The sequence below is a fragment of the Rosa chinensis genome, chromosome 3 (assembly GCF_002994745.2).
Source record: "Rosa chinensis cultivar Old Blush chromosome 3, RchiOBHm-V2, whole genome shotgun sequence".
In the NCBI taxonomy this organism is placed as follows: Eukaryota; Viridiplantae; Streptophyta; class Magnoliopsida; order Rosales; family Rosaceae; genus Rosa; species Rosa chinensis.
In genome coordinates, this window is record NC_037090.1 from 20,551,251 (window position 1) to 20,692,950 (window position 141,700).

General features: G+C 38.1%; 11 protein-coding genes and 1 long non-coding RNA gene across 18 annotated transcripts; 8 read left to right on the forward strand and 4 right to left on the reverse strand.

The window, feature by feature from the left end:
* Positions 1 to 8,854: 8,854 nt before the first annotated feature.
* Positions 8,855 to 18,794, forward strand: LOC112192133 (probable UDP-N-acetylglucosamine--peptide N-acetylglucosaminyltransferase SPINDLY). 2 transcript variants are annotated; one of them, XM_024331721.2, is made up of 18 exons: positions 8,859 to 9,182; positions 9,586 to 10,046; positions 10,383 to 10,544; positions 10,635 to 10,810; positions 10,931 to 11,006; positions 11,375 to 11,503; positions 11,617 to 11,736; positions 11,847 to 11,915; positions 11,999 to 12,080; positions 12,843 to 12,937; positions 13,527 to 13,591; positions 13,899 to 14,097; positions 15,099 to 15,293; positions 15,734 to 15,828; positions 15,964 to 16,099; positions 16,226 to 16,443; positions 17,353 to 17,480; positions 17,874 to 18,794. In XM_024331721.2, exons 2-18 carry the CDS (start codon positions 9,630 to 9,632, stop codon positions 18,260 to 18,262), a joined length of 2,751 nt encoding a protein of 916 aa, XP_024187489.1. In that variant the 5' UTR covers positions 8,859 to 9,182; positions 9,586 to 9,629; the 3' UTR covers positions 18,263 to 18,794. The 2 variants fall into 2 exon arrangements, with proteins under 2 accessions (XP_024187490.1, XP_024187489.1); XM_024331722.2 differs by lacking the exons at positions 17,353 to 17,480; positions 17,874 to 18,794 and adding an exon at positions 16,671 to 17,346 and having other exon boundaries at positions 8,855 to 9,182.
* Positions 18,795 to 26,865: 8,071 nt separating this feature from the next.
* Positions 26,866 to 29,293, reverse strand: LOC112194852 (peptidyl-prolyl cis-trans isomerase CYP18-2). Its single transcript, XM_024335091.2, has 6 exons — positions 29,139 to 29,293; positions 28,949 to 29,044; positions 28,787 to 28,848; positions 28,555 to 28,688; positions 27,938 to 28,022; positions 26,866 to 27,182 (listed from the first exon to the last, which is right to left on the reverse strand). The coding sequence occupies exons 1-6, from the start codon at positions 29,208 to 29,210 to the stop codon at positions 27,137 to 27,139; spliced, it is 495 nt and encodes a 164-aa protein (XP_024190859.1). The 5' UTR covers positions 29,211 to 29,293; the 3' UTR covers positions 26,866 to 27,136.
* A 26-nt stretch (positions 29,294 to 29,319) lies between these two features.
* On the forward strand, positions 29,320 to 33,082 carry LOC112194851 (mitochondrial fission protein ELM1). Of its 3 annotated transcripts, none has more exons than XM_024335090.2 (11): positions 29,320 to 29,525; positions 29,620 to 29,734; positions 29,860 to 29,929; positions 30,144 to 30,240; positions 30,868 to 30,930; positions 31,019 to 31,145; positions 31,509 to 31,621; positions 31,697 to 31,760; positions 32,196 to 32,289; positions 32,399 to 32,507; positions 32,815 to 33,082. In XM_024335090.2, the coding sequence occupies exons 1-11, from the start codon at positions 29,388 to 29,390 to the stop codon at positions 32,914 to 32,916; spliced, it is 1,092 nt and encodes a 363-aa protein (XP_024190858.1). In that variant the 5' UTR covers positions 29,320 to 29,387; the 3' UTR covers positions 32,917 to 33,082. The 3 variants fall into 3 exon arrangements, with proteins under 3 accessions (XP_024190858.1, XP_024190856.1, XP_024190857.1); XM_024335088.2 differs by having other exon boundaries at positions 29,325 to 29,525; positions 30,781 to 30,930; XM_024335089.2 differs by having other exon boundaries at positions 29,329 to 29,525; positions 29,631 to 29,734; positions 30,781 to 30,930.
* An 838-nt stretch (positions 33,083 to 33,920) lies between these two features.
* LOC112194923 (casparian strip membrane protein 1) lies at positions 33,921 to 35,203 on the forward strand. The gene is made up of 3 exons (XM_024335177.2): positions 33,921 to 34,273; positions 34,470 to 34,593; positions 34,825 to 35,203. Exons 1-3 carry the CDS (start codon positions 34,014 to 34,016, stop codon positions 35,038 to 35,040), a joined length of 600 nt encoding a protein of 199 aa, XP_024190945.1. The 5' UTR covers positions 33,921 to 34,013; the 3' UTR covers positions 35,041 to 35,203.
* A 7,738-nt stretch (positions 35,204 to 42,941) lies between these two features.
* On the forward strand, positions 42,942 to 47,366 carry LOC112193478 (mRNA-decapping enzyme-like protein). Its single transcript, XM_024333645.2, has 8 exons — positions 42,942 to 43,328; positions 43,448 to 43,488; positions 43,590 to 43,639; positions 44,050 to 44,194; positions 44,687 to 44,743; positions 45,240 to 45,360; positions 46,165 to 46,650; positions 46,948 to 47,366. The coding sequence occupies exons 1-8, from the start codon at positions 43,170 to 43,172 to the stop codon at positions 47,002 to 47,004; spliced, it is 1,116 nt and encodes a 371-aa protein (XP_024189413.1). The 5' UTR covers positions 42,942 to 43,169; the 3' UTR covers positions 47,005 to 47,366.
* Positions 47,367 to 48,841: 1,475 nt separating this feature from the next.
* LOC112193386 (small RNA-binding protein 11, chloroplastic) lies at positions 48,842 to 50,679 on the forward strand. The gene is made up of 4 exons (XM_024333528.2): positions 48,842 to 49,058; positions 50,016 to 50,084; positions 50,174 to 50,280; positions 50,349 to 50,679. Exons 1-4 carry the CDS (start codon positions 48,944 to 48,946, stop codon positions 50,454 to 50,456), a joined length of 399 nt encoding a protein of 132 aa, XP_024189296.1. The 5' UTR covers positions 48,842 to 48,943; the 3' UTR covers positions 50,457 to 50,679.
* Positions 50,680 to 55,808: 5,129 nt separating this feature from the next.
* LOC121052011 lies at positions 55,809 to 58,849 on the reverse strand. 2 transcript variants are annotated; one of them, XR_005807769.1, is made up of 8 exons: positions 58,740 to 58,849; positions 57,995 to 58,627; positions 57,553 to 57,843; positions 56,897 to 57,422; positions 56,664 to 56,771; positions 56,453 to 56,522; positions 56,262 to 56,360; positions 55,809 to 56,180 (listed from the first exon to the last, which is right to left on the reverse strand). XR_005807769.1 is itself a non-coding variant. In XM_040515830.1 (6 exons), the coding sequence occupies exons 2-5, from the start codon at positions 57,037 to 57,039 to the stop codon at positions 56,271 to 56,273; spliced, it is 411 nt and encodes a 136-aa protein (XP_040371764.1). In that variant the 5' UTR covers positions 57,040 to 57,422; positions 57,553 to 57,883; the 3' UTR covers positions 55,809 to 56,180; positions 56,262 to 56,270. The 2 variants fall into 2 exon arrangements, 1 of the variants encoding a protein (XP_040371764.1); XM_040515830.1 differs by lacking the exons at positions 57,995 to 58,627; positions 58,740 to 58,849 and having other exon boundaries at positions 57,553 to 57,883.
* A 24,106-nt stretch (positions 58,850 to 82,955) lies between these two features.
* Positions 82,956 to 84,238, reverse strand: LOC112193612 (probable F-box protein At2g36090). Its single transcript, XM_024333817.2, has one exon. It carries the CDS (start codon positions 84,144 to 84,146, stop codon positions 83,109 to 83,111), a length of 1,038 nt encoding a protein of 345 aa, XP_024189585.1. The 5' UTR covers positions 84,147 to 84,238; the 3' UTR covers positions 82,956 to 83,108.
* Positions 84,239 to 84,833: 595 nt separating this feature from the next.
* On the forward strand, positions 84,834 to 85,653 carry LOC121052070. The gene is made up of 2 exons (XR_005807904.1): positions 84,834 to 85,103; positions 85,332 to 85,653. It is a non-coding gene; the product is annotated as an uncharacterized LOC121052070 (long non-coding RNA).
* A 16,537-nt stretch (positions 85,654 to 102,190) lies between these two features.
* LOC121052283 lies at positions 102,191 to 103,892 on the forward strand. The gene is made up of 5 exons (XM_040516992.1): positions 102,191 to 102,195; positions 102,352 to 102,511; positions 103,195 to 103,287; positions 103,386 to 103,490; positions 103,581 to 103,892. The coding sequence occupies exons 1-5, from the start codon at positions 102,191 to 102,193 to the stop codon at positions 103,848 to 103,850; spliced, it is 633 nt and encodes a 210-aa protein (XP_040372926.1). The 3' UTR covers positions 103,851 to 103,892.
* A 12,973-nt stretch (positions 103,893 to 116,865) lies between these two features.
* Positions 116,866 to 126,449, forward strand: LOC112192250. 3 transcript variants are annotated; one of them, XM_040516433.1, is made up of 20 exons: positions 116,866 to 117,018; positions 117,697 to 118,168; positions 118,758 to 118,849; positions 119,684 to 119,848; positions 119,949 to 120,342; positions 120,846 to 120,964; positions 121,045 to 121,117; positions 121,199 to 121,419; positions 121,539 to 121,583; positions 121,826 to 121,922; positions 122,477 to 122,668; positions 123,277 to 123,380; positions 123,508 to 123,595; positions 124,134 to 124,253; positions 124,385 to 124,510; positions 124,889 to 125,059; positions 125,593 to 125,652; positions 125,748 to 125,913; positions 125,993 to 126,068; positions 126,158 to 126,449. In XM_040516433.1, exons 1-18 carry the CDS (start codon positions 116,975 to 116,977, stop codon positions 125,856 to 125,858), a joined length of 2,694 nt encoding a protein of 897 aa, XP_040372367.1. In that variant the 5' UTR covers positions 116,866 to 116,974; the 3' UTR covers positions 125,859 to 125,913; positions 125,993 to 126,068; positions 126,158 to 126,449. The 3 variants fall into 3 exon arrangements, with proteins under 3 accessions (XP_040372367.1, XP_024187671.1, XP_040372368.1); XM_024331903.2 differs by having other exon boundaries at positions 125,993 to 126,449; XM_040516434.1 differs by lacking the exons at positions 124,134 to 124,253; positions 124,385 to 124,510; positions 124,889 to 125,059; ... (2 more) ...; positions 125,993 to 126,068; positions 126,158 to 126,449 and adding an exon at positions 123,732 to 123,775 and having other exon boundaries at positions 123,508 to 123,659.
* LOC112192251 (protein trichome birefringence-like 8) lies at positions 125,895 to 128,118 on the reverse strand. The gene is made up of 4 exons (XM_024331904.2): positions 127,661 to 128,118; positions 126,821 to 127,210; positions 126,455 to 126,613; positions 125,895 to 126,252 (listed from the first exon to the last, which is right to left on the reverse strand). The coding sequence occupies exons 1-4, from the start codon at positions 128,053 to 128,055 to the stop codon at positions 125,931 to 125,933; spliced, it is 1,266 nt and encodes a 421-aa protein (XP_024187672.1). The 5' UTR covers positions 128,056 to 128,118; the 3' UTR covers positions 125,895 to 125,930.
* Positions 128,119 to 141,700: the final 13,582 nt, after the last annotated feature.

Below are 141,700 nucleotides of genomic sequence, written 5' to 3' on the forward strand. Positions count from 1 at the left end.
CAATGCAGATAACACAGTGAGCAAATATAAGGCAATGTTGGTGGCTAAGAGATTCACTTAGACGTATGTGTTAGCCAAATAGTCACCCTCAAGTATAAGAGGTACAAGTAATAGTATAGGGATTTAAGAAAGATTTTCGAACCCATTAGGATTGGATTCCTTTTACTAGCTAGAGTGTGAGCCTAATGAGAGCTAGAATATGCAAACGTACAATCATAAAACCAAATTCACAAGGAAATCTAGGCTTATGGTGAGTATGTGCAAGATGGAGTAGTGATTTGATTTTGGTTTTTGAAGATAGTTTTGAATTGAAAACAACTAGATGCTCAAATGTAAACTAAATTACTCTAAACTAAACTAGTGATCAAATGGATTAAAGTTAGGATTTAGATTGTTTACCACTAACCTCCCTTGCAAGTATTGATGCATTTCAATATGAATAATGTTAATCAATTAACTAATTTCTCTCCTTGCATCCCTCTCGAGTATAACAAGGGCCATGCTCTTTTTGTGATATCAAGCAACCCCTCTCAAGTGTAGTACTTAACTACTTAAGTCATGCATTTCAATCCAGTTAGATATCTAGTGCGTTACTCTAAGTGCATAAAGTTTGGAGATGAAGAAATCATGCAAACCAACCAATCTTATTTCTAAGTGATTGTAATTCACAACCCCTACATGCACACCTAGTGTGCTTTCATGCTTTAACATTCAAAGGTTACCAAGCTCTAAACATTATACCATGACATAGCAAACACACTTTTTTAAAGTGGTAAAATCTAAGCATATGCATTCAACTCTTGAACTATCATGTAGGCATATTAAAGAAAATTGCATCACATAATATAATAACATCAATCCATACAAGATTGGCTAGAGCTTTCAACCTTAGCTCCAACAAAGTACTACTCACTCGTAATTACATATACTGACTTCATAATCAAATTAAAACACCAAAATATAATATAGAGTAAAAGGGATAGAGTTTGCTTAGTGGTGTGTTGAATGGTCCCCAAGCTCACGTCTTGGTGGTGATGGTGGTGGTAGTGGTGGTGATTCCCTCTCCTTTTTGCACGTGAAGATTTGATGATAAAAGATAGTGAAGTTTGTATTATGTATTGTGTGAATATGTAGAGTAGATGGAGAAAATGATGATAAAAAAAAGAGTGGAGAAATGATGTAATAGCAGTGGTGTTAATAGAGATAGAGGATAAGAAATGGTGGTGGTGTTGGAGGAGATAGGGTAGTATGGGTTTGGATTTTGGGAGGTGGAGATGAAGGTTTTGTGGTGGAGATAGAGATAAAGAAGATGTAATGGGGTGATATGGGTGATGCCTCTTCCCTGTGAGAAGAGATGCTTAAATAGATGAAGATAGAGGTGTGAAAATTATGATGAGAAGTCAAGAGAGCAACTCAAGCATTGTAAGAAGCATGGAGGTGGAGTATGAGAGTGGTAATAGATCCCAAAAACAAGAAAAAATGATATGGAAGAGATGGAATAAAAAGAGGGAAGTAATGATTAGCTATTAAAGAGAGTAGAGTAGAAAAATATGACTAACGGAAAAGAGAGGAGTAGCTAGCTCTCTTTATTTTGCTTGGAAAGTAGGAAAATGAAGAGTGTTGGAGTGGTTTTGGGTCACCAAAGTCAAGGTGACAAGCATGGGAGAGAAAGTGCATAGGGATGCCTATTATCCAAAAGATAATTTGATAGATTAATCTTGCAATAATCTTGTAGGATTCTTCTAGGTCTCCTTGATAATTGCAGCATCATATACCTTCCAAAAATGCACAAGAAATCCGCCCAAAGAAGACTTTTGGCCAAACTGCCTTGTTTTGACTATGATACGTTTTCTTTCTCTGAAGCTTCCTTCTTAGACAAGGATTGACTTGATATTGCCGTGATTTTGGATGGTTCTTGACTTATTCATGATTTATGACATCATATCTTCAAGAATGATTAAAAGCCTTCTAGAAAAACTTCAAGTAAGTCGTCAGAAAAGATCTCCCAAAAAGCTTCATGCAAAGGTGACAATTTCTGCCTTATCGGGAAACCTATTTTGCACTTGATTTTATGCTGCCTCGTTGATGATTCTGACTATTTCTTTGGCTTATTTTAAGGTACAACATCATATATTCAAGGAATACTATCCCTTTTTGTAAAGCTACAGTTGGAAAAATGTAAGAAACGCTCTCCAAAACTGTTCTCGAAAAGCTGATTCTAAAAATGCAGTTTTCTGCTTTGCAGCAACTGTTTTGCATAATGATTTTGGTGGATTTTCCTTGTAATTTCCAACAAAAAGAGTGATCAAACTTAGTCTTTTGCATCAGTACTTCATGGTCCATGACTTCATTGCTCCATTTAAACAACTATTTTTCTGGAATTGCTTCACCAAGTACTTATGCCGCCAAAAGTGATGGTGCATGGAAAATTCGTTTGAATTTCACTTTTTCTCCTCTTCTCAAGATTTACAAAACATGGAATTAGATTATTCAATACTAAATTGAACTTTTAGAACAAGTAATTTTCATGTTTTAGGGCACAAATATATATATATATATATATATATATATATATATATATATGAATTATGATCCAACAATATGGAATTGACTATGATGAGATCTTTGCTCCAGTAGCTAAGATGAACATGATTTAGGTGTTATTGTCCTTGGCTGCTAATTTGAATTGGCCACTTTGTCAATCGTCAAGGATGCATTTCTTCATGGGGAGTTAAAAGAAGAAGTGTACATGAATCTTCCTCCTAGATATACAGCTGACACACTTGGTGATGTTGTATGTAGAATGAACAACTCCCTATATGGACTAAAACAGTCCCCTCGTGCATGGTTTGGCAGGTTTACTCAATCCATGAGGCACTTTGGGTATAAACAGAGGAACTCAGATCATATATTGTCTCTAAAACACCAAAAAGGGAAGGTAACTATCCTTATTATATATGTGGATGATATGGTGATTGTTGGGAATGATTTAGTGGAAATTGGAAGTCTATAGGAGAAGTTGGCCTCAAAATTTGAAATTGTCGCTAAATCCTAAACCTTAAACAAGTTGAGTGTTCGGGATGTTTATGCCTCGAATTAAGGGGAAGTGTTGACTTGTCAGTCATTAACAAGTTTAATAAGAGTATATTTGAGTCATTAATAGAATTAATAGGAGAATATTTGTAAGCTAGGTATATTCTTTTAATTATTTTGTATTCACAAATGTATCTTAGAAAACCCTAGGTCGGGCCTCCGCCCGTCGTTATTTGCAACTCCACTTCCAGTGGTCGCAAGGCTATGTCGGCGGCAATCTGCTGTCAGAGCATCCAGATGCTTCTGCATCAGTATCGTCATCTGCTTTCTTTCTGTCTATTCCCACGACGGATTGCCCTACATTCCATTACCGTTCTGTTAAGTTTTTCCCGGTGGTAGCAGCATCTGTTCCAATGTAGCAATTCAAGATCCTCAATTGGAATTGTCGCGGCCTGGTTAACACGGAAACCCAGATAGCTTTGGTTTCCCTGGTCCGTAAAGTCAACCCTAGTCTAGTCTTCATCTCGGAAACTCTAGCCGGACCTGGTCTCCTCGAAGATTTGAGAGTCGAAATGGGTTTTGCTGGTTACATCTGCTACCCCAAAAAGAAGGGTTCACGAGGTTTAGCCCTCTTTTGGTCGTCGGACTTGAAAGTTAGCTTGCGTACTTACTCAGCACACCATATCGATACTGAGGTTGCAGGCATCGTTGGAACTTGGCGGTTTACAGGCATCTATGGCTTTGCTGCTCATGGTGATAGGGTTCTGACATGGGATCTGTTACGAACTCTAGCTTCACAGGTGAATCTGCCGTGGTTGATTGCCAGTGACTTCAATAAGATTCTATGTGCAGCTGACAAATCCGGCGGTCCACTGCGGAGAACAGTTCTGATGACAATGTTTAGGGAATCTTTGGCCGACTGTAATCTGAAGTATATGGGTTTTGTGGGTTCTCGCTTTACCTGGGCGAACCGATTACAAAGGAACATCTGGGCCAGGGTTGCTGCACTCATAATTGGCCTGCACTGTATCCGTATTCTAGGGTCGTCACGCTACCTCCTAATAGGTTGGATCATAATCCCATTGTTGTAAAGGTAGCTGCTGCACCGGTTGTCAGAGTGCCAAGGTCTAGGCGTTTTAGGTTTGAGAATATGTGGATGCAACATGAAGAATGTGCTGCTGTTATTCAAAAAGGATGGTCTATTCCCTCTATGGGTGAACCTCTGAAGTAGGTTGGATTGAAAATTGGTTCAACATGCAAACTTCTGATGGAATGGGATGCGGGAGCTTTTCGGCAGAGAAAAACATAGATGCTTCTTTTGCAATCTAAGATGGATATGTTGATGAAACTTCCCTTTGATCCTTCTCACTTTGAACAACAAAAATCTCTTTAATTTAGATATAATGAGCTTCTATCTTTGGAAGAAGCTTATTGGCGCCAGCGGTCTATAGTATTATGGTTGAAAGAGGGGGATCGTAACTCAGCTTTTTTCCACAGGAAAGCTTCTAACAGACACAGCTATAATAGGGTGGTTGGTGTCACTGATTTATCAGGCAAATGGTAAACTGATCCTGCTCAGGTAGCCTCAGTGTTTGTTGATTATTATGAAAATATCTTTCGATCAGAGGGTTCTGATCCTGCAGCTTTGGAAGTCGTTCTTGAGCAGATACAGCCATGTATTGATAATGATATGAATTCTTCTTTATTAGCTGCATATTCAGATGAGGAAATTAAGTAGGCTCTATTTCAGATGCATCCATCAAAATCACCTGGGCCTGATGGTATGTCTCCTGTTTTTTTTTTTCAGAAGCACTGGGCTATTGTTCAGCATGATGTGTGCTTAGCGGTGAAAATGTTTTTGAATGCAGGTATTTTGGATTCTGAGAGCAATTTTACTCATTTGGCTCTTATTCCAAAAATTAAAGAGCCTAAAATTGCAGCTGATTTAAGGCCTATTGCTCTATGTAATGTGGTGTATAAAATTGCTTCTAAGGTTCTTGCTAACAGATTGAAGGTTTTATTACCTGCAATCATTTCCCCTCTTCAAAGTGCCTTTGTTCCAGGACGTTTGATATCTGATAACACTTTGGTTGCCTCTGAGGTTTCTCATTTTATGCATAAGCTTCGGTATCAGAATCCCGACGGAATGACCTATTTGATGAGAAAATGATATTGTAGGGGTGTTTTTGATGAAATTAAAAGTCGAGAGACTGAATCGATGTTAGACCCATGCCACAAGGTACTAAATAGTATTTAGCCCTATCAAAATATTAGTAAAAGAAAGGATAAGAATCATGCTTTATTGACCGTCTTCTAAAAGCATATGAATCATGCTTATAATCTACTATAATTGCACATATGGGAGGCATGCATAGTTTTAAAGATATGCTTTTAATATTCAAAGAACAACCATATAAATTAGTCTTCAAGGGAAGACAAAATAGTGGTAGCAACGGTGCATATGGCATCAGTTTTGAAAGCCTATCTCTATTAATAAAGCGAAGAGGGTGTTACTGTTCATCTTGGGGAAACTTTTGAACTTCCAATTTTGCCCATGGTTTGGTTGAGGTGGAAGACAGCAAGGAGGGTTAAAAACGTAAATGCAGAAAGCATGGTAAGGAGAGTAGTGAATTCCACTATCTCTGAGGATTTCTCCAACATAGAGAAAACGAGGAGACGAAAAAAAAAAACAAAGAGAGAAGAGAACGTACTGCAGAAGAGGGAAGAAAGGAAAGAGGAATCGAGAGGAGACGAAGATATCAAGGCTGGGTTTTATTTTCTTCCTTTTGATTTCTGTTTCTTTTCATTCCTGCATGGGTCTTTGTTCTAGAATTTCGGAGTTGTATTTGAGTGGGCTCTGGAATTGATTTTGGTCCTGCGTGGTTCTTTGTTCTAGAGTTTCGGAGTTGGATTTGAGTGGGCTCTGGAATTAATTTTGGTTTAGGATTATAGAGATATGAAGAAGTAGGGAATTGGTTTTGGTTTGGATTTTGATTTTGATTTTGATCGAGATTAAGATTTTATTGATTTGGATAGGTCATTGAAAGGGTTTTCATGATTTTGTTTTTACAGGCAGTGGAAGAGGCGAGTTTTGCAGTAGAATCTCAGCCAAAACAGGTTAGATTTCTAATCCCTAATGTTGTTTCTGTGATATGTTTATGTGATGTGTGAGGTACAAGTTTATTTGTGATTGGTCTTTTAAAGACCTTGAGAATTTAAGATGATGTAGTACTATTTTAACTTTGAAGAATCCAGTCTTTTTATGAACAAAAGAAATTGCTGCTAAGATGATTGTTGTTTTCATATAGTACTTTATTTGTTTTGTGGCTTCATTAGGTGAGAAAAAGTTTTGGCCAAGGAAAGGGATTTGAGCCATTTTCAGATTTTCTGGAATTTCGACCTAGTCACTTACTTTTGCAAAACTGTACTAATCTATTGGGATTTTGAGGTCGGTTCCTTCTAAAGAGTTTTAGTAGACATCTTAAAGAGTCATATAGAACTAGAATCACCGAAAATGGAATTTTCTGGAATTAGTTATGAATTTTCAAATGGTATACGATGGTGTGTAAAAATGGATAATTTGAGCAGAAAAGCATAAAACATTGAGCTAGGCATCCAATGCTACACACAGACAGTCGTTAGAGTTTGCTGACATGGTTCTTTAAGTTATTGAATTTGAGCAGATAAGCATTACTAATTAAAGAGGATGGTTATCACGAGAGTGTAGTTACTGTTTTGGAACATAATATGTAAAATTTGATGGGGTTTAGTTAAGGTAGTGTTTTCCATTTTGAATGCTTGATATTGTCAATTGTGTGTTTTGCAGGAAGTTCTTAATAGGAAGTTGCGATACAAAGCTCCTAGAACTGCTGGATTGTAGAAATTGCTGAACATCGATGCTCTTTCAAATAAAGTTCATGTATGCCGTTATAGATTTAAAAAAAATTTGTATTAGTACAAGCATATTGTGCTTCATTACATATATATATATATATATATATATATATATATATATATATATATATGGAACAACTGCAAGTTCATTCAACCATTTTTCAAAAATCAGAATGAAGAGGTGTGTGAGCACCGCACTTCCGCACGCGCGAAAAGGCTAGTATATTGAATATGAGGCTAGCTTCTTCTACAACAATATTACTCACATGACATAGCTGAATTAGAACAGCGACCAACTGTACAAGAAACAGACATTTCGATCTCCCACATACCCGCAACTTGGTATGAGCACTCTAAACCTTATATATCTTCTAAACCCAATTTTGAAATTTTGAAATCAACCTCAAACTCTAACACTGAAACCCTTTAATCCCAATTTTGAAGATTTAAAAGGAAATCCATAAACCCTTTTTCCCCAATTTTGAAATTTTAAAACCCTAATTTCAAACCTTAAACCCAAAACTCTTTAATCCCTAAACCCTAAAGATTTGTCCACTGTAATGCAAAACCTAAGACACAAACTCACTGTAATGAGGGATTTCATCTCCATCCTTCGTTTTTCTAGGTATTCAAACATCGAGCACGTTGTCGGTTTTCCGACGTTGTCGGCCATGTCTAAATCTTCTCTAGTTTTTAACTAGCCTTCTCCTTATCGATCTTTTAGGTGTTGCTTTCAATCATATCAGACTTCTCCTTCTTCACGCATTGGATTCTTTACATTTTCTCCAAATTTTTTGCTTTATCCAAACAAGTTTGATTTGAGATTGTGTTAGGGGTGTTTCTGGATGACTTCTCCCGGTACGTTAGGCAAAATGCTATACCTCATAGTGGGTACCAAGACAAATCCAGATCTTGTCAAAGTGAACGCATAGCGTCAGAGGTATAAACTGTACCAGACTGTTTATGCCTCTTTGATGCCAAAGTCAGGTTCTATTGCTAATTTGACAGAGTAACAATAATGAAGGAGAAGTTATTACGATTATGAAGGTGGTTGAGTTTGGCCTGTATACTTGAGCATGGGAAAGAGGTTTCCCATCTGTTCGATGTGGGAAGCAAGTTCGCAGGTTGCAAACTAACATAGGCTTCTGGTGTGTACCTTGACTAGTCGTACTGGGCAGAGTAGAGACTCGTATTGTCCCAGGTGCCAACCATTGTGAACGCCATCCAAGTAGGTGTTAGATCCGACCCATGAACTGGCATGTAGATGGCCTTGCAGGGTCTTGGTGGTAGTACCAAACCTTGTGACAGTCAAGTATTCGCTGGTATGTACAAGGGGTTTGGGTTGTGTAATGGGATTTGGTGCTGTGATATGGGTTAGAATAGAGTCAGGGTCATTTTAGAAATTTGCCTTCATGGAGGACCCACTTGCGCTGAGTCGGAATACCATGTCAGCAGTTTAACGGCTGAATTTGACGAAATCATGATGGAATGATATATTGAATTAGAAATGATAGTGTGGGGGTGTTTTTGATGAAATTAAAATCCAAGAAACTGAATTGATATTCGACCAAAACTACATTATACTAAACAATATTTAGCCCTTATATAAATGACACTGTTCCTTTTTTTTTCTTCTATCCTCATCCACTCTTATGTATCAACACATAATTTTCACAACGCCGATTCTACAAATAGCTAACAGTGCATTGATTTTTTTCTCTTCTTTTTTCTTCTTCTATACTCACCCACTCTTGTGTATCAGCACGTAAATTTCACAGTGCCGATTCTACAATCTACAGCATTGCTCATGGGGGCATGGGGCACTGTGGCTTTCGGAAAGAGGCATGGGATAAAACCAAAGTGGCTACTATTATTGGAAGCCCCTTGGGTTTAAAATCGTGCCCCCATTGCTCTTTCAAGTTTACACACTCTCAAATAAAGTACCGAGTATACCCCTCCTAGTATGAGCTCTCGGACGTGGTCCTTGGGCTACCGACAACGACCCCTCCCCGTAATTCCCACGCCGCGAGTCGCCGAGTTTGCGCGGTCTTTGGGACTCTTGAAGCGCAGTGGTATATAAGCAACCCCTGCGTTTTCTCCCCCCTCCCTCATGTTTTTCATGTCCCAAACGCCGTGCTTTGATTAACGGACTCCCACTCCGACTCTCTGGCCTCCCCAGACACAGAGAGCCCGGAACCTTCTTCTTCTCTCTCTCTCTCTTCTCTACCCTTGAAGGAGCTCATTGAAATCCCACTGTAAGGTTTTTTTTTGGTTGAAATTTCTGGTTTTTGGGGCTTGCAGTTTCTCTTTCTCACTCCCTCTTCGAGCTCTTGAAGCCTTGTTGAGTTGAATAGGCGTGTAATTGTTATCAAAATCCGTAATTTTTGAATTCCCAGAGCGATCAGCTTCTGGGTATTCGTTAGGGTTTCTTTTGATTACTTAATGATCGGTTTTAGTGGAGTGGCTACTGTGATCGCGCTGTGTTAGGGTTTAGGGTTGTAATTAGTTTTGTTTTGAGAGTAATGCTGTTAATGGCTTAATGCCCATATAGGGTTTATGATTGGAGTCCGGCATTATACTGATTTTTGAATATTTTGGGGTTTAAAGTTTTGAATTTTGTCGTTAAAGTTTGAATCTTTATGTTGAATGTGTTTGTAGGTTGAATTTGGTCCAAGAAATTGGGTGGTTTTATCGAAACCCAAATGGCTTGGACGGATAAGGATGGTTGTAATGGGAAAGAAGGGGACCCAGTTGTAGAGAATGGATTCTTGAACTGTTCGCAGCCTTCTCCTAGTACCAGTGGCTCTCTTCTTGCTGGTGCAACTCCCGAAGGGGGGAAGAGTTTTGAAGTGAAAGAGACGATTTCTTATGCCAACATTCTTCGTTCAAGGAACAAGTTTTCTGATGCTCTTAGTCTTTATGAGACTGTGTTGGACAAAGATGCCAGAAATGTGGAAGCTCATATTGGGAAAGGAATATGCTTGCAAATGAAGAATATGGGAAGGCTTGCTTTTGACAGTTTCACGGAGGCCATCAAGTTGGACTCAGAGAATGCATGTGCCCTCACGCATTGTGGTATTTTGTACAAAGATGAGGGCCGCCTAAGGGAGGCTGCTGAGGTATGCTCCTATTACTTACATTTGTGGAAAAGAAAAAGAAAAGAAAATTTCTCTGATGAGTAAAGATGTAAAGTTGCATGACAGGTGTACTGCAATGTTTTAGTGAGTGTTATTACCTCATACTCTACCCTCCCTTTTAGATGAATTACTAGTTACTGACCGTGCATGAGAAAAAATTTGAGCACGCTTCATGGTCCAATGACTTCATCGTGGCACTTAACTATGGTTTTTGACCTTTGATCGTATGTCTGTCATCTATTAGCGGATTGTGCTGTATGTTAACTATGTTTAAAGTTAGAAGATACGCCATTTAACAATTAATTATTCTTGGAACAGTCGTATCAAAAGGCTCTGAATGCAGACCCTTCATACAAACCCGCTGCTGAATGCCTAGCCATTGTATTAACAGATCTTGGAACTAGTTTAAAGCTTGCTGGCAACACTCAAGATGGATTGCAGAAGTATTATGAAGCTTTGAAGACAGATCCACACTATGCTGTAATTTCATATTCTTCCAACTTTCTAACGTTTCTGCCCTTCTTTTTCTTGTTTAACATATTCGTATTGTATCTACCTCTGTCAATGCAGCCTGCTTATTATAACCTTGGTGTTGTCTACTCTGAAATGATGCAATTTGACACGGCGCTTACTTGCTATGAGAAGGCTGCATTGGAGAGGCCGATGTATGCTGAAGCATATTGCAACATGGGCGTTATTTACAAAAATCGTGGCGACTTGGAGTCTGCTATTGCTTGTTACGAGAGGTAGTCTGCTGTTTGCATATTTTGTCGGTCTAAGTTGGTGCTTGCATATGGTAGTTGAAAATTTTGTTGTTGGATAATCCTTGCTAATGCCATGCTTGTTTATTTGCAATGCTGCCTCAGGTGTCTAGCTGTTTCGCCAAATTTTGAGATTGCAAAGAATAATATGGCAATAGCCTTGACAGATTTAGGAACAAAGGTGATTTCTTTTGTTTTTGCTGCCATATTGGTATCTTGATTGTATCTAAGTACTCGTGTTACCCTTATGTGTTAGAAGTCTGTTTTGGTTTTGTTACTTTTTTATTTTTATGTTTTTAACTTCACCATCATAATTGGTTTATTGGGATTTTTCTCTGGTGGCTAGATTAGTTTAAGAAATGGCAGATTTGGTGTATTGTGCCAACGCCCCAAGAGGTGTATGTAGTAGTGTAGGTGCATTGGCAAATTTGATATTTTCATTTTGTGTGATGGAACATATGCCAACTCATCTTCCCTTTTTCTTTTTACTCAGTTTGAGCAAATTTTCAATCTTTTACCTGATTTTGGATCAGTAACATATGTATATAGGTTAAATTGGAGGGAGATATCGATCAAGGCATAGCATATTACAAGAAGGCTTTGTATTATAACTGGCACTATGCTGATGCTATGTACAATCTTGGGGTTGCTTATGGTGAAATGCTTAAGTTTGACATGGTAAGTTTTTTTTATTTTTTATTATTGCAATGGAAAGCTTACTCAACTGGATTTCCTCTTGATTGGTTGAGTCAATCTGATGTGGTGTTTGCAATCAAATTCTGTTTGTGCAGGCAATTGTGTTCTATGAACTTGCTTTCCACTTCAATCCCCATTGTGCAGAGGCGTGCAATAATTTGGGAGTAATATACAAAGACAGAGACAACCTTGATAAAGCAGTGGAGTGTTATCAGGCAATGTTTGGCACTTGTACAAAAAATTATTTTTGTCTTCCTCTGTAGGATACAGGCTTGACATTACCATCTCCTTTTTTATTGTCATTTTGTTTATTACCAATTTGCAGATGGCTTTGTCAATCAAACCAAACTTCTCACAGTCATTGAACAATCTTGGAGTTGTCTACACTGTTCAGGTATCCTTTCAAACCCGTCAAGGTGTCAGAACTTGAATGTTCATATTTTGGTTAGTCACCAGCTTCCTTCTCGTTATTGGCAGGGTAAGATGGATGCTGCTGCAAGCATGATTGAGAAAGCTATAATTGCAAATCCCACATATGCAGAAGCATATAACAACCTAGGTCACTCTCTCTCTCTCTCTCTCTATTTTTATTTTTTTATTTTTTTTATTTTATCTCTCTTGGGTTTTCTTTTATTGGAACTTTGCCATTTACATTCGGTCAAGGATTTGGACCTTGGTGACTATCTTGTATCATGATGGGATTGTTATTAGCAGGAAGTACCTAAATTGAATGATATGGTTGGTTTTAGAGTTATTGAATTTGGTTGGCATATGTCTTGTTATGATCCTAATAGAATCACATTTAACTATGAGGGGAGTGAGATTCGATCTATCTCAAGCCATCTACAAATTACAGAGGCCTGCTCTTGCTAATTCTATAAACATAGGCCTAAATAAGTTGTTGGAGTATTCCAAAATTGTTTTCGGAATTCCTTCAATCTTCAATGTCCTGTTTTTCTCTCCTTTTCATAGGATTTTTAACTATCATTGTATTCTTTGGGACTTGGGGTTGAAAGGGGTGGATGGGAATTCAGGGTATCTTTATTAGAGATTTAAGTCGTGCCCAGAAGCAAAATGTTTTCTTCTAAAGAGCACAGAAGGTTGGATCTTGTAAAATGCAGTGCATGAAGATACATACTCCTATATGTAAGAGTTAATGCCAAACACCTTTGAGACCCCCGTATTGACATAACTGTTTCCTACTGACCTAATTTAGGGAAACTGGGAAAGGTTCTGTATAAGAATGATGTTTCATAGATAGAAATGGTATGGCGAGTTTTCTACTTATATAATCAGTTTTCTGTTTTTTTTTTTATTACAGGGGTTCTTTACAGAGATGCTGGCAATATTTCTCTGGCTATTGATGCATATGAGCAATGCCTTAAAATAGATCCTGATTCACGAAATGCAGGCCAGGTATTTTGCTCTCAACTTTAATGAGATTTACTCCCACAAGTGCCACTATTTTTTTTTATTGTTTATGCTCCATTCCAGGTTTGATTGCTTGATCAATAGTGAATGTAGTTTTGATATGAACAGGGAATCACCATTGCAACGTTTTGTGAATGCTACATCTAACTGAAATGAAAATCTTCTCCTTTAGTTCATTAGTGGTACATGTCAGATGTGCATGCATGTGTTATTGTCAATTGTGTAAGGTGTATTCATTTTCAAAAACATATGGATTTCAAATCTCTCCCCAGGTATGCAAGTATTTGGCATTGTCACACTGGCTTGAGTGACAGTGTCGAAACGCTTTTCAGGCTGTTTACAAATAAAACATCTTTAAGTGCATTAGCATCATCAAGACCCCCCATAAAAAATAAAGACCTTCCTCTGTCTGTCTCTTTGAATCTCTATCAGAGAGAGATTTGTCAATTTAAATCTGCATCTATGGTTGTTGTAAACAAGTAATGTGTCTTGAATAGTTGGCACTCATCTTAAAGTGTCTGTTGAACACTCTGGAAAGTTCTTTTTTTTATTTCGGCTAAACATTTTCTTGCAGAACCGGTTGCTTGCAATGAACTACATTCATGAAGGACAAGATGATAAACTTTTTGTGGCTCACAGGTTTCAACTGATTCCTCTTAGTTTTGCATGATTGCTTTTCCTTCTCGTTATCGAGTGAATGTAATGATGTGCTATTAGCATTTTGTGAGCTATATTATAAGAGAAAGGATAGCCTAATTTTTTTTTTCCACTCTTCTAATCTAATCTTATAATCTCAACGAAGAATATTAGGCTATCATATACAATGATGGTGTGTAGTTTTTTATTGCTTTTCATATTTATCTATTTTAGTGTTCTGTTTCCCATTAGCACTTTGCTCTGGAAATTGAGGAATTCTAGCTTTGCTGATGCAGCTGAATATGTGCAGGGACTGGGGTAGACGTTTTATGAGGCTATTCTCACAGCACACTTCTTGGGACAATCTAAAAGATCCGGAACGTCCCTTAGTGATTGGATATGTATCTCCCGATTATTTTACTCACTCTGTATCATATTTTATAGAAGCTCCTCTTGCCCACCATGAATATGCAAAATACAAAGTGGTTGTTTATTCTGCAGTTGTGAAGGTAGTGATTTTTCTCATTTCTATATTTTCATCTGTCGTTTGTTGTCCATTTTTCTCGGAAGTTTGCTTTTGATTTTTCTCATTTCTACATGTTGCAAACATTTTTTTTTTCAAGTCTGATTGTAACATTTGTTTTAAAGCCATATATTTCCAATAAATATTCATATCTCTCTCTCTCTTCCTCTCCCCCTGTATGCCTTTTTATTTGTCTCAACTTTTCGCAATCCTCTGGCAGATATTATAATGATTTCTTTTCTCTTTTTGTAATTTCCTGTCTCCTGTGTCACCATTGATTAGAAATAGCATACATTTGATTCCTTCCTTCACTCGTATACATTTCCATTATTTGTTAGTAGCTCAGAAGTTCAGTTAGGTCAAGTTTGACATTAGCAAGACAGCTACTAACTCTTACAATAGCAGCTTTGATCATTGCCTAATTTCACTATTGCTTCTTTCTGTTACATGCAACATTGCCACTGTTGGTTTCTGCATTTTGATGTTTGCAATGTTTATTGTTTAGCATTCACTAGTCCCTCCAGCACTGATGAGCTATCACTAACATAATCACTAAGTTCACACTGCATGGCTTTTAAACTGTTACTGCCTCCACAACTATTTAGTTGTAAGTACCACCTCAACCACAGCCAACAGTAGTTATCAATACGATGCCATGAGCAACCACTGACATAATCACAAAGTTTAACCTATGTACGCACATTTATTGCCTTCAAACCACAAGTACTGCATACCTGTCATTACTTTTGTACACACGATGCCTCTCTCTTTATCTTTTCCCCTATCTATTATAATATTATATCCACTGTCATAGGGTTTGTTCAAATTTTTCTTACTTATTGCTCTATCTTTGGTAAATTTACACCTTTCACTAATGCCTTTTGATTTATTTCAATGTTTTTTTTTTTTTTGAAATTCTTATTGCCTTTGTAGCAAATGCTATGGGAATCTATTTTTTCCTGTATTGATTTCTTTACTATGTCACAGGCAGATGCTAAGACTATCAGGTTTAGGGACAAAGTCTTGAAAAAGGGTGGGATCTGGAGAGATATTTATGGGATTGATGAAAAAAAAGTCGCAAGCATTGTTAGGGAAGATAAGATTGATATCTTGGTGGAACTTACTGGTCATACTGCTAACAACAAGTTGGGAACAATGGCATGCCGGCCTGCACCTGTTCAGGTATGCTGAATGGGGTTCTGATCTTGCTTGGGCAATTTTTGTTTTGAGTTGTATCTTTCGTGATGTGCATCTTGTAGAAATATGTAAAACATATATCAACTTTATTGCCATAAAAAAATTTATGTCATAGTATATTGCAAATGTAGAATTTGTGTTGGCCTGGGAAAATCTGGAAATTGAGTAATGTTAAAGGGCATGTTTATCCTGGAATTGCAGCTGCATCTCCCCATATTTTTTATGGGTGCAACTTATAGCATCATACATTACTTTATTATCGAGGGTTTGAAACTTTTGTTGAGTTTAAAAGCCGAGGGGCCTCATATCAAACTTGTGCTTTTCAGTTGCCATGTGCATCACTCATTATTCATTTATTGCTGCATTTTTTGTATGTACTGGATTGTATTCTTAAGGTAGCTAACCTGTTATTGCTGGATTTACAGGTTACTTGGATTGGTTACCCAAACACAACTGGTTTGCCAGCAATTGATTATAGAATCACAGATTCACTGGCAGATTCTCCTGATTCAAAGCAGAAGTATGTCTACTACTATTATTCTTACCTTTTTTTTTGTTTTTTCTTCTTCCTTGTAGCGCATTCAAGCATGAGTGTTTTTTACATTTTTCTGTAAAATTGTCTGTTTATAACATAATACTTGTATTAAAAATGAAGGCATGTTGAGCAGCTAGTTCGATTACCAGAATGCTTCCTTTGTTATACACCTTCCCCTGAGGCAGGGCCTGTTTCCCCTACTCCAGCTCTTTCCAATGGCTTTATTACATTTGGAAGTTTTAATAATCTCGCAAAGGTATTGAATAGGTTAGATTTTGGCTACTGTTTTCTTGTAATCAAGTATTGCCTAAAAGCATAAGCATCCAGTTTAGTTATCATAAATTGCTTTTACTCACTCTTATATCTTCTCGTCTCTTATCAGATCACACCAAAAGTGCTGCAAGTTTGGGCAAGAATTCTCTCAGCAATTCCAAATTCTCGCCTTGTAGTAAAATGTAAGCCCTTTAGTTGCGATAGTGTGAGAGAGAGATTTCTTTCAACATTGGAGCAGCTGGGGTTGGAACCACTACGTGTTGATCTTCTGCCTCTAATTTTACTCAATTACGATCATATGCAAGCATATTCTCTCATGGACATTAGGTAAAATGTTGATGTTTTTCTTACATTAGTTTACATGTCATGTTCAGTAATATCTTTTCGATGATGAAGGAAAATAAAGTTGTTTCCCTATATGAGAAATTAGGGATTTGGCTGTAACTTGAGATTTTAAATGCCTATTGGAACAGCTCATATGAGAAATTAGGTACTATATATTGACAATAAATACCTTTTGTTATCATTGTTTTCCTTTTCTTATGTAATGGCAGGGCTATATTGTTGGGAAAATCCAGAAAGAATACAGATGGAAAGAGTACCTTATCCTTAGAAGTGGTGTAGTGGTGACGTGTACTCAGGATATTTATGTTCAGTGGTTGTTTCATAATATTCATCCAATAAATTATAGCACTGTTGTTTAGTGAATATGTAGATAAATATTATTTTATAGCTTACTCTGAAGGGTTACTTTATAGGTTAATGACTACCAAGGAAAGCAGATACTGAAGTAATTTATAGTTGGTTCCTGAGATAAAACATAAATCCTTCCTCTTGCATTCACCTTTCAAATTAGAGTCTGTATATGAGAATCAGTGTCAGATCTCTGTTGCATTTCTTGCAATATTGCGTTGTCAAAGGTGCATCACTGGATATTACTTGCAGTTTTCCTTGGCTCCATGGTTGTCATGTGTATCTATCCATGTTTGCAGAGATAGGGAGGCTACTTTTAAAGATCACTTTGTTTAACAGTTATTATGTGCAAAATGAGCTTTCATTTAAATCTTGGGTAGAATTAGAGGATCACACGAGAACTTATGATGTGCATGCAATATAGTCCCCCTTATTCATTTATGCTGGTCATCCAGTTTAGGGAGGACTTCAGTTTTCTTGTTCTCCGTTGGATCCGGTTTGGAGGATCTAAGTTCTAACCCATGTTTTCTTTTCTCTGTGTAGTTTGGATACTTTTCCTTATGCTGGAACAACCACGACATGTGAATCTTTATATATGGGCGTTCCATGTGTTACTATGGCTGGTTCAGTACATGCACACAATGTTGGTGTCAGTATTCTCAGCACAGTGGGTAAGTAATTTTGTCCTACCTGTTGATTGATGTGTATCCGGCATGCCATGTATGGTTTGTCCAAATACCAATACTTGCTTTACCTGCCTTCATTTATCCCAATAAATATATATAAATTAAGCAAGCAGAAGTGTGAAATTAAAACATGGTTAAGAGAGGATATGTGTCATAAGCTCCAGGACATCTGAGATAGACTTTCCAAGAGCTTGGAGAAGATACGTCTATACCCTTCAAACTGTTTACAATAATGGGACAATAATTCTTTTCCCTTAGTAAACTCTTTATCTGGGATCAATATTGTAGGCAGATTTTAATGCATCTTTTCTACCTGACTCTTAAAAGTATCCTATAGAAATTGTCTCTCTGATACGCCCTGTCTTACTGCAAATACAGGATTGGGAAACCTTATTGCTAAAAATGAGGAAGAATATGTTCAGTTGGCTGTGCAGTTGGCCTCTGACATAACAGCACTTTCAAATCTGAGGATGAGTCTGCGAGACCTCATGTCCAGGTCGCCTGTCTGTGATGGACCAAAGTTTACCCTTGGGCTGGAGTCGGCATACAGGAACATGTGGGGCAGGTACTGCAAAGGTGATGTGCCATCACAACGGCACATGGAAATACTACAACAGGAGGTAACCCCTGAAGAGCCAACTACCAAAATTGCTGAACCAATAAGGATTACCGAATCAGGTTTTCCTGCATCGATCAAGTCCAACGGATTTAATCCTTGTCCAACACCTATGGCTAATCTCTCTTCTAGTGAAGAAAATGGAGTCTGATAGCACACTTCTGAGGCATTTATATGAAGATTTGTTTGATTTGTCACCATAGTGCTTTCTTGGTGATTTCCTATCCCAAGGATTTAATCATGGCTGCTTCGGTAGAAGGAGTCCAGTGGTTAACTGATCATACTGATTGAGGCGGCCACACTATATTTCTTTCCTTAGGATCACATTTTTCGGGGAAGAACTGCTGGCAGTATTCAGGGTTAATATATTTAGTTGTGCTAGAAAGGAGGGACATAGTTATGCTAGCTGTGCCAGATTTTTCCCCGCCCATAGAGTTGCGGTGACCTGTAAATTGTAAAAATATTTGTTTTTGCTAGAGCGCTTGTTGATTTTTAAACAGCATAGTTGATCAAATTTCCAGGTAATTTCCTGGGTTTTGATTACAATGTAATACTGTCAATGGACTTGTATGATTCAGTTTGTTTGATTGCAGGAGGCATCGAATACTGACTACAAGTCACAGCATTGTTTACCAGATTAAATGTAGTGCTGTTTTTGTTTGCAGAGTAATATTAATTACCTATATCTTTGAAGTTGATAACTCGGGTAGTTCTCAAAATCGTAATGAACATATGTAGCAATATCTTACTGACAAATGATTGACCCCAACACTATGGTCTGCCTATTCTGCAAACCTTGCCTGGTGCTAGTGTTGCATTTTTTGATTGGTTATCCTTTCTTGCCTTGGCGCTTCTGCTATATGCTGGTTTTACATACAATCAGTCTACTGCAGGTTTCTAAAAATAGTGTTATAGTTGTGTTAAATTGCTGTTAAATTCAAGTTTTATGGTGGGGAATAATCAGTAAAATAATGCTCCTTGCTTGGAATTCTATTCCCAGGACTTTCCTCTTAATCCATCATGCAGATCAGCAAGCGTAAGACAGCAAGGTCCTGGGAACACACATTTGCAGCAGACTCCCAGAGAAGGAGATCTAAGCAGTCCCCTTTCTCTACATTAGTGACAAAATAGCTAGCAATCTTGCCCAAGTCAATCACCTCCCCCACTCAATTGCTTTTCAGTTTTCAGGGTCAGGGTCTTGTAGCTCGCGAGTTAACAAGCAAACACTAAACCCGACCAAAACAAGAGGGGAAACAGAGTCTCTGTACCAATATTATAATGTAAAATTCAGACCCATAGTCCAATACTACTTGGTGATTGAAGCAGTTGACATATGAAATTGCATATAGCGAGCCCATCTCCGACTGTTCAGAAATTTTTGCATCTTTAATCAGTAACAAAGTTTCTGCTAGCTACAAATCTCAAAAGAACACTAATTACCTTCCAAGCATGCAGGGCAATGGTATGAATGAAACAGTAATACAAGACATGCTGAGCGGCTAGCTAGCTTAGCTTACTCAAATGTTTGGCTTAATCTCAGATGTTAGTTACATTTGCTTTGCTTCAATAATCAGCTGCAAATAAGCATACCGGCATCATAGCGCTCCCAGCTACAGACATCATCAGCAGCTTCTTAGGTGAGCCTGAGCCTGACTAGGGTTGCTGCGGCTTTGGCTCTAATGGACACTGGTACACTGGACACAAGTTGGTCCCCGACAGCCACTTGGTGAGGCAATCTCCATGAAAAAGGTGTAAGCAAGTAGGGATTTGAGTAAGCTGTTCAACACCGTCAAATTTAAAAAGCTTGGAATAGACAATAAGGTGTTACAAGATAATGGTATCACCTCACCTTTTGCACATTTCACTTTCAGCCTATATATTTTAAATTCTATGTTCTTCATTTGAGGAGGACCGAGGGTCACATTCTCCAACCGTCCCATGGATGATGCAGTTGCAGGAACGGCAGCACCTAGTTTTTGCATAGTTGTATCCCTTAGGTGCACAACTATAGGGATCAAGGGGACGGCCACTTCAATCACCTCAATCAGTTTTCGGATAATATATGGCTCTCTTTCTTTGATACACATATGCTGGAAATAATCTTTGCTATCCCAAACAACTATTGGATAATAGCTCTATGCGACGGATGGCCTTAATTCGTCTATCAACTACGAGTTCCTCACTAGTGATATCACTAACCTTCCACAAAATGTGCCTTCCAGAGCATAATTCTGATCAGAATCACAACGCACCTGCTTGAGGTGAATTCCATGGGAAAGCCACTTTGATTGCTCTACCTCCCAAACACACCAGCTCTCTGCTGTGGAATGGAGAATGGATATGTAATGTCAGCAGTGTGTTCCCGATAGTCTCGAAAACTGGCTCACCTTTCACAGTTCGCACCCAAAAGAACAAGATTCTCAACTCTTTGATGAAAAGCACCATCCAGAGGGTGCCTTGAGCATGCACAAACTACTAGGAAAATAGCAAACCTATAATAAAACCTATTACGAATAGAAAAAGGAAACTTGATTCTCACAAGGAAAGCATACCAAAATATTATAGGAAACAGGAAAAAGAAGGTTAGAAGATGCATGGTGCTTTCCCATTCCTCTTTGCGAAGTCACTTCTCCTCAATTCTTCAAACTCTAATCCATTCTAGATCGCATAGATGCATGGTCACCGATGGGAAGCAGGGAAGGAGAAGTCAAAACACATATAGCTAAGCTAAGCCTAAATAGAGGAGGATACAAGCACTCAAAGGCCTTTGTAAAGAATGCATGTGATTCCTTGGCTAAGTTGCCAAATATGCAGCAAGTGACAACTAGATGCCGCAGTTAGACACACTAGACGCAGTTGCTATGGTTAGCATACTGAGCTCACTACTGTCTAGTTCCATATATATATATGCAATAAAGATAGTACTACTATAGTAGAAGATAGACAAGATTAAGTACTATCAAGTCATTGACCTTCTAAAAGAGGGAATGTAAATTAACAAGAAAAATATACACGGGGTTAAGTTTTTGGATTTATATAAGATGTTTTCTAATATCATCTAAACATTCCATCAGGGAATCAATAGAATTAGAATAGTATCTTGTGAAAGAAAACTTTACTTACTACAAAGAATACTCAAAATGGACTGCATATCACCTAAAACGTAGAAAACTTGAGAGCTAGGGAAGCAATAAGTTCTCTTACAGAAGTGCAACAGAGATCAGCAAATGTCTGAACTCTGAAATTTCCAACTCTCGACACTCTCTGTTTTGATCTCTCTCAGCCCATGATCTCTAACAGCAGATGTCCGGAGTTTCTTTGCATCAGGTTTCATATAGTTATGGAACTGAAGCAGAGGTTTTGAACGTCCTAAAAATTCGTCTAGCCTTTTCCTTTTCCCAACATTTGAGGAATAGACATCATTTAAAGTCAAGCCCTCGTTTTTCTTTATGAATTCCCAATACTCTTTGAGTCGGCATTCAAATGTGTCATGGTTTTTGAAGTCTAGTTTCTCTCCATCTGGTCCATACTCCGAGTTTGCTTCTGCAAGCCTAACAACTTCTAAACAGTCATTGCAAAGGCCCGACTTATCCTTCCCTCTTAGCAGTGAAAACTCAGCAGCACTAGTAGTAGTACTTGCTGTGTAGCAAGGGTCACATAATGCGTACGGACAACAAACGCATGAGAAACTAATTGCTGCTGGGGTGGTTGATCCATTGTTACGGCACACATAACAGGAATGCTTGCTACAAGTCCAGAGCTTCTTGCTTTTGAGGAAGGAATTCTTCCTTCCCACACATTTAGGATGATAAACTTTGGAGCAGCCTTCATGGTCGCAAAGCATTAGAACACCACCATCTTTGCAGACGAAGCACCAATCCTCTGAGTAGTCATCCATGTTGATTCGATCTGTTTCTTTGCACCCGATAATGAATACTAATAGTTGACTTGAACAATTTTTGTGTCATTGCTGCGCCTAGTTTATAGAGGCATGATTTGGACTTTCCAAGGGAAAAGAGGAGTCCTATTCCAATACCGATATGGTAACTGCTCAAGCAGGAAAACCAGAGTTTGCTCATTGTCACACTATAAAAAGAGAAGCGAAATCCACACTCCTTATTTCATTCTTTGGTAATTTTGTCTTTTTATGAGAATTTTGACCAAAGAAGGAAAGAGGGAGATCGTTGTGTTTTACTACTTAAGCAAAGTTAGAAAATAGATGAACTGAAAACAGAAACAACATAGTAGATGTTAGGGTGGTTCAGCCAAAACTTTAGCCTACGTCCACTTCGTGATCTCTCTTGAGAGATTCACTAGCACTATGAAGAATTTAGGTGTTTACAAGTACTTATTGCAGAACCCTCAAACCCCTTAGACTAGTTCTTATCTCTCTATCACTTTGACTCTCAATTTTTTGCACTCTCTGTCTTCTATTCTCAGAAAACCCCCTGCAGCTCCTATTTATAGCAAATAGAGCTGTTGATACAACATGGGATTAGGATTCCTACTCCTAATAGACTAAGCTTTTCAAAGCCTATAATACAAATCCTAATAGAACTTGAAAGATTAACTTTCCTCCTAGAACTTATAGAAAAGCTGCGCGCATACCTCTTTCCTTTCTAGACTTGGATTTGAATTCTACATCCTAATTTTCCAAATTGTATCAACGAGCCAAAAACACAACAATCTCCACCTTGGTGAGTTGATACCAAAACGATTGTTGCAACCTTCAAGATGTCTTGAACTTCTTGAAGTAATCCCAAACAAACCTTCACCTTGGCAAGACTCTTCTTGCCTTAACGCACCTCAAGTGAGGAGGTGCTCCACCACAACTCAGCATGTTGTGATACTGAGCAAATTCAAGCAATGCTTGAACTTCTCTACAGCAATGGGCTTGGTAAGACAATCTGCAGCATTGTCATTTGTGTGAACCTTCTCCACAAAGATATTTCCAGATTCTACGTACCCAATCTCTGATCCTGTGATAGCGAACATCAATGTGTTTCATCCTTGCATGAAACACTTGATTCTTTGCCAAATGAATGGCACTTTGACTGTCACACTTCACTACCACGCATTCTTGGTGAATTCCAAATTCACTTGCTAGCCCATTCAACCAAATAGCTTCCTTTGAAGCTTCTGTTAATGCCATATATTCTGTCTCAGTAGTAGATAGAGCTGTGACTGCTTGAAGAGTTGATTTCTAGATCACAGGTCCTCCTCCACAAGTAAAAACATAACCTGTTGTCGACCTCCTTTTATCTAAGTCTCCTGCATAATCTGAGTCAACAAAACCAGCCATGCATGCTACTTCTTGTTTTCTCTCAAACATGATTCCAAGCTGCCTAGTCCTTTTTAAATACCTCAAAATCCACTTCATTGCTTCCCAGTGGAGCTTACCCGGATTTGACATGTACTTAGAGACAACGCTCAATGCTTGAGCTAAATCTGGTCTTGTGCAAATCATCGCATACATGAGACACCCTACTGCGCTTGCATATGGGACATCCTTCATCGCATTAATCTCTTTTTGACTTGGTGGCCTTTGCTTTGCACTTAACTGGTGTGCAGCTAATGGGATAGAAACAACCTTAGCTCCATCCATCTTGAAGCGTTCAAGTACCCTCAGAATGTACTTTTCTTGTGACAGCCAAATTTTACCAGTTTTTCTATCCCACCTTATTTCAATTCCAAGGATCTTTTGTGCAGCTCCTAGATCCTTCATGTCGAATTCAGCTCCCAATTTCTTCTTAAGCTCTTGAATTTTCGACATATCCTTGCATGCAATTAGCATGTCATCTACATACAAAAGTAGTAGAATAATTTCTCCATCTTCAAATACATGGTAGTAAACGCAGCAGTCATATAGACACCTTGTGTAGCCTATTTTCAGCATGTATGTGTCGAAATGCTTATACCACTGCCTTGGTGATTGCTCAAGTCCATATAGGGACTTCTTTAACCGACAAACCAGATGATTTTCTTCCCAAGAAAAAAGATAAAGAAAACGTTTTTGTTGAAAAGGCTTTTTGGGTAATAAATTAGAGTACGAGACCCAACTTTCATTTCGATCGCAACTTCAGTCCAGAGAGGCTAAAAAGATTGCCTCTCCTCCTTCCCTAAGGTAAAGATCACGTACCTACAATCTTGTCATCCTCATCAAGTAAACCATGATGCTTTTATCTCAATCAAATAACACACTTGTATTGATAGCTCACATCGAACCACTTTTGCAGATCATAGCTTTTATGAAGTTGAGATTTTGAGATCTTGTAAATTCATTTCAAAGGAGTCGATGGCAATTATTGAAAAAAATCAGTAAGCCATCTTGGGGTACTAGTTGTTTCCTAGTGGTTGCTATAAGGAAGCCGCAGCACAGAGTAACTGTAAGTTCTGGCTTTATGCAACTTGTGAAGCACCTAACCATTTTTGAACAAAATAGCAAGAGACTCCCCACCCTTGCATCTCTTAAATTGAAAGGAAAAGATAGAAAAAGACCACAGGGGGATGAGAGAAGAAGACATATGAATTATTTAGAACTGAATATCTCAAGTGAGATTCTCTCTTTCTCTGAGTGTTTATTTGCTCACTTACTTTCACCATATACCTCTCAACCACCACCCCCAAATAGGGAACTGGACTTGTCCCCAGCCTCTGATATGGAGCACTAGTCCTATTACAACATACAGATTTAGGACATGTCTTACACTGGGATTTAAGGGAGGGACCAGATGAATCAGGGCCGTCCATGGAGGACAAATCTGTGCAACAGATATTCGATTTTCCATGGCATTTTATACAGTGTCCAGTTTTGGTGTATTTCTGCATGCAGCAAAGGAGTCGCTTTCATCTGTTATTTGTGTTGGCATTGCAAGATTTCTGTACAAAACAAAGGACTCAGACATAAAAGCAAGATATGTCTGAGATATGTCTTGCTTAAACCACAACTACCGTATATTGAAATTCAGAGCACCAATAATCCAACATGCACTTGCGCCAACATGAATAGACGGCTGAATAACATCAAGTACACTTTTTGGTTTAAGAAAATGTTGACTACAAACATCAAATGCTAAAATCACCTAATAGATGTTCGGCCAAAATTGACTATTAGTGCAAAGCAGAATTTTACATCCTCCATTTGAAGAAATCATATTAATGGTGAATGAGATGTTTAACTAACGAGTAACGACCAAGTGGAAAAAGAAGGGGCTCAACCTATTTTTAGGGCGGAGTGACCCCAAATAATAATGGTGACCTTTGTTGAAAACCAGCCCTTTGTTTTTGGGGTACCTTAGGCTTCATTCTTTGCCCAACATTGCTCTCAATTTGGTCCTCTTATCAATTACGGCACTCACTGTAATCAGATATTTGGTAAGAGTGGTTTTTCCCCAGTACCCCTGACCTTGGATATGGAGTGAAAGAAGCAACACTCACAACACTATTATCATATACAGCACATTCCTACTGCAATTTCAAAGCTCCATCCACCACGCAGGAACGGATGCTGCCCTCTGGAAACCAGAGAACAAGCACTCATTCACCTGACTGAACCCCTTCTAGGCAGGTAATAAACTTATTCATTCACCAAAACAAACACAACAGATATTAGGCAGATTTGGATGTTTACATGCCACATGTAACGATGAAGCATGATAGTTCATTTCATTTCCAGTCACAACCAGAAGCCAAATTGGCTTTTGGCTGCAGAATCCTCAAACCACAAACGAAATCAAGATTATCAAAATAAATGGGCACCATCCACCATATAAATTGTATGTCACCCTTGCATTAAAGTTGACCAAGCCAAAAGTATATTAAACATCATACAATAAACAAGTATCTCCCATAATATGAAAAGCTATAGCAACATAACCTAATACTGGTCTCATAAATTTTCCAGGACAAAACGTCAAAAAGAAACTAGGTCGAAGTTCTGAACAATTCATCTTCCTCTGAAGTCAGTTCCTCTACTCCCATACTCGCACTGCATTATCAAAAGAGAAGAGCATGAGGAATGTATTACAGATAAGAGATAAATATACAATTAGTTAAAGAAGAGCATATCCCATAACACGCTATTTCATCAAGTGAGTCTCGTATCGAGATTGAAATTGTTGTGATCGTCATTAAATAATGAACAAACAGAAATTAGTAATTCGCTTTTCTTGAGAGAAGATTGACAAAAACAACCACTTTTGTACAGGCATACAACCAAACTCGAACACAGCCAACTTAATTTCTCAAGAACTAGTTTAGAGTAGCATCACTTTTCTTAAAAATAGCACGCCCATACCACTTGTACAGGCATACAGCCACCATGTGGATTACAAATTAGAGAGTATGGATTTCAATCCTCTATAAAAACTGGTCCTCGTCAATAATTTATAACTTGAGGGTATACGAATGTGGAGAACTATATGCAGCAGTTAGGCATGACACTACACGCAGTTGCTATGGTTTATCACGGGATAAAAGACCATGTTCCCTTCATATTCAACTTGCTTTTCATAATTATGAACAATGGGTAAGCATGTCGTCAAAGCGGTCGAAGATAAAGAGTAAAATTCTAGCGATATAGAATTCTCTAGGTCATTGACGGACACTAGATAAAAAGAAGGAACGCAATCTCAGTTTGGCATCAGCAGACTTCGATTAACCGGAAAGTCCCAATATTGAGTTAAGTTTCGGATTTATATAAAATATTCTGAAATATTATTTAAACAGATGGTATCTTGCAAGTGAAACAGAAAATTAGCTAATACAGAAAATGCTCACAATAGACTGCATCATCTAAAAGCTGGTTTTTAAACAGTACAATAGAGATCAGCAAAATATGTCTAGTGTCAAGAGGAGGAAGGTCCACACCAGTAACACCTTCTCCATTTTCACCCTTAGTGTTCTTGTAAGCAACTGAAATGAAGACATTCATGTTCATTTGTCGGTTTATGATACAATCAATTAACTTGTTGCAATGATCACAACTGGTGAGAGACTGTAATCTCTATCAGCAGCTTTGCAATGTCTAATCCTTGACAGATGTCCGCAGTATCTTCACATCATGGACGGGCCTGTATTTTGAACAAGAGGCAGGTAAATAGAGGTGAGAAATAATGTAACTAAAGCCTCCTAAAAAAGTGTGCTAAAAGAGAAACAATTGAAACAAAAAACAGACCATTAACCACAATAACAAAACTCACAGATATAGGCATGTAAAGTATGCATGGTGGAAGCCTACAAATGGTAAACTAAGGCCTCTAAAGTCGCATACCGAGTTTTTCAAGTTAAGGTCAGATTTACCAATTGACATGAATTTCCTTTTCCCCACTTAAAACAGTACTCATACAACAAAAGAATCTCTCTGTAAAATTTATATGACAGATCATGACATAGTTCTGTAAATTATAGCTCATTATCTCACCTATTTTTAACCCTAAGTTTCTGTAAATTTACATCCTTGATCTACCTATGTCTTCTGATGCATTTTAGTTATTTTCAGAGTTGTAAATCAAGATATATATGTTCAGAAAAATCTAAACATGGACTGTTGTGCGATGCTAACACATGATGTATAAAACATCTGTCTTCACGAGAATTTGATCCTCTAAGAGGACCACCAGTGTTAACAAGCTGCACTCTAATTTTCAAATTGGTCCAAGTGTCACGAACAGAAAGAGCAATTCAGGGATCCAGCGGTCAAAACCATGAGAAATACCCAAAATCTTGGGAGGATAGTAACCATAACCAAGCAATCACAAGTAATATAGCCAATATACACCCATTCATCTGAATCAAATATGAAGGATGTAATGAAAGGAAGGCATACCTATCACTATTATCAGTTTGGACACTACCCAGTCTTTTGATGATTTCCATTCCACTGCACACTCTTCCAAATATTGTGTGTTTTCCTGAATAGAAACAGAAGCATCAGGTGAAGTGTTCTTAGTGCAGATCAATTTTACAGGAAAAAAAATTACTAATGAAATTCCCTTCATGAAGTTTTGAATGTGAATAACTCAAGTTAAGAGAAACTGATAGTTGCAAATAAGAAGATCCAGGTAAACAGTCTGAAGCCTAAGTTAAGTTGCTCATCTCAAGACAAAAACAACCCAATATCCATAGCCCTCTCCAGAATGACTGTGCAAGTCAAATTGTAAGCTGCTGATAGCAATATCAGCAGAGAAACTATTACGGCAAGTACTGTTTTTGATTTTCAATAGTCTAAATACCGATGCCTCATGCAAATAATTTATAAAAACAAAATTGAGGCAAAGCCATTACACCCGAAAATGAGTAATCACAATGTATCCAAGTTACACAATAAAGCACAAATGTCTATTACTAAGCATCGGTTCAATGCAGAATAAGTAGACGAAAGGGCAGCATACTCCCAACTAACAAAACAAAGTCTAAACATTACTCTGGCAACACCAAACTCACCATCCAGCGGAGCACACGGTGCGAGCGTGATAAAGAACTGGCTTCCATTTGAATCTGGACCAGCATTTGCCATGGACAAGATTCCAGCTCCAGTATGCTTCAACTCTGGTCTTATCTCATCTTCAAATTTTGAACTGAACAACATCATACACAACAATATCTTCAGTCTTTACTCTAAATCATAATAAAATCGGCTCTTCAAAAAAAAATAAAAAAATAAAAAAATCATTACCCATAAATGGATTCTCCACCCCTTCCAGTCCCAGTAGGATCACCACCTTGCACTATGAAATCCTAAACCCAATTCCAATTCCAACGAATCAGCAAAACCCCCCAACCCAATTTTTCACTTTTTCAACAACCAAAAATTAAACTCGGTAAAAAAAAAAAAAACCTTGATGATTCTGTGGAACTTGACATTGTTGTAGTAGCCTCTGCGAGAGAGCTCGATGAAGTTCCTGCAAGTCCTGGGTGCGTGCTTGTAGTAAAGCTGCGATTTTTTTACCACAAACAGGTCGGAAGTAAAGACACGAACTTTAGGGTTTTCGCGGTAATAAATTACTGAGTTACTGAAGAAGTTTTACCTCAACCGTGAAAGCCCCCATGGAGGTCTCTAGGGTCACCTCCGGTGCTCCTCCTTCTGCACTCGCCCACATCTTTCACAAAAAACCCAGCACTCTCTCTAGCTAGAAGAACCTGAAAGGGTTTTAAACAAAACCCTTTTCCAAATACGACACGCCGTTCTGTCACACGACTTGTCGTTTTGTTCAACCCTGTGGTTTAAGGAAGCGCAGAGAGAGTAGAAAAGTGGAGGCTGTTTGGGGAATCTGGGCATGGCGGAGATGGTACAAGGTGGGACCCAGGGAGCTATCAGACGGGCCATTGTGATCGGAAATGGGTTTGCCGGAGCAGAGAATCAGAGCATTGGCCTGGTTCGTGCTCTGGGTCTATCTGATCGTCATTCTATTTATGTGAGTATCATACATGTTTCGGATTCTTTGTAATTTGAATTGGGTTTCTGGTTTTCTTGGTTGGGTTGCAAACCCCATTTTGATTGGTTTAAAGCGAGTTACTAGACCAAGAGGAGGAATTAACAGATGGCTTCCATGGCTTCCACTTTCTCTGCATAAGAAAGTAGACTATGTCATCTCAGGGATGCCCTTTTATGCAGAAAAGATAGGTACTTTGTGTATTCAAGTTTGATTCTTAATTCTTGTTGGGGGTCCCACATGGATTTTGTATACCCCACATGTACTGATGGCTGTATTTTTTTTTTTTTCTTGCTGAATAATGGTGCTAGCTTAGGCCTCTCATCTGGTGTTGTGGAAGCTGATGCAAAGCAGATTGCAAATATGGCTCGTAACACATTTGACAAGTATGTATGCGCTGTGGTTTGCTACTTTTTTTTTTTTTTTCTGTTCTTCAATCTCAATTTAGAATTTTGTTGAGTTTGTCTATCGGATAGGGAGATGGAAGCTCATATACATATAAGACGTTACTTCAGTTTAATGGACAGGAGCTTTAGTGTTATTTTGAGTCTTGTGTAATAAGGACCTCAGTACTTAGAAAGACATTTACTTTCTCTCCAGAGACGGCCCGTTGCTGGTAGTTGCATCTGGTCGGGATACCATTCCTGTTGCAAGCGCCATAAAACGTTTAGCTCCAGAAAATGTTTTTCTTGTCCAGGTTAAAGTTCATTTCCTCCTAAGAAGAGGTGCTTATGATTATTGACTGGGAATTGCTTTATACAGATAAACAAAACTGAGGCCCTATATCAGTTTTAATACAATTGTTTTGATCTGTCCTACTTGGTTTACAATGAACTTTGGTGATAAACTTGTATATTGATTGATTAAGAAGACCAGACATCCTTCTATCTTGACTGTTGTCTAAATATATAACTCACTGTGTTTGTCACGGTAATGTAAAGATTTAGTCTTCTATTTGTGATTGTTATATTGTTCTAGAGGCGTAGGTAATTTTGTCAAAAATATAGTTTCTGTAGGTAAAATGGTACATGAGGATGTTGCTGCATGAATCAACTGGCTAGGAGAATGATGTTGTATGGTCATTTTGTTCAACCAAAAACTGATCGTTAATATCAATGTTACATTGTCCTTTTATTCAAGTATCTTTTGTTAACTTTGTAACTTGGTCGTAATGTATTGATGCATGGAAACACTAGATATCCGATTCTATCAGTTTCTCCCTGAAAATTTGTTTCAGATACAACATCCAAGGTCACATCTGCATAGGTTTGATTTGGTGATAGCTCCTCGTCATGATTATTACCCGTTGACTCCTCATGCACAGAAACAAATTCCTTGGTTTCTCCGGAGGTGGATTACCCCTCGTGAACCACCTGGCAAAAATGTGGTAAATATCTTGGTTGACTAATATTTGTAGTATTGTACAAATACATTACTAGAATAATTTTGTTGACAGGTTCTCTGTTATGATTCAGGTTCTCACCATTGGAGCTCTTCATCAGGCTGATCCTGCTGCACTTACGCGTGCCGCTTCTGCCTGGCATGCTGAACTGGCACCTCTCCCGAAGCCCTTGCTTGTAGTCAATATAGGAGGCCCTTCTGGTAAACTTTTGCACCAAAACCTCTGTTATGATTTCCATTTTGTCCTCTTATTAGGATATAGTTCTGTTCGATTTCTATGTTTATAATTCTCTTTGATATTTATGGAATTCATTACGAAACATCAAAAGTATCCTGACTTTGCTGGAGTACTGTCATTTTTTTATACTTGCAACCTGATTTTGTTAAGTCAGTATTCACTAGGTCAGACTCTTAATATATTGTCTTAAAATACTTGATTTCTTCATTTGCTGAAATTACATTTTGAACCCCACTGGCACTTTTACATTGTTCAAGCTGTTCCTCCCTGTTTTCTTTCTATTATGAAAGGTGATCAAAAGTCTTGTATATGTATTTGTTTCATAGGAAACTGTTCATATGGTGTGGATCTTGCGAAACAGTTGGCAGCTATGCTACAGAATGTTCTGTGGAGCTGTGGAAGTGTGAGAATTTCTTTCTCTAGAAGAACTCCTGAGAAGGTATAAATTCTCTTGATAGATCCTTAGAGATTTTGTCTGCGGGAACTTACTTCCTCTGGTTCATTTTTCCGATAGGTGTCCAGACTTCTTATAAGAGAATTCAGTAATAATCCAAAAGTCTACATTTGGGATGGCGAAGGTACTTATTACATTCTTCTTATAAAACATTGAACTAAAATCATTTTACCACCCTAAACTATACACCTAAAATCATTTGTGTCCCCAAACTTCTAATTTGATCACATATGCCCCTATACTCTCTAATATGATCAACCAAAGCCATTAGTAAACTAATTCATCAATTTCTTCATAAATTGGTGATGATGAGAGTCCACTTAGGGTCAGTTTTTCACTTTGGACATGTAAATGGTGTGTTTCTTGCATGATTGAAGGCCAAAATCTAGTCCGAGTGGGCAACACTATATGAAGACATTGATGGATTACTTAAGGATTTGCTATAATCAATCACATTGGAGGGTACAAGGGATGGCTATACATGCATTTATGTACCTATTTATCTATCTATGTGTGTACATAAACGGAAAAATTTAATGTTTTCTGTAATACTGCTTAGGTTGCAATCCACATATGGGCCATCTAGCCTTGGCAGATGCTTTTATGATCACTGCTGATTCAGTCAGCATGTTGAGTGAGGCTTGCAGTACTGGGTATGTTTCAAGTTTGATGATGACGAGGTTTAACTGAATGAAATTTCCTTTCAAAAATCCCATCTTATGAAGTTCTTCTGTTTCGACATTCTCTTACTTTTCACTTCAGCAAACCTGTGTATGTGATTGGCGCTGAACACTGTACATGGAAGTTCACAGACTTCCAGAACCGTCTGGAGGAACGGGGAGTAGTTCGACCATTCACTGGTAAAGAGGATGTAAGTAACTGGCCCTAGCTAATTATCATTTAAAGCAATTGTATTTTCTACTCAAAGAACCTTTAGCCGGTCCTTAGTATTTAGTTAATAAATGAGAAAGAAGTGATCTGAGCAGCTCGCTTGAATATGAGGGTGGAAAAAGCTCTCATATTCTCTACATCATGCTGTGGATCTCTATGTACAACTTATAATGTGTAAAGATCATGGTTGGATAAGAACATTGACCGTTTTTAATTTATTTGTTAACAATGTTTGCTTTCGTTTATTTATTAATGAGATTTTTCCTTTTCTTTTTTTGATTTGGTAGATGTCCAAGTGTTGGACCTATGTTCCACTTAATGACACTGCCGAGGCTGCTAGTCAGGTGATCAAGGCCCTTGCTGAGCGGGGATGGAGTATACTTATATAATGGCATAGTTCCTGCCAGTATTGAATCGGTAAAGCTCATTGGAGTCGAGTGCTTTAGGAGTTGACCCAACCCAGTTTTGTCCAATTTATCTTTACGTATGTATATAATTTGTTAGGAACTTTTGATGTGTCATCGACGCCAATGTTATTTATCTGAGTTTAGCTTAGGCCTGTAAGCTGTAACCCATAATTGTTTTCTTATATAGAAAACACTCCAAAAACAAAAGATCAAGGGGATATTCATTACCTTGAGATCAAATTTGCTAAACATGGCCTGGCCATTTGTTTCCTTTGTTTAAAAGAATGGTTTAAACTTGAAAGCAGCTCCGACGGAGTAAGTAATTGACATTTAGAGAGCATGTTTGTATCTCTTTTTCTGGTCTTTATCGTCGTAAAATGTCTGTGCCTGGAATCTTATGCGAAGCATAGAAAACATTGCATAGCAGTTAAACCCTTAACCCTAAATCTTCCCGGCACAGAAAAAGTTTTCCACAAGAGTGACCGAAATGTGAACAAAAGTCTACAAATCTAATTTGAAAAGCCTTTAATTGTATAGAAATAATATGATTACTCTGCATTTAGGGTGGCTAAGTGTGGTTTAGTTGAGTGATTAAGAGAATAACTTTCCTAGTTATAGCAGGTTGACCTTTTGACTTAAACTACATTACTCTTGAATAGAGTCCAGCCTCTCCCAGCATTATATCATCAAAAAGCTAAAGTGCATAGGCAATAATAGAAGACCAAACAAACTACCTCATTTCACCCTCTCTTCATCTTCATGGTATGATAAAAAAGTGTTCTATCCACTCCTCCTTGACAACCTATTAATATTGAAGTGGTTAGTACTTGATCCATCTAGCAGAGCATTTCTTTCACTCAAACAACTCTCCTCTTGCTCCCATTAACCGATTAAATTACAAAGTTGTATTATAATCACTATTTTTAGTCCACTAAACTCGTCTTTGCTGCACTATATAAGGTTCCCATGTCTAATTACATTCATCACAAGCTTTTTAGTCTCTCCATTTCAGCAATTCTCATCTCCGAAAGAGCTTCAATTTAAGTCTTAAGAAGATCTCTCTCTTTCTGTCAGCTAAAATGAAGAGTGAAGCAACCGCCATTGATGTTCCTGAGGCAAGCGGAGCAACCAAAGGAAAAGCACCTATTTTGACGGTTCCTAGGCAAGAGAAGGGAGGAATGAACAGAGGGCTTGGGATTATCGACTTGGTCTTAAGGATAGGTGCAATGGTGGCTGCTCTAGCTTCTGCTGCCACCATGGGGACTAGTGATCAGAACCTTCCTTTCTTCACTCAGTTCTTCCAGTTTGAAGCTAGCTATGATGACATGCCCAGTTTCGAGTATGTGATTCTCAACCTCTATCTCTTTCTCATGAAATTTTCTTTTTTCAAATATTCGATCATGGTATGAAGAAAGTCAGTGAATCAAGACGTATTACTGAATCATGTCACATCGTTTGATTAATATTCAGTCTGACAACACAACAATATTTAGTAACTTCAATCACTAATATTGGACCATTGTCTATGGATGCAGGTTTTTCTTGATAGCAATGTCACTTGTAGCTGGCTACCTGGTGCTATCTATCCCCTTCTCCATAGTAGCCATTGTTCGCCCCCATGCTGCTGGACCAAGGCTCTTGCTCCTCATCATGGACACTGTAATTTTTAAAACCTCTCGAACTTTATAGCTTTAAACTCATCCTTAGAATAATGTTCTCTTGTCAGATATATACGAACATGTTATGTTACCAGACTATCAGTTTGGATCATATATACCTTCAGAGAAGATTCACCTAATCAAAATAGTCTGGCAAGCTAAGAATGTCATACTATATATATATAATTTCCCATCAATTTTTAATCCTATCTGTGATGCTTATATTATGCAGGTGGCGCTTACTCTAGCGACAGCTGCTGCTGCGGCTGCAACATCCATAGTCTACTTAGCACACAATGGCAATGCCAGCTCGAATTGGCTCGCCATTTGCAACCAGTTTGGTGATTTCTGCCAGCAAATCAGTGCGGCTGTGGTCGCAGCCTTTATGACTGTTGTTACCTTCATGTTCTTGATTCTGCTCTCTGCTTTGGCTCTCCGAAAGCATTAGTCGAGAAGAAGATGGAGAGAAGCTCTTCAAATGATTACAATGTTGTTTGTGATTGTGTTCTGTGTTTTCTGCTCGAGTATTGCTCCTTGTGTGAATTTGGTTATAGTTGATGTAATTTACTTTGTCTAATGCCACATATTTCAATGATAATCTATGCATTCATCTTCGCTATTATTAAGGTTGCTCTTCATGACTGATTTCTTTTACTAATTTACCCCTTATATATTAAAATATTTTGAATCAAAAATAAAGTCAATTAAGAAAAGAAAAAATTAAAATTAAAATTAAAATTAAAATTAAAATTAAATTAAATATAGTGGAAACTCCCACTATTTTTAACGACCTCCACCACACACTCTTTGAAAAAAAAAAAAAAAACCCCAACTTTCCCACACACAATGTGTGCTAGTTTTATATAAGAGAACAACTAAGAGTAACTGAGTTGAAATTACCACATTTCACCTATAAATGAAAAACTAATGCAACTAAACTTTGCTATCATTTTTTTTTCGAAATTCCAACTCGGTCTCCAAATTCAAAGAGAAAGAAAGTCCAACTTTTTATTTACAATGAACATTTGTGAGAAGATGTTAATATCAGTATTTAAATAACATAAAAAAAAAAAAAACACTCTCATCCTGTTCAAATAAATCTAAAATATATGTTTGGCCCAAACTTTAGGTTACTTAGTTGTAATAGGGTTTAGAATTAGAGATATTCTCATAAATATTCATAGATATCCGATTAATTGTACTTTCCTTATACAACTTTGATTCTATGTCTTATAATTCTCTATATAAAGAGGCCCCTATTATCAATGAAAGGACGACTCAATTCTCTCTCAATTTCTGTTTTCCTTAAACACGTTATCAGCACGAGCCCTAACCTTAGTTTCAAGAAGCCAAAATCCCAAAATCCTTTTTCTGGTTCTCTGCCATTCGCCGTGCACCTCTCCTACGTGCCCATGCACCTGTTCCTGTTGTAAGCCTCTGCCCCTACTAGCCTACGCACAAGTTTAGTCACTTACCTTTGGAGCACCGAATCCACCTAGCACCGGCTTCGTCAACTGCCTTGACCAGAATTGCAAACCAGTTGCAATCCTAACTTAGGATCGATAGCATATCTCTACAACCCAACGTTGCAAGCCAAGTTTGGAGCTTGTTGAGATCTCCAAACTTAGAGTTTGTAGAGAATTTATGATCGACCACTTACGTCATTGTTTCGATCTAATCCAATACCTCTTGGAATTGAATTTCTTGGAGACGATTACGCTAAGAGATTCCTAATTTCTTGGAAGCGATTACGCTCAGGAATTTTATATGTTTTCGTAGTAGCTTTTTCGCTCCGAAACTAACCCTTTTTCTTGTTCTCTTTCGGAATGAGTAACCTGAACAAATTGGACTTTGCTCCATTGGGAACAACTGGCTCTGGATATCACAGGTGGGTTAGTGATGTCCGCCAGCATCTCAAGGCCGATGGAATCCTGGATATGATTCTCGAGCCTAGCTAGGACGTGCTAACTGTTGAGCAAGCTCAAGCTTTGGAAGAAAATAGAGCAGCCTTAGAGGCAAATAAGGCGAAAGCCATCATCATAATGACTCGTCATATGGATGAAACTCTCCAATACGAGTGTATGAATGAAGACGACCCCAGAAGGCTGTGGGTCTCACTCAAAGAAAGATTTGGCAACGTCCGTGACTCCCTGCTTCCTGATCTAGAAGTGAGATGGCATAGCCTCCGCTTCTGTGATTTCAAGTCAGTTCTTGACTACAACTTGGAAGCACTTCACATTAAATCCTTAATGGAATTCTGTGGTGAAGAGATCACAGATGCGATGTTGATTGAGAAGACACTCTCTACTTTACCTGTCTCTGCATTGATGGTTGCTAAGAACTATCAAATCGATGTTACTGCAAGACAGATCACGAGGTTTCATGAGCTCAATGGAGCTATGAATGTTGCTGAAAAGCATGATAACATCCTTGTGAAGAACTATAATTCGAGATCCCTGGAAACAGAGCATATTCTGGAATCCAATTATAGTCGGGCCCCTAAGAGAGGGCGCCAAGAGCGAAACCCTAATCTTAGGGATACTTCAGGACATTCTGGTCCATATAATTGCACTACGTGGGAAGGTAACCGCCAAAATAGGCGAATACGGAACCGAAGAGGTCAACTTGGAAAGAGAGAGGGAGGCAACGCCCCAGACCATGTTGGTGGTGCCACTAACACTAAGAGCCATCTAAATGACGTTTTCAAAGCGCCTCAATCAATGGAGTCTAAGTAAAGATATGTATGTTCTCGATGTGGAGTATCTAGTCATTGGACACACATTTGTAGAGCTCGTTACGAAATTGTCACCGCCTACAAAGCATATTATGAAGCAAGAGAAGCTCATTATGTGAAACAAGAATATCAAGAAGATGATCTAGAGTGAAGGGTTGAAGACTACAAATCTGGTTGGGATCAATAGATCGCCAATTTTGTTTAAGTCTTTATTTTTCTAAGAGATGTAATAGGCAATTGTCATATACTTTGTAGTAAATGCCATTGGTTTAGTTTTTCTTCACATAGGCTCATTCAAAATGAGTATGATGTCTAGGAAGGTTTTGAGATAAGTGGTACTTAAACGAGCTTTGCTCAACCGACATCTCTCTACTCACCTGGTCATATTTATTTAGGAGTTACCGAAAGAAGTCAAACGACTACCTTTGTTTTGCATTAGCTAGCATTTGGATTAGATTCTCCTAATGGTTAAGAGACAATGATGTACTTCGTTGGCTTATGAATAAAATTTTGAGTTCTTTTCATTATGACTCCATTTTGATTATGAGCATATTACTTTTGTGACTACGATAGCTGGGTCATCAATATTAATTCAAGGACATGGACTAACCCAAGTTTCCCTTTCCAAATGACACCTTGATTACTGTCATAGAAACTCTCTACTCTCCTAGGGCAAATCGCACCTATGAATAGTCAATGGATTTTATGCGAAAACGCATGTAGAGAACAGAAATGAGTTCCTTTGCAATACCTCTAATGATTGCGAATAAAGGCGTATCTTAGAGAAGTTTATGTGTCTCTCTAGTGGACTCTATGTCACTATTCGAGTTATTAAATCCAATAAAGTTATGAGAGAAGATCTCTTGGATTTAGACACATAATTACTTTGTCACGACATGATAGGTCATCCTAGTCATGATGATCCGTCTACTAAAGACTTCACACGGACATCTATTCTTTCGAGTAAAACGAAGAATGAATCAAAAGTTGATTCCCGGACTAAGTGTGACCGCCGCCGTCCACCACTAGCCTAAGGCTGGCACAGTCCCTATCCATGACGCCATGGATGGCGTCCATCATGGTGATGGCGCCCTAGGTACGTGATGCTACAATCACCAACTTTGCTTCAAGTAGTGTTTCAGATGCTCAGGCCCAACCACAATCCTCATTGTTGCTTCTAAAGCCTCTCACTGAGACCATCCTATGCAAAGGATATGATAATACTCATTCTGTTCTTACATAGAATCCATGGGGATTCTGTGGACTGATTCAACCAACTTGCGGACATTTAAATATCTCATGATGATTGGTTGACACGCAAACACGTTGGTCTCATGTTGTGCCATTGTCCACTTGTAATGCTGCTTATGCTACACTCCTAGAAAATATCATATGACAACGCGCTCACTCCCCTGATCATCATATTCCGTCAATTGGACTTGACGATGCTAGAGAGTTTACATTGAAGACTTTCGATGGTTATTGCAATGGGACTGATGTTGGACATCATATTCCCATGAACACACTCAAATGGTCTCGCAGAAATGACTAGATGGTAGTTCGGACATTGGTAATGTACACCAATCTCCTTATATCTGCTTGGGGTGATGCAATATTGCATGTAGCTATACTAATTCGTCTATGACCCACTGCCACTCAATCTACCTCTGAGTTACAGCTAGTGACTGGGTACAAGTATCGTACTTACGCATATTTGAGTGTGCCATTTATGTGCCAATTACGCCGCCATAGCCCTCTGTGATGGGTCCTTACAGACGAATGGGAAACTACGTTGGATTTGAGACTCCAACAATCATCCACCACTTAATGCCCTTGCAAGGCGATCTCCTTACCGCTAGATTTGTGGGTTGTCACTTTGATGAGACAGTCTTCCTGTCGTTAGGGGGAGATAAGAACACGGATGTTCAGCAGGAATGACTAGAATTGTCGTGGCCTGTCCCCAATATGTCTCATCTCGATCCCCGTTAAAGTGACAAGATCATATAAATATGCTGCAAACATGCTTGCAAGGAAAGACGTTCCTACGAGAGGACGTAGCGCCACCCTACACGGAGGTAGGCATGGGGCCAACGCCAAAAAGAGTGACACTCTAGCGTTATAGGTCATGACCCCAACTAGGATGCGTGGGAGGCCCGTGGGCTCGAAGGATACTTTGACACATTCCAATCCTTTGATCATTACGACTCAAAATCAGTCTCATGAAAATCTTCCGAGTTATGGTTATCGTTGGGGGACGCCTCAACGTCAGAACTTATTCATGAGAATATAGAGCTCTTTGAAAATTACACTAGTGTACATGAGATGTGGGATAGAAACTTCATCATAATTGATGATGTAGTTGTGCATGAGTTTGTTGAGTCCGATGATATCGAACTACGCTCCGTTGATGAATGAATGCCAACGTAGAGAAATTTGGCCTAAATAGAAAGATGCGATCTAGGTTAAGTTGGATTCTCTAACGAAGAGGAAGGTTTTTGAGCCAGTGATGCCAATACCTCCTAACATAAAACCTGTTGACTAATGAGTCTTCGTTAGAAAGCGTGATGAGAAAAAGAGATGGCAATCTAGCCTTATGGCGCAAGGCTTCTTACAAAACACCCTGAAATCAACTACGATGAGATATATTCTCTCGTAATTAGGGCTGGGCATTTAAGCCCGAAAACCCGTAAACCCGGACCGGCCTGTCAAGGCCCGACCCGTACTGTCAAGGCCCGACCCGTACGGTCCGGGCCCAAATTTTTTTTAATCAAAACGGTTCGGGCCGGGCCTTAATTTTCAAAATACGGTTCGGGCCCGGGCCTGGACTTTCAGATAAGAAAAAGCCCGTCAGGCCCGTTTGACATTAAAAGAGACAAGTGTCTCTATATAATAGGGCATCATATTTTTATATTGTTGGTCTATGTAGACCTCCACCACATCAAATCATCTCCCTAATATTAATTCCTAAACCTAATCTCTCTCCTCTCTTTTCTTCTCACTCTACCGCAAAAGGGACTTCTCCTTTTCTCTCTTCTTTTTTTTTTTTGGTCTCTCTTAACTCCATTTCTCTCTTCTTCTCACTGCAAGAACTCATTTCTCTCTTCTTCTTTTGAAACTTCCCATCTTTGAAATCCAGAACCTTCCTCACGGCCACCATCTCACCGATCTCATTGCCCCGTCTTCACTCGTCCCTTACCTTTCGCTTTGGCCCGCTCAGATTTCCAGAATCTCTTCCTCTCTGCAATTGGATCGTCCTCTTCCATGGCTCCCACGGTCCGCTCTTCCTCTCCTGCCCGCCGTGGTCCTTTGCTTGGAGCAGTTAATTGATTTGATCTTCTGTTTTTTTTTTTTTTTTTTTTGTAACAATCAGATCTGATTAGTTATGTTGTTCATTGATAGCTACATGAACATGGTACTCTTGACTTTGTTATGTTGTTCAGTTGTTTTGGAATTAACACGCAACTGATCTTCTTCTCTTTTTTTTTTTTTTTTTTTTCCTCTGTGAATGGAGCCATTAAAGGCTAAAGCCCAGAAAAGGAAAATAAAAGGTATTTTTATTCAGCCAAAATTAATGGAGGCACTAAAAAAGCTTAATGGATTTGAATTTGAACTTTAAATATGTTAAAATCTGGAAATATATGGAAAATAGGTATTTGGGCCCGAAAACCCGGAAGCCCGGCCCGAAATGAAACGGGCCGGTCCCGGGCCGGTCCCTATTTGTGTCAAAGCGGGCCGGGTCCAGGCTCAGTGAAAAACGGGCCGGGTCCGGGCCCAGTAAAATTATAGTTGGACCCGGCCCGTGCCCAGCCCTACTCGTAATGGATGTCATTTCTCTCTATTACCCTGTCAATTTGGTAGTTTCCAAATAACTAATCATGCAGCTTACGAATGTGGTCACTACGTATCTCTATGGGGATCTAGATACGAAATATATATGAAGATTCATGGTGGACTTCATTTACCCAAGTCAAGTGATTCTAGACCACCGAGCGCGTTTGCAATAAAATTGAAATGCTCACTAAAGTGACTACTTGATTGGGAAGGGATATGCCCGCGCATTTCCATAACAAGTTTCGGATTCTATGGCGGTTCATGTTGGACATGATCTTCATTAGAAGCCCTTAATGAGTTAAAAGAAATTGCTGAGCACTTTAAATCCGAGTTTGAGATGAAGGATTTTGGGAGAACACGATTATGTCTCAGTTTGGAACTTGAGCATCGTGTTGATAGATACTTAGGCATTTTGACAAGGTCAAACCTTCAAGCACCCCCATGATCGTCCGTAGTCTTGATCCTGAAAATGATCCTCTTGGTCTGAAGGATGATGACGAATCCTCTTGGTCTGAAGGATGATGACGAAGATGTGCTAGGGGCAGAAGTGCCTTACTTGAGTACAATAGGTGCATTATTGTACTTAGCTCAATGCACAAGACCAGACATCTCAATTGCAGTGAACTTGTTAGCTAAGGTATAACTTTGCGCCAACGCGATGCCATTAGATAGGTGTAAAAGATATCTTTCGATACTTGAGATGTATGATTGATATAGGCTCATTCTATCCCTACAGAGAGACGATGGATTCAGACCCATCACACACCAGGAATGCCGCCAACACTAGCCTGCGTCCACTATCCCCATCCCAAAACGATAAGCGTTTTGGAAGGTTTTTCTGATATTGAGTATCTCTCTGACCCACACAAAGGTCATTGCCAAACTGATTAAGTATTCACCATGGGTAAAGACCATGATATCTTGGAGATCTACAGAACAGACCCTAGTCGCTATATCCTCAAACAATGTAGAGATCATTACTCTTCACGAAGTGGTTCGTGAATGTATATGGATTGGATCCATAATTACACATGTTCGAAAAATTGTGGTTTGAAGTCTACCATAGATGAGCTTATGAGCATTTAGGATAATGCTGCTTGTTTTGAACAAATGAAACAAGGTAACATCAAAAGCGACAACACCAAGGATAACATACAACAATAAACTCTCCTCAAGATCAAAGTGAATTAGATTCAACTTGAGGACAGTGCGGCATACTTGCTCACTAAGTCATTGCCTAAATTCCACTTTCGAGAAACATGTTGGTAGCATCATTTGCGGAAGTTATCTGAACTCCCATGACCGTAGTCATCAGGGAGAGATGCAGACATTAGGGGGGAGATGTCTACATGTATGGTCTAGAAACGTGAAGGGTGTGTTGTGCTCTTTTTCCCATTCGACCGAGGTTATTTTTGTTTCACTGGGTTTTTGTTACTCGGCAAGGTTTTTAATGAGGCAACGAGAGGAGCACCACGTTTGGGCGACATAAGGGGGAGTGTTCAAATAAATCAAGAATTTGTGTCTGGCCCAAACTCTAGGTTACTTGACCTAGTTGTAATAGGGTTTAGAATTAGAGATATTCTCAGAAATATTTATAGATATCCGATTAATTGTACGATTATACAACTCTGATTCTATGTCCTCTATATAAAGAGACCTCCTATTATTAATAAAAGGACGATTCAATGTTTCTGTTTTTCTTAAGCACATCCAAGATATTATCGATATTTTTAGACCCTGATCGCAATGCCTCATTGTGTGTGACAAGAAAAATGGGCTTGGGGAGGCCCTTGAACGAGAATGCGAGGTCCATTTTGTAATCTCACAACAATAATAAGAAGCTGAGAAAATCTGTGCAATTGAAACAGTGGCAATTTTCCATTCCAATTCCATCACCCGCATATTTCTCTCTCAGACTCTCTCTCGCTCTATAGTTTGCTTCTGTAGCTTTGCCGGGAAAATTCGGAGGGGAAAATCTGAGAGCAGCTAGGGTTTAGGTCGAATCAAAGAGAATGTCTCAGTCGGGGAAATTGATGCCGAATCTGGATCAGCAGAGCACCAAAATGCTCAATCTCACCGTCCTCCAGAGAATCGATCCCTTCATCGAAGAGATTCTCATCACCGCCGCCCACGTCACCTTCTACGAATTCAACATCGACAATAACCAATGGGTCAGTCAGTCAGTCACTTCCTTACCCCCCTCTCTTTGATTATTATTATTATTATTATTCACCATATCCACTAGTAATCTCAACCCAAATTTCTCTCTCTCTCTCTGGGGTTTTTGCAGAGTCGCAAGGATGTTGAAGGCTCTCTCTTTGTCGTTAAGAGGTAATAGTTTCGATTTCTTTGTGCCTTTTTTTGGCAGTAGCCCTCTATTACCATTTTGCTAATTCCAACAAGTTGTTGATAGTTGGCTTACCTATTGTTAGGAATACTCAGCCTCGCTTCCAGTTCATTGTTATGAATCGGCGTAACACAGGTAATCTCACTTACCTGCTTAGGATGTGTGGTTTTTCGTTCAAGATTGAGTACATTCTTTTCGGGGTTTGCTATCAATCTGCATTGCCAATTGCAGTGACATTTGTTTCCTCTCGTATTTATTAAGTGGTCTAAGTGTGCGTACATAGATTTTGAGTGTTCAAATCCATGGGTGACTGGTTGCCTGTATCAAGAAATTTCTTTTTTGCATCTTGTTCAACGTATAGTGGTTTTTATTTGTTCTTCTAGTTTGTAAACACAGTTATTTTCGTTTGCGTTATTTTAACATATCTTTTGTTTCTGTGGTTAAATATTATTTTAACGTACCTGCATATGTCTAATGTATATTACCCTATAGTTGTTGCAGTTTTTTTTTATTTTATTTTATAATTATGTCTTTATATTATACAGATAACCTAGTGGAGAATCTCTTGGGAGATTTTGAGTATGAAGTTCAAGTTCCATATTTGTTGTATAGGAATGCAGCTCAGGAAGTTAATGGCATTTGGTTTTATAATTCACGTGAATGTGAGGAAGTTGCAAATCTCTTCACTAGGTACAGTATTTATCTTAAATTGGTTTTGTACTTCACGCATGAATGTGAGTGTTTTTATAAATTCCATCATTAGTTTCTAGGTAAACATCAAGTTCAACATGGCAAACTTTCAGTATTGAACAATGTGAGTGACCACGTGAAGTGCTTCTTTGTTTGGCATGGTTAATAGGTGCATATATGATTTGCACTTGGAAGAGTTTGAGATTAGTAAAGGTTATAAGTTCTAGATGCATACTTGCTTAAACTTTAGAGTTGATATTATAAAAGAACAATATATGATGCGAAGTACAAGAACAACATCTTTTGAAATTATTAACAAAAGTGCCCCTCATGTCCATGCACAAAGATGGTGGATGTGCACACAAAGCATAGCACGAGATTTAAAGCAGTAAATGCTGATGCTGAAATGACTAGAGTATCATAGGTCCATGCATTTATACACATGCAAATATGTGCTCTATTACACAAACTAACTGTGTTATTTTTTTACAGGATTCTTAACGCATACTCAAAGGTTCCTCCAAAGTCCAAAGTAGCTTCTAGCAAAAGGTTTTCTGTCCATTTGCTGCCTCCCCTTCTATAAGCATTGAACCATTATTGTTGTGATTCAATTACAAATTTTGTCTTTAAAATATGTGTATTCAGATTGCAGAACCTTTTCTGCATTTTTAGCCGTATGAAGAATTAAGTGTGGACATAATTTCGGATAATTTCGGTTCATTAGGAAGCCTTTGGCTTCATAGAATTGGAACAGGGGTACTTTCTAAGTCTGTGATAAGCATTTTAACAAAACATCTTATATGGTTTATTTCTTCAAAAAAAAAAAGATATATGTCGTGGGAGGTGGATTCTTCTTGCAAGATAATTATCTTGGTATGGATCCTCTTTTACTGTCACGATCATGCAGTTTTGAGATTGTTTTGAGATCTCATGTGTCGATTGTTTGGGAATGACATGTCATGCTCTCTGCCATATCCAGAGTTGGATTCTTAGTTTGGTTTTGTTGATTGCGATCTCTAATTATTATTTGCATATTCTAATGTAGTGAGTTTGAAGAACTTGAAGCAGTCCCATCGATGTTGGTCATGGAAGGGCCACTGGAGCCATCATTGAATGTCACTACTGCCAGTGAACCCCCTGAAGATTCATCCTTTGTGAACTACTTGGTATGATGTTGGCGTTTTGTGAGTGAAATGTTGTGGTGATCTGCTAACGTTTATGTCAACTTTTGAACTCCTAAATTTGGTTTTCTTATACAGTTATACATCATCTGATTTGTTATATCTAAACTGTTATTTGCATTGTTGGAATGCTTTTAATTTTTTTTGAAGAGTGAGGTTGTCACTATTTCTTAGGCACACCTGAATAATCTGTCTGGATGATGTTCCACTCAAGTCCTGACCCCTGAGCTATTTGGTTCTTTACTGTTGAAGACTTAAGTTTAATCCTTTTTCTCAAAGAGATTTGCATTGGTCCTAGTATATACTAGAAATTTGATGCTGCTTTCAATTTCTTTGATCTTGTGGAAACTTTGGGTTTACAAATGCAGTTGCATCTTTCCTTTGATGCTTTTTTTTTTTCAGAAACAATTCCAAATAAAATTGTGGATGTTAGATTCAGTTGTAGAAGTGAGATTGGAATTATATCTAATAGAGTTTTCTATTTATATGGCATATTTAGAATGTCAAACCTTTAGCAGGAAGGTTTCACAGTGAATAACAAGGTGAAATTATGAAAAACTTATTTGACTTGAGAATTATCTTTTAGCGAAATGGGGTTTAGGTTGGTGCAGGAGAAGGAAAGTTATCTTTCATGCTCTAAAATGTTTTATAATGTAGTGTAAAGTCACCTATTAATGTGTTTGCATGCTGGCATGTCACACCGTTTTAGTGTGCTGTTCCCTTTTTAGTGTATCTTTAGCTTGTTTCCCATGACGGTTGAGCATTTTTGTTTTCCTATTCTTACTGCAGGCAGCTATGAATATTGGAGGTAACACTTCAAACATTGCAAATTCAAGACAGCCCTATCCTTCTTCTGGAACTGCTCCTCCGTCTTCCTATGCACCCAACGTCGTTTCATCTCCCGCACCATCCCCACTAGTACCAGCCCTTTCCCTTTCAGCCTCATCTACACAAGCACCTTTGCCCGGTACATCTGATTTAACAACTAGCAGCAGCCGGGTGGCTAATCTTATAAAGCCATCTTCCTTTTTCCCTCTACCTGCTTCCTCATCTTCAGTGATTGTACCTCCCATTTCTTCAGCTGTGCCTGTTCCAACTGCCGGTGCTCTTCATCCTCCTGTGAATTTGCAACGCCCATATGGCACTCCAATGCTTCAACCCTTTCCACCACCAACGCCACCTCCATCTTTAACTCCTAATGCTCCTCCCACTCCCAACGATGGGTCTCATATAAGCAGAGAAAAAGTTCGGGATGCACTTCTGATGCTTGTTCAGGTATTATATATATAATTGTCTCTTTGCATCTTTATGATTATCTAAAACTTACCCAACCTATTAAATTTATTTCAAGAAATCTTTTTGAATGAATTAGTGTATTTTATTATACACTAGTTTTCCTCAAAATATTTCTTGTCGAGTGTTGCATCTCTGTTGCTGCTTTCTAAGTAATAATGTGGATTCTATATATCTTTTGGTTATTCACACTAGATAGTATGGACTCTGATGCTTATATGTCCTTGATGTAAAAGTTTTCTCAAGTATTGGCTGACTTATGTGCTGTTATTCTGATAGGACGATCAATTCATTGACATGTTTCACCATGCATTGCTGAAAGTGCACCATACATGAATAACTTAGCACAACCTGTGGGCTCTTCATATGCAAATTTGATCGAGTACAAATTTATGTAGAATAAGTTATGTAAATAGTTATTCTGCTTCTGTCCTGAGGAATAATGGCAGCAAAACAGCTTAGGTGTAACATCCAATCAAATTCCTCCGCACTGAGCTTTTCAACTTTCATGACAATTTATCGACTTGGGAGGTTTGCAAGGATGGCACCCACTTTGCTATCTGTTAGTCCATATGTATCTCCCTTGGAATTTCATGTCTGTAACATTTAGTAGTTTTTCTTGGGTTGTATTAATTGTATTCAAACTTACTGTTATGTGGACCTTCTGATTATGAATGAATTAGTTCATTTGCTTTTCATGGAAGCTGATTAACTTTGTTTTGTTTCCGAAATCCCAAGGCCAAAGGTTCAGTTTTTGGTCCGGTTCATTGTACCTTGGAACTCGGTATCCAGGATATGGCCGTGCCAAATCTGAAAATTAGCTATATCACAAACCAAATGGTGCTTTCATTTCAATTATTCCATCTCTTTCAAGAGTTTGATTCACAGGGTGATAGTATTGGAGTCTACGTTTTGGGAGTTGTTATCTCCACTTGGTGCTAATATATATATTTTCTGCACTTTTGACGAGCGTAACAAGAAAAGAAAAGAAAGAAAAAAAAAAGATGTATATTGACAATTTGGGTGTTAATAACAGCCCTTATTTTTATCCTTGTTTTTTGTATCCCACATAATGTGTAAACTCTGACCAATAGCTAGAGAATGTTCCTCAAAGAATTCGATTCCTGTAGATTCATTCCCCACCGTCTTAGGGACCTTGGCGGAGTTGCCACACAAATAGTGATCATAGTGGTGTCATTTGAGATTGCTTCTAAAATTAATGTAAGTAATTCTACACTAATAAAAGCGTTTTTGCCGGCGTTTGGCTTTTGAAGTTACAGAAGCATTCGCTGGTGGTTTGGTAAAAACTTATGGAAAAAAAAAAAAAAAAAACCACTTCTAGTAAAAGCGCTAACAAAGGTACTTTCCACTTCAGAACTTGCTCTTGTGGTGTGTTTATGTCGGCGCATTTGGCAAGCCAGAAATGAAGAGATTTTCCAACAAAAATTAGGTTGTTTCTTCTCTTGCTGATTTTCTTTCTGCTGCACTTGTTCACCCAAGCTCAGTTCATATGGTGGCAAATGGTGATAAATGGTTAAAACCCTTATTCCTTTTCTCAAGCTAAATGTATGCGGTGGGGTAAATGTTGCTACTGGTGGGAAAAGTTTGGGTGCTATGTTAAGAGATGAAAATGGTGATTTATTGTTGGCAGTATCTAAGGGAATGGTGGGGCGTTTTGGAGCAAAGGCTACTTAACTGTATGCTGCAGCTTTAGGACTACAAGTTATCTCTCAGGCGGGCTTTCAATCTTTTAACATCATCTTTGAGTCTGATGCCTTGTTTGTGATTTCTGATCTTACTAAAGATGAGGTTGATTTTTCTGTTGAAATTTGTCTTGTAGAAGAGGTGAAGAATATGTTTCACCTCTTCAATTAAGTTGTTTGTACATGTTGCCCTAAGAAATGTAATCAGGCAGCGCATATGTTAGCTTGGAAAACACTTTTGTTTCCTGCATTTCAAGTTTGGGTAGAGGAATTGTCACAATGGCTCTCCGACGTATTGACCGCTGATGTTTGTATCTAAGTTGCTTAATAGAATATGCAATTTTTTTTCTAAAAAAAATAAGAAAGAAGTTTGCTACTTTCTGAAAAGCCTCAACAAGACCCAGTTGTTGTCTACAATGTGAAGCCCAGACCCAAACCCAAACCCACCTATTTCAGGAGACCCATTCAGTCAGAAGTCAGAACTTTCAGAAACAGTAGCAGAAGGCAGGGAAACACAAACACTAGCCGCCCCAGCCTTGTTCCTCTCTCTGTTTCATAGTAGGCATATATCAATGGCGCTGCTTAGAAGAGCGGTGAGGTCGGGCCCTAGTTTATCATCTTCCTCTCTTATTCCTCCGGCGATTCTAATCTCTTGCCGGGCACTAACTACTAAGCTCTTCGTCGGTGGTATAATCTCTTTCCCTCACTCTGCTTTTATCATTACCTCGTATTCTTTACCGTCTTTAATATTAAACCCTTCTCTGCCTGTGGTTTCTATTTGATATCTAGCTCTACTTGAACAAGGGTTTAGGGTTTTGTCAAATCATAGTAATTGAATTAAGTGGTGGAAGAAATGTTTGTTACAGAACTGTATATGGGGATTCTGCCACACAAATTTTAAGCCAATCCAACGGTAATTAGGAAGCGTGGTGATTACCACCACCCTCATGTACTCTCTCAAGTTTTGTATTACATCTATTTGAAGTTCAAACATTTATGAAGGATTTATTACAAGTTATGCATTCTGGTTACTGTGTGGAGAAATGGACAGCTGAACAGATAGAATTGAGTGACCACTTTACATTCGGTGAAAATGGGTTTTTTGCAGGGCGTTCTCTGACTCTGTACTATCAGCAATGAGCTTGTATAATTTGATCTATTAATAGCTTCTTCGAGAAAAGGTTATCTGTCTTGGGGTTGCATTGTTTGGCTGGTGAAGCTAGGTGTGGTTTTCATTAAGTCTACTCTAGATAGCAACAGCAACAATCACTCATCCAAAGTTTATCTTATGGCAAACTAATTCAGAGTTCTTGCACTGCATATAGTCATGAAACTGGTGAGACCATTTAGTTGGCGTCTATTATTAGAAGTGCCCAAGAGTAGAGGGCTGTCCCTTGTTTATAAAAGGGACCCTTTCTCTCCTTTGATCATTAGAAAGGGACCCTTTCTATTTTTAGACGCAACATAAATTCTTGTTTTCTGTGTGATTGCGGTATTCTCATTTCATCAATTGTTCATTCAATTCTTGACATCAGCAATAACTACCATCCACTTAATTCTTTTTCCTGCAAACTCTTTTGTTTGTTGATATCTTAGTACATTAACTTTTCGTAACAATTTTTTTTTTTTTTCACCATGTTATAGGACTATCATTTTACACTACGGAAAAGGGATTACAAGAAGCATTCTCTCAGTATGGTCAAGTGGTTGAAGGTGACTTGTGGGAATATTCACATAATCATTTCCAAGTGTAAAGGACAGCAACTGTTTCTGAACTCTTAATTCTTCATTTGTCTTGGCAGCTCAAGTAGTATCAGACAGAGTCTCGGACCGATCAAAAGGATTTGGATTTGTTACCTTTGCTTCACAAGATGAAGCCCACAAAGCCGTAGAGGAGTTGAATGGAAAGGTAGTTTCTTGTTTTGTGCATATATATTTTGATTGTAGAGAGTGAAATAACAGATGATAAATTGGCAGGCGCTGAATGGGCGTGTTATATTTGTGGACTATGCAAAGCCCAAATCAGATTATGGTGGTGGTGTGCCAATTGCAAGAGGACCTCCAGAACCGAAAATTGACGGCTGATTTACTTATGAAAGGATAACTTACTGCTTTCTTGCCTGTCACCGGAAGCAAGAACATACTGAATTTGCAGGACTGTTACGAAGTACAAATGCAGTGGATTGTGCTAACGGATGCTCGAATTATTTTTATTTTTATTTTTTGGTGGGTGATGCTTGAAGTTTGGACTGATATGTGAAGGGGCTGTCTGTGTTTATACAAGCATGTCTTCTATGTGTTTCTTTAATGAAGAAAAACAAAACAAAAAAACAAAAAAACAAAAAAAAAAAAAAAAAAATATATATATATATATATATATATATATATATATATATATATACAGATCCTATCTAGAGCTGATGTCCGCTTTGAAATTAAAGTGTAAACTTCAAGGTTTAGGTCGCTTTTCGGTCGCATATTCATATCTCGACCGTTCAGTTTTTAGGTACTAGTGTACAAATCATCTCTGCAAATTTTTAGCCAAATTGATGATTGTTAAGGCATTGATTATTGCTTTAAAGCTAGTACGGTTCAAGTTGACAGATTCAGTCTGTCGATTGGTTTAAGCGAGTTAGATACCTTAACGATAATCAATTTGGCTGAAAATTTGCAGAGATGATCTATACACTTGTTACACCCTATATCCAATTACTTTTTTTTTCTGAGTCTAAAGGAATTATTATACGTTTTACCGTCTTTGAATTCAATTTTTATCAATTAAGGGGTTGCTAGAAGTTGACTTTTTATGGGTTAACAATTTGAGAAAATTTCCTTCACGTAAGTTGTAGGGGACGTTAAATCGAGTCTGTGGACATGTGGTACACTTAAATTGGAGTTTGTATATGAAAGTTATAACTTAAAATGTGGAAGTTACTGTTCATGGTAATAAAAAAATATATATGGAAAGTTACCACTGTAGGTTTCCATTTCCGGAAACCCACGGTAACTTTCTCTCTCCTCTCCCCCGACTCCTTCCTCTTCAGTCCGATTTCGTCCTCCTTCGAATTCTTCCGTTTCCGGCCGACCCACGACTGAACCCGGACACCGGCAGGCTCGCTTTCTCTCCCTTGTCAAGTCAGGGGTGGTGTTTTGCGGTGGCTCGATTGAAGGAGCTCGAAATTTAGTTGTGAAGTTCACTGTAGCCAAACAGAGGTTTCGTCGATTTCCGGCGATTCCGGCCGTTTCTGGCCGCCAAACCACTGTCGAAGGCGCGGTTTTTGCCAAGGATCGTTTTGCCCCTATCCTTGAGCCACGATTTGCAGTGTAGAAGGAGAATCAAGGAGAACCCGATCCTAGGGTTCTTGAATTTTTCTGGAAATTTTTCAACGTCTAAATTGGAGCTCTTCCAGGTAAAATTGGAACTTGTTGTAGTTGAGAAAGCGGTTGGGTCTGTTGAGTAGGTGGTGTTGCCAAAATTTGGTAGCCATTGGTGGTGGTTGCCGGTGGCGCATGGACCCCACGCGCGGCCACTGTGGGTGGCATGTAGAGCTGCGTTTTATTTACTGTTTTGGCTCCATAAATCCTTTAATGATTGTAGAATTTTATACATGAAGTTTGGTGGAAATTGGAGGAATTACGAATTGAGCATGAATTGTTGATTGTTGATTTACGTGAATTCGATCGCCGAATTTCATTTGAATTACTTTAGAATTTATATATCGATGAATGAATATTATTGGAGAATTATGGATGGATTCGATGTGAATTAAGGAGTTGGATTTTGAAGGGGGACGTTCTGAATTCAATTTCTAATTATCGTAGAGTTAATTTCCGTCCTGTAAATATATTTTTACGAGTGCTATTCGTACAGGACGAGAGGAGTCTTCTTACGAGGAAAATATCGAGCGACGTCAGGATTGACCATATACTGTGAGTGGACTTTTATTTTCAAAGAATGATGCATGCATTTATTTATTTGTTTCAGAGATGATAATTTTTTTATCGTATTATTTTCTCGAGCATATGGTTATTTTTGGAAATGGTTTTGGATATTTGATTATTTGAAGATTTTATGGCGTGCGGGGTCACGTCATTGGAATGTGCTTATTTTCTCTTATTTATTTTTGAATTTGAGTTTATCTTGACGTGTGGGACACGTCATGGGAATTCTTTTGCGAGAGTTGGGGAAGCCTTATGTATTTATGATTTTACTGTGGTTTTCGGATTTTATTTTGCCATACTTTGGGTGACTTATCATTGCTAGCTTTGATCTTCCGCCTTTGTGGCGAGGTGATGGGATCACCGAAGCCCTCCGCCTTTGTGGCGCTGGTTACTGTCTCTGTGACAGTAATTCTGAAGCCCAGTATCCTATCGCAACACTTAGTGGCGTAAGGGTATATTACGGGAGTAATGGAAGTACTTTAGCCTGGGAGGCTATCACCCGAGCCTGAGAGGCTCACTTGTATGGCTATCGTTTTCCCCTACTCACTTTACTATTTTTGACTAGCGGGGCTAGTTTGATTTCCGTTTAACCAGCGGGGCTGGTCTTATTTTCTTGAGTATCGGAGTTTCAATATTTTCATTTAGTGTGTGACTAGCGGGGCTAGTCGGTTTTTCTTGTATAGAACTTCTCTTGTTTGGTTTTCCTTAAACGTTGCATGCATCGGGAGTTTATAGAGAAATAAATGGGGAAAGTATAAAATTCCTTTTGTTTAAAATTGTTTATTTTTGTCCACTCACGCTAACGTGTTTTAAATTACTTTTCCCCTGGGCCCTTCGGTTTCAAATGCCCAGTTTACAGAATTGCTGCTCGGCGTTCAGGAGTGAGCCATAGTGACCGCATCCGCTTCTGTCATCACATTCCGTAGGTTACCTGTTTAACCTGTTGTACTCTATGTTATTTTATATTCCTAGAATTGCTCTGATTACTGTGGGATTTGTGACCCAGACTTGTAATGAATTATATTTGAGGTCTACGACCTAACTTTGGTGAATTGTGGTATCTTAAATCTTGGAGTTTCTTAGACTTGAAGTATTTGATATACTATTATTATCTTTGAGTTTGAGTTGGTTGAATTATGGGAGCAGGGTGGCTCCAAGAGTATGTGGTTGGATTTGTTGGAGGTGAAATTTGTTTTCCACAGGTTTTTGGGTTGTCCATTTTTTAAGGGAGGTTATGCCGAAATTTTTGGTAAACTTTCTTTAAAAGTGGGTCCGGCAAGGCCATTTCGGATTTCAGGGTGGAATCCAGGGCGGGCCTTGTCAACGCTAGTACCTAAAAACTAAATGGTCGAGATGTGGATATGCAACCGAAAAGCGACAAAAAACTCGAAGTTCACACTTTAATTTCAAAGCGGAAATCTGCTTTGGATAAAATATATATATATATATATATATTTTTTTTTTGTACCGCTTTTCTTTTCCTGATCCACGTTCTCAATGTTTATGGTTCCTTAAGTTGGATCGTTGCATTGAAATGGATTGCTTCGGTACGTGTGAAATGATTCTCTTGTAGAGTTGTAGACATTTTATTAATCTATCTTTTATTTTGTGAAATATGTCCATTTATACAAAAGTGAACGTGTAATTACCCATCCACTACCCAACTCTGCTTGTTCCGGTTACATAACTTGTCTAAATAAGAGGATCAGCTTTTGAAGCACACAATGGTTACTGTGAACTCAGAGAGTAGACACCTACTCAAAAAACAAAAATAAAAACCTGGATAAATATATGCAAACACTGCCGGTGGACGATTTGGAGAAGGTTTAGCTAAATTTGTTCGTATTTATGGGGTGTGAGGAATGGTATGCTGCAGGGAACAAAGGTTGGCGAATCTGTTTCGTTGTTGGAGCATTGTTTGGATTTGCATCAGGAGTTCAAGGCGGCAAACATACCAAGAGCCAGATTACATACAATGAGGCATCAGAGGATACATTGGAGTCCACCTGATTTGGGGTTTTGTAAGTTGAATGTAGATGGGGGAGTAACACAAAATGAAGATAGGAGTGTTGGTTTTGTGGTACCTAATAGTTTGGCAGAATGATGAAGGAAGGTTTGAAGTTTGCCATTAATAGTTTGGCACCTGATTTGGGTGCTAATACTAAATTAATATTTGGCCTTTAATTTCTCACCTTTGGTTAATTACTGAGTTAATTGCAATGATGAAGGAAGGTTTGAAGTTTGCGGTTGATGCACGCATGCGGTACCGATAAGATCTTTTTTCAACCCACAAAATGCAACAAGGTAGCTCATGGTTTAGATCAATCGATTTTGTATGAAAATGCTAGTCTCTATTATATAGAGGAAGGGCCGGAATGGCTAATGAAGTTGATCCAATCCGACTTACTTAATTGTAACCTTTCTTCACATTAACGAATGGTTACTGATTTGATCAAAAAAAAAAAAAAAATTTGCGGTTGATGCCATATTCTGCCAGTAATGTTGGAAAGTGATTGCTTAGAACACTGTGCCAAAAAGGCCTTCAGACGACAGAACAGTGTTGTCGTCTGAACGAACAAAAATGTGTCGTCTAGTACGGTGTTGTCTCTTGGAGGCATCAGACGACATAAAAAAATAAAAGTCTTGTATTGTCTGATGAGTTTTGCATTTTGGGAACATTGTGATTTGTATCTTTAAAAGCATTCAAACAACAGTTTTGTATTGTCTGATAAAGAAAACAACCACAGTATTTTTTAAATGCTATTGTGTGAAGCATATTTGCAAGACTTATTTGTGTGGTCTGAATGCCCTTAAATAAGAAATATGAAAACTCATATGTAGTGTCTTCTCTCATACAACAACAATTAAAGGTTGTGCTAATTTACTTTAAACGACAATTATATGTGGTCGTAAAGAGCATCAGAGGACAATTAAGTGTCGTTGTAGGGTAGGTTTGTATGACATTTAAGTATTGTGTGAAAGGTTTTGAAATTATACATATGTGATGTTGGGAAATGGTTTAGACAATATATATCATATTCTTTCTGTTATGTCAGTCTCATTACGACGACAATTTACTGTCATTTGAGATTATTTAGACGACAAATATTTGTGGTTTGAATATAAAAAGGACCACTAATAGTACGTGTTTTATATTGTCTGTAATCACGTCCAATCACACTTATTTGTTGTTGTTATACACTTTAGCCAATACTTTCATCTAACTTATATTGTTGTTTTGTCTTTCAGACTACAATTTTCTGTTGTCCCATTGTGAAAAAGACAATAGACTTCTTATTGGTTTTTGTGTTGTGTCTGTGCAGCTGCAACCACACTTTTTGGTGTGCTTTTGTTGTAGCTTGCAGTTTGTGACGACACATTTTAGTAGTCTCCTGTACAATTGGTATGCATGCATTCTGAAAATTAAAATTGGCTATTCCTGAAACCATAAAATCCACATCCAAAATTATTCATTGCAATTTCCATTAATCCACCTTTGTCTCATGTACACAAACCTAATCATCAGCATCAGTTCTAAATAGCCCATATCTACTAATATGGGCAGCCAGCAACGTGCAGTACTGCTTGCTAATAAACCAGAAGCACTACACAATGTGGGCAACCAACTAAACAACATAGCAAAATAGCTAGTAGTACTGCAATCAAAATCCGGCCTCTATGTGTGTGTGTGTGTGTGTGTGTGTGTATCAACTATGCATGTCCAAAAGTTGATGCTACATATCTCCAACTACTAGTTAACCTACACATGCACTAGTTATCTTTGAACTTCATAACATACTTTGCCCACTCTGCCCGGACAACATCAACATTCTCCATTGTGTAATAGTGATTTTCTTTTCTTTCCCACTGCAAGGACATAAGCTTAGTTATGCATCACAATGGATTAATCCAATAAATCACTACTATAATAGATTAGTTACTGATTACCTTAGTACTCTACTCTTGATTTTTGTCCTCCACTATATCCCTCATGTAATGCATAATCCAATATTCACAAGTCTTATCACCCATCTGCTCCGGAATGCCCTGAAACAAATAAATATTTTCAGTACCTAATAAACCTTGCCTGAACTGGAAAAATGCAAATATAAATAGTTAGCTAGATGGGGAACACATACTGCACAGTTTTTCCATTGACCTGTCTTTCGGCCTTTCCTATGTTTTTGTTCATTGAATATTTTGATGGAGCTTCAACAACAACACAATACACAAAATTATGATGAAACTAACAACTTATAAATTGATAATCGATAGAGATCTCCAAAAAAAGAGGACTAAATCGTTTTGTATATAATACCAACAAAAAACCAACAAGCTGGTTGCACTTACTTGTCCACAATAGTTCTCCATTCACTGGTGATGAGTCGCCTCTTTAACGGATCCATGAAATACACAACTTCTTCAGTGGGGTTCGCCACCGTCAACATCCAATGACAGCTAGCATTCAAATTTATGATAATCAATACCAATACGAATCTGATCTAGGTACTTGCATTGCTATATTTATGAGATCAGAAGTCAATATTTACAAAAACAAAAATGCATGAATGAAGCTTTTGTACCCTGAATTAAAGGGGACCAAAAGAATCTGACCAGGCTTCCCTCTTTCATAAGAAACTGACAAAGAACGAGCCCGTTCAGTCAGATTTCCATAGCCAATGACACTAGTATTAGCAGGATCTACGAAGCCAATCATGTCAAGCATCTTCGATTTCTTCAACACTTGATAAAGGAAGATGTAAAACCACAAGTCTCAAAATATCATTGAATAACACTGAATTAACAGCTTCATTTAAAATGCATTATAGACCTCATATACATCACAATGCAGCTGCCAGAAAGCTCTTTCATGTTGGTCATGGCATACACATCCCTTCTGAAGATGGCGACCTTTTTTGGATATCCAAATAATTCCTCACCTACGGTTGTGTGGATGGTGATCCCATCCTTCAAGTTATCATTAGCCCATGTGGCCAACGTCTTAAGTGGTGGAGGCAAATTGGGTGGCAGCTTGTCCAAATCATCATGATAAAAAAAATCATCATATGTATCCTTCTTTTTCCTCCTCACAATTTTATGCTCTTGTTGCTACAATTGATATAAAAAATAACATTGCATGATTAGTATTTCTATATCATGTAATATAGCAGCTCATATGGTCATTTTGGTAAGAATAAAAAGGTTAAAAATGACAAATAATTTAAGCAAACTACATTACCTTTGCATCAGCTACAGTGGGTATAACCCAGTCTCTAGGCCAAGCAACGCATGTACCAATTGCATCATGGACAAACAGAATCTCATCCTTAATAGGAATTGGTAGCGAAGCATTAGCAACAATAGATTTGGTAATCGACTCTCGGACATTTTCCTCAGCCAATGGAACACCATAGATAGTTTGCTTGCTGGACTCAACATCCACTTGAATGATTGTTCCTTCAGCCACTATGTTGTCCAATGAATCTATCGCAAGTTTATACCCTTACTGGACAATTTTGGTAGACTGAACCTGCTAATTCAAACCAAAAAATATTTAAGCATTTGTCACATTTGAGGCAGCAATGTCATCAATATGGTTGATCAAATGTAATTGTAAAGAAAAAGAAAAGAAAACTAATTGTAAGGAAAAAGAAAGTAAAGCTATGGTAGCGATTAATTACCGGCATTTGCACATGCTCTACAACTGCATTTTTTTTTGGAGTTAAATCAATTCCTAACCTCCTCCTCAATAATCGAGGTTAGTTTGTGTTCAGCTCCTCATCCACAAAGACTTCATTCTCTTCAACTACTTTCTGTTGGTCCTCCCCTAAATCTAACTTCTTCTTGGCAGTTTTGGCGGCTTCAATTTCAATAGCTTTCAAACCAGCCTTGTCAAGTTGCCTTGAACAGCTGCCCTGGCCAGAGCCTAAATCATTCAGCGGTGTCACAGGTTTGGGTGAGTTAGCTGGCATCTCTTTCCCATTAACCATCGCTTCTAACTTCTGAAATCTTTCCTCCCAAGCGGCTCTTTCCCTAAAAATTTGTTGCTCCATCTCCAACTCCCATTTGGCTCTTTCCTGAGCAATGATATTTTCTTTCTCTTCTGCTAGTATCTTCTTAACACTTACCCTGACACTATCTTCTATATTTAGTGTTTGGCGTTTAGGTAGATGAAAATATGCCGAAGGCTTGATGAAGCCACCAACTCCGCGTACCCTACCAGGATACTCAGGATTTCCCAACGCCAAAGTCAGAACATCATTTGTTCCTTCAGGGTTGATTTCTCCTTTAGACACTTTCCTCTTCAAATTTTCCTGATATAGACATCAATCACAGCACACAAAAATTATCCTTGGGATACAAAACCTAAAAAAAAAAAAAAAAAAAAAAACAACAACAACAACAATTACAAAAAACTGAACTTACAATTTTTTCGACCTTCTTCTTCACTGCTGGCCGGCCTGGCCCTTTGAAGTTGCCACTCTTGTCTTGCCGGGCCTTTATCCACATCGTAGCACGATCCAATTCTTCAATCGATATTTTTTCAGCGTATAAATATGAATAGATACGTGTGACATCATGATCAATTTGGTGTAAACCGAAAAGAATAACAAATATATTGTAAATAGATTTGTAAGACGAATACTGACCAGTTCTTCTTGGAAGTTAGCATATCCTTTCCGTGACATTCGATGAGGATACTTATTCTCCTTCCTCTTTATTCTCTGCTTTCACGGAGTACCTACAAAGCATATGTAGAATTATGCATTATATTTTAGTATTTGCATAAACAATAACTAATAATGCATAAACTGTTCCACAACTGCATGTCCAAGTATGGTATTAGACAAACCTGAAATTGTTGTGAAGTTCTATCAGCCACGAATGTATTCCATTCATCTACCTCAATGGATCAATAATCATCTGGAGGGAACATAAGAAGTTCAGGAGAATGCAGATAGGGAATAATGTACGGGTTGGTTAGTTTGCTCTTGAACTCTCTCCATTTGTGGTCTGCTGATGTAATCACCAATTTTTTCCATTCTTTTGGCACCACATAATTAAGCATCCTACACATTAACGAATACCAAGTATCATAGGTTTAATAACTGTTTTTTGAAAGAAAAAAAAAAGCATAATGAAATGTAAATTAGTGAACAGCTAGCAACAACTTATATATATATATATATATATATATATATATACGAAAATGTTCACCTGGTCAGTTGCTGACCAAGAAAATAATGCTCAATCACCGTTGGATGTAAATCTAATGGCAGAGAGAATTATTTTTAAGTTGATGTGTTTTATTTTTCACTCTTGGATGTAAATCTAAGGGTTATTGAGCATAAACTATTTGGTCAGCAACTGACCAGGTGAACACCACTATATATATATATATATATATATATATATATATATATATATATAGACTGATTGTTTACCTGAATACTATTCCAAATCTTGTCTTTTTCATCCAAAGGCACATCTCTCCAGTCATTTATAGATATTGGGATCTTGGTGCATGCCAACACCCCAATGTATGACTGCATCTCCTTAGCTGCCTTCCCAATTGGCTCCCCATTAGCATTAGAATTCACCTTTAGCTTCAATCCACCAGTGATGTTGTCATCATCATCAGAATCCTTGGATGACTTGCTCTTTGCAGACTTACGACCGGACGACGACTTCTTTGCTACCACAGCCTTCTTGGAATTTACTGCTTTAGGCTGTGGCATACTTCTCATGAGCCACGAATGTATTCCATTCATCATGAACATAAAAACATTTACTACATCCACATCCCTCTCTTTTAGAAACAGAACATACTAAGCACGTTTTGAGGAAAAAGTTCACCAATATTAACAATATGGTCAGTAAATATATTATACATTGCATTACTCATGCAAGACAAGCAATAATACCATTTCAATTTCTGTGTTTGTTTTAATTTTTTGCCAGAAGTTAGGAAATTATCCACACAGTTGGGGTCAATGTTGGTCATGTGTTTAATAATGACTAATATAGCAAACATCAGGGGCAAGATCAATTATCACCTTTAACACAAACACCATTAGTAACTTAAGATAGTGCTCAAGCTTTGTTGAACATTTAATTTTGGTTCCCCAAATGAAATTACGGTAAGTGTGGAGCATCTTTAGTTTTGAATAATTGAAAAAGAGTTATGGTAAATTCTTCTAATGTCCAGATTTGCTACGAAGAACAGTTCCTTTTCTTAAGTACTGAGGTCTAAGGTGTATAACGTAAAAAAGGTTAGCATCATAAGTAAAACTTCAAAAATAGTTGAGAAATAAACATTTACTGATAATGAAGAACTAGATAGGGAAAGGATTTAAAATGAACAGGTCCAAGAAACATGAACCTGATGTTTATGGTCATTACTAGAAAACTATATCAGAAGCATATATTCACACCCTCACTTCATTAGGTGAAGCAAAATCAAGACAACAATTCAAAATCTTGTGGGTTTCTCAAGTAAAATGAACCCAGAAAAAAATGCAAGTGAGGATGTGATTGCTAATCATAGAAAGCAGACCATGAAATGTACAAACCCAAACACAAAAAAATTCAAATAAATTGTTGGATGGTAACTGAATTGTATCTGTTCGTAATAAAGTCTTGTTCTCTTCCCTCACATTAATCATTTGGTGGTGACTCTATATTAAACAAATGAGATTAAGCCAATCTCAGAAATTGACAAAAGCAAAATCCTTTCATAGTGGGCTTGTGAATACGAAGGAAGAACATCAAGACAATCAATTCAGAGTGCAACACACAAAGCTTAACTGAAGTAAATTTGGCCTCACGCACAGATTAAAGGAGTTAAACCAAAGATGCATAACCACCATCCAAGGAACTCAGACACAAAACAATTGAACCTCGCTTTCTCAACATAAATGACCCCCAAAGCAATTGAACTGTAATAGTAGTGAAAGATTTCTCTCTTTTAAGTTGTTCTGAAACTACCAAAAATTAAAAACTCACCTTCAACCTCCTCAAATCAATCACTCAAGCCTCGAACTCCAGTAGAAACAATACCCCACAAAATCCAAACCCAGGTCAATTGAAAACTACTTAGATTGGTTCTTGAATAGGAAAAACCAAAACGATTATGTATGATAATGGAAAAGCTGAGAGACCGACAAAAAAATAAATCAAACAAATTCAAACCCATCATAGAGTACCTAGGATGATCAGTTTACTCAATTTCTGTTGGAATCGAGCATCAATTTCTTCCTGTCTCCTTCTTCTTCTTTTTCTTCTTTTTCTTCTTCTCTTCTTCCTCCTCCTCTTCTTCTTTTCTTTTCGTTTGTTTCAACAAAATTCCAAAGTAAACTAGCACCAAGACAAGAGTCAATGAACCTTCACCGTTCTGCCGCCGTCTACTGTCAAGGAGGGTGACAGAGAGAGAGAGAGAGAGGTCTAGGTTTTCAGTAATGGGAACACCGAATCGTGGATAAAAGGAAAAATGAAATTCAATCGCCCCATCCCCAAACAGAAATAGAAAAAACCGAATCGAAATCAAACACTAAAATCGATTGAACCCAGTTGAAACCCAAAACTCAAAAACGATTGAAACCCTAAATTGCTTACTAATATCCAAATCGAAAATAGCTCTACTGGTCGCTACAGAGCTCCATTAATTTGGACGTGAAAGACGAAGTAGAGACTAAGATTGATGAATCAAGAAAGTGAGAAGATGAAGGAGAGAGTGAGAATCGAGATATGACAGAGCTAACTGAGAAGGAGTGAGCGAGGCTGGTGTTTGGGCTTTTGCGGGTTAACATTCTAGGTCGAGCTGAGAAGGACATATTGAAAGTGACTTAATTGCGAGGGATATATGTCAAATAGCACAAGTTAAAATAACTTAGGAAATTTTAAAACAACACCAACATTTAGACAACATTTAAATGTTGTTTGAATGTCACAACATTTTCTAGTCAACTAGGGTGTGGCTATTTGAGAGGGAAAAGACTCAATCAACTTTTGGATATCCCTCCAAATTTGAGATAGGAAATCACTACCTTCTACAACTACACAAATGTGTTGTCTGAATGCTCACCATTTTTCCAAATTAAACCAGTATGGTTTTAGTGTATGTTCAGACGACAGAAAAAAAAAATTATGTCTTATGAAAAACTCAGACGACATTAAACAATACTTATGTCGTCTGAAGTGTGTCGTTTGAAGGCCTTTTTGGCACAGTGGAAGCAATTAATCCACTAAATGATAATAATAAATGTTGGGCAGTGGTGAGGCTAGTTTAGTTGACAAGGCGGGCCTTAACATTTAAGAGGTCTAAGGTGAATTATTTAAATCTTAAATGTGGTTTCACATAAAATTAGCACTACTATTCCATTCAGGGAGAGGATCATTTCCTAAGCTTCTAATCTACCTAAGTTTTCAACAACAAAGTGACATGTGGCCAAACTTACATCCAATGGCCTATAATAAATTTAGGTTTTTAATCTCCATTTTTATTTGAGTTGAGGTTGCCGCGCTGTTGGTTTTGTTTCCCTTGCTTTCTCCCTCTTTTGTTCTTCAGCACTCCTGATGAAGTAAAAGCACACGAGTCTTCAGTTGTGAAATTCAATGGATACATGCAGAGAGATCTAATGAAAAGTTCAGAACTTCAGCCTTGATTCTTCTATCCATCTCACTTTCCCTTCATTTCATTGCAACATGTAAGTGTAATCCCCTTTTTTTTTTCTTTTTTTTTTTTTTTCTGACCTCTCTCTTCATATTGTGTGTTTTAGAGTTTAGGAACTCTATATTTGCTTTGACAAGGAGGAATTACGTGCTTAATTATTACAGAAAATAGGACCCAAAATGCAATTTTCATTCAAGTCTCGATCTATTCAGGTATCTATTGTCTTTCGTATATTGATATCAAACCATAATAAAATCAACCAAAGGTAATCAAACAAATTGAAGGATCTCGAATCTTAGACAGAAAATCTCCCAAACCAAAACCAATCGAAGTGTCGATGGAGATTGCAAAGCCTCCTTTCCATTTAGCAGCAATTTTTTGTCGGCACCATAGAAGATGCAACTCAGCGACGCTACGCCTCTAAGAAGTCGGCCTTTGCAATGCTTGCATTGGAGGTACGGCAGCAACGAATCCAACTCATATAGTTTCTTCTGGAAAAGGGAAATTTGCCTATGGCGTGTCTTCTGGGTCGTAGGACGACATCTTGGCTTCTTTTCGGAGAGAGATCTGCAGCAGATCCCATCAGTTGGGATTTTGACTGCCATTTTGAGGGTCGATCGATCTAAGTGTGTGCGGCCAATTTGGATGTGAAGCAAATTGGAGCAATTCAAAGTAGATGTATAGAGAGAAGGGAGACTGTTTTAGCCGCACTGATTGAAGAAAAAAAATATATAGTGCGAAATCATATGAGCCATTGGATGTAAGTTTGGCCACATGTTATTTTGTTGTTGAAAGCTTAGGTATGTTAGGTAGATTAGAAGCTTAGGAGATGATCCTCTCCCATTCATACAAATGTTCTTTTTCCTAAATAGAATTATAGAAGTTATATTCATTGGTCAATAGGTTTGTATCTAATTTTCACCCAAAAAAAGTCAGTAAATAAAAGGACAAAAGGTTTTCCCAAATAGAATTTTTTTTCTTCAAATAAATAAATAGGGTTGTCAATCCACTAATAATAATTAAGATGAATGTAGGTAACAACGTAAACATGACTCACCCTAAGGGGCTTCTCCATATTCGATTAAAAAAAATAAAATGAAAGAGGCCCAAAGCTTGAAGCAAAGCCCTAAACCCCAATGAAGCACCTGGAAGTCTAAAAGCAAAAGGCCCACAACCATCCAAACTGGTGGCAAAAACCCTAGAGTACCACCAGCCACCTTATTGCCAAATTTAGCAGCAGCCACCAAGAAGACTAGCTGTGCCACTGCCCCTGCAACATAGGAAACCCTAAAGCCTAAGCTACGAAATAAATCACTCCAAGCCACCGTGCCATCTAGAGGAAGCCTCAACACGGCAACAGCTCCGACATCATTCCTCTCGACGTCGACTCCACCAGTATCGACACCACCAACTGACACGCGCCTCCAGGCAATAAGTCTGATAGCACTATCACCCACGACAATGCCATAAACGCTACGCCGTCATCTAGCATTAGAACCACCTTGCTAGCCTCCCCATCCGGAACAAATCCTGAGTGCGAAACCAGAAGACCGCCACCACCACCAATACTAGTTGCTCGACATACCGCTGATAGAGCCGTCATTGGCAGTCCACCACTAATTGGATCGATACCCTCGGCCACTAGAGATGGCCAGAGAAAGACCCACTCCCTTAGAGGATAAGAAAGTTATCGCGACCTTAGACCCACAAAGTTCAGAGAGAGGTTGAGGGGGATAGAGTACTGAGGCCACCCATATGCTTGAGACCAGCCAAGGCCGCCCCCACCACGCCCACTGCAGCCATCAGGAACAAGCGCTAGGGCAAAAAAAACCCACCACTAGAGAGAGGAGGCGAGAAGACATCGTTAGGTGTACCTTAATCTTGAAATCAAGTTACCACTGGATAGAAATTATATTCATAGGTTAATAGGTTTGTGTTTAATTTTTACAAGAAAAAATAATAATAATAAAATAAACTAACAAAGCGTAGTAAGTTTGAGCCCCAGAAGTATCGAACCTAGATACTACCAAAGACAACTCAAAGCAATTGCCGCTAAACTACGAGAGCGTCATGTTATCTTTTTTGATAGATAAAGATAAGGATTAAATTCAGTTTACCCCCCTGAGGTTTGGGGGTAACTTCATGTTAGTTCCTGTCCTCTTAATTTAATCAGTTTATCCCCCAAGCTTGTCAATTTTCTTCAACGGTGTCCAATTTCTCATTCTCCGTCCAATTTGACCGTCAAGTCTGACAAAGGAGCCTACTTTAAGGGCTAAAATTGTCATTTCAAGAAGGAGAAAAAAAAAACACCAAGACAAAAACAAAAACAAAAAAAAATTAATTTCTTCTTCTTCCCTAATCCCCACGTATCCACCACCACCCCATCTTCTCCCCGTTTCTTCCTGCACCCTCAAAAACCCAGTTCGCCTATCCCACTACCACCCCTCTGATTTTTCTGGGTTCTTTGTTTCTGGAATCAATCACTGTCGTCAACTTCCTCCGAATCTTGACCTCACTAGACCTTGCAATCTCCGACCTCCATCATAAGCTCTAATCACTCAAATCGAATTCTTCTCTGAAACTCTCTCACTTATTTGACTGAAAATGACTAGGCCGCTAGAAGCACAGGTAATAGTCAACTGAGCCAGGGACTGGTGACTCAAACTTCATGGATTTTCCTGACGCGCTCACTCTGCACCAGATCGATTCTCCGGCCCAATGCTTCCAAAGCCTTTACAAGAGGTGGATTGCTTGCAGATGTCCATCGAATTTGACCGTTTTTGTTTTGATTTGATTTGATTAAACTGTGGAATTGATGTACAGTGTGGAATGTGATGGTGATGTGCTCTGGGTTACCTTTCATTTTGGGATGGTTTTGTTTCATTTTGTTCTGATTTTGTTAGACTCGACGATTGGGAATTCTGTGATTGCGAGGGAGTTGATGATAAAGTTGAGATAATTGGGGAAAAACTTCTAGAGGGATTTGTTGGTGCATATAGAGATAGATGACGCCGGCGAGCTTGAGGAGGATGACGCCGCCGTCAGTCGCAGAGGGTGGTCATGTCGTGGTCACTGTGGGCGAGGATACAAATGTTTTGGAGCTTTTGGGTACTGGGTGCGATGGAATCGGGTTGTTGTTGGGTCGAGTTGGCCATTGATAATAGTTACTAGACCGTCATGTGATGAAACACACTGTTTTTAGGTTTTAGTGGGATAGGCGAACTGAGTTTTTGGGGGTGGTGCAAGAAGAAATGGGGAGAAGATGGGGGTGGTGGTGGGTATGTAGGGATTGGGAAAGAAGAAGAAATGGGGTTTGGAGATTTACTTGAGGATTGGGAAAGAATAAGAAATGTGGTTTGGAGATTTATTTGTTTGCTTGCGAGTCTATCAATTTGTATGGGGTTATTGGTCAAGCTCATAGAGTCACCAAAACCGGAAGAATCGGCGTCGCAAGCCCTTGGGGGAGGAGGAACAGAGGAGGAGGAAGAAGAAGAAATGAATTTTTTTTTTTTTTTGTCCTGGTGCTTTGTTTTATTTTTCTCCTTCCTGAAATGACCATTTTAGCCCTGAAAATGGACTCCATCGTCATGCTTGACGTTCGATTTAGACGGAATCTGAGAAATTGGATACGGTTGAGGAAAATTGACAAGCTCGGGGGGTAAACTGATTAAATTGAGAGGACAGGGACTAACATGAAGTTACCCCCAAACCTCATGGGGGTAAACTGAATTTAATCCTAAAGATAATATAAAATCTTCATAACATATATATATATATATAGTAAGTTTGCCGACGGCCCGAAGGTTGATGGCGTAAGGCGACTGCCTCTGGTTGCACCCCTCAGAGCCTGCTATGTTGGTTGAGGAGGTGAAAAGGTTGGTTCGTGTAGTGGGAAGGGTGAGAAAGTTTTATTCCAATATCAATCAAGCAATATTGTGGCACACAATTTAGTTCAATCGGTCCTAAATAGTGAAGATTATTTTTATTGTTTGGAAAAAGGCTCTCCATGGCTTATGATTTACCTATGTATAATTTTCATGTAATTTGGTGGATTTTAGGGTATGTGGTACTCTTCTCCTGCCCATGTCATTTACATTGAAAAGATTTAATGAAGTCATCATATGTATACTTGTAATTTCTTGTACGTTCATGGAGTATTCTCCTAATTAGTGGCGGAGCCACATGGGGGCATAGTAGGTCACGGAACCCAGTAGAGTTTTTCCAAGATATATAGAATCTAGTTATTCCACATGACAAGCTGCCATCATGGTGCAGTGGAAAGTTGTTTTTATGCTTTGAAAGAGTTCCAGGGTTTGATTCTCCCTACTCTCATTATTTTGTTTTAATTATTTAAGGTTTTATTTTTTTATTGAGATGACAAACTTATCTTTACACATGACTTGCACATGGCAAAGTTTTTGTCAAAATTTTGGACCAATTTTGATCAATTCACAAATCACAAGGGTAAAATTAAACATTTTGAAACCACAAGGTTAATATTGAGTATCACCCCAAATCACATGGACGATTTCTAACTTTTACCCATATGTTTTGATAATATCTATGTATGCCCCCAATAAGTTTAAAATTCTGACTATGCCATTGCTCCTAATAATAATAAAATGTAAAATAAAGACACATAGATCTGAATATTGACACTTGAAATGCAAAGTAAAATCAGAGGACACACCATCAAGTCCCAACTCCCAACCAAGAAAGAGGAATTGGGTACTTCTTTAGCCCAGGGACTCCACTCCCTCACGAAAACGCTCTAGCAAGTTCAGCATAGCAGCAAAACGCTGGCATTGGAAATGTGTCATGTTAGATGGTGGCACTATAGTACATTTAACATATTATTTTATCAAATGATAAATTTTTATTTAGCCATTAATTTTTATCTTTTAGTGCAAGATGTTCTTTTATAATATGAGACGAAGTTTACAAATAATGAGTCACCCTTAAGAGAGTAAGGCGCAATAAGAAGTCACTGACACAGCAAACATCACCAACTTATTCTGGTGACATAACACTTTTAAAAACAAAAGATAGGGATCCGAAAACAATAAAAGATACTAGCATTCTTCATACATGCTCTGCAAGTGTAATAATTCTTCTTCATACACTCTTTGCATGTGTAATAATTTTTTATCTAACAAAAAAAAAACAGTTATTGCAAAGAGAAAATAATGGGAGAGAAAAGTGGGGATTTTGGGTTAATTTCTTTTTAATTTTCTTAATAAAAATCTTCTTTATAATTGTCATATTTACCATTGTGATTTAATTTATTTTTAAAGTTTTTTAATCTTTCAGGGTTAAATCTGTCAAAAATTTCAATTTTGACTAACAAAACCTCTTCTCTTAATAATAGTATAGATACCGCTAATCTAGTTGCTCGACTAATGCTAAAAGTAGAGGTGAAGCTCGGATATCCAGGTCCATTACCACATTTAATCTAACTACCCTAACTATTTTCCCATAAGAGGGACCATAATTAACACAAGATTTTTAGCCTAAAAGCTCTTCACCAAAATCAGTATATTTTGGGGAAGAAGTAATATGCCCATCAACAAAAGGGGAAAAAAAAAAAAAACAACACCTAAGGTTGGCCTCGAGCCCCAAAATTTTTATATATAAAAAGGACACAACTTTGCTGACATAATTTTAAGTGAAAAGGTCAACCAATTTGAATTTCAACAAGCAGTACAAAAACTACACACCTCTATGTGTTGTCAAAAAGAGTCGTTTCACAAATTACACTAAACAAAACTATCCTAAGAATAGAATAAGCACCGTGCATACCCTCAGTACATCTAAAAGGGTTATGCACTTTTATTAAAAAAAAAAAAATGTTGTACCCCGTAGTAGACTAAATGGTTCTACAAACATACGAGTTCTTTTGAGACCTGAAAAATTTAAACAATACTTAGGTTAGAAGATAATATCTCATCCTCCACACCTTTTTCCATAGTTGTCACTTCTGTTGTCTTCGTAGTCTCACTTTCTTCCTTAGAGAAACACTTCCATTTCTTAGGGCGCTTAACCTTCAGCTCCTTTTCCAAGTCACGAGACAATTTGGTCTTGTTCTTACTTCCTTTTGATCATCCAAGTTTCTTCTTTTGTGGGGAGATGAGAAACCAGTCTCAAGGAAAAAGTCAAGTCCTCCTCAACCTACAAAGTAGGCACTGGCAGAGTAAGGTGCTTCTTATCAGGCCTAAAAATGTCCTCATCATCAGCTTGCCTCTTCTAACCTAACAACCGAGAAGCCTCCACCAAACTCACAACATTTCCCACTGCAACCTAGGGCGGCACAACTATTAGTGATAATCCAGCAACATCCAACAGCCTTCGAAGAATTGGAAATTCTAGTTTCTTTAAAAACCTCGCATCCCTAAGCCCAGCTTGGATTTGGTCCAAAAAGAAGGGAACTCACCATAATTTTGGAGCCAGACGGCGGTTGGACTTGCCTGCACTGTTTTGAATCCCCACAGCCCTTGGCCTCCATGCGTCGCCTGATCTCTCCGTGACACATGGCCTCTCTGAGGTCCACGCATGGCCTTCCCAATCGTCCTCGAAGAGGACGCCGAGAATAGCGATAGACTTTTCAGCAACGCCGCTGGTGGCTGCACAACCAACTCTTCTCTCTCCTTCAGAAGAACTTTGTCACATCCGGCCAGTGGCGCGCTTCATGCTCAAAAAAACCACACTTCCTGCAAAAGCCCTTGATCCGTTCAAACAACCTCAGTTCCGGCTGAACCACCGGAGAAAAAGAAAATAATTTTCAAACCCTAATCCACCTGTGTGTATCAAACTCAAGATGGATTCTCTGCTCCTCTTCCCTTATGTGCAATCCCGAATATTCAAACTGAATGACCCGACATATCAATATACCAACCAAAGAGAAAGCCATTGGATTGCGCAACATGTGTGGTAACCCACGATTCAAAACCCATGTTAATCCAATGATCTTAGAGGGACCGCCTCCTCAGCTCCGACACCATCAGATTCTTTCAAAACTACCATTGTGTTCTTATAGTACCACGGACCATCATGGACGATCTGGTTTCTTTTTATTCATTATCAAATTGGAAGACGAACCTATCTCCCATATCATGTATAGAAACCCCAATTTCACCCTTCAGATGCTTTGAAAACAGGCAATTTAGTTTTTGGAGCAAGAAGACGACCCAACAAATTAATAAGACTAGTCGTCCTAAAAAGTAGCCGCACCCGCCACTCCAAAATCCACCCGGGTGGTATCTGAGAATTGGGAGGCAGCAACAAGACTTGCTATGGCTTCAGGCATGAGATTTGGTGAGCTTCGTCGAAGAAGAAAATTTCAATGAGAAACCTAGAAGAAGAAAATTTCAATGAGAAAACCTAGCAGAGAAGACGGCTAGGTAAGAGATTTGAGATTTCTACACTAAAAACTTACAACTGTTGAAGGATATCGACATAATGTGTGCCTCTACAAACTAGGGTTTAGAGTTGTAATAGAAATGTGTTCTAGGTATTCAATTGTAATCAAATTCTATTACCTTTTTGGGTACCTTGTAACTCCCTATTTAAAGGGCTCCTATTATCAATGATAACACACAATTCCATTCTCCTACAACATGTTATCAGCACGAGCCCTAACCCTAGCAGAAAAAAAAAGAAAAAAAGAGCTAAAAATCCTGATCACTAAAACTACCGAAAACCTCCAGCTGCAAGCCTACTGCCGCAGCTCCTAGCCCACGCTAGCCTCACTTGCGCACCTGCCTCTGCAGCACCTACGCGCCCCTGCAGCACCTACGTGCCCCTGCGCACGCATCCCTGCTGCCCCTGCAGCACCAACACACACCAACTGCATCCTTCTCCTTTTCTGTGCACGTCAGTCTGCTTGCAGGCTCCAAAACCTCTTGATCAGGACCTCAGATCAAAATATTTCCTTCATGAAAGTTGTTCGTCTCTGCCTCTTCTATCTGACCTCCAAATTTCAGCCCCATTGGAGTAGTTTTGAGACCTGTACCCCATTCGAAGTGGGAGCTGTTCAGAAGCAAACCTGCTGCAGAAACTGCTGCTTGCTGCTGTCCAAAACTGCTGCAGAAACTGCTGCCGAACCTGCTGTTTGCTGCTGCCGCCATTTTCTGCCACTTGTTGCTGCTGCTGCCGCAACACGCGCGTGTTCTCAAGCCCAGAACCATCACGTAAGTTTTTGTAATTAAAGTTGCTGCTTTCATGTATTTTAAATTCCTTTTATTTTCTGCAGAATTTTGGAATATATGAATATATGAACATGGTTTTGAGTATTTAACAAGCGGAATTGTGGGGATTCACGCTTAACGAACTAAGAGTGTTTGTAACCAATGAACTAAGAATGTTCATAATTAAACGAACTAAGAGCGTTTGTAATCAATGAACTAAGAGCGTTCATGATATTCGGACTAAGAGCGTCCGCATTGTGACCATATTAAAACAACATTGTTTGGTCTAATCCAAAATTTCTTGGAAATCGGTTTCTTGGTAGCATTAAGGCTCGGAAACCTTATATTAGTTGTCGTGGAAGTTTTTACTCCGAAACTAATCTATTCTCCTTCATCTTTGAATGTCGAATGCAAACATGCAAAAACCCGACTTCACTAATCCAGATTCAAATGACATTTGTTATCACCGATGGGTGAATAACGTCAAGAATCACCTCACTACTAATGAGATTCTGTGGAGTAGAGCTCACAGAATATGAATTAATTGAGAAATCCTCTCAACCTTCCCCGTCTCAGCATTATTGGTTGCAAAGCAATATAGGCTTGTGTGCAATGCTAGATGGATTACGAGGTTTCATCAACTTATGTCATATACTGAGTAAGTTGACAACATACTCGTGAAAACCATAATTCAAAGGCCCGTTGGAACTAAGAGCGTTCACGAGGCGAATTATAGCGCACCTAAAGAAGGGTGCAAGGAGCGGAACCCTAAAGTTAGGGGACAACAAAATGGACATGTGGGTCCATACAACCGCCCCACAAAGGAAGGAAAACCGTGAGATACATAGACACGTGGCAACATTAGCCAACGTGGGATCCATGGAGGATGTCCAAATGCACGAGGTGCATCTCAATTAATGGGTGAGGTAATGCTATAGATGTGGATCTTCAGAGCATTGGTTTAAGCGCTAGAATGCGAGTGAAAAAAAAAAGCTGCACAATACTAGGTATATAAAAGATATGAGAGAGCATGAGGCTCATCTCGCAGCTGAAGGAGATGATGGAGATGACAATGACGTCAATCTCATCATTATGGACTTCAAATCTGACGAGGAAAACAACAATGTTGATGCCGCAGATTTTGATTAAATAGTCTTTCATTTTCCAAGAATTATGTAATGGCAATTGTGCCTTAGTCAATAAATGACAATTGTATTAACTCTTTCTTATGTGGCGGACCCAATAAAATGTGATGTATAGAAAAGTCATTGAGCTTATTGGTACTTAAGAGAGCCTCGCTCCACCAACATCTCTCTCTACTTTCCTGATCATATTTGATTGGAGCTACCAAACGAATAGAGTACTACAATGTGTCTTAGTTTGATTTTATTTTGGAAACTTTGATGTAATCATTGGCTATTAATAAAGTGTCAATTATTTTACTTAATGTCTTGGACATACCTTAATTCGAACTTTATTATATAAGAGCCAATGATTTTCATGTGGAAGCACATTATGAGAATGGATAGAGTTCCTTTGCATCACCTCTAATGACTACGGACATAAACGAGTATTAGAGAAACTTATGTGTCGCTCTAGTGGGTTGTATGCAACCACTATTTGAGTTATTGAATCCAACCATGTCATGAGAGACGACTTATGGGATTCTGACACATATAGGCTTTAACATGATGATCCGTGTATTAAAGACTTTACACGGACATCCATTTTCAGAACGAAGAAAAGTAAGAACCAAGAATTGGTTCGAGGAGCTGCACATGCGCCTCATGGCGCCATGATTGTGCAAAGACCGGCCATACATGGCTAGCGCCGCCTACCCCCTGCTGCAAATACATGGCATTGACGCCATAAACTCCTCTCTCTACTTCTCAAGTCTATTGTGACATTATGGCTTAACCAAAACCTTTATTGGTTGATTATAAGGCCCATGTTTCATTCTGTAAAGCCTGTTATTTAGGATTGAGACCATCCTATGCAAAGGAGATTGGGGAAATAATTCCATTCTCACAAAGAATCTAAGGAAATTCTGTGGATTTGATCAACCAACTTGCGAACCGTATAGATGTTTTATGGTGTTGGTTGATACGCAAACACGCTGGTCCCATGTTGTGCCATTATCCACTCATAATGCTGCTTATACTATACTCCTAGCACATAACATATGGCTACGGGCTCACCACCCAGATCATCCCATCCAGTCCATTTGACTTGATAATGCTAGAGAGTTTACATCGACAATTTTCGATGACTATTGCATATCATTGGGTATTGATATCAAGTATCATATTCCCATGTCCACACCCAATTGGTCTCGCGGAAAAGCCACCATTAAACGACTACGATGGTAGCCCGGACATTGGTAATGCGCACCAATATTTCCGCTTGGGTTATGCAATATCGCATGCAGCTATGCTAATTCGTCTACGACTCATAGCAGCCACTCAACTTTTATTTGCGTTACAGCTAGTGACTGGGTTCGAGTCTAATATCTCGTATTTATGCATATTTGAGTGTGCGGTTCATGTGCCAATTGCGCCGCCACAGCGCATTAACATGAGTCATTGCAACAAATGCATATATATATTTGTTGGACATAAGTCTCCAACTATAAGTCCGCTATGTAGAACCCTTGACAGGCGATCTCTATTTCGCTGGATTTGTGAATTGTCACTTTGATGAGACAATCTTCTCGTCGTTAGGGGGAGATTAGAACGTCAATGTTCAACAGGAACGACATGAATTGTCGTGGTCTGTCCCCACTATGTCTCATCTTGATCCCCTAAAAGTGACGAGATCACATATACCTGCTGCAAACATGCCTGCAAGGATTGATGTCCCCACAAGAGGACATGGTGCTACCCAGAGAAGATGGGTACTGCACCACTACCATGGATGGTGGTATGGTGACGCCACAAAGGTGGCAAAATGGCGTCATAGGCCATGGGTTCCGCTAGAGAGAGTAGGAGACCCATAGGTTCGATGGATTCTCGCCCTAAGAAGAGAGCGAGTTTGGCACAACTTGATCCATTGATCATTGATACTCAAAATCCGTCTCATGAGAATATTTTGGATTGTGGTTATGTCCAAGAGACATCGTTGGGGGACGCCTCAATATTAGAACCAATTCATGAAAATATAGAGATCTCTACGAACTACACTAGTGTACATGAAGACGTGGAATTATTGAGACCAATGACATCGAACCTTACTCCGTTGAAGAATGCCAACGTAGAGAAAATTGGCTTAAATGGAAAGATGCGATCCAGGTTGAATTGGATTCACTAACGAAGAGGAAGGATTTCGGGCCTGAGATGCCAACACCTCCTAACATAAAACCTATTGACATTAATAGGTCTTCGTTAGATAGCGTGATGAGAAAAAGAGATGATAATCTCGCCTTATGGCACAAGGTTTCTCACAACGCCCTGGAATCGACTACGAGAAGACACATTCTCTCGTAATGGATGTCATTGCACTCCACTACCTTGTCAGTTTGGTAGTTTCCAAATAACTGAACATGCAGCTTACAAATGTGGTCACTACGTATCTCTATGGGGATCTAGATACGGAATATAATGAAGGTTCTTGTGGACTTCATTTACCCAAGTCAAGTGGCTCTAGACCACGGAGCATATTTGCAACGAGGTTGAAATGCTCACTAAAATGACTACTTGATTGGGAAAGGATATGATGAACTATGCCCACGCGTTTCTATGACAAGTTACGGATTTGCAATTGTCGCGGTTTATGTTGATAAATATAATTGGAACCCTTGAGAGTTAAGGGAAACCGCTGAACACCTGAAATCCGAGTTTGAGAGGAATGACCTTGGGAGAATACGGTTTTGTCTAAATTCAGAACTTGTATACCGTGTCAAGAGACATTTTTGATAAAGTCAAAAATGCACTCCCACGGTCGTCTATAGTCTTGGCCCTAAAAGGGATCCGTTTCGTCCCAGGGATGATGACGAAGACGTGTTAATAGCAGAAGTGCTTACTTATGTACAATAGGCGCATTATTGTACTTAGCACAATACAAGACCGGACACCTCAATTATTATGAACTTGTTAGCTAGACATAGCCCCGCGCCAACGCAACGCCATTAGATTGGTATAAAGACAATCTTTTGATATTTGAGAGGTACGATTGATATGGGCTTGTTCTATCTCTACAGAGAAAAGAGATGACGGAAGTGTGGGATTGGACCCCACAAGGCAAAATGCCACCTTCCGTGCTCCTCCGCCGCTCCATCAAAATGACAACAAGCATTTCTAAATATTGAAGTGAACCAAATCCGATCAGAGGATAATGTAGCGGACTTATTTACTAAGTCGTTACCAAAATCCACCTTCGAGAAACATGTGAAGAGCATCGGATTGAGAAAGTTATCCGAACTCCCATGATTGTAGCAATCAGGGGGAGATATTGACATCAGGGGGAGGCATGATGTCTACATGTTCGATCTCGAAGAGTGAAGGACGTGTTGTGCTCTTTTTGTCCTTCGACCAGGGTTATTTTTGTCCCACAAGGTTTTTGTTACCTGGCAAGGTTTTTAACGAGGCAACAATTAAAGCGTCATCACCAAGTTTGAGCGGCACAAGGGGGAGTGTTGAAGGATATCGACATAATGTGTGCCTCTACAAACTAGGGTTTAGAGTTGTAGTAGGAATGTGTTCTAGGTATTCAATTGTAATCAAATTTTATTACCTTTTTGGGTACCTTGTAACTCCCTATTTGAAGGGCTCATATTATCAATGATAACACACAATTCCATTCTCCTACAACAACAACTTGTTATTTTACTTCTTTTTTTTTTGATCGGGTAGTTAGTTGTTAGTAACTCACACACCCATGCAATGGTATCCCAGCGCTAGGACACCTGCACCGACATTGCGGCGAAAGCCAAGCAAAGCCAGACTAATCCACTACACCGCAGACCCACAAACCCAAAGGGTCCCTCAAATCTGCTAGCCACAGGTGGATTAGGGTTTGAAAAGTTGTTATTTTACTATTCGGGATTGCACATAAGGGAAGAGGAGCAGTCTTCTTGGTGGATTAGGGTCCCTCAAAGATGTTGTTGGATTATCACTATATAGATCAAACTTGTTATTTTACTTTGAATGAGCAGAAAAATGAAGTAATATTTGTTGGCAAAAGCTTTCCATACAATAAGTAAAGCAAAAGAGGATTCATATTTGCTAATGAAGTAAAAACAAAAGGATGCACCTTTGTTAATTAATTTAAACTCTTTCTATTAATTCCAACTTTCTCATCTATGTTAGCCTTTAATGGATGACATGGAATCTTTGAGATTATATTACTTACATCAATATTTCATTGAAGCGTTTTTTTTTTTTTTTTTTTTAAAAAGGTATTACAGCATTTTATTAAGGGGGTGAAATTGACACCGCCTGTTTTTTTGTAAATCACACTCCTTTTTCTTTTTATTATGCTCATGTTCATTGTATAAGTACATATAGAAAAGGGAAGAAGGGGTATGTTTTGTGAAAAGACAATTTCACTCCCGGCCCCTCTATTAAATAGGAAAGTTTTACAATGTAATGCCATATTGGATAAGCCAAATAGCCAACAAAAATAGTAGAAAAAGCCTCATAGAGTACATAATTTTTTCTGTATATTTTGCTTCAAATGATATAAGTAAAGGTATCTAAATCTCATTAGATACGATGCAACCATGGAATGAAAAGTATTCTATATAGTAGGTTCCACTAACCAAAAGTCACACTTAGAACTTCAGTATCTCCTTCTTCTTCTTTTTTGCGTTAATTTGTTTTTCTCACTCCTCATTTGCTTTTTTTTTTCAGAATGTTTTTACATTTTATTCGTATATTTATCAAAATACAAAATATTTTTCTAAAAGGATATTTTATTTTATTATCTATATATTTTCATTTATTCAGTATTTTATTTTTATTTTCTTTTCTTCAAAGTCAAGTATTTTTTTTTTTACTTAATTGTGTCCATATCTAGTTGCCCGATTCCGGCGACAAAATCCTCTCTTTCTTCGGCAATTCTTTCTTTCTTCAACAATTCTTTATTTCTCCATTTAGCTTTGCATCTCTCTTTCTCTGTTTTCAGCCATTTTCTTACTTAACTATCCACCCATCGTCATGACATATAGACATAGATCAAAAAGAGAAAGAAGCCAACCAACTCAGAAGGTCAAAAAGTATGAAATAGAAAAGGAAGAAGAAAATCATAAACACAAATAAGCAAACCAACCATGGATGACCATGCATGCTAATATAATATTGCTAAAGCTCAGTATATCTACAGAAAATAATTCGGACAAGCTCAATTATGGGTATTGCTTATATCTCAAGGTAAGAGATTCAAAATTGGATTTAAAGGTTCTAATAGCTAGTGATGAACAAGACTGCAGCAAATTAGGCTTTCCAATTCAACTTAAAGAATGACAAAATATGCTCATTGAGTGCTTGAGAGAAGAACTCTAATCGTAGAGAGGAAATTGGTGCAAAGGAGAGAGTCCAAATAAGCCACTGTTCTTATCTAAACCTAAACCAATTATACATCTTTTCTCTCTTTTCTTTTCATTTATAGAAAGAAATATCTCTGATAAATATTTCTGCTATATATATTTTTGGGTTTAACAGCATATTAAATATGTTTCTATTTACAAAAAAAAAAAATATTGATAGAAATTTAAGTATTGATACGGATTTCAGTAGGAGAAATTAAAAGCCATAGTTATTATAATAGTGTGCAAATAAAACATACAGATAAGGGTGTGATCTATCGGTTTTATAAAATTTTATTTTATTTAACTTTATCTTTTCTCAGACACATACTACTATTGGTATCTAATAAGTCTCTATATTCTAATAAACCAATCTTACCCTCTCATTTGTCATGGTTATGTGCATCTCTGTTAAACAAATAAAGTAGAAAATAACAAATTAAGGATATCATTTGCTCTATCAAATGATACAGTTACAAAAGTGTGTCTAATAGGGGGTGGCTAGTAGCCAAATTTCTAGTAATGTAAGTGGTAACCTCTACATTAAGTAGCTTGGAAACTCAAAGAACCAACAAGCATACCAAAGTTTTTAGATTTCGGAGAAAGAGAGTAAATCTTATAGAATAAGCCGCACATCTCAAACCTAAATCAAATAATCGAACCTCCGAAAATTAAATACTTAAACCTCTGAAAACCATCCGGTCGCATTCTAAATTCTTAAAGCAATCAAAGTAGACAATCATCGCACCACAAAATCATCTGAAACCGTTATGCAAAATCCAGAGAACCTTCAAATTAAAACAAGAATTTACCTTATATATCAAATTGACGGTCTAAGTCCAACTCGGGTTAAATTCACATTTGCACATGGAACATGAGTTATATGATCGAGCAGATAGGACCTGTCTGAATGATTGGAGTATGACGTATAGATTGTTTGATGCTATATGCCGAGAAACATGAGAAAGATCCTTCGACATGTAACTCGATCTGAAGATGCATTCAATCCATTGGAAGCTTGTGGCACCCATAATTTAAAACGATGCCAACATTTTTAACATTTTGGGTTGTTGAGGAAAATATCTAAATTCAACATGCAAATACAAACTATCTGTGGGTGCTTTGCTTCGAGTGAAATTCACATAAATTATTACAGTTTTACGGCAGAAGCCCCATAATCCAAATAGAACAAATATGAGCTAGAAATGAATAGCAACAAAATAGTAGTACTAAACTAGTACATTGATGCTTCTGTTCCAAGGAGGCTTAGTTGGCCACATGATTTTCTTGCATGAAGACATTTCGGAAGGGATGGAATAACCATCCAATATGTAATTAATGTAGCTGGTGTGGTAATTAATTCGATTCTCTACAAACATGTCATATGAAAAACATATCAGATTTCTGAATTTTCTAGTTATAGCAACAAAATGGCAAAAATGAGGGGGAAAGAATAACTCATCACACTAAGAACATAATGTGCAAGTCTTTATAGAATAGTAATATTAGCTTAGGTATGACTTAGTAAACAAGGAAAAAGACTTGAACTTGTCAATTAAAAGTTTCGGAAACCCAAATTAGGTTATTTATTTCAATAATAACTTCAAGTAGTTGGTTACGTTGAGTTGCTGTATTTCATTAATAACTTCAAATAGTTGGTTGCGTTGAGTTGCTTTCTTTTAGTACATCTACTAATTAAGGATGGTGTTATTCACACTTTCACTTTCTTTCTTTTTTCCTACATTAGTCCTAACCAAGGTTTTAAATATCTGCGATATATCCGATATCTCCCCCGATGTCTCCTTTTTTCGACGGACCGATATATTTAGGGGGGTAAATATCTTATCTTTCACCGTTTCTGCGAAATTTCTCCGACATCGTCAAATATCCCCGATATATTAGATATTTACGATATATCCCCGATAAAGTGAAGAAATATCTGTAAAATTTGAGGTAAAAATATGGCTGTTTTTTTTTTTTTTCCCTTTGGGGCTTATAGTCTTTGATTGCTGACTAGTGAGCAGTGACTATTGTTTATTTACACTCATTCGGACAAGAGGGGCAGATAGATGCTTATGTTTGTCTCTTTTTATTGATTTTAAATTATGGTGAAGCCCTAAAAAGCTGGTTCATGCCTAATTGCCTAGACAATCTCTATTGGTGATAATACTGATGATAAAAAAGCTCCAATTATTTAAAAGTAGTAATGGATGGTGACCTAATTCCCCAATCCCTAGTTCCCTACTCTTGTTGTCTGGTCCTAGGCTATGGTGATAATACAGATAGTTCTGATGATGGTGGAGAGGGTGGAAGCGGAACAGGTGGTGGAGGTGAAAGACATGACTATGGAGAATTTTCTGTGGATGGAGGATTCCAATTTACATGTGAAGGTAATTTTGATCATACCACCCAAGATGAAGACCACGGAGTGAGAACAGCTGGCCATGGTGCTCAAGAGAAGACCCGATATGGGAGGAGGACAAGAGATGCAACTGATGATCAAAGTACCCCATCTGATGTTTCTTCAATTGCCTTAAGTTTTGACTCAATCAGTTTAAGCACAGAGCGCAGTGGGATCTCAAATGAATCTCATGAAGGCAACAATCAATTTGGTTATGATGCTTATGGATATAATCAATATGGAGAAGTATATGATCAGTCATCTAATTGGGTTCATCCTTATTATCCCCTTATAGGAGAAACAGTCGGCAGCTCTAAAGAGATCTATAACTATCATGTTCATCACTACAATTCGCACTATATGGGTCATATGTCTTGGTCTGATTATTGCATTTTCGTAGACCAGCGAGCGGCTTTTCAACCGCCTAGAGTCTCTTTTTGGATGTAGATGAAGTTGACATTCATATGTATTTATATGTAGTTCTAAATTTCTAATAAATTTACTTTTTTCAAAAACGACATTTTCTTACCCTGTATCCCCGATATATCCCCGATATTTCCGACATCACCCTTTTTCAAAGTACCGATATATACAACGATACCGATATTTAAAACCTTGGTCTTAACTCAACTAACACTTTAAACATCAATTTACACACAATTTTTATTTTAAATATATTTTTATTTGTCAAATCACGTTTTACCATAATTGCTGGATGATAGGTACTGCGTACAAGGTTTTAAATATCTGCGATATTTCCTATATCTCCCCGATATCTCCTTTTTTCGACGGACCGATATATCTAGGGGGTAAATATCTTATCTTTTACCGTTTCTGTGAAATTTCTCCGACATCGTCAAATATCCCCGATATATTAGATATTTACGATATATCCCTGATAAAGTGAAGAAATATCTGTAAAATTTGAGCTAAAAAAAAAACTCAGTAATTCTCTAAATGAAAATCTGTGTGAAGAGAGATCTCCTAAAGACAAATCTGAGTGCGGAGAAATCCCCTCAAGGTGAATCTAGGTAGAGGTGGCAAACGTGCTAGCCCGGCCAGACCCATTTTAAGTGGGCCTAGTCATGTTTTGTGCCGTGCTTGGGCCGGCCCATTTATTATCGTGCTGGGCTCATGCCGACCCATTTACTTAAACATTAAGCCCGGTCTGGCCCATGGTTCGAGCCCATATCGTGTCGGCTCGTGCTCGTGCCTACCCACTATAAAGCACGATTTTAAAATCTTAATTTGAATAAATAAAAAATTATTTTATTTAACTATTTAGAAAATTCAAATAAATTAAGTTCTACAATGTTTTTCTCAATCTTAGCTTTTTAAGATTAGTTTTCTAATAATTTTTTATATTCCACTACAAGAAATGAAGAAAGAAAAAAAATAACTCAAAATATATTGCTTTTAGTATATTATTGTGAGATTAATCTTTATTAATATAATGAAGATTTAGTATCATATTATTCTTTCCTTCATTCTATAGTTGTATTATTATGATATTAGTCTTTATTCATAAACATATATTTAATATTTAGAAAAAATACTTTATGTCAAAACAAGGATATAATGTTTTTTTTCACTATTTTGACAACATAAAAGAAATAACATTGGTAGAATTGTCATGAGATTTTAAATAAGGAGGTCTAATATTCAAATCTCATCATTGTAATTTTTTAATATTTTTAAAAACAAAATGAAATTTTGTGTTTCAAATGGCCGGCCCAAATATGTCTTGTTCGGGCCTTGTCGGGCCCATTACGGGCTCGGGCCAGGCCAAATGGCCAATATTCCTAGGCCCAACCCGGTCCGTTATTCTAACGTGCTCGGATCATGCCGGGCCACTAACGGGCTTGGGCGGTGCCAGGCCGCATTTAAGCGTGCAGTGCTCGTGCTTAGCGGCCCGTTTGCCACCTCTAAATCTAGGTGAGTAGAAAATCCCCTCAAAGCGAATCTAGGTGAGGAAAAAAAATCCCCTCAAGGCGAATCTAGGTGAGGAGAAATACCCTCAAGGCGATTTTGGGTGAGAAGTAATTCTCTAAAAGTCTAAATGCAAATCTGTGTGAGGAGAGATTTTGTACTGTGTAGTCTGTAACTATGTCTGTAACTCTGTAGGTAGTTTGTAACTCTGTAATTGAATAATAGAAAGAAGATACAGCCATAAAGGTTCAATTATTTAAATGAGGCCAAATGACATTGCAGAAGAAAGTCAAGGAACCATATATGGATGACATGATGAGAAGAGAGTGCAGAGTACGGAGTATTAAATTTTGGCTATGCATCTTGAAATTTTTTGGCTTTTCAAGAGCCTAGAGTCTCTTTTTGGATGTAGATGAAGTTAACATTCATATGTATTTATATATAGTTCTAAATTTCTAAAAAATTGACTTTTTTCAAAAACGACATTTTGTTATCCTGTATCCCTGATATTTCTGATGTCTCCCTTTTTCAAAATACCGATACGTATGAAGATACCGATATTTAAAACCTTGACTGCGTATAATACCCAAGTCGTTTGCCCTTTTATGATTCCTACATCCTAACATGCTTTGCTTCGTACCCAAGTCGTTTGCCCTTTTATCGTTCCTACTTCCTACTTCATAAAGTGACATATACACTTGCAAAAATGATAAGGTATGCTTTTCTCTGTTTTTTTTTTTTTGGTCTTTTTTTTTTTTTTTTGGTCATAATAAGATATATAAACTGTTCAGACATTAGTTGGTTTCAGCAATCGGTCATCAGTTAATTAATTTTTGCAAAATGATGTAATCGCCGTACATTTATTAATCATATCGAATGGGCGAATTCAAGTATTGATTATACGTATGATATAAATAGTAATATTTCATGTCAAACATTTTCTAAACGAATCACAATGCATGGCTGAACTCATTTTATCTATCTAGGAGGAATTAGTACAGTTATATAGAGCTAATTGAGTAGTTTGTTTGTATATATACTGTGTTTAACCACAACAGAAGAAGAATAAGAAAAAATAAGTGTCACGCTATCATCTGCACAAAATAAATAACCAAAAAAGGAAAAACCCCAATACGCCAAAAGTGACACACAAAGTGTCTAATGTCCCTTCTGTCCTCTTCTTCTTCTCCTTCCTTTCCCTCTTCCTCTCCAAGTAGTCTCCGTATCTCCTCCTTCCCTCCTCCCCTCTCCTCCCATTCCTCCCCTTTCTGCCCTCCAACCCCCTCTGCAAAATTACCAAACCGTCCTTCCCGTTCAAATGCATTCCGTCCATGTCCTCCACCTGCAGGCTCACCTCCCTCACCTGCAACTCTCCTCCCTCCGACCCAGCGCCGCACGTCACCACGATCCCGCACTGCACGAACTCCGACGCCGTCCCTCTCTGGCCGGGAAGAATCGACGCGAACCGCGCGTGCACCTCACCGCTCAGCCAGTGCCGCTGCACCGAAACCGCCGTGTGGCTCGAGAGGTTCATAGCGCGCCGTCCCACGGGGTCGATCAGAATCCAGCTCAGCCTCAGTTCCTCCCCCAGATAGCGACACGTGTCGGCCTCCTGCCCCACCGGGTACTTCACCGGCGTCGGAACCACGTCCTTGGGGTCCAGCAGGTCAATCCGGAACGGCGAGCACGTGAACCATCCGCTCACAGTCTCCGTCTCCACCACCTTGCTGAAGATGAGCTTGTCACCGTGGTAGATATCGACGGCGGAGATTAGCTCAGTCGGACTGTCGTGATGATCGGCGGCAGCGGCTGCGGAGTCTAAGTTGGCGAGAAGCGGGAAGGAGTCGGAGAAGAAAGAGAAGGCGCCGTCGGGGAAGGTGGAGATGACTTGGCGGAGACGTGGCGTTGTGGTGGAGGGCCACGTGGAGTGGCAGATGTTGGCCCAGATGCGGTGGTCGGAGGCGAGGGAGTGGAGCTGGAAGGAGGTGCAGGCGGCGGAGGCGAGAGTGGGGCCGTCGAGGCGGGTGAGGATGTGAGTTTGAATTATGTCGGGATGGACGGCGGAGATCGAAGCGGAGGAGTCTTCATCGACGGTGGTTGACGGAGGTTGGTGGGAGAAGCGAGCCATCGGACGGTGAGACCAGGTTTGCAAATTAGTTGGGAGCAGAGGAAGGTACGAAGTCTAGTTTCAAGTGAGTCGAGGTTCGTATTCTAGGGTTTATATAGCGGTGTGGAAATGAGGGGAGCACTTAAAGTCAAGACACTAGCTAGGTTAAATTATTGACCTTCTAATTTCCAATTAATAACGAGATTGCCACTCACTTCTTCGACGTATTTCATGTTTGACTGCTCCGCCGTTGCCATTACTCATTTTGCACTGGTTTTGACTTGCAAGGTTGCACTGGAAATTGGTAGCAATTAAAAACCCAGAAAGCTAACGATCAGACCAGTGCCTATTGGCTAGAAACGTGTTTGTTAATTATCCCGTCATGTTAACAACTTTTCCTTTTCCTTGTAACCTTGTTCCCTCTTTTATGCTTTAGTTAATTACCGTACTAGGCTGGGCATAATTTCAAGGGTCCTTGACTAAAAGCACTAAAATTGGCCAAAATTATCACACTTACCCCAACAACAAATTTTTATTCTCACTTATCCTATTAAAGCAAAATGACAGTTATGCCCTTCACTTAATTAATTAATTATATCTGCCTCTCTCTCTCTCTCTCTCTCTCTCTCTCTCTCTCTCTCTCTCTCTCTCTCTCTCTCTCTCTCTCTCTCTCTCTCTCTCTCTCTCTCTCTCTCTCTCTCTCTCTCTCTCTCATCCCTCTCCGATCTGAACTCTCTCTCTCATCCCTCTCCGATCTGCTCAGTGTGTCTCCTCTTCGAGCGACGGTGACGAGGACAACGCCGACGAGGTCCGAACCCTAACGTCGACGACCTTGACCTCTTCGTCTTAATCCTCCGATCTCCGCCCCGCATTCAACGTCTAAGATGCTGACCTTCGCGCCTTCTACTCTGGATTTCTCTAGCTCCGGCGCCGACTTTAAGCTCCAGCGAGTCCGGTAACAATGACATTAGTGCGTCGGTAGGTTCCTTGGTTTAGGTCCGCCACCGATACGGGTAGCCTGATCTAGTTTGCTACTTTTCTTAGGTGAAATCCACTTTATGATTGTATTTTCTGGTGATCTGTTATTGTTAACTGTTCCTTGCTTGTTAGATTTGAGCAATTTGAGTCGAATTGCATGCAGCGGTGCTCTGTTATAAGGGTTAATGTGAATCATATTTCTGCGTATTAAAGTTTGGTTTTGCTTAGTTGTTATGATGCAGACAAATTCATATGGGTGTCCAGATGCAAGCAATTCTGGCAGCTTTAGGTGGCAATTCCATTAATGCGTAGGTCCACCAGATAGATGGGCATCTAAATTGGGAGAGGAGGTTAATTGTGTTCATATGTCAGGAGAATAAGAACTTGTTTCCAAAGTTTGTTGAAATTTTAATATTTTCTGGTGCAGCTATACCTAGGTAGCTTGTCAGATCATGGTATACAACATGCCCATACTCCATTGGCCGATACAAGAAGAAAAGAAAGCATGATTGAAATGAGTAGTGAACTAATGATTTGTTATGTAGCTCAATGTTTATGCTTTAGTCTCTTTACATATATTTTTCTCATATTTTTCTCTTCCATCGGTGCCTGGAGGTTTATTGCCTCTCTATTGGGGCAATAGACGTCTATTGGAGGAAAATAGACGTTTTTAATTGGTGTAATCTCCTCTTCTTCTTCTTTTTTAATCAAAGATTTATATTTCTAAATTTAGAAAAATTAGTTCCCATTCTAGCAACTGAAAGTTCTATTGGGGGGCCAATAGACATCTATTGGGGGGCAATAGACATTTTGAATTGATGTAATATTCTCATTTTTTTTCTTTAATCAAAGTTTTATTTGTCTAAATCTAGAAAGATTAGTTCATATTCTGGCGACTGAAAGTCCTATTGGGGGTCAATAGACGTCTATTGGGGGGCAATACATGGCTGATAGTCGTCTATTGGGGGTTAATAGACGTCTATTGGGGGGCAATAGACCAAAAGTTCTATTGGGGGCCAATAAACGTCTATTGGGAGGCAATACATGGTTGATAGACATCTATTGGGGAGGAATAGATCTTTATTGATGGGCAATAGATGTCTATTGGGGTAATAAACATTTCCGGTGAGGTTTTCTAAAAGATCCGATGGGCGGCCGCCGGTGACCAGAATCCGGCGAAAGTTGGCCTGAATCCAACGGCCGGTGACGGTGACGGGCTCCGGCGAAGTCTCCTATGATTTCTCCCTCTCTCTCTCTCTCTAAGTAAATAAGGGGTGAGGGGTAAAATGGTATTAAAAAAAAAATAAAAACAAAAAAAAATCTTAATGGGGTATTAGGGAAGACTCTCTTAGAGTGTATTGGATAAGAGGGAATTAAAAATACACAAAGGGGTTAGTGGGAAAAAAAATCCCTAGAAATGGGGTAAATGAACAAAAACCCTAATTTCAATACTTGTTACTCCTTAAACTTTTACCTGAAAAACAGTTTGGTCCATCGCCTTTTAAATTAAACTGAATAGTCCTTATTCTTTCTAATTCTCACATAACAAGTCCACAACAGGTCCAAAATGACTATTATACCCCTCACTTCCTTTTTTATAGGGTTAATTACATATAAGTGCATATTTGAATGTTTTTTCAGCCATAAGGCCACAAACTAGTTTTTTCCCTCATAAGGTCACTACATTAAAAAGGGTGTTATATTTTGGATATTAAAAACTAACATATTTACATAAATGCCACTAGAGTAAAAAGTCAACAATCATTCTCTTTCTCCTCTCCGACGAGGCATACGGTCAACTTCGGCTGGTCTCTGGCGAACTCCGATGGGTTTCCGGCCAACTTCCGGCGACCACAAAAGCTACTATCACTAGCACCAAAAGCTACTATAGCTAGCAACAAAACCTACTCTAATGAAATTTCCGGCGACCTCTTGCGAGGTCACAAAAGCTACTATCACTAGCAACAAAAGCTATTGTCACTAGCAATAAAATCTACTCTGATGAAATTTCTGGCAACCTCCGGCGAGGTCACAAAAGCTACTGTTACCAACAACAAAAGCTACTGTCACCAGCAACAAAAGCTACTGTCATCAGCAACAAAAGCTACGCTCCCCAAAACCATAAGCTACTATCCCCACCAAAAAAAAGCTACTATCACTAACACCAAAAGCTACTCTCTCTCCAGTAATAAACGCTACTGTCAACAACACCAGAAAACTACTCTCACCATCATCAAAAGTTACTATCAACAACGCCAACAGTAATAACCAAGCAAAACAAAAGCTACTCTAAGAGACTAAAAAAGTTATTCTCAAAGACTAATAAAGATATGGAAATGTAAAGAATACAACCAAAACAAAAATGCTACTGCAATTGAAAAATGAAAACATATTCAATGCTACAAAAAGTATGTAGAATTCAACAATGATATAACCATGTAAAAGCTACTTCCATAGTTGTGGAAGTCTATTACAATAGTTGTATAAAACTGCTGTTAATGTTGTAATAGTCATTTTTCAAATGACCACCATTGATATTTCTTGTTGTCAAGCTCTACCACATTAGCTAACCATAGACATTATTTTGCCACCTTCAGCATCAGACTTCATTTCAACATTTCTTGGTTGGCTAAATGATCTCTTGGTCAATGGAGGCTTCAGTACTCAAATTCACATGATTTTCGGAATCTACTACTGCAAACGCAAAGGAAAGAATTCTGCAAGAAGATACAACAAAATATTAGTATTTGAAATGCAGACTGAAAACAGCAGTGTGCCACCACACTACAAAGTGGCACTCTTTATCAACCATATAATCAAAAACAAGCAATCTAAAATTCTACTAACATAGATACAGAAAGCTACTATGACACATGTACAAAATTACTGAACCAGTAATAACAAGCTACTGACATAGATATTGATTGCACAAAACCAACTGATTATCCATGTTGATAGTGTAATACAAATCCCAAACAAGAAATGCTAGAGATATGAAATCATAACAAACAAAAAAATTAAATTTCATTTCGAATCATGCTTTTTTAATTTGATAAGCTACTAACAAAAGAGCACTTGAAATCAATCAAAATGAAAACAAAAAAGTTACTAACACAAGATTGAAAAGATACTAACATAGAGATAGAAAGCTACTATCACTGTGTTAAAAAGCCACTAAAACAGTTATAGAAAGCTAATGACTTGAAATCAATAAAAATGAAAACAAAAAAGTTATTGACATCAGATTGAAAAGATACTAACATAGAAATAGAAAGTTACTATCACTGTATTGAAAAGTCACTAGTTATAGAAAGCTATTGACTTGAAATCAATTAAAATGAAAACAGAAGCTACTGACAATATCTTAAAAAGAGACTAACATAGACATAGAAACACTGCAGAATATAGTATAGAAGAATCGCCTTCAAAGACAATAATCAAGCAGATGAATGGATTGGAGTAGAGTGTCACACCCATTTGTTGCAACATTTTTGGACCATATATTATCTAGATTTCAATAACAAAAATTAAAGGAGAGCTGTCCTTAGAGAAAAGAAAAGAAAAGGAAAACGTAATAAGAAGAAGACATGTTTAGATCACCTTCACGCTGCTTCCGCTCTAATCTCGCCTTTTCTTGTTGCATCTTCAGTAGATCACTTCTATTACCCTGCATATGAGGAAACAATATTCAGCGAATCAATGGTATAAGAGCAAACAGTATCCTAAGCAGTTAATCAAAAATGTTGCAAACCAATGCATCCAACAGAACTTGCATGATCTTTTATCAAAAGAGAAGGTTACTTGATCAAGTAGACTTTTCTATTGAGCTTTCAAAATAGTACCCGTAAAGTACTCTTCAGCATTGCAGCACGGACAACCTTTTTTGGTGATAGTGGAACATTAAAAATAGGAGTGCTCCATTCTAGACAAAATTGACGACAATGAATTAATAATATGTAAAATGCCAAGTTGAAGGGTTAAAGGAAACAAGACTCAATCCAGGCATTGCTAAGGAAACTGACCTTCTCCAAAAGCAACATCTGTGACTGGGGTTGTAAGCTTAGATCTGGGACATATGGTTTCCTCATCCAACGCCAACGCCAACCAAACCAAAACCCAATCATATCAGACATTTAGAGTTACTCCAACTCAACAAAATAATGCAAATATATAATGTGATCTTCGAGACCAGCTTGAAATACCTCAACCACATAACCTAATCTACTCTAAGTTCAATTGTCCAAAATACAATGAAACCTTTCCATCACTAATTGCTATAATTGAAACTCCAAAGTTTACCGGAGGAGTGATCCGATACTCTGCCTCAATAGAAACTTGAATGCCCAATCCCGCTGCAATTTTGGCAACACAAATTTTACAAAATTTACAAATTAGAAACCCTAAATCAACGCTAATTTCAATCAATTTAGAATAAACAAAAGAAGATTCAACTTACAGGAAAGGGACGGTGACGTCCACCGCCGTGAGACGGAGGAGCGACCAACATTTGATCGTGTTGACTTGGAGTACAATGACGACAACGGCTGCAAAGGTCCGTACATCGGCTGTGATGATGAGGACAGGTGGTAGGGCGAGATCTTTGCGCCATAGGATGAGGTTTTCCAGTAGTCGTAATCCATTACTCGGAAATCGAAGATGAAATCACTAAGACGAAGGATAGGGTTTTCGATTTCGCCGCGAACAGGCTTTGCTTGCCATCGCCGGGGCCTTGCCACGGCCACTGGAGGATAAGAGGAGAGGTCGGGCTCAGGCTCCGGTTTCAGCGCGAGTCACCAAGGCATCGGCTCCTGAATCGCCGACGAGAGAGAAAGAGAGAAGACAAAGAGAGATCTGTAAGACTGTAATGATGCAATTGGTTTTGTCAGTTGAAAGGGTAAAATTGTCAGAGACGAAATAATTTGAACATCTAAGTGGCCTTGTGTGTACAAAAAAGGTTAGGTGGCCTTATAGTTAATTAAAGTTTTAAAATGACACTTATGAGTAATTTTCTATTTTTTATATTATTTTTCTTTTCTTTTTTTACTTTCTCTCTCTCTCTCTCTCTCTCTCTCTCTCTCTCTCTCTCTCTCTCTCTCTCTCTCTCTCTCTCTCTCTCTCTCTCTCTCTCTCCAAGCTGCTCCTGAAGTTGGCTCCACCCCAACCTCCCCAACTCGACTGGCAACCCAGGATTGAAGATCGGGAAAGAAAAAAAAAGGGTCTATGTAGGAAAGTGCGGCTTCCGGCCGCCACTCAAAACACCACCACCACCACCAAATGAAAGACAGGTCGATGGTGGCTTAAGCCCAAGTAGGATAGATGCATGGCATAGATCCCAGCCTCCACAAGCTCACCTCAAATCTTCGACGCCTCTGATCTCCTATTTTCTTCGACTTCAGGTCATCGCCTTGCCACTGCCACCATCACTCGACCCAGCAAACATCAGCCATCCTACCTTTGAAGTCTCACTAGCCACCGATGCTAGACGATGCCGCACGCGCTTCCATTGACGGTAGAATCCTTTCGTCTCATGTTCTTGAATTCTGGACTTAGAGGAAACAATGAGATTCTGTTGGAAAAGGGGAAGCTATGGTTGTGTTCTCTGTTGAGCTCCGATCCAAGGCCGAGAGTGGCTCTGGCAAGAGAGAAAGTTGAGAGAGTTTTAGGGATTTTGTTTTCAGGAAGGGGGGGGGAAGAGAGAGAGAGAGAGAGAGAGAGAGAGAGAATATAAAAAAGGGGAGAAAAATTATTTTAAAAAAGAGAAAAAAAATAAAAATAAAAATAAAAAGAGGAAGTAAGGGGTATAATAGTCACTTTAGGTCATTTTTGATCTATTGTGTGAGAATTAGAGAGAATAAGGACTAAATTGTTTAATTTAAAAGGTGAGGGACTGAACTGTTTTCTAGAGCAAAGTACATGGAGTAACAAGTATTTAATCCTTCATATAATTTCAACTTCATGTACAGCTTCTTAAAAAAAAAACACACATGATAAATGCTGAATTATCAAAAAGAAGATTCTCAAGTAAGATGTCACGAGTATGAAAACTATGTGCAAATTTGTGTATGATGTGCCCTACTCTCAAGTATAGGAGGTCAAGTTTTAGTAAAAGGAAAGTGAGAGTATCGTACCCAAGGGATTGAGTAACTCTACCCTAACTAGATCACCATGAAAAGAAACCTAGAAAAACACATGTGAGTCTATCTTTTTACAAATTAATAGTCTCGGCCCTTTGGAAGCCAAAATTATCAATAATAATATTTACAATGGTAAAATTGTGAATCGGATTGGTTGATTTTAATTATTTATAAAGTAAACTAAGTTGCACAAAAATAAACTAAGCTAATAAATTGATCAATGAGATAAATAGGTTGTAAGGCATCACACCTAACCTCCTTTGTGCCAAATCTAAGTAACCAAATTTAACATGCTCATGCCAAGATGGAATCCCCCTCGGTTCTCTTGATTATCGTGTAACCAAGAAACAATTATACTAGAGAATGTATTTAAGCTACACCTTGATTATCGGACATAACTCGCCTACAAACTTTTTAGTTTCTACTTATTCCTTGAGTATCGGACACAAGTAGACCTACGTAAATGCAAGCTAAGATCCCTTGATTATCAGACACCTAAGCCACATCCACATGATAAGCCTAATTGTAAGGACCCAAGCAACCTTATTTGATTATCACAAGATTACCATTTCTACATTTGCAACATGCTAATTAGTTTACTAAGTTTGTCAGCCTAGCATACTTCCATGAAATTGTCAACACATACCAACCTTAGGTGACAAATCTAAGATGCATAAATGATGAACAATTAAACTAGCAAAGTAGAAATTCATGGCATGATCTATATTAAATTTAACTAAATAATTTGTACACAAATTTGGCTAGGGCTAAACCCTAGACCCAAATTTATTCTACTCACAACTCATGGAAATATACATAAAAGCCTTAAAAGAGTAATACATCATAAAAACAAAGAGAAGATGATGAGAAGTATTTCAATACCAAACCGAGATGAATCAATCCCCCCATAAGCTTTCTATATGCAAACTAAGAAGATGTGATGCTTCAAAGTATAGTATTTTCGGTTTCCTCAAACCCAAAACACTATACAAATCTACAAACACAAAGAGAAGATGAAGAACAAAGCTTTATGAATCTATCCACAAGTGTGATTGATCAAAAGGTATAGAATCTCCGGTTTTGATTGTCAACCAAAGATGCTATACCTCTCTCTCTACACAAAAGCTAAACAAAATTACCTAAACTACCTAAAAGATGAAGAACTAAGAAGAATGGAGAGGAAGAAGATGAAATGGATGAAGGAAAACATCAAAAACGTCCAAAGTGAGGGGAGGGCTATATAAAGCCAAAAGTGATTAATGGAGGGTGGAGATCAAAAGAAATGAAGGGATAGATGTGGTTAACAAATGTGTAAGCACAAAATATGAATCTAGTCTTTAACTCCACATGGAAATGACCTAGAAAGCCCATAGATATTTTGGTGAAGGGGAAAAAATAAGGGTAGAAGGGTCATTGTGTAAGGGAACAAGGTAATAAATGGGAGACAAATGTGTAAGGTGTAAAAACAGGACTACTTGTCAACTTTTAAATTTTGAATTTCAAAATAACTATGACCTAAAGTTTTTCCACCTAAAGTCTCTAACCCTAGGAAGCTCTTCCTTGTCCTCCACACATGTTCTCGGCTGGCCAACTTGGCCAACAATGTCGGGAATTTGGCGTTGACCACCATTGACTTCTTTTTCGTTCGTTTGCGCACTTTATTTCTTCACTTAGATCTCCGCCAAGACTACTGAATTGGCCTTTGACTTATTCATATAAAATGTTTCTCCATGAGTGTAGATTATCCTGGTAAAATTTCAAAACTTAGTTCACCATGGTTTGGGAGAAAATGCTGCCGGAATCCCTACAGGTCCGGTTTTACAGTTTTCATCTTTTAGTCTGAAACTTGGAGCAATCATATGAAAGCCTTCCACTCCGAACTAGCTCTTGAACTCTTCATATGAAATGATTCTTAGGATGTCTAGAATGTATCTGAAAATTTTCAACTCATTTGGAGTTCATTTGGTCAGTCTTCCACTTCTCCTTCCTTACTTAGCTCGGATTCTCCTAGACGGAGAAGGAAAATGTGATAAGATTCACTTTTTAGTGCATTTCCAAGTTTCTTCATCATTTCCTAGCATGGTAAGGAAAACATAATAAGTATGTATAAATAAACACAAATGTTAAGCAAAAGTGCAAGATTAGGAGAATAATTACTAGGTAATTATGGTCCTAACAGGATGACACACACACTACCTTTGTTAATTCTGAGTTAGTTGTTAAAAACCATCTTGAAGCAAAACACGGTAAATGTTTTATTTCTTAATAGTTAACACCGGCTCCTGCGAAGTTTCAAGCATTTCTTACAAATATCTTAGTTTGAAACTAATTCTGCTACAAACATATTTTTGTACGAGATCGAACATCGATATCAAAGATTTTTTTCTTATTATTATAAATAACAAATAAGTAAAGAATTAGAAGATATTAGATTCTTTTTAGAAATCAATAACAAAGATTATTTACTCTCACATTCGAAATTATAGTCTAATGCTTCATTTTGAGTTTTTATTTTCAAAAACAAAATTATGTTTTAGGGAATTAGAAATTGAGAGAGAATGATTTGTACTTTCATTGATAATATGGACCTCTTTATATAGAGGATTACAAGTAGAGAATCTGAGTCTTATAAGGAAACTAAATCGTACAATGATTGAAATATCTCAATAGATATCCGAAACACTAATCCTATTACAACTCTAAGAAGTAATTAGAATTTGGGCCAAACACACAAATTAGGTGTCCTTAAACAAATGATTCATTTTTATTGAAGTTATTCAATTATATAATGGACCAAAAAATATATGCGAATCAGATCATTGAATTAGAGATTGATTAAGTTTTTGATAATCTTTCTGATTTTCTCCGTATATTGATCTTCTTTATTGTTTGATTTAGTTAATTCGACCCATTTAAAATCCAAGCACGATTGCATAGTGAATTTGCAATGGCTGGGCAATCCAAAAATCAATCACTTATTCCTATATTCAATATGTGTTCAAGTCTGATATTTCCTTATTAAAGGATGTTAGAGCTCTCATCTCTCTCTCTCTCTCTCTCTCTCTCTCTCTCTTCTAGTTCATGCCGCCGCCTAGGGTTTGGCCTAGGCTCAGCCTTGATTTCTCGACAGATCGGTCACGATTTTTTTTCTGAGAGGCGGCGCTGTCCGTGCTTTGGCACGCAGGCGCTTTGGCTTCCTGTTTTCATTGGCGTCTTTTTCTTCTGGAGGAGGATGGCTATTGGGTTGGTGATACGACGCTGAGCGGTACGGTTTTGTGGCGACAACCTTCGGGCGTGCGTTTGCCTGAAATCTGGCCCTGGTCTAGGCATGGGCGATTTGATGATCCAGACTTCTTTCGTCTAGTGGATGCGGACCCAAGGAGGGACAAGCCTAGGTATTGTTCAAAGGTGGTCGGTGCTGCTTGGGATGATGGACGGATCATGATGGCGTTGTGGCTAGTAGTTGTTACTTCCAGGCAGGTGGTCGATAGTGGTGCAGGTGCCATGGTTGACTGCGGGGAAGTTAAAGGCATAGGCGTCGGGGTTGGTTTCCTATATGATTGAGCTTGGGTCAAAGCTCGTTGCTGATGGGTAGGGGTTCTCCCTAATCTAGCTAGGTTCTTTTGTTTTTCAAGAATATTGTAGGGTGCATTGTCTTTGGATTGCAACCCTACTCGTCTGGTTACTTTATCAGTGCTTATTCCTATAGCGCTCTTAGTCTAGGCAGTGATTCAATATTGACGTAGCCGTACTGGGTGGATAATTGTGTAATGTTGCTTACTGTTTCATTATAATGGATTGACGCTAGGGTTGTCAATTCCGACACGACCAGATAACACGACTCGAAACCCGCACGAAATAAAGCGGGTTGAACCCGCACGATTAAAAAAAGGGTCGGCGGTGGGTCAACCCGCCATGACCCATTTAATAAATGGGTCGGCCCCAACACGAAGTGAACCCGTATAACCCAATTGTGCTATGTTTCTTCTTGAAATTTTGGACGTTCAGAGTATTTTATCATAGGATTAGAAAATTTGAAATATTTCGCTTTTTAATTCTTGGATTTAATTATTTATGAATTATATATAATTATTTATATTCTTCGTCTTGTGGAGTTTTTAGTGAATTTAATCAATTTATGCATTTTTTTAGTTAAATGGGTCACACTGTTAACGCTTAAATGAGTCATTTTGTCTAACAAGACACGACCTATTTATTAAATGGGTTAAGCGGGTTGGAAACGGGTAACCCGTTTAATAAATGGATTGGGTTTGAGTTTAAACTTTTGACACGATTATTAAATGGGTTGGGTTTTGGGTTTATATTTTGCGATACGACAACTACCTTAACCCCAGTGGCGGAACTATTAAGGGGCCAGAGGTGGCCCTGGCCCCCCCAAACTTTTGAATTGCAAACGTGGGAACATGTAATTGGTATGTGAATCAGACAAGAATCATGGAATTGCCCCCCTCCTTCTCTGGATTGTGTAGAAAAAGTATAAAAAATAATAATTTTTAACACTTGTGTGGTACAATATCTATAACCTATTAATAAATTTTTTGAAAAACTAAAAAGAAGACATAAATAGATGCTATGAAAGAATACATTGGTACGTAGCTCAAAAATTACTATTAAAGCTTTCTTTATAAATGTTAAATATGTTTTGCATTAAATTGTCTTCTAATAAAAAAAAATTTAAAAATTTGTTAAACATATTTCACAATTTTTCGGCCCCCCCAAATACAACCTTCTAGTTCCGCCACTGCTTAACCCGACACAAACCCAACCCAACACGACCCATTAACAGCCTTAATTGACGCCCTCCCTCTAACAAAAAAAAGTCTAACATTTCCTTTTTAGTTAGCTTTCTTTGCACCAAGAAAATAGAAGAAATATCTTTTCATTTCACAACGTCACGCTACTAAAAATGTTTAGGGTAGTTTTCAACGGCTAATGAAAGTCCAAGCAGTGAGATGGTCATGACGTACTTAGATTATTTTAAATTAAAAGGATCAGCACCAACCGGGGTTATCTTATACGATTGCGACTAATATCATAAAAATAACAACGTCGTAGTCATATTCCATCTTTCAATTCGAAAATGAGAGGTTCACGATGTATGATCAATTTTAAATAATTAATCCCAGATTTTGATTGATATCTACACTTGATACTGCTCAATATATAATGCAATCAATAAGAGCAATATATAATTTTAATAGCTGGAGGTTAGGTTACATCGATCCCCGATCTCTATTCATCTTATAATGTTTTGTTTATGGTTTAATTTATGCTAACTAGTTAATGAACACGCTTTAGGGAATATTATAGTCGAATACTGTCAGTACTAGGTTCAAACTTCATTATCATATCCTCATTAAGTCCTTTTCTGCATATACCTAGCTAACATTACAAATGTATAGTTTGCTAAAGTGGACTTTTCGATCTATACCCATATTTCAATTCCTTATGAACATTAGTTGACTCACTTCTAAGTAGTAAGCATACAAGTGCAGTAGACATTATGACGTACACCTCACAATTTGTCAATTTAAGGCCACCCATAGTTGATTTTACCAGCTTTGGCTCATATCTTCACTTATTGAAAGGCATAAGCTCTATTTTAAAGGGATCTTTTCAAGCATTTGAGTGTATACTAATTACTTTTAATCGTTATACAAGTAGTCAAAGTCCCTCCCAAATTTATATATACGATTATTTTCCCGATCGAGAACGTTAAAGATCCTTATTACTTAAAAGTTATAATTAGCAAGAAATTTTTCTTCTTTTTTTTTAGAACCCTCCTTTGTTGCTTCCAAGCAAAAGATAGTCAACCGGTCAACTTAGCAGGATCTCACAATTCGCACCAGCCCAAAAAAAAAACAAACCAATCCTTTTTCATAATCATGATCTAGGAGTAGCTAATATAAAATCATATACAATCTTCACCAGCCAAAAGAAAGAGAAAGTATGCAAATTTTTCTTAATCTTAGATCTGGTATCTCACTTGTAAATTTGATCAGAGTACATGGAAGATAAATGCGTATTCGGCAAGGAAGATTAATCAGTGAAGGCAAGGTACAGAACATGCACGATTTCCACATATATATTATTAAGAAAATGGAGAAGAACACGCATGGAAGATATGCTTCATCAATCAAAGATTAATTGCATTACTTTTTTCTATTACAATATGTTATTTGATATTAAACTGCTTGATGTGCTATTTTGCATGAAATAAACAAAAATATATTGGGCCAATTACATATAAGGCCATTTTTGAATGTTCCCAACTATTTTTTCTCCTCTTAAGGCCACTAGATGGGGTTTTCCGCCATCCAGCTGATTCTCTTGCTTGGGCAGAATTAGACAAAATTGACTATGATTTTGGCTCAGAGGGTTGAAATGTTCGTTTGGGTCTAGCTAGTGATGGATTCAACCATTTTGGTATGATGAGCTTGTCCCATAGTACCTGGCCTGTTATAGTTACTGTTTACAATCTCCCTCCTTGGTTATGCATGAAAAGACCGTACATGATGTTATCTCTGCTTATACCAGGCCCTAAAAGTCCTGGAGTTGACATAGATGTGTACCTGCAACCGTTGGTAGACGAATTGAAAGAGTTATGGACATAAAGAATTCCTACATATGACGCATATAAGAAAGAGATTTTTCATATGAGAGCTGCATTATTGTGGTCTATAAATGATTTTCCTGCATATGCCATGTTGTCTGGATATAGCATTAAGGGGTCAAAAGCTTGCCCAACTTGTGGTGAGGAGAATGATTATTTGAGGTTGCATCATGGAAAGAAATAAATCTACATGGGGCATCGAAAGTGGCTTCCAAATGACCATATTTTTCGTACATGGCGCAGCAACTTCAATGGATCAACTGAATATCGTAGACCACCCAAACCAATGACGGGGTTAGATTGCTTGGAGGCAACTAATACATTGACGTTCCAACTTGGAAAGGGAAAGGAAAAATGGTCCACTCGTAAAAGAAAACGAGTTCAAAATAAGGATAACACAGAGTACACAGGGCCGTGGAGGAAGCAAAGTGTTTTCTTTCAACTGCCTTATTAGAAGAACTTATTACTGCGTCATAATTTAGATGTCATGCATGTTGACAAAAATGTTATAGATAGTGTCATTGGGACTTTATTAGGAATTGATGGGAAAAACAAAGACAGCTTAAAGGCCCGCCTTGACATGGTACTAATGGGTATTAAGCATTCACTACATCCTCAGCCACGTGGTGGCCGAACATGGTTGCCTCCAGCAAAATACACCTTATCCAATGATGAGAAGACATTAATATGCAAAATATTTGAATCGGTTCGGGTTTGTGATGGATTTTCATCAAATATTCGTAGATGTGTAAGAATCGCTGAAAGAAAATTAGTTGGTCTTAAAAATCATGATTGTCACATAATCATGCAATATCTACTTCCAGTGGCTATTTGTCATGCTCTACAACCAGACATAGCTAAGGTGTTATTGGAGCTCAGTGCATTTTTCAGGCAATTATGCACTAAAGTTGGTACAGTAGACCATTTTCGTGATTTGTCTAATCGGATTGTTGAAACACTTTGCAAATTAGAGATGTTAATGCCACCATCTTTTTTTGACATCATGGTACACCTTCTGATACACTTGGCAGATGAAGCAGCAATTGCAAGGCCTGTACAATTTCGATGGATGTACCCAATTGAAAGGTATGTTTGATATTTTATTTAAATAAATTAATTAACCGTTTATCTATTATTATTGTAATTTTTTTTTCTTTTAATAATTGTCGTTGTTGTCTACTTACATGATTGTTTTCATTCGTTTGTACAAGTAGTTATATAAGAGGAAAATGAATTAAACAATGACTCCTAATCTTATACAAGGAAAAACTCCTTCTCCTTTTATATAACTAATTTATATATAAAATAATTAAACAATGACTACGTACACCATAAAAGGCTGCGTTGCAAACTGATCTATTCATCCTTTTAATATTGTCTGTGCTTGTTTATCAAAGAAAATCATTTCGTGATTACATCATTAATTATATTTTTGAAGATTTTTTTTTTTTAGACTATCTTTAAAGTTATATTCATTATATGGTATAGTTAACCACGACTCATGTTGATATTATCAATGGAAATTTTTTGAGCCAGGTACCTACATGACTTAAAAAAATATGTACGCAATCGGAGTCAGCCTGAGGGAAGCATTGCAGAGGGTTACATAATTGAGGAATGTCTATTATTTTGTACTATGTATTTGTCAGATGGGGTCGAGTCAAAGAGAATGAGGATTGGTCGTAATGCTGATGACCTGGATATTGTTCCTCGTGTAGGCTAGGGTTACCGTTATTTTTTAAAAGGGGACGGTCAATAGAATCTGGACATGAGTTTAGACTCCCTGATGCTGAATGGATACGTCTGCACACACACGTGTTGATCAATTGCCCTCAGATCAAGCAACATCTACAGTAAGTCATTTATCATTCTTGTGATGATGTCACTAATAAATTTCTTTCATATATCACTAATCGACGACGTATGTTTGAAATTGTTAGGGATCATGTAGCAAAGACTCAACGAACTAGGCATAGACGTACATCTTTGATGGAGGCTGAAAAACAAGAGAACGAGTCATTTTGGAAATATTTTCAAGACTTGGTAGGATTTTGTCCAATTAATTTATCTCTTTTTATCACTTTTTTCATGTCTGACATATAAAGCATCATATGTCAATGGTACAGATAGAGGAAAAAGTACAACGAAAAGAAGATGTCGATCCAAACATTCGAGCTTTAACTATAGGACCAAGTAAAGATGCAAGACGATTTAACAAGTACATCACGAATGATTTTCGCTTTTTTGTAAAATCTATTGACGCAAAATCAAAGACTCAAAACTGTGGTATTTTTGTTAAAGCTGAGGTCAGTAGCTATGCTAGAGCAGGAGATCGCAGACCAAGGGATGGTGTAAAAGACTACTATGGTGTACTGACAGACATTATTGAGCTAGACTACCACCATGGTCGAAAAGTCTTATTATTTGATTGTGATTGGGCAGATAATAGAGTCCGCAATAGAGCTGTTAAAATGGATGAATATGGCTTCATTTTGGTAAACTTTGATCATCTACTTACTAAGCCAGACACTCATTCTTGCTTCACAAGCCGTGCAATTTTTCTATATTCAAGACCCAACTCAACCGGCTTGGCACACGGTGATTCGAACCCGACCCAGAGATTTGTTTGATATGGGCATAGACATAGAACCTGAGCCGTATGACGCCCAAAATTTGGTTAATAGCGATGAAGAAATAACAAGAACAGATGTTGATGGTGTTTTAGTGGATGGGGTGATCCAATATTTTCGAAATAATTGTTTTATTTTATATTCATAAATTTTTTGTTTTTCGTTTTGTATTAGCTGAACCACACATTAATATTTTGTTTATTTTCTTTTGGTTATAATATTTTGTTTAATTTCTTACGGTGGCCTAGTTTTTTGCTTATATTAGTTTGTTAATTGTCATCCTCCTATACTATGATTCTATCCAATAAATTTTATTCTCAATAAAAAATAAATAAAAAAAATAAAAATAAAACTCTTTACGGTGGCTTTAGTTTTTTATTTTATTTTATTTAATCATCCAATGACTTTATATAATCATATCAATTCCAGATTGAATTATCCATGGTATCGATCAGCATGTGAACTGGAGTAGTCCTTATCAACTTCTGTTTCTTCAATTTCCCGCTTGTACGCCCAAAATGAAAAAAAGAAAAAAACAAGAACACGAAGGAGAGTGGGAACACAAGGAATATAGGCGGGACAATTGGCGCCTGATAAGAGCCCTAATCCCTCAAACCTCGGTAATCGATTAGATTAAAAGGGCATTCTGCTCTTCACTGACCAAGGAAGCAGAGGGAAGTAGAGGTTTGGCTACTGCTCTTCTCTTAAACCCCAATTTGTTCATGTTCCCTCTCATGCACTTGTCTTCCTTTTTTGACTGATTTTGGGTATGTCTTGCGCTTAATCGCTTATGATCGATCTTTGTTTATTTTGTAGGGTTTGCGGAATCGACAGTGCTGGGTTTTTAGGAAGCGGGTTCATGTGCTTTTAGGTAGTATTTTTTACTTGCATGTGCCATTTTTGGTCTTATCGTGCTTGGGAATAACGTCTTTGGGTTCTCTACATGTGGGTTGTTCTTGTTTGGTTTTTTCTTCTTGCTATTCGTAGTATTTATGGGTTTTTATGAAAATGCATGTGCTTGTTTTGTATGAGATAGTTTTCTTTGTTGTTTGAGACTATTTTTTGGGGTTATGTTCTTGTACTGAGATTTTCAATTCCAATTTGAGACTTAGAAATCTTGGTAGGAGTTAAAGTGTTCTTAAGCAATTTATTATGTTGTCTTTCCAGGCATCAAAAAGACAAAATCACCTACTTAGCAGGTATGAACCTTGCTTTTATCTTTGTACACTTGGTATTTTTTCATGTCATAGCTTTGAAAGCATCTTTTAATACAAATAAGTTGTACAATATAAGGAGTTAATTAGCGTGTTTGAGAGGGAGAAGTCTGTAACTTATGATTAAATAGCATGCTTGATTTCAACATATCAAATTGTTCAGTTTATTGTTTAGTAGTTTATGTACTCTGATAATATCTAAATTCGAATGAATTAGTGCCAAAGCAATATGCTTTGTTCTAGCTAGAAGTAATTTATGGTTCGATTCTGATTTGTTCAATTCTTTAACGTCTTGCAGCTGAACTATATTACTATTTTCATGGTATATGGAATGCAAAGTTAGTATTTAAATAATAGTCATTACATGCTCCCAATAGCCACGCAAGCTTCAACCTTAATAAATAATCAGATGTGTTTAGGCCTGTACCCCCTTTTTTTTTGAATGGCTGTAGCTGATTTTGGATTTAGAACCTAAATGAGGTTGGATTATGTTTCTGCTATGACATAAATAGCAAGGTTTTGCGTCCCCATTACTCTCACTCCGTCGTCCCATCACTCTCAGATTTGATGATTTGGGGTTCTGTTCTTGATAGGAATTATAGTGTTCTTAATCAATTTATTCTCATGTCTTTTCAGTTCATTCCGTGATATTTATTCTAATGCAAGATTAAATGTCAGGATGAGTTACTTTATTGATAGTGGAAGTGACCATGAAGAAAACACTGGGTATGACGACAAAAATATTGGGTATGACGATAGTGAGACACAAGATATCGGCGGTATGTTTCAACAGCAAGTAATGTCTCCTAGCAATGACAATGGTTTATCAGAGACCACTACGATAACAAAGAGACAAAGAGGCCCAAACTAAAAAAATTGTTGTGGAACCGCTTTGGGCTTCCTAAGGGTCCACGGAAAAAGGTTGCAAGATTTTCCAGATATTTGGGCATTTTAGCAAAAGATTGTTCACTATTTCCAATTAGCGAACCTGATTTTCGCAAGTTCAACAAAAGTGACAACTATGAAAGGGCTTGGAATCGCATAAAGGTAAATATAAAATGTTTCAAATTTTCTCATTTCATTGCTCGCATGTGCATTATTATGTTTTAGTTCTCCTTATATTGTCATGATGTTTGAGAAATTATTGTTAACAATTTTTGAAGGAAACTCTTGACTTGACACACCCACGAGTTGCCTGTTTGGAAAGTAAAATCAGGGAAAAGGTCAGGAGCAAGTTGAATTAATGAACGCTGGAAGCATTGGAAGTCTGAGTTGAGTAAGAAATGGTATAAACCATTCAAGAATAGTCCCCTTAGGTTTCACAAACCTGACGATGATAGTGTTGATGAGGACCAATGGAAAGTGTTTGTTGCAAACAATGACAAGAAGAAGCATTAGGTAATGAAAATATTGCTTTTCTTATTACCTTATTTAATTGCTTTATTCCTACTTAATTATTTTCACTTATGGATCACACAGAGGATGGTGACCATCAACAAGGGGAACTGGTCTCAAAAGATAATGAATCAGTCAACAGGGACACGAACCTATGCTAGTTTGGCTCATGAATATGTAAGTTAGCCTATACTTTTACTTATTTTCCATTTTATTGACTAGAAATTTTGATGTGTTATCTTTATATAATATGTACCATCCTTTGAATTGCACAGGAACTTCTGCATGGTAAAGAGCCAAATAGATGGGAATTGTTCAAATTAACATACCGAAAGGTAGGAACTCAAGAGCCAATTGATGCAGCAAGTGCAAAAGCAATTGTAAGCGCTATACGAAATATTAATGTTTATTTAACAAATACGAGACTAGTGCGATTCTTGAATTTATAATATAATATTTACATTTTGTAGGAGAATTTTGAAGTGGCCGAACAAAAGAGGCTAAGCATGAATGTTGACATCACTGCTCCAGAAATCCGTAAAGAGATGTATGCTGAGGTTCTTGGTAAGGAGAAGGGAAATCGAGTAAGGGGTCTTGGAGCTGGGGTTACTTGGGATGAAGTTCCTGGAATTCATGTGGAAGAGCGAGGTGTTTCAAAGGAAGTGCAACTCTTGCGAGTGCGATTAGAATCACAAACCAAAGAGGCACAAGAGAGGCTGGGAAGCACGTCTGATGGATGAATTACAAAGGAAAATGGCCGAACAAACAAAAAAAATGGAAGAAATGTTTGAAGTAAGGTGTGTAGGCATGGCGGTCCAAAAAATGGGAGAGATGTTTAAACAATGTGGAATATCGGTGGATACACAAGAAGATATGGAGCAAACAATGTCTCAATTTGCTCAGAACACTTCTCAAAGGCCGTCAAATATGATTTTTTCCCCAAATGATGATGTTTACCGCCCCACATTGCCATCTGAATGTTCTGATATGCAGACGGATTGAAGACATTGCTTGAAGAGTTGAAGATGGTGGTCGCTCATTCAACTCTATCGAAATTAGTTTGATATTACAATAAAGATTTTCATATTAGTATTTCCATTTTCTAGTCATTTGAGATTTCGGACTCATTTTATTTCTTGTCTTTTGTTAGTTTAAAGTTTAAACTTTGTAGATTTTATTATAAATATATTTTCTTTAGAATATTAATGGTTATGCCTCATTGTTATTATTATTATTTTAATTCAGTGAAAATTAAATTATTTGGATATAATTTATTTATATTAAAAATACTGATTTTCATAATATTTTTTTAAATATAAAATTTAAACGATACCGATGTCGTAGTGTATCCATTGCTTAATACACATGGATAATTATCCGTAATTATGGATAAATTAATATTATACAAAAATATAATATTAAATAAAGTATAACTTATTTTGTATACGTATAAAAGTATTTATGTATTTTGGTAAATACGAAAATAGAAATAAAAGAAAATGAGGAGAGAGAAAGAAAATAAAAAAAAGTCTTAAGCGTGGCTTTTGGTTAGTGGAACGTGCGATAGAGAATACTCTTTTTCATTCCGTGGCTGCACAGTACCCAATGAGTTTTTGATACCCTTATTTGTATCATTTGAAGCAAAAGATACAGAAAAAAAAAATCTGTATTCTATGAGCCTTTTGCTAGTAGTGAATTTTGGATATAAAAACCAACATATTTATGTAAATGCCACTAGAATAAAAAGTCAACAATCATTCTCTCTCTCCTCTCCTACAAGGTCTCCGACCAACTTCTGGCGAACTCCGGTGACAACAAAAGTTACTGTTACCAGCAACAAAAGCTACTCTAGTTAGATTTCCGGCAATCTCCGAGAAGGTAACAAAAGGTATCGTCACTAGCAACAAAAGCTACTCTGGTGAGATTTCCGGTGACCTCCGGCGAGGTCACGAAAGCTACTGCCACAAGCAACCAAAGCAACTGTCACCAACAACCCTAAAAGTAAAAGTTACTGTCACCAGCAACAAAAGTTACTCTGGTGAGATTTCCGGCGACCTCCGGCAAGGTCACAAAAGCTACTGTCACAAGCAACCAAAGCTACTGTCACCAACAAAAGCTACGCTCCCTAACACTTAAAGCTACTATCCCCACCAACAAAACCTAAACTACTCCTAGAGACTAAGAAAGCTATTTTCAGAGACTAACAAAGTTATGAAAAATGTAAAGGATACATCCAAAATAAAAATGCTACTGCGGTCGAGAAAATAAAACATAAAAGTATGCAAGGTTCAATAATATGTAAAGGATACAGCCAAAATAAAAATGCTACTGCGGTCGAGAAAATAAAACATAAAAGTATGCAAGGTTCAATAATGATATAACTATGTAAAAAGTTATTTCCATAGTACTAAAAAATCACTATCATAGTTGTGAAAATCTATTACAATAGTTGTATAAAGCTATTATCAATATTGTAATGCTTTTGTCATTTTTCAGATGGCCATCGTTGATGTTTCTTGTTGTCAAGCTCTACCACACTAACGTAACCATAAGCATTATTTTGCCACCTACAACCCCAAGCTTCATTTCAATATTTCTTGGTTGGCCGGATGATCTCTTGATCAATGGAGGCTTCACTAAAATTCACATGATTTTTGGAATCTACCACTGCCAATGCAAAGGGGAAGAATTCTGCAATAAAAATACAACAAAACAAGCAATCTTTATCAACTTGATAATAAAAAACCAACAATCTAAAAGCCACTGACATAGAAACAAAAAGCTGCTATAAAACATGTAAAAAACTACTAGACCAGTAATAAAACGCTACTGAAATAGAAACAGAAAGCTACTATAGCACATGTAGAAAACTACTAGACCAGTAATAAAAAGCTACAGACATATACTAATTGCTACAAAATCAACTGCTTATCCATGTTGACAGTGTAACACAAACCTCAAACAAGAAAGGCTAGAGATATGAAATCTCAAGAAAAGAAAACTAAATTTCATACAAAATCTTGATTTTTTTATTTGATAAGCTATTTGACAAAAGAAAACTTGAAATCGATCAAAATGCAAATAGAAAAGCTACTACTAACATAGGCATATAAAGCTACTATCACTGTGTTAGAAAGCCATTATAACAGTTATAGAAAACTACTGACTTGTAATCAATCAAAATGCAAACAGAAAAGCTAATGACATTAGTTTGAAAAGATACTAACATAGGCATATAAAACTACTATTACTGTGTTGAAAGTCACGATAATAGTTATAGATAGCTACTAACTTGAAACCAATCAAAACAAAAACAATCGATAGTAATTTACAGTACAACTCAAGCTTTATAATGTCCCTACCTAACCATGGAAGGTGATGAAGGAGATGATGAGTCATGGATAAAAAACACATACAGCAACGTATTGTACACAAGCAGCTTCTAGGTGCAAGGAACCATCAAGCAAATATACAACTCAAAAGTTCCATGTATATAAACCAAAAACAAACTAAAGCCTTGAAGTCTCAAGCAATAACTCAAAAGTTTCATGTATATAAAGCTATTCATGTGCAAGTAATACCAACATATCTAGTGAAAAGAATAGTCTACAAATCACACGAAATCTAAAAATGCATAAAAAACATCACCAGCGGTCTCAATCTTCATGTCATAATAAGCAAAACTAATGTATATTCATTTCATATCCAAAGCTTCAAAACAAGAACAGTCCAGAAGCATAAAACTATTTACTTATCAGAATCAAAAATTGAAATTGAAGTAATGGAATGCAATTAACAGTAACTAAAACTCAAAACAATCAAAATTCATCAAACTTTTACTAACCAATTGTAAAATGATGGAAAAATCGACAATACCGCCTCCGCCTTATGAGCTTCCTACCGCCTTCGAACTCGCTGCTCTGCCTCTTTCTCCACACCTAGGAAAATGCTCTCTGCTGGAGATCACGGCGCCGGAATGAGCCTATTATGATTGTTGATGGAATCTTGACCTTGTTCTTCCTCTGGCACGTTGCATAGGTCACCTTCTGCCATTCATAGTCGTTATTGTTACTGCTCCATCCATTAAACGCGCCGGAGAATGAAATCCAGCAAGCATTAGTGGAGAATGAAAGAATCAGTGAAGGAGTAGGTACCTGAGCCCTAGACGATGTCATCGATGCCTGGGCTGCCTCGCCTTGCCATGAAACTTCATCATCGTTGCGATTCTCCTTTCACCCTTCCTATCATGATCATCAAATAGTGATCAAACTGCCGCTGCTGACTTCCCGACGTTTTCGTCCTGTTTGAAAATTTTTCATCAGCTTCATTTTCTGGAAAATCGAAGGTGAAGATGGTGGTGCAAGATCTTATAGAGCCGTGTCGGTGGTGGTGGGAATCGGAGGCGGAGACAACAACGTGAAGGCAGTGGCGCTAGAATTGGAGCAGCAGAGAAATAGAAGAGGAGTTTTCTCGTCGAAATTTATGAGGAGCCTGGCCTGCCGCCTCGTTCAAACGGCGTCACCGATGTCTTCATCGCCGGATAAGAGCAAGGAGGTCGCTACATAGAGAGAGAGAGAGAGAGAGAGAGAGAGAGAGAGAGAGAGAGAGAGAGAGATCTGTGATCGAAGTAAGACGGTAAGAACTATGCAATTGGGTTTGTTCGGTAGAAGGGTAAAATTGTCATGCACAAAATAATTTGTGAATGCAAATGGCCTTATGTGTACAAGAAAATTTTAGTGGCCTTATGGCTAATATAAGTCTCAAAATAACACTTATATGTAATTTTTAAAATATATATCTAGATTCTCTCATATTGCAGAAATTACTGGAGACACCTCGTGATATTAATTTGATTAATGAACAAATTTAATTGGACAGCTTCCAAACTGATATTATATATGATCGTTTCCAATTCCAATATATACGCCCACAAACCTGAATCTATTTAACTACATTTTTATGCGCTCTTGTATCAAACATCAATCTTCCAATTGTGGCTATCAACAGAAAGTCAAAACCCTAGTTTATTTCTCAAAAATGCGACTAGTTGTCAAGCAGGCTACAGCTAGCATAAATCCTTCACTGAAATATTATACTCTCTTGGGAAACTGAATAATACAATTCATATAGTTATATATGTTTAAGGAAAACTGAATTGTGAGAGAATTGAGTCGTGCTTTCATTGATAATAGAGGCCTATTTATATAGAGGATTACAAGATACAGAATCAGGGTTGTACAAGGAAAGATAATCGTATAATTAATCGGATATCTATGAATATCTTCGAGAATATCTCTAATTCAAAACCCTATTACAACTAGGTCAAGCAACCTACAGTTTGGGCCAGATACATATTCTGGATTTACTTGAACACTCCCCCTTGTGTCGCCCAAACGTGGTGCTCCTCTCGTTGCCTCATTAAAAATCTTGCCAGGTAACAAAAACCCAGTGGGACAAAAATAACCTCGTTCATAGGGGAAAAAGAGCATAACACACCCTTCATGTTTTGAGACCATACATGTAGACATCTCTCCCTGATGTATGCATCTCCCCCTGATGACTACGGTCATGGGAGTTCAGATAACTTCCGCAAACGATGTTACCAATATGTTTCTTGAAAGTGGAATTTAGGCAATGACTTAGTGAGCAAGTCTGCCATACTGTCCTCAGATCAAACCTAATTCACTTTGATCTTGAGGAGAGTATGTTTTTGCTGATTATGCTTGGTGTTGTCGCTTTTGATGTAGCCTTGCTTCATTTGTTAAAAACAAGCAACATTATCATAAATGCTCGTAGGCTCATCTATGGTAGACTTCAAACCACAATTGTTCGAACATGCGTAATTATGGATCAAATCCATATACATTCATGAACCACTTCGTGAAGAGCAATAATCTCTGCATTGTTCGAAGATATAGCGACTATGGTATATTCTGTAGACCTCTAAGATATCACTATCTTTACCCATGGTGAACACTTAACCAGTTTGGGAATGACCTTTGTGTGGGTCAGAGAGATATCCAATATCAGCAAAACCTTCCAAAACACATGTTGTTTTGGGATGGGGATAGAAAATGCAGGCCAATGTTGGCGGCGCTTCTAGTGTGTGATAGGTCTGAATCCATCATCTCTGTGTGGGGATAGAACAAGCCCATATCAATCGTACATCTCAAGTATTGAAAGATATCTTTTACACCAATGCAATGGCATCGCGTTGGCGCAGATCTATAACTAGCTAACAAGTTCATAACATATGAGATGTCTAGTCTTGTGCATTGAGCTAAGTACAATAATGCGCCTATTGTACTCAAGTAAGACACTTCTGCCTCTAACACATCTTCGTCGTCATCATTCAGACGAAGAGGTTACTTTTTAAGATCAAGACTATGGACAATCATGGGGGTACCGGTGCTTGACTGTTTGACCTTGTCAAAATGCCTAAGCATCTATCAACACGATGCTCAAGTTCCAAACCGAGACATAATCGAGTTCTCCTAAAATCCTTCATCTCAAACTCAGATTTCAAGTGTTCAACGGTTTTCCTTAACTCTTTAAGGCCTTCCAATGAAGATAATGTCCAACATGAACCGCGATAGAATCTGAAACTTGTTATGGAAACGTGCAGGCATATCCCTTCCCAATCAAGTAGTCACTTTAGTGAGCATTTCAACCTTATTGCAAATGCGCTCCGTGGTCTAGAGCCACTTGACTTGGGTAAATGAAGTTCACCATGAACCTTCATGTATATTCCTTATCTAGATCCCCATAGAGATACATAGTGACCACATTCGTAAGCTGCATAATCAGTTATTCGGAAACTACCAAACTAACAGGGTAGTGGAGTGCAGTGACCCATTACGAGAGAATATGTCTCATCGTAGTCGATTCCAGGGCGTTTTGTGAGAAGCCTTGCGTTATAAGGTGAGATTACCATATCTTTTTCTCACCACTCTTTCTAACGAAGACCCATTAGTCAACAAGTTTTATGTTAGGAGGTGTTGGCATCATTGGCTCGAAAACCTTCCTATTCGTTAGAGAATCTATCTTAACCTAGATTGCATCTTTCCATTTAGGCCAAATTTCTCTATGTTGGCGTTCATTCATCAATCGAGCGTGGTTAGATATCATCACACTCAACAAATTGATGTGCAATGAAAAGTGCGAATACATCATCAATCATGATGGAGTTTTTATCCCACGTCTCATGTATACTAGTGTAATTTTCATAGAGCTCTATATTCTCAGGAATAGGTTCTGATGTTGAGGGGTCCCCTAACAATAACCTTAATCTAGGAGATTCTCATGAGACGGATTTTGAGTGTTGATGATCAAAGGATTGGGTTGTGCCAAGGTACCATTCGAACCTACGGGCCTCCCAAGCATTCTAGCTGGGGCCATGGCCTGTAACGCTAGAGTGCCACTTTCTTTGGCGTTGGCGCCATGCCTACCTCCGTGTAGGGTGGCGCTACATCTTCTCGTAGGGACGTTATTCCTTGGAGGCATATTTGCAGCAGATGTGTGATCTAGTCACTTTAACAGGGATCGAGATGAGACATAGTGGGGACAGACCACGACAATTCCTGTCGTTCATGCTCAACATTCATGTCCTTATTTCCCCCTAACGACGGGAAGATTGTCTCATCAAAGTGACATTTCGCAAGACATGCGATAAAGAGATCGCCTAACAAGGGCATTAAGTGGCGGACGATTGTTGGAATCTCAAATCCAGCGTAGTTGCCCATTCGTCTGTAAGGACCCATCATAGTGCGCTGTGGTGGCGCAATTGACACATAAATGGCACACTCAAATATGCGTAAGTGCAATACTGGTATCCAGTCACAAGCTGTAACGCAGAGGTAGATTGAGTGGCAGTGGGTCGTAGACGAATTAGCATAGTTACATGCGATATTGCATCACCCCAAGTGGATAAAAGGAGATTGGTGCGCATTACCAATGTCCGGGCTACCATTATAGTCGCTTCCGCGAGACCATTGAGGTGTGTACATGGGAATATGATGTCCAACATCAGTTCCATTGCAATAACCATTGAAAGTCTTTGATGTAAACTCTAGAGCATTGTCAAGTGCAATTGACTGAATAGGATGATCCAGGGAGTGAGCCCATTGTCATTGATATGTGCTAGGAGTGTAGTATAAGCAGCATTTACAGGTGGACAATGGCATAACACGTGACCAGCGTGTTTGCGTGTCAACTAACATCATGAGATATTTAAACGTCCGCAAGTTGGTTGAATTAGTCCATAGAATCCCCATGGATTCTGTGTAAGAACAGAATGAGTATTTTCATATCCTTTGCATAGGACGGTCTCAGTCCTAATTTTCCTAAGGAACAGGCTTTGTAAATTGAGTGATAAGCCTTAGAAGTAACCAATGAGGATTGTGGTTGGGCTTGAGCATCTGAAACGCTATTTGAAGCAAAGTTGGTGATTGCAGCATCACCTGGGGCACCATTACCATGATGGACGTCATCCATGGTGACATGGATAGGGACTGTGCCAACCCTAGGTTGGTTGTGGACGGCGGCGGCCCCAGAGGCAGCAATGGCGGTCATACTTAGTCCAGGAATCAACTTTTGATTCATGCTTCATTTTGCTCGAAAGAATAGATGTCCGTGTGAACTCTTTAGTAGACGGATCATCATGACTAGGATGACGTAACATGTCGTGACAAAGCCATAAGATATAATCATTAAATGTATTGCAAAGGAACTCATTTATGTTCTCTACATGCGTTTTCGCATGGAATCAGTTGTGTATTCATATATGCGATTTGTGACAATAATCAAGGTGCCATTTGGCAAGGGGAATTTGAGGCTATTACATGTCCTTGAATTAATACTGATGGCCAAGCCATCGTAGTTACAAAGTCATATGCTCATAATCAAAATTGAGTCATAATGAAAAGAACTCGATATTTTATTCATAAGCCAATGGAGTACATCATTGTCTCTTAACCATTAGGAGAATCTAATCCAAATGCTAGCTAATGAAAAATAAAGGTAGTCGTTTGACTTCTTTTGGTAACTCCAAAATAAATATGGCCAGGTGAGTAGAGAGATGTCGGTGGTGCAAGACTAGCTTAAGTAGCACTTATTTCAAAACCTTCCTTGACACCATACAAATTTTGGATGAGCCTATGTGAAGAAAAACTAAACCATATATTGGCATCTACTGCCAAAATATATGGCAATTGCATATTATATCTCTTGAAAAATAAAAAGATTTAATCAAAATCGCCAGTCTCTGGATCTTGGCCTTTGAAGTCTTCAACCCTTAGAGCGAGATCATCATCTTGATCTTCTTGCTCCATGTAATTTGCTTCCCTTGCTTCACAATACATCTTGTACGCTTTAGCAACATTCTGGAGTGCATTACATGCTTTAACCCAATGTCGGGACACTCCACACCAAAGACAAGCATCATCATGGTCAGGCTCCTTTGATCGAGGCGCTCCTAGAGTGCATTGGCCGGGGATGGCTATGATCCTTGGTGGCGCCACCACCATAACTGGAGGCTCTGCCTTTCTCTCTCTTCACACATTGACCTCTACGGTTTCGTGCAAGCCTATCCTGATAGTTTCCTTCCTCTTTGGGGCGAGAATATGGACCAGAACGTCCAGAATAATGCCTTTCCTTAGGGTTTTGCTCCTGGGACCTTCCCTTAGGGGCGCGACTATAATTAGACTCCTGAATTGGCTTTGCTCCCACGGGTCTAGAGTTATAGTTCTTCACAAGTATGTTATTGTGCTTTTCAGCTACGTTCATGGCTTCAATAAGCTCATGAAATCTTGTGATGCGTCCGACATTGACATCAATCTGATAGTTCTTGGCTATCATCAATGCAGAAACGGGGAAGGTAGAGAGAGTCTTCTCGATCAACATCGTATCAGTGATTTTCTGCCCACAGAATTCCATCAAAGACTTGATACGAAGTGCTTCTGAATTGTAGTCAAGTATAGACTTGAAATCCCATAAGTAGAGGCTATGCCATCTCACTTCTAAATCAGGAAGCAGAGAGTCACAAACGTTGCCAAAACGCTGCTCGAGTTCTAACCATAGTTTTCTTGGGTCTTCCTCATTGAGGTACTCATTCTGGAGCGCGTTATTCATGTGCCTTGTCATGAGAATTATGGCTTTAGCTTCATTGGCCTCTCTTGTAGCTTTGTTCGCTTCAAAAAAGGCAGTTTGTTGAGGAGTAAGCACGTTCTGACTTGGCTCTCGGATCATATCTAGGATCCCATAAGATTCTGGCACACATCATGGACCCACTTGTGGTATCCTACGCCTGTTGTCTCTAGTGGAGCGAAGCTTAACTTGTTTAGGTTACTCATCCTGAAAAACAACAAAAGATTAGGGTTAGTTTCGGAGCGAAAAGGCTACCATGAAAACAATAAGAATTTCTAAGCGTAGTTGCTTCCAAGAAATTAGGAATTTCCAATCGTAGTCACTTCTAAGAAATTTAATTCCAAGAGGGGTTAGATTATATCAAAACAATGATGTTTGTGGTCAATCATTTCTTCTCAACAAACTCTAAGTTTGGAGGACTCTACAAGTCCAGAATCGGCGGCACCACCCCAAGAACCGGTCGGATTTATACCAAACCGGCCCTAAGAAGAAGCAAAAGCTTTCCTGCCCGGTTCGCATCTTTCCAGTCCACCTCTTACTGTCATCTTTCACCACAATCGGTGATTCAACCCCAGGATCCTGGAACTGAAATTTTTTTCCCAAGAACCCCTAAAAACACGTGAACCGGCCACCTGAGCATCTGCACACTTGAACCAGCAGAAGAAGAAAAGAAAAAAAAAGGGGGGGAAGGAAGAGAAAGAAGCCTAGAAGGAGGCCCACTGCCACGTCATCAACTTCATCAGCTTCGGCAATAGGTCACCGTTGACTAATTTTCCAGCGACTTTTCTAACCATTTTCCGGCGACCTATTTCGAGGTAATTTTTATCAAAAGTTTCCATTTTTGAAGTTTTAATTCTTTCTCTCTTCTGCTTCTCGGGGACTTACAAACTCTCTTCTTCTACCCCCCTTTCTTCATCATAGGGGAGACCTAATTAAGCCGAACTTATTAGGATAAAATAAAACATGTTTTTTTCCTTATAGGCCTTTCTGCCCCCTATTCTACCAAAAAAAAAAAAAAGGTCATTGACCCAAAGCACCAAAATAAGAAAAGATTAGCCCACTTACCCCAACAATAGATTTTTATTCCCACCTACACAATTTAAAGTTAAATGACCATTTTTCCCTAAGCCTAATTAATAAATTACAGTATTGCCACTCTCTTTCCTTTCTTCTCTCTCTCTCTCTCTCTCTCTCTCTCTCTCTCTCTCTCTCTCTCTCTCTCTCTCTCTCTCTCTCTCTCTCTCTCTCTCTCTACCCAGACGACTCCGGCGTCTCTCTCCCTTGCTCCACACGACTCCGGCATCTCTCTCTCTCTCCCCAGACGACTCCGGCATCTCTCTCCCTCGCTCCACACGACTCCGGCGTCTCTCTCTCTCTCTCTCTCTCTCTCTCTCTCTCTCTCTCTCTCTCTCTCTCTCTCTCTCTCTCTCTCTCTCTCTCTCTCTCTCGAGCTTCCTCGAGCTTCGTATCGAGGTCAGGTGACTTGTCATACCAGGAAAACTTGCCGGCCTGCGACGTCGAGCTTCAAGTCGGAAGAAATCGACATTGAGCTTCAGTGCCGGAGTAGTACGATTTGGCGCGTCAAGGTGGATGTGGCGAGCGAAGTCGGTGGCTACTCTGACGAGGACTGGAGGTTTGGAGAGGTGAGAGAGGTAGGCGGCGAGCTCCGGAGGTGATTCGATCCGGTGGTTTTGGTCCTACTATTGATTGGGGTGCCTAAATCAAGTAACGGGACAGAAGGAAAGTAAAAGGAAGTTTTGAATGTCTATTGCCCCCTAATAGACGTCTATTACCCCTCTATTGGAGGGCAATAGACGGCTATTAGGGGGCGATAGACGTTTTGAATTGATGTAATCTCCTTGTTTTTTTTTCTATAATCAAAGTTTTATTTGTCTAAATTTAGGGAAATTAGTTCTCATTCTGGCAACTGAAAGTCCTATTGGGGGGCAATAGACGTCTATTGGGGCAAAAAAAACTTTCCGGTAAGATTTTCAGCAAATTCCGTGGGCGGTAGTCGGTGACCTGAATCCGAAGGCCGTTGACTAAAATCAGCGAAAGTTGACCGGATTCAGGCGGCCGGTGACGGGGCTCCGGCGAAGTCTCCCATGGTTTCTCTCTCTTCCATTCTCTCTCTCTCTAAGTAACAATGGGGTGAGAGTAAAATGGTATTAAAAAAAAATTAAAAAACAAAAAAAAAATTCTTAATGGAGTATTAGGGAAGATCTCCTTAGAGTGTTTTGGGTAAGAGAGAATTAAAAAAACTTAATGGGGTAAGTGGGAAAAAAAATCTCTAAAATAGTGTAAATGGACAAAAACCCAAAAAAAAAAAAGTAGCCAGAACGTCGCCTTTGCGAGCTCCGACCTAGAGCAAAGCTTAATGGTAATATGACTCCATTGTCATGTCATTCCCATCACCATGACATACTTAAGTTATAGGTCATCGTTCAAGCGAGGAGCTAGTAGCTGTTTTAACATTCAAGATCTTCAAATCATAACTTTTCAAAAAGTTTTTCTAGGAGATTTCGAATCAAAGGCATTACAAATCTTCAAATTGGTTCACTTCAATTGGGTTCAGAAAGCACTGAAACTAGTCCAGCTAATTTTTTTTTTTCAGTTGGACTCAAACATAAAATGCATTACTCCCATCAAATCATAACAATGATCTCCAAAAAGTCTTATATTAACATTGATTTGGCTCCTGCTAGTGCATGCCTTTCAACATCAAAGTCGCAATAGTCATGACCGATCATCTTTCTCTGTCAACTTTTGAAAATATTTCAGATCCAGATTGGCGTTTTTATTCTCATATACTTCACCATCGTGACTTCAACAAGAAAAGCGCCTAACTCTCATATACGCTGGTGAAGATTCTCGGATTCAAAACTGGAGACAAGAGAATCATCGGACAGATTTGCAGAGATGATGACAGGTATCATTTAGGCGCCGGAGATTTGGGATCTTGTTCTAATCCAATCAGGGTCTGGGCGCAATGATCAGTTGACGTTAGACAATGCGTTGGTCTTGCCGTCATTTGATGAAGTTTCGGCGGTGGTGGGCTTCGTTCTCCGGTTCCGGAGCCGCCATGGCAGAGAGAAAGAGAGAGGAGTGAGATCGGTGTACAGATGAGAAGATGAGAGAGTGTGTGACATATCAATTAGGTTGAGAGCAAAATTGTCATTTCATTTTAAATTGGGTGAGTGAGAATAAAAATTTGTTGTTGAGATAAAGTATAATAATTTTGGCCAATTTTAATATTTTGGGTCAAGGATCCCCTTTTTTTTTTTTTTCCATTCTCCTCATAGCTGGGTTGTTTTAATCAGCGATGATTACACGGTCATTAAAAGCAGGGTGCTAATCATGAAGGCCAAAATTAACAAATATCAATTGGGGAATGAGGCCCACTATTCGGCCCGCATAAATTACTGGCCCGTTGGGCCTACAGCTTATTTCACAATACCAGGCCGATAACAACATCACCCACAGTCCCCCAAAAAAATCCATGCCGCGAGATCCTGAGAGCCAACGATCCTCTCTGTGATCATACGCTTCTCCACGTCTGCGGATAATTCCCTTTTGCCACGTCACTCTCTCTTTTCTCTGTAAACAAAACTATGGATTTTTCCTCTACCTTTCTCTCTACTCCACCATTTCACTTTGAATTTTTCTCCACCGGAAGAAACAAGCTAACTTTTCCCTCTCTGGTTTCACATCTCTCATCTTTATGACCACCAAATTGTACACGCACAATGGCCTCCTATCCTCAAGGTCTCCTCAATTTCTCTCTTTCTCTATGCCTCTTTGTTTCCCTCTGTAATTCTTCGCCGCGTACTCTACTCTGTTTTCGTTTTTTTTTTTACCGTGCGTAGGTAACTTCAATTAGGGTTTCTTTGATGTAGGATTTACTTAGTTTTGGTTTTTGATGGTAGAGTTTCAATGTTTGGCTACCGAGGAGCTGAAGATAACTAGATAAGAACAGATTGTTGACTGTTGGATTGAATTATTTGAGCTAAATTCCATTTAGTTGATTAGTCCTGCTCAGCTTTCCATTTCGTTTTCCTAGTGTAGTGATGTGAATACTAGAATTTCGGTTTGGCTTTGCACCTTTGGGCTTTGTAGAAATCTAGCAGGGAATGTGTTCCTTTGATTTTGTGGCTGTTTGTTATTTTTCGGTAGTTAATGTGCATAATGTGTGACCGGATAATACTAGGTTATACTGATACATTTTGAGAATTTATGAGAGAAAATTGTGTGGATGTTAAGTATAGTCTAGGAAATCAGAATCTTAGGAATAAATAGCAGCTAAGCACTAAGGTTACTGAATCGACTATAGACCAATTCCCGGTTTAAATAGCAGCTGTTTTCGTGCTAAAAAAAAATTGTAGCTCTTGAGAGTTATGTCGTGTAAATTTGTGCTGTTTAATTGTTTTTTCTTGGTACTTGCAGCTCTTCGAATCCATGGCATTCGCGTAAGCCAGCTAGAATACATTATTCCTGCAATAAAGAATTCTACTGGGGTCATTCAAGGGAGAGATGGCTTATAAGACTTGCTTTGTTAGAGCATAGTGATTCTTACAGTCTTAAGCTCCGAATGGTGGGATATAAGAACTGCTATCTGAGCTCTCAAAGAGGAAGAAGGTTGGGGAACCTCTTTCCCCGTACATCTGCTGACGATGGTGTTACCGTTAATGGGAGTCCGCAAGCAAGTACCAGTAGGGATGTTGAGGAGATGAAGGTCAAACTTAATCAATCACTTCATGGCGAAGATTCTAGTGATGGACTTGTCCAATTTTTACATGAAGCAGCCAGGGTTTTTGAGTTAGCAATAAAGGAACAAGGTTCCTTCTCAAAGTCATCTTGGTTTTCAACTGCATGGCTTAATGTAGACAATACATGGGTCAAAACACTGTCTTATCAGGTATTTTCATGAACTTCGAAACACCTCTATACAGGCTGCAGCATTTCTGAACTGTCTTATGATTCACATCATGCCGCTATATGTGTCTAACATGGAAAAGACTACCATATGGTTACTTTTGGAAAAGACTTCTTAAGAATCTCAACTTTAGTGATAGAGATTATTCATGAGTATACACAATGTTCCTTCTTGCTTGGTTTATGCCAATCTTGTGGTGTACTTTACTTCATCTTCAGTTCCAGGATATGTTCCCATTAGTACGACTTTTGTACTTCTCTTGTTAAATTATCATTAGTATTAATCATTCTTTTTGGTAAGAGTATTAGAAGTTTAGTCAGTTGTAGACTTTTATTCCATATCTTGATGGGCATGTTGTTAGTTGATCCTTACTCCATTTTGAAATATGTTCTCATTATATGACATATTCAACTTGGTTATGTTTCTTCTGGATCTTTTACAAAGGACAAATTCAATGTGTATGGACGTGTGAACTTTTTGAACTAGTTTCTGTGCTAGGGTTTAATTAGTTAATGATAAGTATATTTGTGTATTTATATACCTGGCTATCTGAAAGTCATGGATTTTTCAGGCTTCAGTGTATTCATTATTGCAAGCTGCAAGTGAGATAGCATCCCGAGGGGATGGTAGAGATAGAGACATAAATGTTTTTGTCCAAAAAAGGTATTACCATACTTGTATTTTCTAATTATAAGTTCTGTTAAACTTTCTCATTTCACTTTGTTAGTTAGTCTATTTAAACTGCAACTTCTCTTGTTGGTGCCAATTATAAGGAAGTATTATCTAAAGGCTGAAGTTTTGCAGTCCCCTCTCAACTTTGACTGGATTTCTTGGGGTGGCTCCTTTACTGGACATTCAACTGCCCCTTTAGTTTCAGATTTTTCAATTCCCACTTCCTGCACAGTCTGTCAGTTTTTCTGTTAAATTGATGGGAATTCTATCCTTTCATATTGTTACTCACTAGCCTTGACCCACTTTGGCCCACCGCCCCTAACCTTTCTCTCCATTGTTCCCCTCCCATATTTTGCTTCACTTGTAAGACCCTATCTGAACCATGAAGAAGGCCAAAGAAGTTGAAATCCACAGTGATCATAATTGACAGGATTAGTTGACAGATCTTTTGACCTCATTTTAATTTGGACTTTAACCCACAGTCTTCCTGTTTATTAGATGAGTACCTGTTCCCTAGATCCCTTCCACTTGGAAATAGCATACTTTGAAATCTTGTACTGCCACCTTAAAAGTCAGTGTCAGAAACCTTATCTTTTCAAATATCAGTATTAGCATCCTCATCTTTTAATGGATTTGACTTTTTTTTGTTCAACAAATTTTAGTTTAGATGAATATTAACTTGATTAATAGGTTAACTTGATTATGGAAAACATGCACTCCGTTATGTGTGCTTTGTATCCACTTGGTTGCTTATTGTACTCTCCCATGTATTGCCTTTTATTCAGCCTAGAGGTTTGACTGTGTTTAAACAATGGATTGGTGCAGTTTATTACGACAATCCACATCCCTTGAGACTTTAATCCGGGATCAATTATCAGCCAAGCAACCAGAAGCATATGAGTGGTTTTGTTCTGAGCAAGTGCCATTGGTTGTAACATCCTTCGTTAATTATTTTGAAAGGGACCCATGCTTTGCTGCTGCAACTAAAGTGTATGTGGTCATATATATTGTTTGTTCTGTAATTCGGCTTTACAATTTTGATGGATTTGATGGTTATGCATAACCAATGCTGCTTTCAATTTGCTTCCAGATCTGAGAAGGGAATCCTTGTGGGATCCAACAATGCCAGTGACATCACATTCCTCATGCTTGCACTAACTTGCAATGCCGCAATTACAAAACTTGGGCAAGCAAAAGTTTCCTGCCCTCAATTCTTTTCGACAATCCCAGATATAACCGGCAGATTGATGGACATGCTGGTTGATTTTATTCCCATACGCCAGGCTTATCACTCCATAAAGGGTATTGGTCTATGCAGAGAGTTCCTTGTTCATTTTGGTCCTCGAGCTGCAGCATGTAGAGTGAAAAATGATGGAGGTTCAGAAGAAGTTGTTTTCTGGGTGGATCTTGTACAGCGGCAGTTGCAGCGAGCTATAGATAGAGAGAGAATATGGTCAAGACTAACAACATCTGAAAGTATCGAGGTTAGTGCTTAAGGCTTCCGAATGAGTAACACAGGAACTACTCATAGGCTTGTCAGCCTTCTAAAGGTGGCTTGTTGTTACGGAAGCTAAAAACTAAAGTACTTTCCAAGCTAATATATGTGAGAATTATCAATGTCTGGTCCATCATCAGTAGATCATTATATTAGTTGTCATGGGAAAGGATACTAGAATTTTTGAGTAGCTGTAATTATATCGCTTCTTATATAGTTTGTTATTAGATCTTCATAATAAAAGTGAGAAGAGTAGTCCGCTAGTCCAGTATTATCCTTAAAATAGACAAAATATCACTGGTGGAGTAACCAAATTGGCAATTCCTCCCCATGGATTTATTTTATCCACTTTGCACCTCAAACTATCTGAAATACACCAATCTGCCTCCCATTGGTCAATTCTTAGAAAAGACCAATGGGTACTTTTATTTATAATTGGATATAAGCTGTTGCGGTGCTCTAATATGTTGATGCTGTTCTGAATTAGTGTAGGTATTGGAGAGGGATTTGGCTATATTTGGATTCTTTATTGCATTGGGTAGAAGTACCCAATCCTATCTATCGGCAAATGGATTTGATGTTTTACATGATCCCCTTGAAGGCTATGTCAGGTATTTTTTTGATAGATGATACTTAAAGTTCTGATATTGCTTTTCATGATATGGATTTAGTAATTTCAGATTTTGTGCAGGTTCCTCATTGGGGGCAGCGTCTTATACTATCCTCAGCTATCATCAATAAGTTCTTATCAATTGTATGTAGAGGTCAGCATGTCTTGTCAATACCATCTTGTGGATAGGTTTGATGGTGTAATCATGATATTAAAAGATACTTTTATTCCACAGGTAGTCTGTGAAGAGCTGGATTGGCTTCAATTCTATCCTGGTAACTCTGGTACGCCTAAACAGTCACATGGGCATAAAAGTAAATGGGAAGGACCTCCCAATGCTGAAGCAATTCCCCAAGTTTTAGATGTATGCTTTCATTGGATGCAGAGTTTTATCAAATATAGTAAATGGCTGGAGAGCCCTTCTAATGTTAAGGCAGCTAGATTCCTGTCGAGAGGGTATGTGAACTCATCGTACATACTGATTGAACTACAAACAGCATTTAAAGTTTTTGAACAATTTTTATTTTTTTATTTTTTTATTTTTTATTTTTTATTTTTTTATCTTTGATGTTTAGGCACAAAAATTTGATGGATTGTATGGAAGAACAGGGTATATTGAGGTAAGTAAATGGGCTATATATGTTGTGCAGTATATTTAGCAGTATCTCTTCTCATTCCACTTTTAAATAGTTTATAGTATTATAGTAAAACTATTATGATTTAGAAAAATTACTAGGACCATAGGATCCCACCTCCCTGCCCTAGTAAGTGCAGTATTAGTTCTAAATTTTATTGTATTGATCACAACTTTCACTATTGCTGCTTAATAGTTGGAGATTGCACTTTTTAAAATGTGATGCAGGAATGAAATGATGGAAAGCTATACCAATAAAACCTTTGAAAGGGTTGGATCTAGACCTTATCAACCAATTGAGAAAGAATTGGACTCCTTTGACAAGGTTGGCTGCTTCCCTTTTATGCTATGTTACTTTCAAAGATGCACTATCTTAAGTTCTGTTTACTGAATTTTTAGGCCACAATTTCTCCATATAATTTTTTTAGTTAACTATGTCTAAAAGGTCACAACTCACAAGGGGCTCTGCAATCCTGTTTGTGTTGGTTTAGCTATTGTTAATGCTTTCTTCCTTAGTTCTGGGGATTGAAGCTAGACTAGTCACCTTGCTATCCCACTAAGGACAGCTAGGTTTCGATATTTAAAAGCAGTGAAAGGCGCCTTTTATCTGCATTGATATATTGTTGATTTACAGACTTTGTCTGGTGTTATTTACATGATGGTAAAATTTTTGTACATTTTAGTTTTGCTGCTTTCCATTGCAGTGTCCCACTTTACTGATAAGCTACATGATTGGGTTTCTGGATCCACTTGTGGTCCTACCGATCAGAAACTAAAAAAGAGAGTTCCTTTCTGGTTCCAGTAACCAAGTCTATTCTTTTTATTTGGAACATAGTTAAAGCTCCTGATGATATATAGTGGTTTGACTTTTGATGTCAGGCCTTGGAGAGTGTTGACGGTGCTGTAGTAAGACTAGAACAGCTGCTTCAGGATTTGCATGTCTCAAATTCAAACTCAGGAAAAGAGCATATAAAAGCTGCTTGTTCTGACCTCGAGAAAATAAGGAAACTTAAAAAAGAGGCTGAATTTCTGGAGGCATCCTTCAGAGCTAAAGCAGCTTCCCTTCGGCAGGTATCTTTTCATATTCTTATTGGATTGTGCTGAATACTGTGTGCCGGCAATATTTTGACTAGCAAACAACTGATATCCTTTCACTGATTATAGTTGATAGTTGGTGAAATTGCAGTTTTCAGTTATTCAGCTTTGCTTATATATAATTTGATTCCAGAGTATAAGCTCATTTTTTCGATTTACTTCTTGTTTTGTCATAAGCATATAACTTTCAACTAGTTGTCTTGGACTCTTCTCTTCTTGATGTTGTCAAAAAAGATGTAGGATGACCTATAAAGAGTCTCATAATTATGGCACGTGTAATAGAAAAATTAATGATGAAAAAACCTTTTTTTGTGTTGATTTGTTTTGTTTTATTTTTTATTTATTTTTTCAGGTGCAACCTGAATTTTATAGTACGTTGTTTAGCTGCCTTCCCTAACTTACCTATTTATCTTTATATGGTGCTTTATTCAGAACAACATGGTGCACTGCAATTGTAAACTCTCTGATTGGTGGCTTTGTATCTTAGTCTCATATTGAGATGTTTATTATGCGATGTGATTATTCATTGATGGACTCTGTCAATTCTACTTGTCCTCCTTATACTTTGTGTGCTCATCTTCCAGGAAGATGATGACAACAATGCCCCTCCTCCTGGTGGCAACCAGAAACAGTTCTTTACAGGGAAAAAAAGGAAGAGTGCTAATAAAGCCACAGATGGGCCAAATAGGTGAAGGTCCTTTTTACTTTTGATTATTCCATTATGACCGACTATTCTATTTTTTTTCCCTTTTTTTTAAAAATCATTTTCTTGGGTTTATTGATAAACAAATCTTATTGTAAAATATTGGTTATAGAGCTGCCAGTAGCTATAGCGGATTGTGGAGCTCCTTCATGCGACTTCCAACCAGAAAGCCTAATGCTGAGTTGACTGTGGATGAATCTGTATGCCCCATTTTCACTATGAGCTTTGCAGTATTTACTAGATTTTCTTTACTCACTATTGCACATCTATCTGTATGCCCCATTTTCACTATGAGCTTTGCAGTATTTACTAGATTTTCTTCACTCACTATTGCACATCTATTTGCCAAATGCATTAGCTTTTAACTGGAATTCTTGTATCTCAAAAAGATTGCATTCTGCTTGTTCCAACTTAAATTTTCAACAAATATTATTAACCTGTTTTAATAGGCATTTGACAATTAGCCATTAGCTATTAGCTTATGTTATTGTCATTTACTCCTGCCGATGTGGATAGAAAAGCTCCTTTCATTTGCTTTTCGCAGCTATGCAACATAGCACACAGAAGAGACCATGAGAAAATGTAATTGGCTTTTAGCTGTGCTTCGTCTGAGTATTGAGATTTTTGCCTGTCACTGTTGTCTCACACAATTCAGGAAGTGTATTATGTATTACAGTTGAAAATTGGAAATCTGTAACTTCTGAAATTAAGTTGATGAAAGTTGCTTTTTGCATGCAGGAAAATGATATTGAAGAACTGGAATCAAATAAAATCCAGCGTTTTGAAATTCTAAGGAATGAGCTTATAGAACTAGAAAAAAGGGTGCAAAGGAGCGCTGACCAATCAGAAAATGAGGAGGTATATCCAGAACTGTATGCACAACTTGGTACCAAGAAATTTGGCTCATATAGATTCCCAACTTTTGGGAACTGTCATTGAAGCACTAAGTGGTTTTCTGTTCTTATGCCATTGTGCTTTATTGTTAACAGGATGTTAAGCCTGCTGATGATAGTTCTAGGTACCGCAATGATCCTGGAGCTGCTCAACTAGTCAAGGTTCAGAAGAAAGAGAATATCATCGAAAGGTCATTGGACAAATTAAAAGAAACCAGCACGGTAGGACTATTTTCTTGGCTTCAGTAGGAAAATGGTGGTCGTTGTCAATTAATACACTTTTGTCAGCCTAAGCTTGGGGCTATAAAATATGGAAAAAACTTCATCTTTTTTTTTTCTTTTCCTATATCATTATCCTTTATAATACTGATTTAGCTTTGCTTATTGAGTACTTTTAATACTGATTTAGTTTTTTAAATATTTTGATGGGAAAATCATCCAAAATCGGGGGCCATTTTTCTTTTTCATTCATTCCCCCCATAAAGAATAAAACATTGTATTAAAAACTAAACTTGAATGTTATCAAACCAAAGAATTTAAAATTTGGATTAAAATGATCTGTGGGAGCCTCCATCATAATTTGTAGTTCATTATGAGCAGGATGTGTGGCAAGGAACCCAATTGTTGGCTATTGATGTTGGTGCTGCTACGGGTTTGCTTAGAAGGGTCTTGATTGGAGATGAACTTACTGAAAAAGAGAAAAAAGTTCTTCGAAGAACTATGACTGACGTGGCATCAGTTGTTCCTATCGGTGTCTTAATGCTTCTTCCTGTGAGATTTCTTCCTCATCGATTTGATCATTGTATTAGCCTGTTATAGGGGAGTTTTATGAAATATATGTTACCTTATTGTGGGACATTGCTAGTGAATGACTTCTCTAGAGCTGTATCTTTGTTATGGTGGAATAGGTCTAGTGTTAGTTAGAGCAGCTTTAATCACAGTGCAAAATGTAAATGAAAAAGATTCTTGTAGCTTGAAAAAAAATTCAAAAAATCCAAAAAGGAATAGATTATTATGCAGGTGAGCTATGCCTTGTTGGTAAGTTATAATTCAAACATTGTAAGGTCATGGGTTCGAATCTCACCTACATATGTAAGGGTGGGGTGGGCTAAGGGTTTTTATTTTTTTTTTTATTTTTTTTTTAAAGATCATTATGCTAATTGTGCTACTCTATCAAAAATCATAAGCTAAAGCTATTTAATTTTATACTTTAATCTATAATTACAGTTCACAAAACCAGACCAGGTAGTTCTCTTGGTTGTTGACCTGTTGGAACTTGACACAGATTTACTTCTTTTCCACAGGTCACTGCTGTTGGACATGCGGCGATGTTAGCTGCTATTCAGAGATATGTACCATCTTTGGTAAGTTTCTTTGGATCCCAAGAGTCTTTGTCCCATCTCTTCACCACAATTCAAACTTTTGTTTGTTAGGGACCATTAATCTTTTTCTTTTACAGATACCGTCAACATATGGATCAGAAAGGTTGGATCTCTTGAGGAAGATTCAGAAAATGAAAATGGAAAGCAGTGAAGACAATTCCAATGAAAGTGTGGAGGAAATAGCCTGAGTAGAACCAATGCTAATTATGTACAGTTGACTCAAAATAAATTTTCAAATTCTTGGTATGACATCTTTTGTTTTACTTGGTTCTGAATCCTTTTGCCTGTAGATTTCCATAAATAAGTTGATTCCATGTGTCAGGCACTCCAGGTAGGCACCAGTGGCTGCAGTCTTGTGGAGCATCCGCTGGAGTCCCTGGTTCACGATACTTTGAAGGGTGACCATCATACCTGAACTCTGTTAGATAAGTGATGTTTAAGAACTGGACCTTCCAGTTTTCATATTCCATCTGTTTGATTGCCTCAGATATGTATAGATTATTCACTGGGTCAGGTTCAAGATGAGAACTTTCTGGCTCCGTAAAGGTATCACACAGGCCGCCTTCATTCCATGTGCCATTCCTGCAATTTGGCATGTTAAAACCTGTTAGATTCATTAATCATCACTTCCTTTAGGCCATGCTTGGTGGCAACTGTAAGCAAGAGCAAGCCACCAAACTACAGTGATAGATTTTTGTTCTTTTGGTATTGGAGAATGTACATGAAGATCTGTCTTCCTACCTATAATATATTAAAGTCAAAAAGCATTTTTTTTGTCACTTGCCTGTAATGTACCGGGGAGTAGCTACGGAAGAAAACATGAGTCCTTTGAGGATCTAAATTCTTTAGTACCCAAGCCTTCCAGGTTTTCAACGACCTCCTGAATGCCTCCATCACATCCATTGTCAAATTCACTTTACCGGCTTCCTCAAAGTAGTGACCTCTGAAACATAGGTAGCTAGTGGTGAACATTTCTTTCCATTTATAACTTCAGCCAACAGAAAAATGAGAAATAGGGTATGTTTCTTTGTTGGAGGTCTGGCATATCATGTTGCCAGATTTTCAACGTGGAAAATCGAGGAACAAAAACATGCCAGCATGAGAACATTCGCCCAACTTTCATCGTACAATAGGGAAGGAATGGTCATACATCCTTACTGTTTTATCCTCGTTCCACCAGTGCCCTGCACTGAAAATCAGAACATCTGCTCCAACCCAATGTTTGGAAAACCAGTGGAATTGGTCGACCTTAACTGTGATCCTGACTTGGCTTGATGCATTTTGTGTTGGGTGCCCTACGACCACAAGGAAGGGTGCCCTGTAATATTCAACTGTGAGGTTGTAGTCCTGGAATCGCATTGATAGAAAACCTGTGTGTTTTGTAATGGGGTTCCCATTTACTTCATAGATTCTAGACTTGTTGGATACTGCTTCTGCAAGCATGCACAGCAAAGATTCCCACTGGTTCCTTCCGATCGAGTCGCCAGCAAACACTATTCGTCCATTTCGACTTCTCTCCAAGAAGTCGCTTGCGTTAAACCTGTGATCACAAAAGTCCATTCAGTTTCCTTGATCCAAATAGTTACTGATTAAGAGTAGTGATGTATCACTGTGAGAGTTAGAATTTTGCTAATTTTTCCATATATAATATGTGAAAGCTATACTTTTAGCTTTGGCAACAGTACTTTTGGCCTTTTTTTGTTTTGTTTTTCCATGAAAAGGTGCTGCAAAAAACAAATGTTTGGACCACAACTACAAGAAAAAGTGTCATGGGTGTTTCATGCATATGGCCTCTATCAAAATGGTGGTTAGCAAGATGGTAAGTAAATGCATGTGTTGCTTTTTCTCGATTAGCCAACAGTTTCCTGGTTCCCGAGCTTTAAACCTGAAATGTATCTGTATGAGATAATACAAGACAAGCATGCATGGAGCATGAGAGCATCTACCGTCATGTAGGAACAATCTTCTGAATACTCCAACACAAACTCACCTCAAAAGATCACAGCCGGCCGGTTGCCATCGCCATTGACGATAATCTTCGTCTTTCCGACCACTCTGGCTGCACCGAAAGCCAGGATCGAGAAACGGGCAGCTCTCACTGTACAACTGAAGTGCATGATTCTTGTCTCGGACCCATCTTCCATAGGAGTAGTCACAAGTGCCAGAGGATGATGATGATTTGTGGATGTCTGGTAGGATTTGGGAATATACGGAACCCAAACGAGATATAACATGCGAGTCAAATGGGGTGAAAAGATTGAGAATAGCGATGGAACAGACGAGGACACCAAAGAAAGAGAGCGGATAACGAAGGTCTCTTCTGGTAAAAATGGAAAAGGGGAAACCTTGGGGCTTCTGAGATTCATTGGAGGGTTGAAGATCCATTAGAAGAGGATAGAGCGAGAAAACCTTATTCTTTTGAACAAGTCATGAGGATTACTCCAGACAGAGAGACTAATGGCTTTTTGACTTTATATATGGAAAAAAATTACTTGAGTGGATTTCCATTACTAAATTACAGGGCACTGACTGTTTCCGTCTTTAAAATATTTGAAATTAATTTCTTGAATGATATTCTTTAGGCTATTTCCATTCCATGCTAACAGGTTTGGCACGTTTCCGCTCTTCTTAAATTTCCTTTACGTGCAGAGCATGTTGGGACCATATCACTCCTGAATTACATTCATTGATATTTGAATTGTGGACGCAGAGTTGTTAAGGATCTAATTGTGGGAATAATTCTTCAGATCTTGATTATCCGATCATCACGATCCACCAACCTGGCAAACCTCCATCATCTCCATCTGACTCTCAATTAACCTTTATTTGTTCGATATCTGCTCGTATAAATTCCGAGTTTCACACCATATGAAATACCATTTCAATTCTCTTTTGGAGAAGGAGTCGTCATTTTATTCAAAAGTAGACGATATTAAGATCAGAAGGTTGTAGGAATTCTATTTCTTCCCCAATTAAGTCTATTCCTTATTTAATACTAGCATTTCTCCCGCAAGTTTTTTTTTAAAATAAAAATAAAAAAAGAAAACAATTATTGCAGACAAAAAAATAATGGGAGTGAAAAGTAGTTTATGAGTTTTTTTTTTAATAAAAATTTATTTTATAAATGTCATAATTATCCTTGTGATTTAATTAATTCTTAAAGTTTTTAATTTTCTAGGGCCATTTCTGTCAAAATTTTTAATTTTGGCTAGCAAACCCTATTTTTATAATAATAGTATAGATAATGCTAGTTTGAAATCACATGCTCACATGTGTGTTTCTATTAGAAAAAAATACTAAAATTTAAAGAAAAGAAAAGTAAAAAAAACTTTGGAGGATTTTTATTCTTTGCTCCCAGAGGCCTTCCTCTTTTCTTCATTGTGCCAGAGCTTGTCGGCATCACATCTTTAGGCACTAAAATATTTCCAGGAGCTTCAACCATACCCAATGATTTGGCAGAGAACTTACTTGTAAACATCGGCAGTTTTTGCTTCTTTGCCTGGATATCTGGCAGCAATGGTTTGAATAATTCCGGCAGCAGAATCTTTAGTTTTTCGGGAGACTTAGAAGGAGAGGGGGGGAGGTGACGCTTGTCACCCCTACTCTCCTTGCTCCCTTCTTCAATCGGTGCAGCTAGTTTTGTATCTTTAGAAGCCTTTGGGCTATTGCTAGCTTTTGCAGACCCCACCTCCTTATCAAATTCCATGCCTTCACTTGGAGCGTTAATTTCAGAAGATGGTACCTCCAAGTTTGGAGTTGCAATTACTGCCAACACTAAAGGTTGGTGCACCTCCTTCTCCTTTCTGTGGAACTTAGGACTCTATCACGCAGTATGATAGGTTTGCGTGCTTTAGAAGCTTCCTTGGTTGGAATAAGGACCTGCAGATAGATGGCAGAATAGGTGTCTACACACCTTGAAAACGAAAGGTTCCGTCTACAAATGTGTTAGACGGAACCTTTCGTTTTCAAGGTGTGTAGACACCTATTCTGCCATCTATCTGCAGGTCCTTATTCCAACCAAGGAAGCTTCTAAAACGAAAGGTTCCGTCTACAAATGTGTTAGCCGCAAACCCTAGAGAAGGACCAACCAAATCCTTCCTCTGTTCTCCAATGCTTCGTCCTGTACCTATTGTGGCATGGCTACCAAGCAAAGGGCAATAGTCTCCCTCATGGTAAATCAAATTGCAATAATCACACTTGCTCACCAAGTTTTCAAAAAAATACGAAATTTCAACCTGAACTCTAGGTGCCAGTTTTAGGGTTTTCTTGAGGAAAAAAGGCTTCGAAGTATCATGTTTCACATGAACCCTAACCTTACCTGTATTTGCAAAAAGTTTATCATCCAACTCAACATACTTACCAACCACCGAAGCGATACCTCTGATCATGTCAGGCTCTTCAAACAATGGCGGAATGTTACCAATTCGAACCCAGAAGAAGAGGACATTCAGATCAACCTCTTCAATAGCCTTGATGCCATCATACTCCTGAAGCACAACCAGAGCCTGATTAAATCACCATGGTCCACCCTTCAAAACCTTGTTACGGTCCTTGCGCAAATCAAAAGCCAGGATAAAACGGTTTGGTGCCTGCTCTTGAATCTTGAAATCTTTATCAAGGACCCATACTCGCCGGAAAAATCGTTTCAAATCATTCAAAGTGGCTGGTTTCTTCACTAGAGGACGAGCCAACAGAAAAGATTGCTTGGCTCGTCGTTGGATTCCAATCGAGGCTCTTGAGACATCTACCACATCACTGCTAGCAAGCGCAAGTGATGCAGCAAAAGACGAGGTTACAACATCAATGTTGGACATGTTGATGGGTTTGGGATCAATGGAATAGCGACGGAGGTCGCTTTGTTTGTTCGGTTTGGTGGTGGCACACATAACGATGCCCTAGGGTTTTTTCTTTAGTATACAATTATTTATTTCTTAAATATAGTATAGATATTATATACAGATGGGATAATCAGTATGCATATATGCCTACTGTGCCATTACGATTTATGGTCTTGGTACGTTTTCATTTAGCTGCTGCTCTTTCCCTTTGTTTTCCTGCACGCATCTTGCATGACTATTATTTTCTCTTTCAACAACATGGGTGCACGAGTTGCCTTCACGTACATAAGCTAAATTGATTTTCCAATTTTAATTTGTTCCATGGTTATATTATAATCTTATTCACTGACATATTGTCAACAAGTCTCGAATCTTGTATTCCTTCAATTCTCAGTAGTCTCAAGGTATGCTATGGTTTCGTTTGAGTTTTGAATTTGAACTTCTTATCGTCCATTAAACGAATTGGTATAATAATCATACGACATTGAAGACCGATCGATGTTCCAATTGTCAAAATTTGAGCCTACTTTTCAAGTACATATGATTTCCACTGAAACATGAGGGTCAAAAAACCTCAGAATGATGGCGATTAAATGATCAAAATTACATGTTTCTTGTTCCAATTACATGAGGATTTAAAATTCTTCAACTGATTGTTATATAATCAATATATATCGAAGCCTCTTGTTTCTTGATCCCTGATTAAATGAGGGCTTGAAGTCTTATATATTCATTCTTATGATCACATGCATGTACGTGAACCGTTCACTATATATAAGAGAAAATATCAAAAGCGAGGAATTTCACTGTGACAACCCAAAATTTGTCGGAAAAACTTGGCAAATACGAGAAAATTTCAATTGTTGCACATGATCCCATCAGTGACAACCAATGCTAAAAGTAACACACAATTTAACCCTGCAAAATGTAGTTGTTAGTATAGAATAAGTAGGGATAGTTCAAGTCAGGGATTGAGAGTACACCTGTAATTGCATAAAGAAACAAAGAATTAATACAAGTACAAAGTATTATTTACAAAAATAAAAAATAAAGAATATTAAAAATATATACAAGTAAACATAAATAGGGGGTTTTAGAATTATAAAATCAAAAATTTTAATAAAGAAAATGTAAAAACATATATAATAGGGTGGAACACAAGGAATAAAGATCAAAACCACAATCATATGCATGAAATCCAATTACAATTCTTATAGTTGATTATCTATGTCATGAAAAAGAAGTTGACCATGTGAAACGTTAAAAAGCAAACGATTTCCCATTTTTTACTTTCCTTGAATAATTAATCTAAGTGAAAGCACATAAATTAATCCTATTGAACATGAAATCATAGTCTAGAAAGCTAGCTACTCAAGAACACATTCAATGCATGAAGAACAAAGAAAAGATGTCAACCAAAGTGCACAACCTAGTATGAAAAAGTTCATCTAGCTATTTGCAATCCTCCTTAATTGATTTCGACTTTTGTCAAAAGCCTTTACTACTTATGATTTAGGGTCACAAAACTATTAGGTGAATTGTTAACCTAAATCTAGCTCCAATTACATGCATATATCCTAAGTTGGCCACCAAAGAACACATACATATAAAAGTTTTCTATAATCCAAAATCAATTAAGCAATTTCACATCAGCAACATAGAAATCACAACTTTATTTCAAAACATATAAACGGGATTTAAACTTTGCCCTTAACGTCATGTTAACTAGAATTCATAACTCTACGAATCAAACAAAGGAAAACAAAAGAAAGTATGAAATACACCGTGAAAGATCAATGACAAAATCTTGAGACGAAGAACTTGAAGATTCTTGAAAGCAAACAATCTTCTAGGGACGACACAAGGGTGGATGCCGGATAGGATCTTGATGTATTTCATGACTTCTCCTCCTCCTTGGTTAAGACGTAGAGCTTCTGAAGACTAGAGAATAGAGAGAATTTTTGGTGTTTAGAATTATGGGAGAATTTGTCATATAAAATAGGTATATGTGACAAATTGATAGTTGTTGCCCATTTGACATTTTGCGACACCCAATTCTTTGCAAAATGTCAATTATGAGACAATTTCTACCAACGGTTGGTTAATATTTATGTGACAACTTTAACTTCCTCGCAAAATATTAATTTGGCAACAACTTCTGCGAATTGTCGCTTAATGTTTATGTGACAACTAGATTTTTGTCACTGGAGACTAATTTTGCAACAACTTCTGTGAGTTGTCAATTAATGTTTATGTGGTGACCTTAACTTTCTCGCTCAAAATCAATTGGGTGACAACTTTAACGGGTTGTCGCTTAATGTTTATGTGACAACTTAAATTTCCTCACTGAAAACTAATTAGGCGACAACTTCTGCTAATTGTTGGTTAATGTTCATGTGACAACTTTAATTTTCTAGCAAAACGTCAATTAGACAACAACCTCAACAGATTGTCACTTAATGTTTATGTGACAACTTGAAATTCCTTGCTAAAAACCAATTAAGCGATGACTTGTATAAGTTGTCGGTCAATGTTTATGTGACAACTTCAATTTTCTTGTATAAGACAAATTAAGTGACGACTTCTACAAGTTGTCGCTTAATATTTGTGTGACAACTTGAACTCCCTCGCTGAAAACCAATTAGACTAAGCAACTCGCCTACTTGCCGTTGTGATACTATGCAGGCATGAGGCAGAAGCTATCTAGGTTGCAATGGATTCTAGTGAATCCTAGGTTGGTAGATGCAATGAAAGCTATCATTCTGATGTGTCTTTTTGCATCTCTCCGACCAGCCACCTATACCCGAGAAGACCACATTGAATGACCTCAACCTCCTTGGAATTCTTGTCTTCTTGATGCTCTAGCCATTTCCAAGGTAATTCGAAGAACTACTAATCTAATTGAGAATTTACAATACCAATTTGACTCCTTTCTATTATTTGTAACTAGTTGTTGGGAAATTTGGGATTGAACTACAATTTTGTTTAGATTAGATGATGAAAAAATCTACTCTCATTTGTCTTTGTGGAACAAATCAGCTATAGAGTTACGAACTTGGTTCCTTTATGTGATGTTATGGTTATGAACAAAATTGGGGTTTCGGTGTGGAAGTAGGTGTAGGGAAATTATACCTGCTCTTGCAATTCACAAAGAGGTTCAAGCTGTGCATGATAAGAGCACAAAGTGTGACGTTTTTAATATGTATTTTTCCTCATTTGGCTAAGTTATGCTCTTAAAAGTACTAACTATAACATAGTTTTTGTTTTTAGGTCGGAAATGGAGAAAAGAGGCAAAAAAGAGTAGAAATGAGCGTAAATGAAGGATGAGTGATTTTAGAAACTTTCCTCTTTCATTTTAGGAAATATTTCCTTTTTTTTTTAGGGAAACTTTCTTCCTTTGGACTTTCCTATTTCTGATTTTCTTGTTTTAAAGATAGAATTTAGGAGTCCATCACATTAAGAACTCTTGAGTGATGAAATCAAGGAAAACTTAAAAGAGAAGAAGACTTGCATAAATCAGGAAGAAGTCAAGGAGATAAAAGGGAGTGTTTATAATCAATATTTATTCGTAATTATCTTATTTCCTATTGATTATAACTGTAATTAAATTCTGATTTTTCTTGATTATAGGAGTTCATTATGTGCATAATTGGAAGAAGAAATTAGTGCAATTCAAAGGAGAGAAATAAGGGATGTATCTAGTCACTATTCAAGGGAAAAAGAAGGAGCATTGCATGATTAACTCTAGAGATTTCCAATATTCATTAAGGGAAAAAGAGATCAAAAAATTCAAGACTCTATCATGTGAAAATCAAGGAAATTTGGAGGAGAAATCACCTCTAGATGAGTAGCCATGATTGCATCATAAGAGAGGAGAATTCCACTATAAATAGCAGCCATTCTCAACACCAAGAGTATCACTTCCTGACCAAAAACTATTCCATAACTCTGTCCAATTCACTCTTCAAACCTCCATTACCTACAGGACTGTGACCGGCCACCATCCTTCCATCAATCCAAGAAGCTCTTAGGCGCTAAGTCAAGGACGCTCCACCACTATAGCAGAGATGAGTTCATCACCTTGTTGCTAAGCCGCTGAGGAAAGCTTCAAAGTGTAACTATGACTCACAATTTTTGTTTCGGTTTTGTGTGTTTGGATTTGCGAGTTGTGTAATTGGAGACATGATATTTTCAAAATATTTTTATTAATATTTTTGAGATTTTCAGTTTATTATTGAGTTAATTTCGAGAATTCTTTTATAATGCATGTTACAATATTGTGCCCTTTTATGTGTTTAGGTAATTTTCAGAGTTAGATTAATAAGTTTGCATGCTAGAATAACGGTGAGAGTTCTTATGTGTTTGCTTAATTTGCCAAGAGTAATTGTTATTTGTTAAGGCGCTAAGTTAAACAAGTAGTAATTAGTTCTAAAAAGTGGTAAAAACCATGTTTCAATGGTTAAACGATTCTGGAAATTACGTGTTAAATTCTATGTGTAATGGTTAATTTGCATGTGTGAGTTGATTTGAGGGTTAGATAATACTACTAGTTAAGAGAATTACGCTCAGTGTTTTTGAAAATCAGTAGTATTGGGCTTGGTAAGGACTTTTCTGATCCAAGCCCACATTAGAACGAATCAAATAAATGGATTGATCCACTAAGACTTTTCAATTGGGCTCTTATCTAGCATTTAAGATGGGCACGTTTTTGTAGCATGTTGAAATGAATTTTCTATTTTTACACTTAATAATTTCCGAGTGGTATTGGTCTAGGATAGGGAAGTCGATCATTGTATATAGTTTTATTTGTTTTGTTTTTATTTTAAGTAGATTAGGAACCAAATCTCAAAACCCCTATTTTATTCTTTTATTTGTTAATTGACATTTTTGTGTAGGTGTACCCTACAATCCCCGGACTGAATGATCCCTGATTATCCTATACTAACAACTACATTTTGCAGGGTTAAATTGTGTGGCTATTTCAGCCGCATCAGTGCAGAATCTCACCATTTTCATCATCGACGATCAACCAATCAAGCTCTAGATTTGGGACACTGTAAGTTGCATGTTATCTCTTGCTTTACTGTTATGGTATTTTTGAAAACCAATTTCTAGGGTGAAATTTTGATACTACCTTAGTTATGGTGTACAATTTCCTTATTTTTGCTGATAAGATTGACGTCAGTGAATTATTGCTACTTTTGTGTTCTCTTGACCTCAAACGGCTAGTCTTATCAATGACATTGTATCTCTTGGTTTCTGTTTGTCAGTGTGTCTTGATTTTGTTGTAGATTCTTTTAGTTTGGGCAAATTGATTGATAATGAAGGACTAGTTTTCTCTTTCTCTCTTTCTTTACTACGTCTCTTATATTTTTTTCTCCTTTTTGCTGTATTAATTTCTCTATTTATTTCATGGTGTTTCCTTTTCTTTGGGTCTTTGTTGTTCTTACGGTATCAATTCAAATGTGTGTGTGTGTGTGTGTGTGTTGGGTGTGCTGGTTTTGTCTTGGATTGCATCTTATTTGGGCACTGATTGAATTTTGGAGGTTTTTATATTATGATGGGTCTTTTAGTCTAAATTTCAGAGTTGACAATCTAACATAAGCATTTTGTTTCTCCAACCCTCGGCAAGTGGCAGGTTGCTATATCTACTCTTATAGTTAGTTATTCTTCAAGGTTTATGCTGCTATTTCTATTCTTATAGTTTGATTCTTACAAATTTTGCTTCTTGGGTTAATTACATGCATGCATGTATATTGAACTATATGAATTCAGTTTTTGTTGTTGTTTTGTTTTACATGTAGAAGCATAGATTTAAGATTTGTTTTATCCCCACCTAAAGGACAAGCTGAATAAGATGGAGGACTCAAGATGAGTCTGATCTAGAGGCACAGTGGACGACGAGATCCTAAAAACTATATGTATAAGATCTGCCATGCATATAGTTTGTGAACCTCTCTTATGCATTTATAGTGTAAAAGCATATTTTTTGTGCAGGTTTCTATTCAATTATGTATCCAAATTAGCTAATAGATATCAGTTATAACTTTGGGTGGTCGTCGTTACCATTTCCTCTTGTACTGAAATTTTGACAATCTAAAGTTGTTATAAAAAGGCGATAAAATAACACGGTTGTCTCTTTTTCAATATGCGATACAATTGGTTCCTCGACGAAATTATACGAGACAAACAAGAAGTCTCACATATAATTTTCTACAACAAATGCTATATGTGTCACATATTAATATATGCAACAAAAATGAAACCTTGCAGTTATAATTTATTTTTTGCATATAAATTTTTGATCAAACATACAAGCCTCGCAGACAGAATATGCAACGCAAACAAAGACTCGTATATTAGAAATTGAGTTAAATACTGTTTACTCCCTATACTTTTAGGGTTTCATCGTTTCAGTCCCTGACATTCGAATTTCACCTAAAAAGTCCCTGAACTCTCAATTTCCTCCCAATTCGTCCCTACCGTCAACCTTCAGTCAAAATTGTCTGTTAAGATGTTGATGTGGCAACTTGAGTCGACACCTGGCGCCACTTGAGTCGACACCTAGCTCCACGTGGATCCACGTCGGTTGTAAAATGACGAAAACAACCCTGCCTCTATTACGGTGCGTTCGATCTGATATAGTCGAAATTAGATCCTAAACTCCCAAGAAACCCTAAAAAATCGATTTTGTGAGAACGGATCTAATCTCTTCCAAGTTCCAAACTCCCAAAAAACCCAGATCCGGCAACATTGCAAATCGAAAACCCAGAACCCAGAACCTATCATGTTACTAGGAGCGAGGAAGGCAACCTGAGTCGAAGAAGAACGATGTTTTGTGGTGGCGACATGGTCGCGAACGATGCTGATTTGTGGGTTCCTCGAGCTACAGACCGGGAGAATGAGAAGGATGAAATCCCGAATTATGGTAAGTTTTGGAGGGGAACTATTCATCTCCGATATGAAGGGATTGAAGATGACGAAATCTACGGTTTTGAAATACAAAATTGGGGGGTTTTTAAATTGGTTACGCCTTCTGTTTCTGGGTTATTGCAATGGGATTGCTGGTAGCTAAAAATGGTTTTTCTTAGTGTGGTGATGGTTTCGAGTGCTAGGGTTTGATTAAAATTTGAGGATATGGTACGGTTTATGGGTTTCTGCCTTTCTAGGTTTCGAGAAAGATGGCTTATTGTATTGAGTGGTAATAGAGATTGTGCCTACTATGTGTGTGGGTTTAGTGAATTGAGATTTGCATTCGGTGGTTGTTGAATTTGCTAGGTTGGCTTTTAATACTGTCGAAATTGTGGTTGGATGTGTAGGTTTGGCTTTTAATATTGCTGTTTCTGTCTGGTTTCTGGTTGTGGTCCTAGTTTGGCTTTTAGTAAAGTAAAGAATTGTGCTTGTCTTTGTCTCCCATGTGTGAAGAATATTGGCCCTGTAAAGGCTTTTTTGTTTGGTTCCTTTTTGTTTTCAGCTATTCATGGAGACAGTTTGGTTAAGTGTTTTTTGCATTGACTAAATGTTTTTGGTTGACCATTTTCATTGACTAACTATTTTTAATTGACCATATGCATTGACCAACCATTTTCATTGTTGAATTTGAAGAACATCCAGACTATTTTACGGTTAAAGTTTATCATGGAGGGTGCTTGAGGCAGGGCACATATGTTGCTGGAAAGGTGGATTACTTTGATAACGTAGACAAGGACAAGATGTCCCTTGTAGAGGTTGACAACATGGCTAAGCAACTGAATCCGGGATATAAACACCAAAGAATCGACTACTGGTATAGGTGTGGGGATGAAACTGATGAGTTGATGAAATTGGAAACAGATGCAGACGTGATGGTTATGTGTACAGCTATTCCCCATTGGCGGTTGATCATACTTTATTTGGACCACATGGAGCTTAAAGGGGTGTTTGGGGAAGAGGATGAGGATTGCTTCATATTTGAAGATTTCTTTTTCAGTCAAAAAGGTAGCTGTGGGGTGGTCATAGAAGAATTACCGGATGAACCAACAAAAAAGCCAGGTGTGGTGATTAAGGAGATATCAAATGAACCAATACCAGGAAGAAGCAAGGGAATTGAGATCAGAGAGGTTGACCAAGACCATGTACCAACTCAAGCAAGCACAACTTGTGGTCTTAATCCAAAGGACAAGGGAAAACAGAAGCTGTTGGAGTATACTTCAAGTGGTAAGCAAGGCTCAACTGGAGGGAAAGTCACAAGTGGTGGAGGGCAGTCTAGCGTCCAAAGGCAATCTAGTGTGCAAGGGCAGTCTAGTGTGCAGGGGATGTCTAGTGGTGTAGAGAATGAAAGTTCAGGTCTTCATGATGTAAATATCGATTACTTCAATGCTATTCAGACCTTTGGTGGATTGGAAGGGGTTTCTGATGATGGGGGCAGTGAGGAAGGGGTTTCTATTGAAGATGACAGTGAGGAAGTCAGTTTTGGTGAAGATGGCAGTGAGGATGATGACTATGACCCCCAGGCCAATGATGAGGAGTATGAACAGTATGGTGATGAGGACAATGAGGATTGGATGGAAGGAGTTGTGCATGAAGAAGCTACACAAAGAACACCTAAAGCTAGTGTAAAGCTTACTAGTAGTCAAAGGGAAAGTGAGCAAGAAAATGTGACTGAGTTTGAAGATAATGAGGCCATGTTTGGTTTTCAAGATTCTGATGATGAGAATTTGGGTTTTACCATAAATTCCGATGGGGAGCTTGAAGATGAAGGACTGGAATTCAATCCCAAATCCGACATGAAGAAACCAGAATTTAAACTAAAACAGAAGTTTGCCACAGTTCAAGTATTGAGAGATGCATTGAGGGAGCATGCTATTCAAGGTGGATGGGAATATATCTTCATCAAGAATGATAAGACAAGGCTGCGGGTTGTATGCAAGGAGGACAATTGTCCCTTCTTTCTGTTTGCTTCCAAAATGCAGCATGAGAGCACTCTCATGATCAAGGGATATGATGGTACACACAAGTGCACAAGAAAATTTAACAATAGCATGGTGAAGCTTAGATATTTGACAGCAAAGTTTAAGGACCAGATTGTGGTTAATCAGAGTGTGAAGCCAGGTATGAAATTTCAAAGTCTAAATGTGTTGTCCATTTGTGTTGCTTAATTATGTTTGCAGTTGTGTTGCTTTACCATATATTAAAGTGTTGACTGTTTGTTTTTGCAGAATCTCTTGCAAAAACAATGTCCTCAACCATTCGAGCAAGGGTTTCCAACTCAATGGCATATAAAGCTAAAAGGCAAGCTCTGTTGGAATATGAGGGAAGCATTCGAGAGCAATATGCAAGGCTTTGTGATTATGGCAGGGAGCTTCAGAGGGTTGATCTAGCAACCTCTATTGATATTAAGTGTAGTTTTCCTAAAGGTAGCAAGAGGCCAGTTTTTAAAAGGATGTATATTTGCTTGGGAGCTCTAAAAAATGGCTTCAAGGCTGGATGCAGATCTGTCATTGGACTAGATGGGGCACACCTAAAGGGACCTTTTGGGGGGCAACTGTTAATAGCTGTAGCAATTGATGCAAATAACACATCATGGGTGGTTGCATATGCGATGGTGGAGCTGGAAACCAAGGATGCATGGATATGGTTTCTGGAGTTATTGGTGAAGGATCTGGACATTGAACATGAAGGAAGGGGTTGGGTGTTTATAAGTGATAAACAGAAGGGTTTAATACCTGCACTTGAAGAGGTAGTCCCAAGGGCTCACATTAGATTTTGTGTGAGGCATATGTGGACAAATTTCACAAAGCTCTTTCCGGGAAAGGTCATGAAGGATCAAATGTGGGCTTGTGCGAAGGCAACCACCTTGCCTTATTTTCAGAAAGAAATGAATGAGATGAAAAGCCTAGATAATGATGCCTACAACTGGATGACAGGTACTTTTTTGTGCTTTTACTTGCAATGTTCCATTTTTCTATTTTCTTTAGAATATGATGTTTTTTATCGCAACCTAATTGATTATGTTTGCAGCACCTGAGAGACCAGCTATACATTGGTGTCAGGCTTTCTTCAACACAGATGTGGACTGTGACATCATGATTAACAACATCTGTGAGAGTTTCAATGCCTGGATATTAGATGCTAGGGGTAAGGCCCATGTGACTATGTTTGAAGAATTAAGGGTAAAGCTAATGAGACGGATTGCAGTGAGGAAGGAAAAAATGGAAGGATACCATGGGAATATCTGCCCCAAGCCAAGGGCTATTATAGAGACAAACAAGGAAAAGGCTGCTGTGGATTGTATTGCAACATTCAATGGTGGAGACATTGTTGAGGTTGAAAATATTGAGGGATCAAAGAATGTAGTGAACCTTGCAATGAGGACATGCACTTGCAGGAGGTGGGACTTGACTGGAATTCCCTGCAAGCATGCTATTTCTGCCATTTACATGAAGAGAGAAGACCCGGATGATTATGTGGCAGCTTGCTATCTCAAGAAGACCTATATGAGTATCTATAGCAACCTGGTCCAGCCTGTTAATAGCATGGATTTATGGTTTAGAGGTGAGGATCCACCTATCTTACCCCCCCCCCCCCCCCCCATATACAAGGCAACCTGGAAGACCAAAAACAAAAAGATTCAAGCATGCTTCAGAAAAGGTGACAGATGGTGGTGTTAAACTAGGAAGGGTACAAAGATCGCTGAGGTGTCGTAATTGTAGCCAAGTTGGTCACAACATCAAAAGTTGTCAAAGACATTTACCCCCAAAAGAAAAGAAGACTGCAACATTGAATAGGAAGAGGAAGAATTCCAATGAGGAGGGACAAACTTCTGAAAATCAGGTAAAATGGGAGTATAAAGTACTTATATGACTCAAGTAATTGTCATTTGAAGTGTGGTTGTCAATTAACATGGTTATTACTTGTTCCTTATTTGTTGCAGTCCAAGAAAGCCAAGAAACAGTCCATGACCAATAATGAATTGAGGCAAAAAACCAAAGAAAGGGCAGAGTACCAAAGGGTAACCTAATTGATTATCTTTTCTATATCTCCATGTATGTAATGCTCAACCTTTTTTAAACTCTGCTCGTGTACTTCTATTGGGTTTTTGTGTATGTTTTCAGAAAAAAATGGCTGCCTTGAAGGCATCAAGGTTGGAAGCAAATTGGTCGGCTCCAAAAGCATCAAGGCCTCAACAAGCTGCAGCATCTGCTAAGCAAACT

Bases quoted from the DNA above. Each gene is read 5' to 3' on its own strand.
- LOC121052283 (XM_040516992.1), top strand. The intron at 102,512-103,194 runs GTAATGTCTCCT...TGGATCACACAG, and splicing joins GCGGTATGTTTCAACAGCAA to AGGATGGTGACCATCAACAA. The intron at 103,491-103,580 runs GTAAGCGCTATA...TACATTTTGTAG, and splicing joins CAGCAAGTGCAAAAGCAATT to GAGAATTTTGAAGTGGCCGA.
- LOC112194851 (XM_024335088.2), top strand. From the start codon at position 29,388: ATGGCGGAGATGGTACAAGGTGGGACCCAGGGAGCTATCAGACGGGCC. The intron at 30,241-30,780 runs GTTAAAGTTCAT...AATTTGTTTCAG, and splicing joins AAAATGTTTTTCTTGTCCAG to ATACAACATCCAAGGTCACA. The intron at 30,931-31,018 runs GTAAATATCTTG...GTTATGATTCAG, and splicing joins AACCACCTGGCAAAAATGTG to GTTCTCACCATTGGAGCTCT.
- LOC112194852 (XM_024335091.2), bottom strand. From the start codon at position 29,210: ATGTGGGCGAGTGCAGAAGGAGGAGCACCGGAGGTGACCCTAGAGACC. The intron at 28,689-28,786 runs GTAATGATTTTT...GATGTTGTTCAG, and splicing joins GGTGGAGAATCCATTTATGG to TTCAAAATTTGAAGATGAGA. The intron at 28,023-28,554 runs GTGAGTTTGGTG...GTTTCTATTCAG, and splicing joins ACCGTGTGCTCCGCTGGATG to GAAAACACACAATATTTGGA.
- LOC112193612 (XM_024333817.2), bottom strand. From the start codon at position 84,146: ATGGCTCGCTTCTCCCACCAACCTCCGTCAACCACCGTCGATGAAGAC.
- LOC112192133 (XM_024331721.2), top strand. From the start codon at position 9,630: ATGGCTTGGACGGATAAGGATGGTTGTAATGGGAAAGAAGGGGACCCA. The intron at 11,007-11,374 runs GTGATTTCTTTT...ATATGTATATAG, and splicing joins TGACAGATTTAGGAACAAAG to GTTAAATTGGAGGGAGATAT. The intron at 15,829-15,963 runs GTATGTCTACTA...TTAAAAATGAAG, and splicing joins TCTCCTGATTCAAAGCAGAA to GCATGTTGAGCAGCTAGTTC.
- LOC112194923 (XM_024335177.2), top strand. From the start codon at position 34,014: ATGAAGAGTGAAGCAACCGCCATTGATGTTCCTGAGGCAAGCGGAGCA. The intron at 34,274-34,469 runs GTATGTGATTCT...CTATGGATGCAG, and splicing joins GATGACATGCCCAGTTTCGA to GTTTTTCTTGATAGCAATGT. The intron at 34,594-34,824 runs GTAATTTTTAAA...TATATTATGCAG, and splicing joins TGCTCCTCATCATGGACACT to GTGGCGCTTACTCTAGCGAC.
- LOC112193386 (XM_024333528.2), top strand. From the start codon at position 48,944: ATGGCGCTGCTTAGAAGAGCGGTGAGGTCGGGCCCTAGTTTATCATCT. The intron at 49,059-50,015 runs GTATAATCTCTT...ACCATGTTATAG, and splicing joins TACTAAGCTCTTCGTCGGTG to GACTATCATTTTACACTACG. The intron at 50,281-50,348 runs GTAGTTTCTTGT...ATAAATTGGCAG, and splicing joins TAGAGGAGTTGAATGGAAAG to GCGCTGAATGGGCGTGTTAT.
- LOC112192251 (XM_024331904.2), bottom strand. From the start codon at position 128,055: ATGGATCTTCAACCCTCCAATGAATCTCAGAAGCCCCAAGGTTTCCCC. The intron at 126,614-126,820 runs GTATGACCATTC...CCTATGTTTCAG, and splicing joins GAGGATAAAACAGTAAGGAT to AGGTCACTACTTTGAGGAAG. The intron at 126,253-126,454 runs GCAAGTGACAAA...GCCAAATTGCAG, and splicing joins TACTCCCCGGTACATTACAG to GAATGGCACATGGAATGAAG.
- LOC112193478 (XM_024333645.2), top strand. From the start codon at position 43,170: ATGTCTCAGTCGGGGAAATTGATGCCGAATCTGGATCAGCAGAGCACC. The intron at 43,489-43,589 runs GTAATAGTTTCG...ACCTATTGTTAG, and splicing joins TCTCTCTTTGTCGTTAAGAG to GAATACTCAGCCTCGCTTCC. The intron at 45,361-46,164 runs GTATGATGTTGG...TTCTTACTGCAG, and splicing joins CATCCTTTGTGAACTACTTG to GCAGCTATGAATATTGGAGG.
- LOC112192250 (XM_024331903.2), top strand. From the start codon at position 116,975: ATGACCACCAAATTGTACACGCACAATGGCCTCCTATCCTCAAG. The intron at 119,849-119,948 runs GTATGTGGTCAT...ATTTGCTTCCAG, and splicing joins TTTGCTGCTGCAACTAAAGT to ATCTGAGAAGGGAATCCTTG. The intron at 124,511-124,888 runs GTAGGACTATTT...CATTATGAGCAG, and splicing joins AATTAAAAGAAACCAGCACG to GATGTGTGGCAAGGAACCCA.
- LOC121052011 (XM_040515830.1), bottom strand. From the start codon at position 57,039: ATGCTTGACATGATTGGCTTCGTAGATCCTGCTAATACTAGTGTCATT. The intron at 56,772-56,896 runs GTACAAAAGCTT...TTTGAATGCTAG, and splicing joins TTGGTCCCCTTTAATTCAGG to CTGTCATTGGATGTTGACGG. The intron at 56,361-56,452 runs GTATGTGTTCCC...TATTTGTTTCAG, and splicing joins GTCAATGGAAAAACTGTGCA to GGCATTCCGGAGCAGATGGG.